Here is a 121896-nt window from a genome sequence, read left to right as displayed (position 1 = left end):
TGGACGGATGTCCACAGGCGAAAGCCTCCAAACTTGATGCGACATAAGTATGGTCTCTGCGCTGCCAAAACCGCCCCCGCCACAATTTATTACGCATATTGATGTAAATTTAACGCTCGTGGCATCATTTGTGCTACAAAATAACCTTCCAGGGCTCGCCATGTTTTCTTGGCCACTCGAGATCCCCCGGCATTCGCTTTCGAAAAGATTTTGCTGCTCAGCCCCCCCAGCGCCCCCCCGCAGCTGCCACACGATCCCTTCTGAAGCCCCTACAATGGCAGCTTCCACTCCAGACACAGCACCAAGTTCAAGGAAACCATGAATTGAATATAAACAAAACCCACTCTCTTTTGTTGCTGAGAGTCGCCAAGACCAATCGCGCAGCAATCTTTTTTTCGCAACTCAGAAATCTTTCTTCTAGGTTTGCTGGGGGTAGTTTTCCATTAGGGACCCCCCCCACGTTGCCATCACCACAACTCCAGTTTGCTGCATCTGGTCAGTGGTAAGGCATCACGTTGCTGTTTCCACACACCGCAAGCATTTGCTCCCGGGAAACGCCTGCCTGTCATGTCAGTGCTACGCCAGACAACGTATAATCCAAGAAACAACTAGCTTTCTGACGAAATATATGAATTAGAGAGGGAAGGGGTCTCCTTACCTTTCCCCCGCAGCTCTTAAGTAGTCCTTGGGCCTTCGCCACGTCGCAAAATGGGAGATGCAATGTTTGTGCAAAGTTTAATAAAAGGGAAAGTGGGGTGTTTTAAATGACGCTGCCTGAGACGTCTTAAGGCTTCAGGGGTCAGCAAACTTTTTCAGCAGGGGGCCGGTTTACTGTCCCTCAGACCTTGTGGGGGGGCTGGACTACATTCTGAAAGGAGAAAAAAAAAAGAACGAATTCCTATGCCCCACAAATAACCCAGAGATGCATTTTAAATAAAAGCACACATTCTACTCATGTAAAAACATGCTGATTCCTAGACCGCCCGCGGGCTGGATTGAGAAGGCGATTGGGCCGGATCCGGGCCTTAGTTTGCCTACACGTGTCTTAAGCCAATGGTGTGCAGAATCACTGTTGGCCCTTGGTATATCTGGCCACACGACCCTGATTTCTTTGCAAGCATGGATAGAGGTTTGGTGGTCAGACACATGGACGAAAATGGCAAACAAAGCATCAGGCATGTCAGCTGTGGTTTGGAAGCACCGGCTGGGAGAGCGAGGCTGAATTAACAGTGTGTTTGTGTGTGTGTGTGTGTCTGTGTGCAATATTCATTTCATGAGAAACTAACCATGCATTTTGAAGCCACTGAGTTTTGGATCTCAAATTAATTGTAATAATTAATCCACTCTGATATCTCAGTTAAAAGGGTTAGAGAATAAGTCCATTTTGCAGTAAAATTTGGTGCAAAGAGCCTCTATTTTTTCCAGGCTGTGAGCCTGAGTTGTGGCACATGACATGGTTCCCCCCAACCCCCCACAAACTAATAGAATCTGTATTTTTCCACTTAAAAAGACCCTGTGTGTTGGCCTTCGCTTGCTAGTGTTCTATGTAACACTAACCACACTCAGTACGATGTCTAGAATCCAGAGCGTGTATCCTTTGCAAATATTTTAATTGCCATTTACAGCAACCTGTAGATTTGGAACAAATATGTACATATATTTATTCAGAGATGTAAGGAAATAATAACTCATTCCAGGTTCCCATTAGAGAAAAGCAACAGTTTTTTCCATTTGGATTTTCTGTTGCAAAAATGCTTCATTCTCGGCAATATTGTCAATTGTTATTCCTTTGATCCTGAAGATGCATCTTCAGACAACTTTAATTATTGTACAGGATTTCCCCAATTTTTGTTTTGCGTGGAATGCTGAATTCATGTTGCATGTAAATAAGGACTGCGTGTGATAAATAACATTTAGATTTCAGTGTACTGTACGTCAAGAACACATATAAAGCAGTACAGATTCTGTAAAATCGTTATGACATGCAAAGTTCTAGGTGTGGTATCTAAACCTAATGCCCAATGTATATTGAGTTACTTTTGGATTACTTGTGGGAATTTTTTTATGTTAGCATGATAGTCATCTTAGCAACTTGAGCAGGCAGTAATTCATCCTGTTCAAGTTGCTAAGATTGGTTTTCAAACCAATGAATACCCATACAACAGACACAGAATTACGGATGTATAGTGGATGCTGTGCATATTATTAACATTACCTATTTGGCTAATGAGAATTAATTCTGAGTCTTCCAGAGCATACAACAGGAAAAAGCCCTGGCAATTTTTATTTTTGCAATGAAGCTGACCAACTGAGAAACGAAGCCCTCGGACAAACAAAATATCGCAATCCAATGACACACATCCCATGCTGTAGGTTTAATTCTTAAAATACATTGGCTTCAACTCCTTCTGAATGTTCACACACATTAGAAAGGGGGAGGGAATTATTTCTCTAACTTAATTACAGCAAATTCTCTTAGTTTTGTATATTTTTACACTGTCTGAGAGCAAAATAAAAATATTTCATTTAACAAGGAATTTCTGGGTGCATTTTCTTGGAAAGTTAATAAAAGTTAGATGCCTTACATTATGTTTCAGTTACTTAATATACATGTAACTAAATGGATTTGAAAGTTAAATATTAGAAACCCAGTGTTGTAAAATTTGGGCTTCATGTATGCAGACCAGAATTTAGATTTCAAAGGTCAATTGAAGATTTTTCTTTTTCCATTTTATACAATACTTTGAATTATTTAATATGATCATCTTAATTTTTGGTTTTGGGAATTATTCTTAAAATTCTGGATTTGGTGAAAGAAACTGAATAATATTTTGCATATTTTCATATTAATTCTTCATATAAAGTGATTGAAAATATATTTCCAGTAGTTTAAACTTTGTTAGGTTTTAACATTTTGTATCTAATCTATGCTAATTCCTTTACATATAACATCAATTGAAAATTAATCAATGAGTATTAAATATAAAGTTCTCAATTTTATACCTATGTTCATTTATCCACAGCAATCCGCTTTTAATTACTGCAGTTTGATATGCTTTTTCTTTTTTCACTGTATGCAAAAACTTTACTTGGATTTACATATAACTATAATATCTGGAGTGACATATGTAATCTTATAAATTTCATTTTCTTTACAGATCAATTCTTAGAAGTTAACACCATTGGGTTTTTCAATTTTTTGCTTTGCATATAATATTGTTTACCTTGAATAGATTTTACATGAAATGTTTTTGCATATTGAACATAAAATCCTTTATTTAAAATAAAATATTCCTAAATGTACCCACTAATTTTGTTTTCCAATGAGTAATATTCACCTTGTGCTGATTGTATGAATGTCATTTGATATTGTTCTGCTTGCAAATGAAATAATTAAATATTTTGTTGTGTGCCTATATATGTTGTGTGCACAGACACCCCGACTCTTACACGGGAAGACACCCGAAGACACCAAAACCTGCATTCCTATACCCGTGAAAATCTACGAAAGCATATATATATATATATATATATAATCATAATAATCTATATATTGTACTATAATAAAATGCACAGATTATTCAGTTTTGCCACATGATTATTTACATTTAAATTCTAAGTAGCATGCAGGAACTTGTATAATCTAAGTAAATGTAATTTCAGCTGTGGGTCAACAATTACATAAAGCATTTAATATTAGCTGCATTTTTCATTGATTTCAAGGTAATACTATGGATCATAAATATGCATTTTAAAAGACTGTTTTGCATATTTAAATAAAATCTTATTTAGAGTGTATGACTATCTTGCTATTCAAAAGCATTCATAAAAACATAACTTTCTCTTTTTACTACTACTTCTTAATATGCACTTCATGGAAACCTCTTAATTATTTTAGCATATATGACTTTTAACTTCAAAAATGTCAGATTTAAATTAATTAACAGGTTAGTTATGTAAGGCTTTGTACATGGTACTTCCACTATAGACTATTATTCCATAAAATGCTTTTAACTCCAACATCTACTTCAAACAGTTTTTAAAACCGAATTTTACATTTAATCCTTAACATCTGTTCTATATATTGTTTTTATTGTTTTTACTCTACCTTCTTTTATAATAACTTCTTATATGTATCTTTTGCGCTTGCTAGTCAGGATACAATAATTTGAAATCCTGAGTATAACATTCTACAAGAACACCTAATCCCCTTCAGCAATGTTCCTGTCCAGATTATATTACCTTTGATTCCCCAGAATACTAATTACATATTTCAAATCTCCAAAGTGGGCAGCATGTTTTCCCTGCGTGACAAAATGTTAAATTCTGAATTAGGATTATCTATACAAGTCCTTCAGTTTCTATAAAAGGTTACGTTCTTTATCACCAGCTCTTTTTCATGGCCCCTTTGTGAAAGACTACACAGAATTATTTCCTCTCCATTTCTGTCTAGAAGGCAGATCTATGCAGACGGGAGCAACGTAGAAAGAAAACTTTTGCATAGTTGCATAGAGCATTAAAACTCTTCCTAATTTTGTATTTAGTGATTGTGTGAAGGTGAAAAATAAGGAGGGCGGAAGGAAGGTGTTTACAGACCACACACACACACACACACGCTGCATACAATACACCCCAGGATCCTAAGCATGCTCAAATAGAACCTCCCCATTAGCCTCTCCTACTCTCCGAAGTCCTGCCGTTTTTCCACTCCTATTTTCCTTCCCATTTTAAGCCCGGGGGGGGGGGGCTCATCCTGCTCCAGGACTCAAGAGAGCTTTCCCCTCTCACCCAACCCCTAAGGCTTTTTCACCCTAACCCTATCCTAAATCTTATAATTCCGCCCCCCACCCGTCTTAAAGTTCAGAAGCACCTTTCTCATGCCCCCGACTTTGATGCCCTCCTTCCCTACACCTCATTTCCAGATCGTAAATAACCCTCACCTTTCTATATTGCCCCTTCCTTCATTTCTCCCCCGCCCCCCACCCTCCCTCCCCGTCCCTGCCCCAGCTGAAAACACTCTGGGCATTTTTCTTTCTCCCTCTGCCAAAGACCCGCTCCCCCCCCCACTCAGTCCCTCAGTTTAACAAATTTGGAAACAGCCCCCCCCACTCTAAAATTCGGAAGCTCCTCTTATTTCTTCCCTCCCATCTGCTCCCCCCTCCAATCAGGGCTCCCTTTCACGCGCGCCCCATCTCCATCCCCATCTGCTGTTGCTGCCCTGAGCATCTTTCATCCTGGTGCTGATGCTGCTGCATCTTTCTCGTTGCCCGGGCAACCGTAGCCGGGGAATGGGGAGGGGAGGGGGGAAATGATGGAGAGAATCCGGCGCGCGCCCTGGCTCGCGCTCTGACTGCTGCTGCTGCCGCCGCCGCCGCCGCCGCTTCTGCTATTGCTGCTGCTTCCCCCTCAGCCCCTGTGTATCTGGGCTGCACCCATGCGCGCATGGAGGAGTCAGCTTGCGCCCACCGATGGAAGCAGAGGTAGGTGCAGTCTCTATGCAATCCCCCCCACCCCGCCTCCTCCTCCCTGTCTCCTTCCCTCTCTCTCCCATTTAAAAATCTTTAAAACTTTGCATATTAATATCTGCGCTTTGCATAAATCTCACCCGCTCTTTATTGATTGCAAAATGCTTAATGCAGCAGCTGGTCTATTGCACCCACACACACACGCACACACACACAAGGCAGTCTATTCCTTTCTCTCTCTTCGTCTCTCAACACAGCAGCTGCAATTGTTCCTTCCAAGAGCTTTCTTTTTTTCCTCTCCCTGGCATATTATTTTTGCTGGTGTCTGTGGCTCAGCCTTTAAGGAAACGGACAAAAAAAATTGCAAAGAGGGAAAAATAATAACGGAGAGATGCATATATAAAAATGCATTTTATTTTTATTTTTTTACAAAAACAAATAAAATGCAAAAATGATACAGGCGTGTTTTTAAAGGGCATTTTTATTCATTGCAAAGGGGAGGCGTTTTTTGCAATGGCAAAAAATGATATTTGCTGGCCGTTCTTTCCTTTTGCAAATGGCTTTGTGCACTGAGCGAATGTTTAAAAAATATATATCTATATAGGTTTTTTTTTGCATGGATGAAAATAAAATCAGAATACAGAGAAAACGCTGTAGAGGATTTTCTGTAAATGTCTCTTTGCTTTTCGGTGGCGGTGGCTCGGCTTTTGATGCTCTGGCGATGGAAGAAAGAAGGGAGGGGAAAAAAGGAGGAATAGACAGAAGGAACCTGAGGAGATGGGGGGTTGTGGCTCCGGCGTTTACGGTTTTGCAAAGCGGGCATATATTGTTAGGAAATATGTTGCAATATTTGGATTCCTAACCCCCCCGCCGCCGCCCGCCCCCGAAAAGGGGGGGGGTTGTGCTGTGCATTAGCAGCGATTGCTTTCATACACTAAGGGGGGGTGTCCTGTGTTTATTGGGGTATAAGTGAGTATATTAGACCCCTCTCTATTATAAACTCAAGTTGCATAATGGGGGGTGTGTGTGTGTGCGAACCGAAGATGGAATGGTTTGGATTGTCCAAAGAACCGGTGGTGAGGGGGGGGGGGAAGTGAAGGTTGTTGGAGGGGGGGGGGGAGAAGGTGCAATGGCCGAAGCGAGGAGGGGGAGGCAGATACATACAACGAGAACTGGACTCTTCTTTTGTCCATGGACGGGGTGGGGGTGGAGAAGAGGGAGGAAAGGAAGAATGTTATTAATAATTATTAGCAGCCCATGGCAGCTATTGTGTGGAGGGAGAGATATTGCCAGGATCTGGAGGAGGTGGGAGCGTGGAGGGGGGGGGGGCGCAGGGGAGACCTGGGGTAGTGGCTGGATGGGTGAAGAGGTCAGATTCTGACGGGGCTGTGTTTTTTTCGGGGTGGGGGAGTGTATGAGAAGGGGACCTATATGAGGGGAAGGTGAGAGGAGGTGGATATGGGGGGGGGTAGGGTGTGTGGCTGAGACAGGAAGGAGAGTTGGGTAAGAAAGAAAGGAGATCGCTGGATAGAAGAGAGGGGATCTCCTGGTAAAGGAAGAGGGGGTTCAGTGGTCTGGATCCAGTGGGGCAGAGAGAGAGAGAGAGACAGAAAGATAGAGCCAAAAGAACGATGGACAAAAATTTCGAAATTGAGTGTGTGAGATGTGAGGAAGGGAGATGGAGAGGAGGGAACACACCTCCTAAGAATAGGGTTAAGATTAATGGATCTAGGGGTGTGGCTGTTACCTTCAGCCGTCCTGAACCCCCAAATCCAGAACCACCTACTCCCCAAATTCAGGTTTGGTGCGATAGCTGTTTCCCAGGCCAAGTTGGAACACCACCCCAGTTTTCCAAAACAGATGCTATTTCTGTTTCTTGAGTTTTTAGAGAGTGAGCGAATTGAGGGATGCCTTCTGGTCTGCTGTCCCAAAGCCTGGCATATCCTTGGCGAGTCTCTCTCTCTCTCTCTCTCTCTCTCTTCATTGGCATTCCCTAACTTGTCCATAGTTACTTGGAGTTCAGAAATGACTAACTGGGCTTTTCTTGTGGGGTGAGATGGGCTGGGCACTTACAGGACATTGCCATGGGGAAATTGGGAGCAGTGGTTATATGCTGTAAAGACCCCCTTAGTCCTGACAGGTGGGCACTGGTGCAAGTGAAGCTGGCAACATACTAGGCTGCTTGCCACTGACCTCCCCCCTGTGCTTTGTCAGTGAGTTCATTTAAGACACCAAATTTTTACCTCTTGGCTGCTTAAAGCACCAACAGCACTGTTGCATTTTTCTTTAAGCAGTTGCAAGTCTACCCGTAAGCAGCGCTGGTAGATAATTCACGGGTCTTACTTTTGTGACAGGGAGAAGTGGAAATTACTCTGGAGTAGGTTCTGCAAAAACCTAATAAATGCAGAAGCCGCAAAGAGTTTTGTAACAGTCCTTTCCCCTGCCAGTTGCATTGTTGGGTGACACAACAGCTTTTATTTCTTCTTAAATATCCCCATTCAGGCCTCTGCAATTTGAGATGTGTGTGTGTGTGTGTGTCTTATGTCCCTGCAAGTGTACAAATTGCCCCCGTGGGTGTGCATAATCCATCTATTTGTCATCTATGGGAGTTTACATTTTCCTATATAGATTGCATCCCTTTCTGTTCCTTGTGTGTCTGAATTGGCATGTCAGTTGTGGGGCTGGTAAGTTTCCTTGAACGCATAAAAAAGACCACACAGTTTGGGTTCAGATTATTTATGGGGAAACACCTGTATTTTCCTAGATTAATCCTCACAAAACAGACTGGAACTGCCACCACACGTATAAAGATTAAGTCAAACTCTGGAAAGAACTCTAACCTTCTATCATTCTTTCATTACCCTAATCTTGTGCACTCAAGTTCAAACGCTTGTGCTCCATATTAATTAATCGGGGGAAACTAACACCTCCTTGTTCGCTAATGTGGATTAGAATCTTTTACTTCATCCATAAACATGGATTGAAAGGGTGAACACCCCCCTCCCAGCCTTTTATCACTCGGGTTGTGAGTACAGTGTGATTAAAGCTCACTATGGGGTAATTAATCTGCATTAAGTGATAATGGGTGTGTGCCGTGTGTGTGTGTGTGTGTGTGTGTGTGTGTGTGTGTGTGTGTAGGAAAGGGTTGTTGAAGTGTGTCAAGCGGTAGCGGCGATACATTGTCGTGCCCTCTTGTTTTGTGCGTGGCCTTGTGGTGTGTGCGTCTGTTGATATAATGGAGCAAGTCCTTCTTGGAACAAGTCCTTTAGTCACCAGACTTCCGAAATCTCTTTGCTATTACTGCCTTTTCCTTGGATTCTGCAAAGGGTTATTCCCTTTTGGGTTTGGGGTGCAAATCACGGGAAGAGCTCCTTTTGCCTAAACTGCAGAGAATGTCTCATTCTCCCCTTCAGGTCTGGTCCTGTCAAAAGGTTGGGCTCGCCCCCTGACATTTTGCTGCACAGCAAATGTCCCTCACCCTCCCTTCTCAAGCCAAGGTGCATAGTTAATTGGCTCCTAACTGGAATATTTCACAAGAGCCCCCACTTCCTATAAAACAGAATAATAAAAAAATCAAATGATTCACAATTTGCTGCCTTTTCCTGGCATCCGAAACCTGCCTCAGGTGGCTGCTTCACTCTACCTCATGATAGGGCCGGTCATGGTCTCCCCCCACATATGTTTACTAGGCCTCGTTTTCATAGACCTATCACTGAAACACTGTATTTCAAAATTACATCCCAATAATCTGGGTTGATTTTTTAAAAATCTGGAAGAGTTGCAGCTCCTTGCGGGTGGTAACCCCGACTGGGTTTGAGGAGGGAGCTATGAGCTAGAATTTGCGTTTCTGCGTCGGATTTCTCTCACGAGGAGCCATAGCGACTGAGGGTATTGGAGTGCCCCTGACTTTGTGAGAGCTGGGCCGAGTGGCGAGGGCAGAATGGTTAAAGCTTGAAGCCATGTACACAAGATCACTCCTTTACTCTGCATGATTGTTGATCCGCAATGATTGCGGAATCTCCCCTGGAGTTTTTGCAATCACTAATCTGGATTAGAACCCACGAGTATAAATTGAAAGAGGACACCATCCCCGTGTGTGCAATACAATGTGCTGGCGAGTATCGGCAGGCAGCAACGCTGAATATATATATTTGGAGACGTCCCCTATAGACGTGTGGTGTTGAACCAGTGTCCTTTTATTTTATTTTATGGCACCCAAATCTGCTGTGTGTTGTCTGTGTGTCTGACTCCCGTGATGTAATTGTATTGCTTTATGTATTTAGTACAGCCTTGTCTTTCTCCTGCCCACCCCCAGTGTCCGCTAGATGCTACGCATAGGGTCAGAGGAGAAGCGCCGCACTGTTCTGTTGTTGTGTGTTGCTCTGTGGGTCGGTGCGGTTGCTTGTGTGTGTGTCTGCCTTTTTCTGTTGGGTGTGCATCTGCTGTTGTCAAGTGAGACCTCATTTCTCTGCAGTGACCTTTTTTTTATTGCTGCCTGGCATGTGTATGTGCATTTGTATGTGCGGGTGCCTCGGTAACCCTTTCAGCGCTGCAGTGCCTCTGCCCCTTGCCTTCCTCTACAGCTCACCCTACTGGTTAGGTCCAGTGCGGAAGCCCTTCCAGGGACTGGCCTGCGATTTCCTCAAGCGACCTGCTTACCGGTCCCTTGGCAACAGGGTGTCCTTCGCTGCCCCATTTCCCTACATTTCCAGTCCCAATACACGCTGCTCTCTGAGCTTCTCGGTGCCTGCCCTTGTCTGTCTGGAACTGTGTGGCAGCCTGACAAGATGTTGGCACCCTTTTAATGTCCTCGTTCTCCCCTGTCCTGAGCACCAGGACTTTTAAGTATATATGTATATATTTTGCCACATCCATCCATCCATCCTTATATATGATCCGTATATTCTTTGAAACCTCTGCACGATTTTGCCAGTTCCGTGTTTTGTGCGCCATACCTTTTATTCTTGCTCTTTTGCTGTTTTTTTCCTCACCTTCCCTTTTAATTTCCTCTACTTTCCCCTCTAATTGTCATTGCATTATTCCCCCCCCATATCCACTCCCCTTTCTATCACCCATTTCTCTCCTTTTATGTTTCCTTTGGCTATACCTCCTTCCCAACCTCTCTGACAAAACCCCTCCAAATTCCGTTCCTATTATACCATCAGACTTGGTCCCCTTTGTCCAAACTATATTTCGCCCTTAGGCCGCGCTGGAAGTCGTATTTCTGCTGGGAACGGAAGGTGCCTCTTTTCGACCTGGCTTTCCTAAAATCCAGAATGTGAGATGCAGTGGCACAGAGAGAGCCTTTAAAAATAAATAAGTAGTTTTCTTTTATTTAATCCGAACCCAGACTCTTAATTTAGGTTTAGTGGGGTGCTTTACTCCCAATTGTGAGAGATGACGCGTTAGTGGAAAAAGCGATCCCTAGTTCTCTACTGCTACATAAGAGCAGCCATTTCCTGGTCAAGAAACTGACCGCCAGCTCCATCTCACCCGACAAAGAGTCCAGGTCATTTATTCCATGAATGTCACCTGGGGAGGAGGGGAAGGGAGAGAGAGAAAAAGCAGTCATACCCTTCAGCCATCAAACACTCCATCCCCCCACCCTCGCACCACTTTGGTGTCAGTTTCAGTGGGAATTAGATGCTTCCCACCCCCCCCAAACACACCTTTACCATATTTTTCTCTGGGGTGGTGGTGGCCAGAAGGCCAGGGATGTGGTTGGTGTGAGGGCGTATCGGGGAGGCAGAAAGGGAAAATGTATCTGAAATCAGGGGTCTGTTTGCTTTATCACAAGCAAAGCAGCCTCACATTCTAGCCCTGGAAGAATAGAGGGATCCGGGAAAAGAAGAAATCATAGAAAGAGGTGCATAAAAGGATTCGTTCTGTTGTTCACCTTGGCTCTCCTGAACAGCTGGAATTTTTAAAAGAAAGAGTAAAAATTACAGACAGATAGAAGAGGAGAGTGATAGAAAGGCAGCCGCACATCTTAAAACGAAGAGCAGGCCCCAATAACAATTAGTAAAAACCCATCGTCGTTCTTGTTCCTGGTGTACAATTTATCTGTTGTGCAGTCTGTGTAATTGTGTGACCAAGAGATTCATTTACAAATCGATGCATGTTAACTGGGAGGCAGTCAATTTAATTACCACTCTTTCTAAAACTTGATTTCCCCATTAGATAATTTATTTTTAAATCTGCATCTTCCAGATGTAAATATAATGATCTTTTTGCAAATCAATAAGGGTAGTTATAAATGACAGTTGTTGAAAAGTTTTTAAAATGTAGCTAGAAAAAGATGGATTTGCTTGTAAATATATAGATCCAGTTAATCCATAAACAGCAGATTGATTTGTAAATGAATGTATCAAGATACATCCAGCCTTTTGGAATTGTAGGTATAGCAGTTATTCATATATATATATATATATATATATATATATATATATATATAAAACAATTGAAGATTTCTATGTAAAGTCCCTCAGTTTGCCTTTCCCTATCAGTACAGTACAGTATTATGCAAATATATACACCTGTCCTAAATAGCAGATGCCTTGCTCAAGATCAACACATCTGTAAAAAACAAGATCAGTGCTCCAATAATGAAAACAAAACGAGTTAACTCTACATATAATTCCACATTTGAAAGTGTCTTTTGTTTTGAGCGTCTGTAATGGATCTATCAATAACAGGATCAGTCAGTAAATACATTCATCCGTATCAATAATATCCGGTATCTATCTCCAGAATACAGTTCAATAAATATAAAGGGATCGATTTACAAACCTATAAATAATATACATCACTACATTGCGTCCTTCATTTTCCATTACACCAAGAGCACTTCAAAGCACTTATGCAGTGTAAAAGGACTATTGTGAAACAGCCGATCGGGCCCGCTGCCTGCAGTTTTTAAAAAGAGCCTTAACAGGAATGAAGTGGTAGGCCATAAATAATAACTCTGTTTCTAAATATGTTTGCATAGATTTGCATCAACATTTTCAGATGCAAACAAATTGCATAATTAAGAAACATTTGCCGTCCCCTGCCAAATTGTGGTGCAATATTAATAACTGTGTCTCTCTTTTCTTTTACTTTCTCTTATTTTGGCTTTCTTGTCTGTGTCTGTCTATCTTCTTATCTATTGTCATCTGTCACAGCCAAATTAAGTCCAACCCATAATCAGTTATCCCAGTTCCAAATCATACTTTAAGGTATCATAGATACAGAATAATGGGGCCGGGGGGGGGAAGATCTATTCTATTGGATCGGCTAAATTATATATATATAATCAACTTGTATGTGTTTTTAAATATATAGCTACAATAGATCCATTTTTTTTAAAAAAAGGCGTAAATATATAGAAAAGCCGTATGTCATACAGTTTGTTAAAGAGAACCCTTTAGGTGCCTTGACATGTAATGATTATTCCTTTCTACAGAGTTCACTGCAATTAAAGATTTATATGTGCCTCTTTTATTTTCTATCTTTTATTGGCATGATTCTGATTTATTTGGGAATCTGGGCACCTGCTAAATACCAGATGTGTAAGGAAATCGAGGGCAAACATCGTATAGATATTCAGAAAATTACATTGTAGAATTATACACTGAAAAATGGCTTCATCAGTTAACAAAATTATTATTTTAATCTTCTCTAAAAAAAAACCACAGTTCTTCTAATCTGAACATTCTGCGTCAGGATTAATATGTAAATTATTGCCCAGATATGAATTGTTAGTGCGAGAGGGAATGTTCTTCTGAAGATTTTGGAGGTGGGTCCAGTGTTATTGGTACGTGGCTGAGAAAAGGGGGTACAGGATTGGTGCGAATGGAAAACAGGATGGGAGGTGGAGAGGACGAGAGGAATGAGTGCAGAAACTCAGCAGCCTGGTTTAGAGGAAGGGCGACCGTGGTGAAATTTAGATTCGTGGAGGTCTTGTTAGACTTTTGACATGTTTTAAGTAAATTCAGAGGGTCCATACCTTTTGGACATTGCATTTGTCTTTGTTTGGATGTGTGAAGAGGCAGATATCACCCCCGCTGTCCCAATAATCCCCCCGGTCTACCCCTCAGCCTGCTACTTTAGAGAGAACGGAGTCATTCGGCTTCCTCATGCTAGGCTGGCAACCAGTATGTTAAATTTCCCCACAGCTGTGAAGACAGCCCCTGCCACCTCACCGCGCAGGAAGGAAAAGCCTCCATGTTCTGAACAATGATGAACATTAATGGAACCCAGCGCAGGAAGCAGACGGGATTGTTGTACGCTATGTTGAGAAAAATAATTGTGCCGCCACGGCGTGAGTTCTATTCGACAGTGGCCCTACGCTGAAAACTACGGTGAATTCGGGTCTGTAAAACACTTTCCCTCTCGCCCTTTTTGTCGACAATTTAGGCTTCGGGAAGCATATTGGACCAGAAGTGAGACAGTTTTTTACAACCCTGAAGCCTAACAGCTATACAATTGACAGCTTGCTTTCAACGAAGGCAAATTCTTACCCCCTTCCTAGACTGCAGTTTGCACGTAACCTATGGTGGTTGTGCGAAGCCTCCTCTGTGGGCCTGGCCACATCCGGGCAGAACGTTGTGCAAAACACTTTCGGAAGGTTTGCGATGACATGCCCCATTCATATTCCAACCACAGCCCTGGCTAAACATAAAAATGGGTCATGCATTTTGATCCAGTGACTTGGCTGTGTTCCTGACGACCTTGTTGACAAGTTGGAATAAAAGTACCTTAGAAGACCCATTTTAAACTTAGCCACATAAAGCAAGCTCGCTAAATCGGGGGCATCGCCAGTTTAGTTGCATTGTAGTTAATAGGACCAGCTCGCTTTAAATCTAAGTACTTCAAATTAATTGGTTTTGTGGATCAGTCTAAGAAACATGTTTTGCTTCATTCGGTGGCCTTTGAGTGTATATCTAGCTAGATCAGTAGTCTTTGTAAAGAGTTGGGATTAAATGTTACCTTCCAGATTTGATCATGTAGATCATTGGGTGAGTAGCAGTGAATTATAGCCCAGTGTAAAATCTAATCTCCATGCTACCCCCCCCCCAACTCCCTATTTTAAATATGGAGTAAAGGCCCTCGCTCCAGATTGACGCCAGTACATCTGTAGGTTTTGAAACTGAAACAATTTCCTTCTGCCTCTGAAATAGTAAGGTAAATGCTGATAGGTATTTTATTCTGCATAGTGTAGGAAAAAAATGCCTCGGATGCCGTCTTGGGATATTGCAACATGTTTTAATTTGTTATGAAGTGAAATAATCCCACCTTTTACCCTTGTTGAATTTTGTGTGTTGCAAAATATTTTATGTTTGTTTCCACCACCCCCACAAAATAATTGCAAATCATAAATTTCATGTTTGTGTACCTTTTTTTTTTTTAAAAAAAAGTAACTGGCTGTTTTGTTTCGGCATTTGCCTCTCCCCCACTTTCTGCCTCTAAATTTCTTTTTTCTTCTTATCTTTTCAAAAGAACAAACAGCAAAAAATAAGCTAGAACTGATTGCAATCTTGCACCTGATATTTCTAACATTTAAAGCAGAAATAATTCCTTTTGAACGGAGGCTTGTATTCTGAATGATTTGTGAGAAGATGCAGTTTTGTGTTGCTTTTTGGTTTCCTCTGATTCTTACAGGGGTGTGTCTGTGTGGTTGAAAACAGTATCCTTGCATGCTTGTACAAACCATTGTATTCTGTGGTAATTAACCCAGCCATCGCAGTTTTGCTGTGTGCTTGAAGTCACTGCGGTGGATTGGAATTCTACTTTGCCCATAACTATACAGTGTGAGAGGATAAAAAAATAATCTTATTTCCCCACTTTTTAATCACCCTTGATTGTTTGTTTTTTTAATTTTTACTGGGATTTGAGTGGGTTTGAGGGTGCATTAATTTCAGAGGAGACCTTTCTAATTAAAGTTCATAATAATAACGTTGATCATTTGATGCTTTCCTAAAGTGCTTCAAAGGGTGTGCGAGTAACTTCCATTTGTTCTCTTCTCCTCAGACAAAACTGTAAACGGGTGGTGTCCGTGTTGGCCGTGTGTGTGTGTACCATGGGCAAATACACAGCATTATCTGCTGGTACACTTTAGTCTCATTTGGTGCTTGGAGTCAAGTCCCCGAAATTGTAATTCCCACCTTTCCCTGTGCCTCTTTAGGAGTGCGTATTGGGGATGGTAAACCTGTGCTAGAGACTTTGAATGTGGAACCAGGGGTGGTAGTTATTCCAAGTTAGCTAATTTGCAGTAAAGGGGTGTGCTCTTTTGTACAGGCACAACAGGGCCACCACAATCTGGGGTTGCTCCCCTGTTTGCCCCTTATTTGAAGGGGCACTACTTACGTTAAATGATTGTTCCTTATTCTGGAACATTACTGCTTCTTTGGTCATAATGGGTGTCCTTTATTTCTGAAAACTACCGCTCTGGAAGAGCAAAGGCAAAGCAGAGAAGAACGTGAACGAGGCAGTGTTCAAGGAAAAAGTAAAAAAAAACCCCAACCCTAAATGGATTTGCAGATTAAGATCCCAGCAATTGGAATGTGACTGGGGCAGGAAGGAAATTGGTTATTGGCAGAGGAATATAGACAATAGTAAGGAGTACAATAGGGAAAAGGGTTCGCAGCGGCAACAGCGTTTACAAGAAGGCCAGAGCCTCTGGTAGATGGGGATATTTAAGTCTATGGAAAAGTATCAGTGATTCTGTACATTGTAGACAAGGGTCTTCTGCTCGTATTTTCACTATAGCCTTTCTGTTGTGGGTATATATTTTGATTTGGGGTGGTGGTCAGAAAGTAGATTGAGATCTGTCAGTAGATCTCTGGGTCGTTTGCAGTAGATTGGAAACAGTTTCGGACTTCTAATTGCTCAACACACACACACACACACACACACACACACACACACACACGTTAGGCTGTTAGTATATCCGTGACCTGTAATAACTGATGCAGTGTATGGCTTGTGGGGTGCAGTAGTAGGCAATTGTCTGTCTTCCTGACCACCATTTTGCATCTGGCATCATCCCCCTTAGCCACCATTTTGCCCCACTGGGTTCCAGTTGGTGGACCACATGGGGTGCTAGTAAAAAAAACCAAAACCAATAGACCTCACAAGTCCAAAGTCTTTTCACGCCTGCGCTTCTTTTGAAAGATCAGAAACATGAGGGCTGTTCCTTTATTGCAAGTCAATGGCTATACTTAAGGTACCATAGCCACTTTTTTTTACCCTTAATAGAGGCTATTTTTTAATGGCTTCTATACAGAAGTTCTATAGGGACAGGCCCTCTCTGCTTTTTTAGGTCAGAAAAAAAAGCACGTCTCTTGGAATTGCTGTCTGTTGTATAGCTGTTAGGTAAGGTAGCCAAGTCTGTAGTTGTGAGGGATTTGAAAATATACTAGAAGCCTGCAAAGAGCTAAAAGTAGGGAGGCTGTGGAATTAAACGGACCCTAATTAAGGTATCGCACCACAAGAGTAAACTTAGTGTACCTGGATTGCTGCAGGCAGAGGAAGGAGTGTGGTAACCACCTGAAAAGTGTGCAATAAGGTGCCTTTTTTGGGGTAGAGAAGGAAGAAACAGCACTTTCATAGTTTTCGTAAGTGCCTGTTGGGTCATGCTTGGCTGAAAAACTGGCAGCTCTTTTAAGTCCTTTTTCTCTCTCTCCATGCGCAGGGTGCTTACAGTCAGACAACCTTTTACACCGCCACAATCACTTGAACATACGGCTCATATATGAAAATAGGCACACCTTCTAGGAAAATTGGGACGTCCTGATTGCCACAACCAGTGACCACGAGCACACCATCACCACACTATCATTTCACATTGGGAAAAGGCTCACACTACTTCTTAGTGCTTGCAATAGAAACACTGTAGTTTTTTTGGTATTTTGTCGCTCCTTAATTGTACTGTATTCCAGTTTCAACTATATTGTATATTTGGTGCTTGCATTGTGTTTTTTATATATTATTGCACACTGCCTGGAGAGGTATGCGTAACAAGCAGTATTTAAATAAATAAAGAGGAGAGTCCCTGTGCCTTACCCAGGCGATTAGTTGATGTATGTGTTGCCAGAGCTGCAGAGCAAAGGATGCAACACTACGTAATTTCACTCACTGTGTTTAAAGTGGAGTCCCACCCCTCGCCAAGACTGTATTGGGTTTGCGCTTCAGGTGCGAAGATGTATGTGGCTGGCCCTGAATGTATAATCGCCTTCTTGAAGGTCTATAGAAAGGGAGTGGCTCCGATAGGCAGGTCTCAAATATGGTTTGTTGGCCGGTGAGTTATGTTTTAAGCATGTCAGCTAAGTCAGCTGAAGCCCACCCACTCTTTGTGAAGGGGCTGGCGAAACAAAACACAGCGTTTAAACACCTTGCCACATGCAGAGATTGATTAATGCATGTAATTGACACCTCTTGGCTATCGTATTTATAAAAAAAAACCACGCTGTACATTCACCTGCCGCGTTGCGTCCCAAGGGACTTGCCCAAGGTCACTCAAGAAGCTTGTAGCAGAGAAAAGGAACTAACCTAGACATTTGCCTCTCAGACCAGGGCTCATTGCTCCTGTATTATCTGTCTGTCACCGTCAGGGATAGGGAAGAAATTCAGTTCCCATTCTAATGGGAACCTGTCTAATTCGCCCTTCCCGAAACAATACGGGAATAGCTACGTCCTCAAAATTTGTATTCTCTGAATTTAGCAATGCAGTTCTCTAAAACAAAACAATGTGTGAAAAAACGTACGTGTTATGGAAAAGTGTGCAAAAGTGCATTATATCGTGCAAAATTGATTACAAAAAAATGTATTTTGGGATGAATGCACACATTCATATTCAAATGTATATTGGGATGATGGTTTTATTTTACTTTTTTACTTTTTAAAAATGCAGATTGTTATGGAAATGTGGCAAACTTAAAATGGAAAAATGAGAAACTGAGAAGCCTAATACCTGATACAGCAAAGTTTTCATTTATGGTCTTCACCGAATGCTAAAGCTGTTATAGATGTACAAAATGAATTTAAAGTGTAAATGTAGGGTTGCCATATTTCAGGCAGTGAGAGTCAGGGCAGAAAAGTTGTTGAGCTTTTCTTTGGCAAGATAAAAACAAACAAACACCGAAAACGTTTTTGAGCCATACGTCTGGATTTCCCCTTTTTGTTGTTGTCCAAAATAAGATTTGTATTGGTACTGGAATTTATTTATTTATTAGAAATTCATAGTGTCCTCCATCCAGAGAGTGCAGAATGCACAACAACCCTAAGAGGTTAGTCTGAGAGACATTGACTAGCTCGGGGCCATCCACTGAGTTTTGTGGCTGAGTGAAGATCTAAACCCAGGTCTTAACAGTGCTGTTTTGCAAGGGTGCTGTATAGGATATACAGTGGTACCTCGGGTTACATACACTTCAGGTTACATACTCTGCAGGTTACAGACTCCGCTAACCCAGAAATAGTACCTTGGGTTAAGAACTTTGCTTCAGGATGAGAACAGAAATCGTGCTCCGGCAGTGCGGCGGCAGCGGGAGGCCCCATTACCTAAAGTGGTGCTTCAGGTTAAGAACAGTTTCAGGTTAAGAACGGACCTCCGGAACGAATTAAGTTCTTAACCCGAGGTACCACTGTAATCTCATAACATAGAACAATGGTCTAGAGTCCTTCGGGATCCCTTTGTACATCAACTCATCTGCGGAGGAATCACTACAGAGGTTCCACAAAACACCGCAGGATTCTGGGTCATGTTCTGCAGTGTGCTCACACAGGCCGGGACTCTTTGGCAGTGGCGTAGCGTGGGTTGTCAGCACCCGGGGCAAGGCAAGTAATTTGCGCCCCCTCTGCCCTAGGGGCAGAGAGCTGCGAGTGCGAGCGCGCCCCCCCAGATGTTGCGCCCGGTGCGGCCGGCCCCCCCGCACCCCCCACGCTACGCCACTGCTCTTTGGACCTCACTACTGTGCCACCTGAACTGAGGGAATGACAAAGAACGGGGGTCTCTAATATGGTGTCCGTGGGCAGAGGTGGAGCTAGCTGCTCCGGCACCTGGGGGTAGGGCTAGCTGCCCGCAGGGGCAGGGCTAGCTGCTGTAGGGGTGGGGCTGCAAGTGTCCCAGGGGGCGGGACAGCGATGTCACCCCCCCTCAGGGATGACACCTGGGGCGGACTGCACCCATCACACCTCCTTCCTACACCAGTGTCCATGGGCACCATAGCACCTTCAGAAAATCCACTTGGCACCCAGCAAGGCCCACAGCCCCCCTTTTTAAATTGAGGGGTTTTTTTGCGCTTTGGTACTAGTTTCGCTTGTTTTCATTAGTTCCCCCCCTCTGTGAAATAGGTCCTTTGTGGTGATCCCTGGCTAAGGCTTGCATCTGTGCTGTACATTTAAAGTGGAAAAAGCAGCTTGCCAACTCTACCAGTGCTTCCCCTGCTACTACATTTAAAGCAGTATTATGCCACTTTCGACAGTAATGGCTTCCCTTAAAGAATCCTGGGAACTGTAGTTTCTTATGGGTGTTGAGAGAGTTATTGGGAAACACCTGTTCCCCTTACAGAGGTACAGTTCCCAGAGTTCCTTGAGAAGAAGGATTGATTGTTAAACCACTCTGAGAATTGCAGCTCTTCGAGGGAGTAGGGGGTCTCCTAAAAAACTAGCACCCTTTGCAGTTCCCAGAATTCTTTCAGGAAAGCCGTGACTGTTTAAAGTGGCATAATACTGCTTTAAATGTAGTATCAGGGGAAGCACTGGTAGAGTTGGCAAGGTGCTTTTTCCAGAAACTATTTTCTGCCACTACCAATCTCTTCACCAACGAACCCATCAGAAGCTTCTGAGGAACTCAGTGCTGCCCAGAACACATTTTGAAAATAAAGTTGGCTGTGTAGCCAGGAGATCATTAAGTATCTAAGGGTGTGTTCACATTTCTCTCCTCCAAAACCGGTTGCTTAGTTAGTGGCTAATCTCAACTGCGGTGGCTGCTCTGTATTCCCTGGAAATTGAGTAAGGGACTTGGAAAAACAGCCTTTGCATCAGATTCTGCCTAGGAGGAGAAAGGACTTTAATAAGACACACCATAATGCACTTTAAATTATGCTTTTGTACACACTGCCAAGCTTGTTAAAACATGGATCTTTCCTTCACCTTCTCAGCGGATGCTTATGCACTGAGTGACAATTGTGAACTATGCTGGATATCGTGAAGATCGAATCAGAGGGGGTTGATGGCCAGTCTGGAATAATTATTTCAGAATTAAGGAGTGCCATGAGCAATAAAATGCTAAGAGGCAATGTAGAAATGATAAATAGTAATATTGATCTTTCGGTATACCCCCTTTGATAGCGTTATCAGGTCTCCGCTATGAAAAGCAAAGAACCTCTGTCCACATAGGATGGGACTCTTAACTCTCTCGTGAACTGTCCTGGGATTTTCAGATGAAGGGCAGTATACAAATTTAATACATAATAATAAAAAGGGAGTCCCTTTCTCCTTCTCTCTTTGGAAATGACATGGGGACATGCCACCAAGGGGACAAAACTATTGTTCCTTGCACCACCGAGGGCTAGTCAAAGCCCTGCCAGGGAAGGAAATTGCTGTTGAAATTCTCCATCTTCAGAGATAACCCAGGAGAATTTTGGCCATGGACTCGCTACCTGCTGAGGAAGATCCTAGTAAATGTTTTTGGCAATGAAACCTCACCAATCTCAGTCTGCCCTCAGCCACCCCCCCCACTTTTCTTCCTTCCTACTTTATGAGTCCAGAGGATGCCTGCCAGCTTCTTCCACAGTAATCTCCATGTTGCCATTGCAGAACTCAGCCGGCAAATGGATGGAGACACAGTTAGAATGAGTTTCCTCCCACCCCTGATGGCTGGCTCCGACCACCAGTGGTTCTAGGATGAACATATATTCCACGACTGGGTCTTACCATTGCCCCATGTCAACTGAGAGCACATCAGCACTCCCTTGCAACGGTGGATTGTAGGGGAAGTTCTGGTGGGGCAGGCTAGCCACTTTCAGTGCACTGTTGCCCACAAGTTCTGATCTTTTCATTGAGGAGCCCCCTGCTAAGCTTCCAGGAAAATCCAGGGTTTTTAAAATCATTGCATTATCACTGCTCTAATGCGGACAGTAGCAAAGTTTGCTGGAGGGCTAATTTGAGAACAGAAGACCACCGGTTGGAAGCCAGTCTTCCTTCCCCACCCCTCTTTTGCCTTTGGTTAGCAACTGGGGGCCCAGACTTGCCCCTTCCCCATTTTATTTCTCTGATGCTGGGGAAGGTTGAGGCCATATTGAGCCAGCAGCTGCCAAGGGCCCTGGGACGTTTTTGATTTTTAGCAAGCAAATAAAGAGGAAGAAAACAGAAGCAGCAGATTGGGAAAGTAGTTGCCTAACGCCATCAATGGTAAAAGTCCATTCCTTAAGTTTGTCGCGAGTAATTCCACTTTCACCAGGGGCGAAAGCACATTGTCACATACATTTTCCTGATATAATTGCTTGTTTCCCTGTCCGCGACAATTGATGTGTAGGGCTTTCATAACTTCAGCATGGCATGTCCTCTGCAGAATTAGGTTCCCCTGGACAAAAACACACAGTGGAGATGGATTCACAATCTATGCACATCACTCTCAGGGTGTATTTCCTCTGTTTGGCACACTAGTGGAGCCCCTACCAGGCTGGAATGCGAAGGGAACCCTTGCAAATGAAGGCAGAATGCAATGGACAGCTAGCCACTTGGCTGTCTTTTGTTATGGAAGTCCACCTGAGTGCCTGCGAACCTGCTTGCAGAATGCCCAGCTCTAGTATGTATTCAGAGGCTCTGCATGCCTCAGAGGTGTAAGGGTTGCCAGCTTTTTAACCGGCCCTGCTCCTGTGCTTTAAGCAGTTGAAATTTTCTCCTGGCATGTTGATATAGTGAGGGGGAAAGCTTCACCTACCAGTGGCACAGTTAGATAATGTTAGCCTCTAATACCCTCCCCTTTTTTATTTGGTAATGTGCAAGAACATAAAGAAGAGACCTGCTGGATCAGGACAAAGCTCTGTCTAAGTCAGGCATTGGCAAACTCGGCCCTCCAGATGTTCTGGGACTACAAATCCCATCATCCCTATCTAACAGGACCAGTGGTCAGGGATGATGGGAGTTGTGGTCCCAAAACATCTGGAGGGCCGAGTTTGCCTATGCTTGGTCTAAGTCCAACATCCTGCTTCACATGGTGGCCAACAAGATGCCCATGGAAAAACTGCAAGTGGGATGTGAGCACAATAATCTCCACACTGGATCCTTAGCAATTGGTATACAGAGATACACTGCCTTTAATACTGGTGGTAATATAGCCATCATGAGTGGTAGCTGCTGTTAGCTTTCCTGTCCATGAATTTGTCCACCACCACCCCTTTAAAAAATTGTGCAGGTTGGCAGTCATTTCTGCATCTTGCGGATTGTGTAGTTTTCAGTATAGTGCTGTGTGAAGAAGAACAAAAATGACTTCCTTTTGTCTGGCCGGAAACTTCTACCCTTCATTCAAAAATGTGGTACGTCAGCTGCCTTGCTGTGTTTGGGTGAGCCTCTTGCTCATTCTGTGGCTGGAATCCCTCAACTTCCACCCCAAAATCCTTTCCCGATGGCGCCACTGAACACGAGAGCAGCTCTTCCAGATAAGTTCCATGCAGTCCAGCATTCTGTTCCCCATCGGATGCATCTGGGAAGCTCAGAAGCAAGGCAGGAAGGCAGCAGCGCCCTGTCACCTATTTGTCCTCAGCACCTGGCAATTCAGAAGTATTCTGCCTGAAAACATCAAGCTTGCACTTAGCAATCGAAACTAATGGCCACCGATAGACCTGCCCTCCATGAATTTGTCTAATCCCCTTTTAAAAGCCGGTTGAATTAGTGGCGATCACCATATCTTGTGGTAGTCAATTCCGTAAGTTAATTACGCCCTGTGAAAAGAACTACTATCTTTTCTCTGTCATGAATCTGTCTTGCTTTATTTCTCTGTGTGAGGCTGCTGTTTTAATGGCAAGAAGAAAAGCCAGTGGGAAAGTTGGCAACCTGACAAAGACATGGAGTTCAAGACGTGGGGGAATCTCAAATTCTCCCCAGCCTTTTGGTTTTCAGCATGGCAAAATTGCTGGGAAATCCTGGCCATTGTGGGGTGTGCGTGAGAATCGAAAGGCACACTGGTGAAATGAACAAGTGCACACACCCCTTTCACGTGTATTGCAGTAATGCCCAGTATTATTGCTCCTGCATTTTATTTCCATGGGTATACTACACTGTTGAGCAGTGCTGCCAAATATTTAATAATGGGATGCTCTTGCGCCCTGGTGGTGTCTGAAATGAAGGACATCTTTTACATGCTGCGGAAAAAGGAGGGATGCTTATTCCCCCTGGGACTGTGATGCTCTGGGTTAGTGAAGAAGGCAAAGCATGGTTCACTGATGACGTACTGGCCAGTTTTTGCTGGACTGCCTGAAATGCTGTTGGTTTCAAGCTGCCGGGGCCGATGGGAGTTGGAATCCAATATCTTCTGTAGGGCACCATGTTGGCTACCGATGGTCTGTAGGAATAGGCAACCTTTCCTCCTCTTGCCTTGAACAGAAATAAACCTAGTGATTTAAAATAATAGCAACTTGCTTCATTCCCCAGCCAATTTGTGGCCCCTGAAAGCAGCACCTTGGCCAAAATCAGCCAATCTCTTGATTTGAGCTCCCAGGAGAAAAGGGTGGGATATAAATGCAGTAACTAAATAGCAATAATAAAGAAGGAAAACTGATGTGGAGTGGTGGTGGCAAGCCCACCTTTGGTATAAGAGAGTTCCCCTTAGGGGGAGGCTTTTGAAAGAGGGGAGCTTTTCAAAGATAGCAGAACCCATGCGAGTTTGTGGGACAGGAAAAGCATGGCATAAAATTAACTGTGTGCTTGCACTCAAATATTGTGTTTTCTTTGAAGCTGCTGGTAAGCAGTGCCAACCCAAAAAACATCATACCCCAGAAGGAATTATTTCCCAGGTTTTGTCTCTGTGTCAGCCGTCTTGAGCCTCTGAAAAACAGCATATAAATGTTTAAAATAAGTAAAGATAAGGCCATGAAAAAGGCAGTTGGAATAGGTGCAGCAGCTTTGTGTAAAGATCAACCCTGAGCCCCATCGGGTGAGAATAAGACCGAAGTGTTTGCCGCGTGGGCTGATAAACCAGATGCTAACCGCAGATTTATTTTAGGGGTGTGTGTGTCTCCCCCAAACAATGGAGATGTAGTGGGAGGAATAAGAGCTTACAAGATCAGGTCCTCATCCGTGACAGTGAATCGGAGGCTAGGTAAGAGCTTGGGCTATCTCGGCGACAATAACCATCCTTCCTGATCAATAATACATAATGAACACCGCATCATTAAATAATTCATCGGCAGCAAATAATTTCTGTGCCCCGAGGAGGGGAAGAAAAGCCATCTCTTTAGTGCCCCGCTGGGCCAGCCTTGTGGTTTGCAGTGATTAATTAGTTTTATTTCATAATTAGCCCCCATCCTGCTGCCCCTGATAGAAGATTCCCATGCAGGAAAAAAAATAGCTTTGAAAGCCTCAGGGGTTTGGTAAGAAAGGAAATAGAGCAATGCTTGCAAGATTGGACCTGGTGCAAACGCGTTTCTTTCTTCCCATTTTCTCTCCCATTCTTCTTCCTTCTGTCTTTTCTTTCCTGTTGTGTTCACTGTTGTACATCTTTCTTGCTCATTTGCGTACATCCTTGCGTTTTTCTTTGGCCAGCTTTCTACTTCTTCTTTTTAAAAAAATCTTTTTCAAGTTTCTTCTTTGATCCAGACAGCTTTTGTTTAAAACGAGCCAGCAAAATAACCAGCCACCCACTCACAACACCCCCTTAAGAAAGAGAGAGACTCTTTCCCCAGGTCTCCCCCAAATGAGACAAACCAGTGGACCACGTCTCTTCCGATGTAGAGGATCACAACCCCTGTCGCTGATGGAAGGCAAAGACAGCCATGCAAAGTCCTCGATTGCCATAAGAGAGTGAACAGTTCTGTGGCCGAATGTCTAATTTCCGTGCCTAAATTATCCCAGCGTATTATTGGTTGCCAAAGGGGCAAAATCTAGGCATCCCAAAAATTTAGCCATGTTGACCCAGAAGAAGAGTCTGTACTTGAGCAAATTGTGTGTGAGGTTTAGAGTTTTCTAGAACTCTTCATCATGCTAAATGATAAACAAATCCAGGGTGTTGGTGGAAAAACTTAATTGTCAGCCAAGTTACTGCCCCCTGCCCTCTTTTCTTTGTTTACCGTATAGCTTGATTAGAACTTTTGGAAAACCTGGGGAAAAAACTTGTATTGTGTTTTATGACATTTTGGTTGGCTTAATAAATACATACCCAAACACAGATTTTTCGAATCCCAAGGACTGTGAGAATGAAAAGGTATGTAAAAAACTTGACAGATAGAAAACCATTTGGGGGGGGGGGGAAATTTTCCAGGACTATTTCCGCTGAGCTGGCTTGCCAAAATACCCCCAATATTTGGCTTACCAAAATACCCCCAACTTTTGATCATACAAGAGTTCAGAAACGCCAGACTTATATCTGTGCTTTGACTACTCCTTTCTCCCCACCCTTCCCAGAACATGGAAACCTCTTGCCTCAGCTCCCCCCTCCCCCAGACCAGCCCTTCCAGTCTCCTGATGCAGTTGGAATGTAACTGGATTCCACTAACCGGATTTCTGAAGCAGATTTTCACAGGTTCAGCAATTCCCGACTGGGGATGGTGGGCTGCGCCGTTCTTCGGTTGCCCTGTCCCTGTTTATTCAGGTCCAGCAGTTTGGCAGCAAGCGAAGAGAGAGAAGGGAGTAGGAGGAAAGTATATGGATGAACCTCCTTTCTTCCCTTAAGGATGCTTGGGGATGATGGGGTCCAAGGATGGGGCAGTTTCTTCTCCTCTCGTCTTGCTTCCTGATGGACTTAGCACGAGCTGTGTTCTCTCTTCCATGGCCAGACCGTCGGAGAGCGCTCCTAAGCAAGATACCTCTGAATATGTAAATGCAGATTTGTAGACAATTGACAGAACTTGTCACAGTTCCCAGGAAACCTACGTATACTTCAACCATTCTTACGGACATGTTTGGACAAAGTCTGCACACAGCCACATGATTGTGTGCATGTGTGACACTAAGAGTGCCATTTAGCCTGCCACAGAACAACTTGGGAGTGCATGTGAATGTTTCTTTGGATGTGTGGAGATCCAGTTTTAAAAGGTGGGCCCTGCTGGATGGGGGATTTACATCTATGATGAAGCTCAGTGCTATGCTTTTCCCACACCAAGAATTCCTGCAGTGCCTAATGAATGAAGGGAAAAGGTTTTGTGGCACCTAGTAAGGCTTTCCAAGTACTCTGCACCTGGCTCTACCATAAGAAAGCACCACAGAGCTCTGCTGCATCAGAGCACACCCCATCCAGCTCTGCGTCTTGCTTCCAACAATGGCCAAACACTGGAATCTGGATGGAATCTGGAATCTAATGGACCTTTGTCTGATCTAGTAAGGCAGTTTCCACAGCCTTATCCAGCAAGCATCGTTTAAATCTCAAGCACTCTTAAATGTAAATCATGCAACTCAGTCCTGAAGTGCATGAAGTTTTGCTCTGCTTTATTCTTCCCCTTGCTTGGTTCACTAAATCTGGAGACTGACAATTGTCTCTCGTGTGATTTCCTAGATAGCTGGAGCTATCAAAAGAGCTATTGCTGGTGGTCATGTGAATTTTCACCAGTGCTGAACAGGTTTGGCAGGTTTTCGTATTGTTTCAAAAACCTACCAAACCTGTTTGATCAGCGAGGCAAAAGACGGGAACTGATGCCTCTCCCAAATCATTTTCAGTTATCAAAAATTAGCAGCTATTTGCCACATCCATCTTAAGAAAAATAAAAAAAGCCAGCAGGGCAGAAACATTATTCCCTATTTGGGAGCGGTTAGAACGCAGCCCCCACCCTCTTTGGCCAGTGGTTTTATACCTTCCCATTGTATGCTTTGCAACATGGATGAATTCCTCTGCTTTTGTATCAGTTCCAGCGTGTCTGCATGTCTCAGGAGAAGTACCGTATTTTTCGCTCTATAAGACGCACCAGACCACAAGACGCACCTCGTTTTTGAAGGAGGAAAACAAGAAAAAAAAATATTCTGAATCTCAGAAGCCAGAACAACAAGAGGGATCTCTGCGCAGTGAAAGCAGTGATCCCTCTTGCTGTTCTGGCTTCTGGGATAGCTGCGCAGCCTGCATTCGCCCCATAACACACACACACATTTCCCCTTACTTTTTAGGAGGGAAAAAGTGAGTCTTATAGAGCAAAAAATACAGTACATCTTTCCTTTTACGTGCTGTGATGCTGTTTCTGTCTGGGCATCCTTGGTTGTTTGCCACTGTTTTGGTTCCAGTTTCCTCCTCTCTCTTCTTCGGCCCTGGCATATTTTGCGGCCGGTGGAAACACCAGAGCCCCATCACCAGTCACGTCCTCGAGCCATTATTCGTTCGTTGCCCTTGTGACCTTCACCAGGATGGTTTCGAATTCATATTTATGGGGTCACAAGGTGGGGGTGAGGGGAGGAGGGGCGTGCAGGGCAACACAATGGGATCTAGGGTAAACATGACCCCTCTTCTACATTGCAAGCCATATGGGTATCCAAACCAGTCCAAAGCAGAACATGCACTGCTTCAGCACAAGCCAACAGCACACTGTTAAACTTTTTTAAAAATAAAATATGCTAATATCTTCAAACTGGAGTGTGACTATGCTGTCCTGCACCATGAACGATACACACAATGTACACAATTAATTAAAACAGGCTCCGGGGTGTCTGCAGATGACAATATCCTAAAAGCCAGTACCCATCTCCGTTCTCCAGCTTGCTGTGCAACACCCACTCAACTCTCCCCATCCAGAGCCCTGTAATCTGTAGACAGTAGTTGTGCACTGAACATAGAATTGTGCAATTGAAAGGGACCATGGCAATCATTTAGTCCAACCCCCTACAGTTCAGGAATCTTTTGCCTAACATGGGGCTCAAACCCACAGCCCTGAGATTAAGTGTCTCATGCCCTACCAACTGAGCAAGGGACTTGAATGTGGTCAAGCTGTCTTTTGGGACCAGTATTTGGGCACATCTGAAAGTGAGCCTTCGGGAGGTTCCTTCCAACTCTACAGTTCTGCGATTCTATTACTCTAAGTGGCGAAGGCACATCAGGTTGACGCGGGTTTTCGGTTACTTGGGATGCTTGACTTATTGCATATTTGCACCAAATCATCATGTGGCGTTTACTCTTCCGAAGGAATACACCACGGAGGCCAGCACGGCTGCACAGAATGGGATGCAGAGTACATGCTAATTGCCTCTCAGAAGTCAGATTATCTGAATTTTAGGATGAGATAAAGCAGGCTTACAAGTAGGCACTTGCAAGGTTACCTGTGGCGAGTTAAAGCTTTGTCTGCAGGTGACCAAGCAATAAAGATTTTGTAAAATGGATGGCAGTGGGTACTTTTTTGTCAACGGGCTACAAACAGCAAGCATAGATAGGTGTGAGAAGATGGACTGGCAAACACTCGGGTGGGAATTATTTACAGATTTTCTCCAAAGGCAGAATTGGTTAATGCTGTATTGTTTTTAACACTTGATTGAAAGCCGCCCAGAGTGGCTGGGGAAACTCAGCCAGATGGGCGGGGTATAAATAATAAATTATTATTATTATTATTAAGATAAAATCCAGGTGTTGTGGTATCCAGTTGTGCATGGCAATATGTCTGACTATCTATCTATCTATCTATCTATCTATCTATCTATCTATCTATCCATCTATCTATCTATCTATCTATCTATCTATCTATCTATCATCTATCTATCTTTGATAAAGGATAAAGATGCAAGTAGTTTAAAAACAGGCCATAATCTGAAACCTTTACCTACCACCCCGCCCCAGTTGTATTTCTGAATCTCTTTCTCTTTACTTCCTCATCTGTTTCATTCATGCTCCCTTTGACATGCAAATTCACATGCAGTCAAGCTCCTCCGGCCCATTTTGTCTGCAAAAAGAGATTTTTCTGGCCTTGATACAGATATATAACCAGAATGGGCAACACCAGATTGTCCCCTCAGTGACTTACTGTGGGGCACATTGATGCATACTTAAAGCTCCAGAATCCTAAGTTTCGTTCAGAAACAAACAAACAAGTTTCTAGACCTCGGGAGGGTAGAGATAAGATTTAGATTTAAAATTGGACAGACATGGTAAAGGATTGGAAATTAGGAAGCACACTTCACATATTATGATAGAAGTATTCCTGTGAAGTGCTATTTTATGAGTTGTGCTAAGTTTTAGAGTAACAGGTCCAGAAGAAAATGTGGTGAAAGTACACGATGGCTGTGATGAAGCAGTGCCAGAGTTGTGGAAGTTTTGTATGGAAGCATTATTAACAACGTGTGCCATTGAAATAAGCACATTATAGCTGTGGCCCTCTCTCATTTGTGGGGGTCTTCATTACTAAGCAAGTATATGGCAACAGGGCGAAGAGTTGGGAAAGTGGCCTCTTTTTTTCACACGTTCACTTCCCCTGCCCCCTCTTTCCCTGCACAGGGGTCTTTTCCTGTACCTTCTTACCCCACAGCCCATGTATTTCCCCTTGCCCCGTTCCTGTCGATAGGTTAATTGCCCAGGGTCAGGGTTATTGACAGCCTGATTAGTGCCCCTGTCAGCTCTGTACCAGGCTAATCTAGGCGGCCACAGCCCGGAAACACCAGCGCATTGATTTTTTGGGGGATTCCCAGCGACCCCCGCGCTGACACATTGATCCGGCTCCCGGGAGCGAACTCTCTGTCAGCGCTTTGCTGCAGGCCTGCCTTCCTGTCCCAGCCGCACGCACTCTGCGCCAAACTCAGGCTGGGAAGCTATATATATATCTAAAAGGTGCCAGGTTTTGTCGTCGCTATACTTGCTGGGATTAAAAATGCCCAATTTGTGATCCCTTGCTTGAACTGCTAGGCCACAGATGTCTCCCACAAGTGGCAACAGTAGAGGGACCCGACTCCCCACTTCACAGTTTGAGGCAAAGTATTGAAATGCCCACCCCCTCCTCCTTCTGCACTGTGTCTCAGAGTGCCTAACATAGAATCAGAGAATTGTAGAGTTGGAAGGGACCCTGAGGGTCAACTAGTCCAACCCCTGGCACGGTAGGAATCTTGCCCATGTGGGGCTCAAACCCATGACCTTGAGATCTCATGCTCTACTGACTGAGCTATCCCAGGACTAGGACATCCCAGAGTTTCCTTCACCTCTTCCCTAAGCAAAGGCCCAAGAGGTTTTGGTGCCTGAGGCCAAACTCTAAACAGTGCCCCCACAGAAGTAAATAATACGGCCAACAACTGCGTCGTTGACAGTGGAGGCTCCCTGTCCCTGAAAATTCATTTTACTTATTTATCAGATTTATACCCCGCTTTTCCTCCAAGGAGCTCACAGTGGCATACATGGTACTCTTCCACCCCATTTTATCCAGACAGCATTCCTGGGAGGTAGGCCAGGCTGAGAGACTGTGAATGGCTCCAGGTCACCCCCAGTGAGTTTCATGGCCGAGCAGGGATTTGAACCAAGGTCTCCCAGGTCCCAGTCCAACACTCTTTGCCCTGGTGGGGTTTCTGCTCTTTCATTCTCCCACCTGCGCTGCATATGCCCTGCTTGCTACAGCTTACACCCTTTCCAACATCTGCCAAGGCCCTCCTTGCCTCCTTCCTTCCATCTTGGGCGATGCAAATGCAAAAGAGGATAGGAGTCTTGCACCTTGAACAGTGGTGTGGAAGATGGGAATCAACACCCTAAGCCCTGCTGTTCCTAGGCCCGTGCATCGAGCGGCCACAGGGGAAGGGGGTTGAAAAAGTGCCATTGTGGCTGACCCTCCGGATCAGCTGTTGGCAAGGCCAGTTCATCTCCTCCACCTAACTACGGCGTCTGCAGCTCCTTCTAGGGCTGCAGGAAAAGAGTCGAGCCGCCGTGATGCTGGATGTTCCCAGTCCACACACCAGGAGGTAGGCGTAGAACCCCCAAACCCCAAATCTGCAACCCCAGAAAGGCACGGAGAGGAAGCTCATGCTAAGAACTCAGCGAGCAGGAATAAGAAACGCAACAAGCGGAGCTCCTTCCCAAAGGGAAACAGCGAGCAGAAGATGCCGGGATCCCCCCCCCCCGCCTTTTCTGCACACGCTTCCTCTAGCTTTCAAGTGCTTTCGTGCCAGACTGGGGTTCCCCCCCCTTTCCCCTCCCCAACTGCCCCCTGCCATCACTTACACAAATATTGACGCTAATGGTGTGTAGCGGGATGTAGAACATCCCAGCCTTCTAATTGTTGTGACTGGGGATCGGCAGGCCGATTAAACGCCATTGATTTTCTCATACTAACCGCATTGATTTTTAAATTTCCTATTGATTCCTGCCCTAAATCTCTTTAAGCAAAGACTTCACTCCGCAGATGACATCGGCTGATTAGCAGGAACAACTGTGGGTACGCTGCGTAGCCAGGGGTGGGGGGTGCGAGGGGCCGGGGGGAGTTTTATGTCAATTCTGGAGGGTACGGAGAACCAGGACACCTGGATTCCGGCACTGGGAATGGGGAATGGGCTTCAGTGGGCCATAGCAGGAATGCCACAAGCTACGAGCCAGGACTCTGGAAGAGGTGTGGGGGGTCCTAAGAGGACAGTTGTGGTCGGACACTTTGGGTGTGGCCTTATGAGATGGGCTGGGTGTTTGCAAGTGAGCTCTTGCAAATGCAAGGCCGTTTTTTGGTGGTCCCTGCTTTGACAACAGCGCTTATTCCTCTGCAAAGGAATTCTTCGCTATGAGCCCTGTTTTAAAAAATGCTCGGAGGAAAATGTTTCATCTGAATTGACCATCCGTGTGTATTTTCGAAGAAAGATCCATAGCGTTGCATTTCTGCTTATTCTTCTCAAGTACCGATTCCGAAAAATTAATGTGGATCTTTAGCTTCCCCCTGTTTCTCCACAAGGGAGGATAAACACAACTTTGGAAGAGGCCCGTTTGTGGATTGCAGAATTTGTGTGCCTCTCCGCTGCAGTAGCTCACTATGAGTGCGCCTGCCTTTCTATGTTCTGTGTAATGAAGGGCATTGGGGAATCTTAGGATCCAGCAAAGTTCCTGCTTTCTGACGTCTGCAGGTCCGTTATTTTAGGTACGGAGAGTCTGGGTTTTTCTATCCTGGTGCGCATATAGTTTGGCAAAGGGTACTGTTGGCACAGGTGCTACATGGTGCTGGGACCAGAGGTTTGTGATACTCGCAGATAAAAAAAATGGGAAGACCCAGCTGTGGTTGGCATAGAGCTAGCCGGGGCCTTTTCTCTGCCTTGCCGTTTTGCAACACTATGATCCTACACCCTTTGCGTTTCCATAGGATGGAAGCAACTCCACTCTGAGGCGTTTGGGGAAAGGTGCATACTATCTCTCGATATGTGGCCCCCTTGCCAGAAAGGTTGGCCACCTCTGTCTGAGGTATACCTACAAAGTTAAGTTGCTTTAGTAACAGGCCCTGTCATGGCCGACCCCACCATTAAGCACCATTGTGCAGGATTGGTTCTGTGGGAGACGAGTGTGAGGCATCCAGGAATGAAACTGTCAGAGAAGGAGGCCACAAATGCACACCACCTTGGTACCAACTTAAACAGCCATGACTTCCCCTCCCCTCACAAATCCTGGGAACTGTAGCTTGTCACAGGTGCCGAGGGTTGTTAGGAAACACCCTATTCCCCTCACGGAGCTACAATTCCCAGAGCTGTTTAACAATTAATCCTTCTTTAGGAGGAAATCTGGGAATTGTAGTTCTGTGAGGGGAACGGCTCTCAGCACAAATGACAACTCCCAGAATTCTTTGGGGGAAGCCATTGCTGTTTACAGTAGTGTCTTAGTGGGGTGAAAGTGCGGCCTGAGTTTTATTGAGGCTCATCTCCATGTGAACAGTGCCTGTGTTTAAATCTAGGCCTGATTTAGTCACCCTTGAAATGGGGGAGCGGGGGCTGGTTTTCTGAGGCATGAGGTCGGGGGGGGGGGGCGGCAGCGGCGGTGTTTCAAAGCTGTTGAGAAACCTTCTACCTCAGGAATGCATCTTCCCTTCTCACAGTCTCTTTTTCCTGAAGTCACTTCTCCCCACTTCTGGGCAACAACCGTGGAAGTAAGCTCAGGAGAGAGAAAAGTGTCTGTGGCGAGATGCTATGAGGAGATATGTGGCAGATTGGGGGCGGGTAAGGATTCAGCTCCCCTCGTCCACATATCGCTTTGCTCTAGAAAATGGCTGCTTTATACATGATTGGGACAGACCACTGTTCAAACCATTTTTGTCTTGAATCATTGTGGAGAGTTGTCTGAGTTAAAAAAGAAAAGAAAAAAGCACCAAGGAAAATCCCCAAACCATAACACAGAGCTAAGGTGAGGCGGACTAGGAAGAGACCACACAGTCTCGTAAGACGCAGGCTCTGTTCTGCGGGGGAAAGAAGGTGGCACCTTTCATGTTTTGCCTAGCTTAAAAACAGATTATATATTTGTTCCCAGATGGTTAAAGGTTGCTGGAGAGAACCACTGTTTTCTCTGGTTATGGAGATTCGCTTTTCCTGTGCTATTAAATTAGCATATCCGATCAAACAGGTTGTGCAGGTTTTTGGAAAACCTTTCAAAGTCTGTTTGACTGGAGATGACAGTGAGGCAAAATAAATGTGAGTGTGTGTGTCCGACTGAGGTAAAGATACTTTTTAATAACGCTTTTAAAAACGTCTGCTTCCAGTTGGCCCTACTGAGCATTCAATGAAATCTCATTTCTTTGTGTGCAAGTTGTGCAGTATTTGTGCATACATTGCTGTTCCTTTGACATGTGCCCGTGAGAGTGGTGTTGTCATCCCAGGCCTTTTCTGACACTCTGTTCTCTCCTCAGGTTCTGGACTGGACTGGAGTGAATGTACTACAGCTGCCACTTCTGCCTGAAAGGTCAGTAGTTCTGCAAAGTTTGTTTCTGGGGCGTGTGAACGGGGGGGGGGGGAGGCTATTGACTCCCCACCCGTAAAGAAAAATCAACGAGAAAAAGTCACTAAAAACCACGTTTGGAACTCTCTCATTGTATTAGTGACAGATGCAGCGGCAGAAGTACGTGTTACATGCACAGGCCTTTATCAAAAGATGGCTGCTTTTCTTGGGCAAAAGCAGCACTGGGGAGGGGGTGGTTTCGAGCAGAGAAGCAGCTGAGTGTGCCTTGTGTGCCGAATCCTTTCTCGGCTGCTACTTCTCCACTCCAAATTGCTCCGCTCCAAGCCAGCCCTGTGCACCTCCGGTGCCAAAAACGTGCATGCTCTCTGCAGGGGCTGAGGGTGTGTGTGTGATTTGGAGCCACAGGCAGGGAAGGGATTAAGCACACCCCTGCCACTTCTCTGCTCAAAAATTGCCATCCAAAAGTTGGCTTTTCCCTAGGCGAAACAGTTAGTTGTCAGACTCTTGTTACCCACGTATGCATGCAGTGTGAAGCTACGCTGTAAATATCACTAATGCAGGGTAGAATACGGAAGGAAAAGCACGTATGGCCAACGTAGGCTTTTCTTCAAGGTATGCACCAATTTAAGCGTAAGCTGGTTCCAGGGTCTTTCTTTCTCCCTTGGGAACTGTACTGTGAGGGGAACTAGGAAATTCCAAGGAAGAACTGCCAACCCCGTCACCATATCACAATTCCCAGGATTCTGTGGGAGTAGCCATAACAAAGGGACTTTTTCGAAACCAAAATTTGTAGTGTAGATACACCGGACATTTTATGTATGGAAATATCACTGGAGTGTGAATGAAGGAGGCCATCCTACTGAAATAAATACAGAGGCACGTGCTCCAACTTTCTGAGGCTAACCCTGACCCCAAAAGCCTAACTGGATGATCAGCGATTGGATTTCCTGACATAATTTTCTTCTTCTAAGAGCAGCCACTTGGGGGTCTTGATTCAGTGTAGAACTACAGGAGTATGGCCCTTTAACCCTTTCTCCTTGCACTTCTACCCAGATTCAAATTGCATTCCTGCCCCTGCCCCTACCCCTATCCCAAGAGTAGCTATTAGCCATGTAGGAGGTATAATATAGGTACTTTCCTTCACCGCCCCCCTGCAGCTAATAGCAGTAGGTGTATGCATGAGGTTTTCATTGGTGAAATCAGCACCTGGCATGCAGAGGGTTAATTCCCTCTCCGCTGTTCTGCAGCCCCAACTGACTTTTCCCACAGCTGCTACTTACCTGGAAAGGAAAAAGGTGCTGAGATATGCATTAATGCCACTCCAATATCATGTCTAGTTGGGGTCTAAACTATTAGCAAGATAAGCAGACAGAGGTATTTTGCTTTTAGGATAGGGATAGCTTCAGCACCCAGATTTCTAAATTTTCTGAGGGAAATTAATGCTTTGATTTTAGGGCACACAGCTAGGAAACCAAAATAACCAAAATATGTATGGGTGGGCAAGCCTTGACTAAGTGCCTTGTGGGTAGACTCTGTCCTTGCTGCTCACCGACTGTTCGTGTGACCCTTAGAGGAATCCCACTGTCTCTTTTTTGATTCCATCTCACTTTCTGGGCAAGCTGATGGGCAGGGATGGTTCATGGGCATCACTGTGAGTTCTGGCTGAAGATGGGGACATGCTTAGTGACATCTGGCAGTCTTGCCTGCATTCTTCCAAGGGATCTTAACCTGTGTCCTGTGTCAGGAGCAGAGCATATTGTAGGTGGCAGGACCGTTATATTATTTTAAGCACATACAGTGAAGTCTGGAGAAGTCTTGGCTATTTGATTGGCCAGGCATGTGAAATTTTGATGCTGTCGGTATCTATCCGTGGGTGCCTTGGCTGGCACTGGAGAAGTTGCTATGTCTGTAAAATGGGAATTATAATACTTAACCTTGCAGGGTTATGAACTCGGGAAGATGAAAGAGCTAAAGGGGTAGGGTCCAAATATATGCATGCAGGAGATGGACCCCACACACAGGTAGTGTTTTACTTGCTGTTTTTGCTGACAATGGGAGAAGCCTCTTTTAAAAAAGTGAACGGTGGCTTGATATTTCACTGCTGAGAGCTGCTGCAGTGCTGGCATTTCCCCTCTTCCTGAACATACCTGCCCCTTCTTCGCTTGCTGGCCAGAAACTGTAAGGAACATAAGTGCCAAATACATCATCATACAAAAAAAATACTGCTATGTTTGATTCTGTGACATGGGATTTTATTCATACATTTTCACTATTGCCTGCTGCTAATAGTTCAAGTTAGAGGAGCAGGGAGCAAGAACAGATCTTTGTACAATCAGGCCAAATGTCTACATTTTCTACAAAGTGGCAAGGAAAATGGATTTGGCCTCTGTTTTCTTCTAATCCAGGGCTGGAGGGACTAGGTGAAACATACCTATGAATGTGATTCTGGTGTGCATGTTGTCTTTTCTTCTTAACAAGGCCCACTGAATCCACAATACTGTACTTTGAAATAAGGGACAGTCTCCGATTACTTATTTTTCAGGGTGGGTTGAAATTGGCTTTATTGTTTCGTTGAACATTTTTTTTAATGTGTAAAGCATCAAACTGTACAATTTCTGATCATGTTAAAAGGCACAGACTACTGCAGTGGAATTTCGGTGGAAAAATTCAGGATGACACCTTTCCCCAAAAGTCATAAAGGATCACTCTAAAAAAACCAAGCTGATCTCATTGCCCATGTGTGGGATAAAGCAAAGTTGAACATGGAGGCCCGGTCCCCTATTGATGAAAGCTTACCCCAAATATTTTCTCTTTCATGTCTTACATGAGAAAACTCCTCTGTATATTTACTAGTTTCCCACTACAGCAATCTTTTTGCAAATATCACATCCACTTTCCTACCTTCCCTTTTTTAGGAACTGGGGAATGAGGGTAAAACGCTTTGCAGGTATCTCCCTATCCCCTAAAAGAAGATAGAGTGGAAGACAGCCAAAGAATGATGCCCCCCCCCAATTCATTGACAATATCCCAGCGAGAGTTCCGCGGCAACAAAGAAATCCCATCTTCCATTCTTTTTGTGCCTTTTATTTCCTCTTTTAATTGTATGTTACTTTCTGTAGGAGGAGAACTATTTCTGATTAAATCTCAATCTCTCTTTCTCTCCTTAAATTATCACCTCCTCCAAACCTCTTTCTAGATTTCCCCACTATTGCCTCCAAATTAGCAAATTGCATTTTAAAAAGATAAAATGAACCAACCAAATCTTAATAAGATTTGGAATGAAAAACTGGAAAAGAGTGTTCATTCCAGATTTCTTGGTAATTTTTCAGAGGGTCCATTAATTGCTCTATTAGATCACTTATTGAATTTTTCTTCCAAATCTTTATTTCTTTTGTATTGAGCTTGTAAGCCACGGCATCATAGTCCTTTAGATCCTTCCATGTCTTTGAAGGTAGGCCCAGGTTGTAGTGAGGATGCTAGGTTGTACAGGAGGAAAGGCTGAAATTGCACATCTTTTTACAATAAACATTTAAATGGTAAACAAATATGATACGGTAGGGGTAGAAAGAGATTTCTTTTTCCCCAGTTTTTAATTCTAAATGAAGACAGGAAGTATCTTAATACATGCAAAAGACATACTGTATCTAACTCTAGAACTGCAAAGTAACATCTTGTACATTGCAGGATAGCAATAATGTTTTCTAAATAATATTTAATAGAGAATGGCTTCTCTCTCTCTCTCTCTCTCTCTCTTATTTCAATTAACCTTTTGTACACGTAATCTGCATGTTTGAAGTGACCAAAGAGTCTGTATGCATGTTTAGTGATGATTCTTATCCATCTAAGTTGTTGGTGCTACTTGCTCTGGATTAATCAGTTCACAGAAAAAGGATATACAAGTTTAACCAATCCAGCAAGAAGTATCCATACATGATGCAGGTTCATCTTATGGATCAGGATCTGTTTACGCTACAAAATTGCTACATGAGCAGATCTTTTGTTTGGATGCCAGCACCCAGCTATACATACAGTTCCAGATATTGGATTGGGAATCATGCATGCAGTGCCCAGCGCTTCATTGCTGATTGGATCCGCATTAGCACTGTGTGGTGTGGATAGGATATTCCTTCCCATCCATCTTGTGTGATGCAGATGGAAACGCAGAATGCCCACCCCTTACTTGGAGTCTGCACGTAGCTATTACCTGCATGCTAATTAATTGTGTGCCATTATATTTGAAGTTTGAATGCACAAATAACAATGTAAAAGCTGGATTATTTAAGAAAAAGCAAACAGGTGTATGCACACATCTATATGATCTGTCTACAGAGAGAAATTAAGGCCAACATCCATAGAACGGCACAACTGGATCCTCTTACCCAAGGAAGTTTGGCATGCTAGAAAGAAGTCATTTTTGAAACTAATAGTTTGTAATATGACACGGAGGAGAAAATTTTGCTGTTTCAAGAAATAAATACTGTAGTCCAGAATCCAAGCAGGATGCTGGATTATAGGGATAAAACCTTCCTCTGTTTACTCATTATTCCATACACTTTTCTGTTCCACGTCTCCTTGTTTAAACCTCTTACTCCATGCACCAGTTCTGTTGTAGAAAGGTGGAAACAATGGAAAGAATAAATAAACAAAACAATAAATACTTTTGCCAGCAATTAAATTTGAGATTAGCGATGTATTTAGGATGAATATTTTTTATTTCCACCCCACCCAACTCCCATTGGTTTAGAGTAGTTACAATATAAAAATAAATCACATTGAAACAATCCTTCTAATGCCCAGTAGAGTAGATACTGGTGCAGAAAGGGTGGAGACTGGAAATGGCATATGCATGCTGCACATTTTAAAAGAGCAGTGTGTTTCCTTTAGTTTGTTTGGGATGAAATAGAAGAGGGGGCAATACCTCATTGGACCAGCACTTATAAGGGCATTTTCGCAGGTGCTGCTAAGAACTCCCTTTCATCTACAAAGCAATACTTTTAAGCGTTGTTAAATGCAGATTAGAACATGGAAAGGAGTAATTTTCAAGGTAGCCTGTTCAGGATTTACATTTGGTGGGCAATTCCAATGCAGGCTGAAGCAGCTCTCCTGGAAACGAACCAAGTCCTCCTGTTAGGTGACTGCCTTGTTTCTTTGGATGGGTGGATTTCTGATTAACTCAGCTCCTCTTTCCTACGGTGGTTTATTATTAGCATCTACAGACCTTCCTTTTCCCTTTGAAGGCTGAAATGGGGTGCACATGTACCCTCTTCCCAGCTTCACTCCAGAAAGAGAATTTCTTCAGGTGAGATCAAACACTATCCAAAAACAGCCATCATCCCCAGTTTGGCTTTTGTTATTATTTTGGAAAATGTCTACTATAATAGTCTTGGTTGGTTGGTTCGTTTGTGTGTGTATGTGTGTATGTGTACATTCCATCTTCTGTGACCTAGAGACAGGGAGAAAAGGAGAGAGAGAGAGAGAAAACATATTAACACCCCCACTTTAAGGCTAGCGGCAGTTAATTTCTGACCTCAGCACTGTGGTACTGAATCAAATAATTGCACTCTTTCTATCCCACCAACTCTTATTTTTTCCTCTTTCTCTCTCTCTCCCCTCTCTCTCCTTCCCTCTCTGCCCCATGCATATTCATCTATTTGCCCCTCCATCAATCTGATATCTATCTATATTACACCATATATACCCCTCTCCTCTCTCCTTCTGCCTCTCACTAATATATTTCCATCCCATTCTCTGTCCATCCCTTTCTCCGTCTCTCTCTCCCCCTCCCTTTTATATATTGTCTGTCTGTCTATCTTCCACTCCGCGCTCTCTCCCCACACATTTCTATCTTTGCATCCATCCTCTACTTTCTCTCCATGTTTCCAGGGCTGTTGGAATAATAAAAAAGGGGGGGGGGAATCAAATGATACATGAAAAGAGAGTTCAATGGGACACAGATAATGGTATCTGCTGTTGATCTCCTTTTGGACCACTTGTTTGAAATGCAGTTGAACAGGACTTGCAAGATCATAATAGAGTAATAAGGGATGTGTGCATGGATGTGGCGAGAAGAATTCAACTGCACCCAGAGAGTAAATGGGGAAAAAAGAAATATCCTGCGATATTGGGGCAGGACTCAAGTTTTCAGGTTTGGCTGGCTCTAGCTGTGACTCACAGCTCATCCACACAACAGTTTCTCCAAGGACTGATTTGATGCAGAAACACCAAACTGGAAGTATGGCGGATGGGGTTCAGTGAGGGTTAGTAGTAGCAGGAGAAAGAGGTACCAACTAGCCTGTAGCATCCCTCCACTCCAGAGGGTTGAAGTCACTTCGGAAAAGCGGTCCTCTAGTTAGACAGGTCTGGCAGGGCTTTCCCCCCAGCCTTGTTGCAAAATCCTACCAAACCCCTTTGGAGCGTGGCAGCAGGGTGGGTGCAGGAGAAATTTGTGTGTCGATGACAGGCGACGAAGCCTTTAGCGATCCATGTTGGTGAACTCCCTTTTGAAACTATTGTCTGTCTCAAATCTTGCCACCCTGCCAGTTCCGAGGAAGCAGCGCTGGCTGGGGTTGAGACCCCAACTGCAGCTTACACAGACCTGACACTGTTGGGGGAAGGCAGTTGGGGGAAAATAAGGAAACCAACATCATCTAGAGAAGCAACATCTGAATGCATGTGCATTTTTTTAAAAAATGTGCCAATTCCTTCAATGGGTGATAAGGCCTGGGTGGGGAGAGAAGCATGGTGTGATCCTGAGCCAGGAACCAAAGTGATCACAGAAGAGGTCGCTTTCTCACACACGTCCCTCCCCAAAGCCTTAGAGAGAGAGACTAGGGGATGAACAGACAGGTGCCTCTGCTTTCCCCCTTGAAGGAAAGTAAAAGAAAGTGAGTCTCCTGGAGAGAAGTCAAAGAGTTATTACAGAAACTCTCTTGGCCTCATTATATATCCCATGGGCTATTTTTGGGGGGTGGGGAAGGTCACCCCTTTATTATTACAGTGCCTAGTAGTAATTATCTGTGTAAATCTCTCTTCTTCTAATAATAAACCTGGAAGGGGCTGTGAGCGCTGAGTGCCTGGTTTGGGGCCACACACACACACACACACACACACACACATTAATTTAAGTAAGGGGATGGAGGAGCCTTATGAAGCTGATTAAGGGGTTTATTTTTAGCCCTGGAAAAAGAGGGATAGTGGAAGTGTCAGGTGTAGGGTGTGTGTTAATTTTTTTTTTTTAGAAAGAAGGCAAGCGAAGGAAGATTATTTGCTTGAGGGGGGGGTGTCAATAATTCATCCATACTCTCTTTTCCCTCCCCCCCTTTCAACACCCACACTAAGCTTGTACCTAAGGAATAATTGCTTTTGTCTGGGTGGACTGTATTTGTGCAAAGAGTGAAGAAGGAAGGGGGGGGGAGAGATGTTGGTAGCGGAGCCCCCCGCGGGGGGGATTGCGAGGGACGGCAAGTCGCTGGCTCGGATGTCATTTGTCAAAGCGGGGTGGTTGGAAGGAGAGAGGGGAGGTAGAAGCAAGGGGGGGGAGATAACGGGGAAGACAATAAAGTGGGAATCGTAGGCTGTGTGTGTGTGTGTGTGATGGAAAAGGGGGGCGAGGTGAAGTGGGGGGGAGAGAAAGATTCGGACGGAGCTCAGGGACCCCGTTGATCTAGTGAAAAGGGGCAACACACACACACACAGGCACTGTCGGGGGGGCACGCAGTGTTACACACACACACACACACACACACTTGCACGCACTCGCACCCCCTTTTCCTTTTCTGCAAAAGCCTTAAAACGATGCACACTGTCCGGCTGTAGTGCCCAAACCTCACACGTCCTTGCAGCACGGACAAACACACACGCACTTGCCCGTGCACACACCCATGCACGCACGTGTGTAAGTGCAGAAAGCGGAGCAGTGTGTGTCGAGGGGGGGGGGAGAGAGAGAAGAGAGAGATTTCCATTCCCCCCCCACCCTGGGTTGATTGTCATCCTCGGTCGATCGTCACCTGTCCAGCGTGTGTGTGTATGTGTCCCCCCCCCCCAACTTCGCCCGCCCGCCACCCCTTTCTCTCCACTCACCCACCCACCCTTTTATATATATATTTATATTTTTTTCCCTCCGTGGGGTTATGCGGAGTGTCACTCACAGGTCCCCGACATGTTCATCCCACTGCCGGTCCCCTTGGTCTTCCAAAGATCCGCCGGCCCGGAGAACGGATGGCGCCTCAAGTCGCCGCTCGCCCTGCGCTCTGCAAACGGTAAGAAGAAGGGGGTGTAGGGGGCGGAAAGAGAAAGAAAGCAGCCGGCAAGTCAGCAAGGAACATAATGGGGAAAAAGAAGGGAAAGGGGGAAAGAAAAAGACGAGAGAGAGAGAGAGAATGAGAGAGATGCCACCAACTCTTGCAGGCGAGAAGAGAGAGAGAGAAAGAGGGGGAAAGGAGGGGAGAAAAAGGGGAAAGAGGGAGAGGAAGAAAGCGGAGATGGGCGAGCGGGGTTTTTATTCATGCGGTATTGATCCGGAGTGTCACTGCTCCGTATCGAACCTCCGGCGCCGGCATCCTGCGGTCGATAGACGGAGGGGGTGGGGGTCGGTGGGGGTGGGTGGTAAGCAGGGAAAAGAAGCCAAAGGCAGCCGCCGAAACCAACAGCACGCAGACGCCGGTGGAAGAAGACTGGGCAAAAAAGAGAAAAAAGAAAGGTGGAGGAAAAAAAGAAAAGAGAGATCCCCGACACTTTCACTTTTGCTGGGTGGGGGGAACCGGTGAAGCCTTTGCTCCCACCCCAATCATCAAGTTATTTTTATAATATTGCTATTATTTCCTTATGAAGTTCTTCCTCTGTTCGGTATATGGGAAACACCAAGTAAGGTTTAGGGCTAGGCAGGTGGTGGGCTGGTGGGGGAGGATTTTTCTAGCCCAGAGAGAATTAAGGGGTGGGGGTGGGCAGAAAGCACCTGTGAGATCCAGTCTGGGAAGGTGCCCCCAAATAACCCCACCTGCCTCTTCTCCAATGCCAGCCAGTTCTGTCAAATTGTTCACAGCCTCCCATAAGTACCCCTTTTCATCAAATGTCCCCCAATAATATCCTGTTCGAGTTTCAGGTGCAACCCTGGTAAATGGTTACTCTAGTGCAATCATGCCAAACACCCCACCAATATTTTCTGGTTTTATGCTTCAGATCCTCCCTCCAAATCCTCCCCACATCTAGTCAAATGCTTCTAACAATAAGCTCCTGTTGAAGTTTGACTAGTTCCCCCCACCCCATGTCTGCTTATGCCCACCCTCCTCCACCCACCAATTCTGCAAGTTAAATTCTGGAATTGTGAATAGTTCAGATTCTCTGTCTTCCTTGAGATGGGGTGCTTCAGATGGGAAATGAAACAGGACCGTTGCCTTGTGTTTAAGGGGGATTTATGTCCCCCCTTAACACCCCACAGCATTTGGGGTCTGCTTTGTGGCTCACTGCTCCCCTCTTCCGATTTTAGACATTTCCTCTGTATTCTAGTTACTGTTTGTTGTCAGCGTAAGATGTATAGTTCCTCTGGCCCCCCTGTGTCAAGCTATTTCATTCTGCTATGCTCCCCCCCCCATCTACACACCTCACTATTATGTCTGGGCGCATCTTAAAAATAGACTTTTGGATTGCACCTCTCGACCATTAGACTATGGACGGTGAACTCAAATGATAAGTGGGGATGTGTTCCTTTGAAGTGGTGGGCCTTCAGAACAGGGGAGAGGGGGTGCATAGGGGTCTAGTAGTTAGAGAAGGGAGGTAGGGGAGGGCTGTCTCCAGAGCTGGGGCTCCCGAGGTCTATGAAGGGCTTTTCTAGGTGACCTTGGGGAAAAATTCTCCTCTGCCTCCTAAAATTATGAGGCAGTGGATTATATGGAATGTGCTGGGTAAGAATCTGGGTAAGAACTGGGACGGCAGTGATCTTTTTGGGGTGGGATGTGGATGCTTATTAATGAACAAATTAGCAATAACCGCTGACTGGTAGATCTTCTTCCCCTTCCCCTCCCGCTCCCCACCTCATGGGAGAGAACCCAGGCATCCTGATGACTGATTTCCCCTACTCTAACCAACTATACTCTGGGAGAGCTTCCTTTCCTTGGTAGACCTGACAGCTGGAGATTTAGGAGTATCAGGGATAGGGAAGGGTCAGGGCATGAAGAGAAATGTGGGCATTGGTGCATCAGTGGGTAGGGAGTGAAGCAACCCCTGAGAAAGGGTAAAGGCAAGAACGGGGCGACCCAAAGGGAGGGGGGGAACGACAGGAGGCAGTTTTATAATCTGTTTCTGACACGTTCTATGGCTGGCGGGTGGGTGGTGGGGGTTCAGAGAAGTGGCTTTGCAGAGCTGGCCCTGCATGCACACCCCTCCCCCCCTGCTCTGCTGCAGCCAGCGCGGTGTGGAAATTGTATTGGTGTCAAGCCCAGTCCGTGCTAATGAACCCGGAGATCTGGGAAGCGAAGCTTGTTCAGAGGCAGAAATCGATTTTCCAGCCTGTAGTAACTGCCCCCACCTCCACCCTCTCATGCTCCTTCCTTCCCTCTCTTTCTCTCTCTCTCTCTCTGGTCAGAGAAGTCAGTGTGTTTGGTGTGTGTCCATCCTTCCATCCTTGGCGCCTTCCACATCTAGGTCTGGATGTGGGGTGTCGTGGGATGGCACAAAGCCAGCCAAAGTTCTTTTCGTGGTGGGTGTGGAACCTGGATGGCTGAGCACGAGGGGGAAATGCGCATTGTGGACCTTGTCTTGGCATGTTACATTTGTGTTGTGCACTGGCAAAATAACCATAAAGTAAAACTCCATGGGGCAGCCATCAAGGTTTTAGGTACTAAGATCAATTCAGGGGAACTTAACGTTATTGGGAATCAGTTTTCCTTTTCTTTTCTGGGCGTGATAATATGTACTTGGTCAGCTGAGTGGGAGGCAGAGGCCCAGATGGTTGGACAAGCATCCCGTGGCTGTAGGATAGTTACACCATGCCCTCCTGCATGCAATGTGTGAATGTGTTTTTTTGCAGGAGTGTTTGCCACTGGTATCTCTACACAAGGTTGTGCCTCCTTAGTGTCTTGTGGTCTGTTTACAGTGACACGTATATCCAGTTCATGTTTTTGCCTGTGATTTAGGCTGCGATCTAGGCTGCTTTTGCATTTTTAGCATTACCTAGCTCCATAAGTCAAATAAAAGAACCCATGGTAGATAGAACATGCATTTCAAATTGTGATGTCTCTATTCAAAAAAATAATACATTTTGAAAAAGATTTTTTTTAAGGTTTAGGAACATGCCTTTTTAGTGTGTTGCTTCTAGTTTTTAATGTTGTCTTTGGAAACTTTAAAGATCCATGTAGGTAATACCTTCATTTCACCAGTTTTGGTGATGGCATAAGGTTGCAAGCTTTTGAGCTGGTCAGAGCTGTTCTTCAGACAGTAGCCACCCGTCTTTGTAATATTAAGTGCCAGAAAGATGAGAAAGAATTTGGCAGTGATGAAGGTTGCTATGATTTTATTTAAACTCCCCAGATGTTTTGGGTGATATCCAGTGTTTGTCATACACAGAGTAGACCCGGTGAAATCAGTGGACTTAAGTATATTAGAAGAGTCTTTCTGGATCAGACCGAAGACCCAAATAAACCATTATCCTTTTCACACGGTAGCCAGCCAGATGACTATGGGAAGCCCGCAAGCCCAACAGCACTTTTTCCAAATATTCTCCCCAGCAACTGGTATTCAGAGGCATACCACTTCGGATTCTGGTTGCAGTACACAGCCACCATGACTAGTAGCCATTGATAGCCTTATTCTCCATGAATGCATCTAAACTTTTTTAAAAGCCATGCAAGTTGGCTGTTACAGTAGGAAACTCCATCTTTGAACCATGTGAATAAATGTGGATAAATATTTCCTTTTGTCTGTCCTGAATGCCAAGTCCAATCATTTCAATCATTTCTACTTTGACTATGACTTGGATATCACCCAGCGCAGGATGGCAGAATTCGGAAAGGCACTGTAACTCAATAGGCAAGCCACCCCCAAGCTGACCCTGAGCCTCCACAGTGTATTTCGGATTCCGTTTCAGACTTGAGCATCCATTCCTATTGATGGCTTTTGGGATTTGATTCAAACCCATGGAGAACTTCAGCTTTGAATCTTTCATTTGGCTAAACTTTGATTTGGGCTACATCGCTTTGGTAGCTGGGAGCTCGTTTAGTTTGCTTTGTGGGCTGATTAAAATCAAAGCAGGCACCTGTCAAAAAATCTGAGCACAAGTTATATACTGAATTCCCATATACCCAGTTGACACTGGCAAGTAATACATTTGCTAATAGCAAACTAGGCCCTCAATGAGTGTGGATTTCAAGGACAAAGTTTCTGAAAGGAAGGAAAAATTCCATGAATGTGCATTATTTGGGACTGAAATTTATTATTTTATAATATAGCACATCATAAAGTGTTATGCAATCTCTACTTTACTGCCTAAGTACTTTAGAGGTTGCTCTTATTTCCATTTCATATATTGAGAACCTAAACACCAAAGCGGATGGACAATAGCTTGTTTAGGATGTGCCGGTAGCAGTCGATGCATGTAGCCATTTTCATTGTAAGGAGTGCATTGTGAAACCACCAAACATTTGACTTTTTTTGACATGGTGAGAGGCCTTTTATGAATGCTCTGATATGTATCCGTTCAAACCAGATATATAGCTATTTGTTTGACCAGAAGCTGGTCAGCTGAGTAGACCAGGCATAGGCAAACTCCGGCCCTCCAGATGTTTGGGACTACAGTTTCCATCATCCCTGACCACTGGTCCTGTTAGCTAGGGATGATGGGAATTGTAGTCCCAAACATCTGGAGGGCCGGAGTTTGCCTATGCCTGGAGTAGACCATTCACATCACAGGAATTTTATGGCATCTTCCTCATGGTGATTTTTACATGCCATTTTCCCCAAGAAGTCTGTGGTTGAGGTGAGTGCAAAACTCAGGTCTGCCATACCCACAGTTTGGTTCTCGTGGACATTGTATGTTTGCAAGTGCTTTATTTTTAACCATGCACAACTGATGGTAATAGCTCATGGTACATGCCGTTATGATGTGTGTATGAATGACTGCCGCCAAATAACTGGGTTAAAAGAGAAAGGATAGGCAAACAGATGGAGGAGACACTAACGTTCGTACTCAGGGGGTGCAACTGCTTAAACTTGTCAAAAAAAGGCATGGCTGTATACGATACCTAAATCTCCTACTTCCTCCGCGTGGGCAGATCTTTCCCTCTAGGCTCGGTAGCTGTGCTTAGAAGCCCTTGCAAATGGTCCTCTCTTAGAAGTGGGATATTTGGTGAGATGGGACAGTCAAACTGATGTGGTATGGTGGGGATTCTGCGTGGGGTTATGTATGCAGGCAAGTGATGGCTATGGCACTGGGCTTGATAGTGTCTTCGCTCTCCTATGGTATCCGGGGCTGAATCGCCATGTCATTTCCAACACCTCTCGATCCAGTTGTGCTCAGATCCTGGGCGGAGCGGTGTCTTCTTATGGCACGGACAGACAGGGATGTGCCCCTTGCTGGGTTGTGCCCTAGCTGATCCCAGACAATATGGACTCATAAGGAGCCTGGGCAAGGGGGATGGGAGATGATTAGTGCATGTGGGGGTATTTCTATACAGTGGCTGCAGGAGGGCCGGCTTGTCTTTGCAAAGCTCCGGTCCTCTTCCCCCCTCCCCCCGCCTCCCTTTGCTGCCTCCTCCCCTCCTTTCTCCTCTCCTCGCCTCTGCTTTTTCCCTTAAATAATAATCATAAAAAGGTCAGCGGCAGGAGAGCTGCACACCCTGATTGGCCGAGCTCTGGGCCCTTTGTTCCAGCCGAGCCTCCGGGCACAGCCACGCGCCAGGGTCAGCAGGATTGGGGGGGGGAGGAGGACAGGCCTCCCAAGGGACTGGCCATTGGTGATGGGAGGGGGGGTCAGTGCTGAGGCTCATGTGTGTGTGTCTCTGTGTATGAAGGGGGGGGAGATGAGGGCAGGGTGAAAAACCTTCTCTTGCAGAGACAGCTTTTCCACCCTCCCCGACCCCTTAGCCTCTGCCTGCTTCTTTTCCTCTCTTCCTCTTGCTGTCTCTGTCCACCTTCCTCCATCCATATCTCTTTTTGTCTTTTCCTCCTGGAGAAGATCTCTGCGTGAGGTGGGTGCACCTTGAAGTCGCCCACACATATATGTGTCGACCTGGTGTCACTAAAAATTGTGTTGGCTTTGGGATGTAAGCCAGTGTTGCAGAGGGTGCACCTGTTTTCCCCACTTCTACAATCCCCATGCACACCTTACACAGTTTTCACTACCTATTGGTAATATCCTGCCCTCCTGGCCTGTGTAAAGTGCCCTACTCATCTCTAACACCTCCACACTATGTTTCCCATTTCATCTGCCTTCCTTTTTGTACAAGCCTTTCTACTCTCCTTGTCCCCAGATCTTTCCCTTGTTCTTTTTTGCCCGAACGTGCAACCCTGCCAGCTGCATCAGTTTCTCATCTCTTGAGTTCTTTCCTCTTCATTCCAAATATTTTGGCTTTCATGCTTTTCTCTCCCCTTACCCTGGAATTGTTTCAGCTTGTTTCCCCTCACTCCCGTGCTGCTACAAATAAAGGTTTCTGGGGTGACACCTATTTCAGAACAGATGCAGCACCACAGAAAACACCCACACCTAGCCCCAAAGTGTGCCAGGTTGTTGACATTTTGCGTGGAAGCTGCCAAGTTGACCGAGCAAGCGAGAGACGACAATGCAGTGGCTGCAAGTTGCTTCAGGGTGATGGCTCACCCAGGAAATCACCAGGAGCAGATATTTGCCTGCACCAATACTTTCTCCTACTTTAAATCTTCCCTATTACCTTGTGCCTTGCTGACAGCACACCTTTCCCAGAGTCAGGAACCCTCTCTGATCTCCGCATCTGCTTGCATTTCCCATCCTGCTACTTCTTCCAATTTTCTGCAGTCCTCCTTTCTGTTCAGCCTGGTGGGTCTCCTTCACCAGTTCTTGCAATGTTCACGTTCCAAAACTCTCCTTGTAGCCCCCTTTTCTGTTATTTTTTCTCTCTCTTCATCCCTGTCACAGGCTGGACACAGGGGATGTTAATTCTGATAGCTAAGGTAAAATGGCTGCTGTACTGATGTGAACAACAGTGGGCATGAGAGCTGTCACTAGGCTGGTGTGTGTACTAGTAGCAGTGAGAGCAGCATATGGATAAGCACATTGAGCAGCTACTGGGTTAGCCAGCTTGAGACTGATACCCATACCCTGGTTTTAGACAAACTCGTGGTTGGTTGGTTTTTCAACCAGCGTATTCTGCAACATGTCGTTGATGCAATAACAGTGCATTAGTGGTGGATTTACAAAGGACCATCCACATATTGTTCCTCTTTATTGAGTGTTCTGTGATACTTCCTCAATGCTGCTGCATTGCTACTACCTGGAGGGGCTATAGTGCACAAAAGTGGGACAACCCCCACCCCAAACCTTAGAAAATTTGTGCTATTAAAAAGTTACAGGATTTCAGTGGTATATTACAGCAGGACATGCACTGATTGGAAACGAAGCAGTAAGGCCATCACAAAACTCTTGCAGGTGCAAACAGTATTGAAATCATGTGTAACTGCCCTGATACCATCATGTGCCCGAATGGTGTCCTAAGGGGCCTTTTGTCTCTTAGATTCACTCCCCTCCCTGAAATGTATTATAGGGGATAAAAATAGTGGCCCGTCTTATAAGTGTGTTTTGAGGAAAAGTTGCAAAACTGTACCCAAATGCAGTGCTTTCCTTTTCCCCATAGCAGTGAATGGCTGTTTGTATAGTCTATCCTATAGAACTTGATGCACATGTGTCTTAATGGTGGGCTTCATGTAGATGCATATTGTTTGAATCATTTACAAATTGCTCACATGTGAGATGAGTTTTGTGAACTTCCATGAAGCTCATAGCATGCTGTGGGGGTGACTTGAGGACAGTGAGTCCTCTGTGCATACATCCAATAGATTTTTTAAAACAAGAAAGGATCTAACTATGCTCCAGACTAGAGCAAAGGTGGGCAGAAATTAGTTCAGGATCTTCTGGTAGATCTTTTGGTGATTTGCAGTATATTAGCAAGAGTTTCTGACTCCCAGTTGTTTTAAGAATAGCAATAACTAAAAAGCTTCCCACCTCCTTACCCTAATTACGTTGCTGAAACAAAAACTGAGAGGTGGGTGGGTGTGACCAGCAGTGGGTTTTCATGTGAGTGGACTTAACAGATTGGTTCAGGTACTGACTGCAAATTCCTGGACTGAGCATATGCTCAGAGACACCCTGCTCCTCAGTTCTTACTGTATGTCTGCCTACCTGAGCTTCAGTTTTACGCCAGGCTCTAGTTGGTGAACTTCAGGTAAAAAGCAAGCAAGCAAGTCTGAGGTCTGCCTACTCCAGCTCTGGGGGAAATGGAAGGAATATGTGACTGCATGACCACAGATTGCATGGGATTCTGTGAGTACAAAAACACATACAATCCTTTGTATAGATTCTTGCAGAACACGTGTAGCATGTGTGGGATATCTCCTTGAGCATTGTGGAAGGGTGGCTGTGCACTGTAGGCTGAGTCTCTTGGGTTGAGTATGTGCACGAATGGCTATTGGACAGCCGGTTGCCGATGCCACTTGCTGCTGGAAAACCATATTGAATGTACAAGGTGCTCTGGTGGAACAGTTGCAGAACAACTGTTGGATTATTGCATGGCTACATGTGCTGGTCTTTATGGTAGAGTTGGTCATGTGTGTGTGAATCGTTGTGGGGTGACTGTGCATTCAAGTTTTTGGAAATACACGGTTTTTATTTAATGTGCCTCCAGATTACCTTATTGATGTGGCTAGCGAGTGTTTGCATTCTCACAGTGTTGGAACCTTTTTTTTGTTCCAAACCATCCTCCACAAATTTATCCAATCCTGTTATGTCAGAGGGAAGTCCTTTGTGTATGAACAGCAGAACATTTTAGCAGCCTTGAGATGATGAAGTTCAAGATATGCTGTGCCTGTGAGTGCCAGCATATGCAGAAACATGTAGGCTTTAATTGAAGTGGGCAACTGAAGGAATAGTTGTTGCACAGATGGAACCAGCCAGAACAGAAGAAGGCAGATGGATTTTCTCGGAAATCGGTGGTTTGCAACTCAAAGGGATAAATTTGCAACACAATTCCTGCTGTGGGTTTGCACATCACCACCGAGAGTAGGAACAAGTATGGACTGCTTAGTAGAATAGAATTCCTGCAGCAAATAGTTAAAGGGTTTTCTGTTTTGATTTCAAGTCAGGGACAGTATGGTCCAGTAGATAACATTGTGATTGTTTATTTACTAGGAAGTCATTATGACAGGTGGTATGTGTGTTTGTGTGGAGAGAGGACTTGCATATTGCAAGGACTCATGGGGGGATAGTAGTGCTTCTCTTTGTAATGTGTACACACCATGGGTTCCCTGTTGTTGAAGGACAGGCCACTCAGAAGCAAGGGGATAGGGCTTTTTTGCCCTCAACACAGAACTGTCCCCAGGTACAGTACTTTATTATCCCCTATGGGAGTGAATGGCAACTGTTCATGTGTGCTGGAGAAAGCAAGGAGTTGAATCAAGGCATAATAACTGGGATAGGGGCTAATTCTGCTCCCTGCTCTTGGGAGGGAGCCAAGCTTGCCTCCATAGGCATACCTCCACCCTGGGTTAGTTAGATCACTTTTGTTTTTGGCTCCTTCCACCATTGGCTCTGGCTCCACCCACCACCAGCATGTGGGCCCCGACAGATTACCCCTGAAGGAATGTGGCCCTTGAGAGGAAAGAAGGTTGATTTCCCCTTCTTTTGATCATCAACTGGCTTTTATATCTGCATGCTTCTCTTCCTCCAGGGGACACATGGTGGAGGAAAGGTGTGCATGGCCCCTCTTTGCACATCTTTTGTCTCCACTCTCACATCATGCGCAAATGCCTTTTTTGCTTGAGCATCTGTGCACTGTGAGCCATAGCAGCTTGTCTCATGAGTGGCGCTGTGAACGTGGAATAGATGAAGATTGGCTTTGCTCGTTAAAAGTCACGCATAAACGATGAGTGAATATAATTTCTATAATATCAAGTTGTCCTATATCGCAGCGTTGTGACCAAATGGGAATGGAGCACTTTGGGGAATTCAGGTAGTAAGGCATGTAGTAGTAGTGTAAATGGTGCACTTAGTCTAATGGGTCGCTCTGCAGGTGGGCAAAAAGGAACAGCTTTTATGTTCCAGAACCCCTGTTCTTCTTCATATACACTTTCCGCCCAATCCTATGCAGAGCCAAATCCCACTTAGCAGAGTGGAACTGTACTCTCAAATAAGCACGCGTAGGGTTGCTGCCTTTGGGTGGATCTCCATGTTACGAAGCAGACACAGCATTCTCATGTTTGCCTGGCAAGGCAAAGGGGGAAAGGATGTTTGCAGGAGAAAATCCACGCATGGGGGCTGCTCAGCACTTCTTGCGCCTGTTGATTCTCTTCTGCAGAGATCTCCTGCTGCTTCCATCCTTTTCCATCCCTTCATCCCTTCCCAGTTGGCCTCTGGGAGCCTGGAGGGAAAATGGACTCATTTGCAGAGAGGGAAATCAACAGGTAGAGGAAAAACAACAAAGTAAAGTAGACGGACCCCCTTTTTTACCCACTGATTTTCCTTATAAGTGTGTTCCCTGCATTTGTATTACTTTAGCAAATTTAGTTTTGGTACTGTGTGTTTTGCCTTCAGGTGAAACCACACCTGTGCTGGTACTATTCTTCTGACACATCCCAACCCTGTTGTAACCACTTACAGGGACATGTAAAGGAGGGAAGTTAGGGAAGAAAGCTGCAGTGGAGGATGTTAGGACTTTGTACCTTGCCCATTAGATGGAAACAGCAAGGATTTATTGCATCAGTTGTTTAAAACATTTATATCTTGGCCCTTTCCATTACTATCAGAACCTCAATGCAGCTTCCCAAAATCAAAACACTCTGCCAATATAATCTGATAAAAGCCACAACTAAAATAGAGAGCATCGTCATTTGTCAAAAAGTCCAGGCAAAGAAAATTGTTTTTAATTCCTGTTAAAGGGCAGAGAAAGGATGGTAAATAAATGTTTCTGAGGGAGGCATTCCACAGTCTGGAAGCCATCACAGAGAAGGCTCCGCTCCAGATCACCTCTTGCCTAATCCCGGTGTGCCTGGAGCAGGGCTTTCAAAGACCATTTTATGGGCAGAAGACAGGGATGTGTGTGTAGAAAGTGGGAAACTGGGAGGCAAATGCTCAAAATGTGGCTAGAGATTTGCTTGAAGGCTAGAAGGTTCTGCAGACGGTTTGTGAGGTTGACAGGTTTTATGGCCAAATCATTGAAGCAAAGGGTCTCATTCACAGACGCAACTTCTTTGCCCCCTATGGCAACGGTTCTGTTTTTCCTGAAGTGTGGTTACCATTGATGCCTAATGACTAGCTGTGTAGGTGTGAAACAAGATTGCTGCAGTGATGAGCAAGATCCAGGGTGGGGGATGGGAGGGAGGGAGGAAGGGGGAAGTTCCACAGCAAAAGTGGTGCATATAAATATCTACAGGACCCTTGCAAGCCTGGTTTCCCCACCTGCCAATGCTTTGGACTACAACTCCTGATCCATACTATCTAGAGGTTGTTGAAGGCTGTTCTGTAGTATCAAATATTAGAATACCTTTGTTTGAAATTTGTTCGCTTTGTGAATCTGGTTTAATTTCAGCAACGTCCAAGTAAAACGTACCTAGTATTGCAGGCTCATGCTAGGTTGGGGAACCTGTGGTCTAGCTCTATCAGCATGGTTGATGGCCAGGGACTATGAAAGCCCAACTGGTAATATGAGGGACTCAAGTTCCCAACTCCATGGTGCAACAAATCAGGTGGTTCTTCTGAAGGTAGTTAATTTTTTACTCAGGGAGGGCGAATTAGTACAGGCGTGGCTGTAACTCACTCTACAGGTCAAGGAAAGGGGAGTGCAGAAATAGTGAGAGTGGTGTGATGGATATACAATTGGCTTTGTTAGTTCCAGGTCTAAAGCCTTCTCAGCCCTGAACCACACTGGGTGACCTTGGGCTCGTCATCGGCTCTGTTGGCACGTCACAATAAGCAAAACAATGACTTACCATGAAAAACCAAGCATGCTCATGCACAGGAAGAAAACAGTGTCCTCTTCACTACTCGCCTGTTTCTGCTGCTGCCACACTGCTAGGTGCTAAGCCATGGTTTGGCACAGCATTACACCAGAGCCTGGGCTCATGGTTTGCTTCCTCTAAACAAACTCTGAGCAGTAAGCCAAAAACAAACTTTGGTTGCAGCTCATGGTTTCTTTTGCAAACCACCCTGTGCTCCTTGGAGGATGGACAGGAAACCAATGTAATATATAGAAAGGATAGAACATGGGTAGGCAAACTAAGGCCCGGGGGGCGGATCCGGCCCAATCGCCTTCCCAATCCGGTCCATGGACGGTCTGGGAATCGGCGTGTTTTTACATGAGTAGAATGTGTCCTTTTATTTAAAATGCATCTCTGGGTTATTTGTGGGGCATAGGAATTTGTCCACCCCCCCCAAAAAAAAATATAGTCCGACCCCCCACAAGTTCTGAGGGACAGTGGACCAGCCTCCTGCTGAAAACGTTTGCTGATCCCTGGGATAGAACATTGGCAGAGTATCACTGGAAAGTTCAGGCTGAAAAGGTCTTAGTGAAGAAAGGGTAAACTTAAGCCACAGCTCCTTGGATGTAAGGCCCGGAAGTTTGAAATGCTGGATTTGAACATTTTTGTGTCTAAAAAAACATGTTCAGTGGTTTATTTTTGTTTATTTTTTGAATAGGGGGATATATTTTGAATTAAGGCGTGGAAGCTGAAGGTCAACCACACTGGCTCTATCTTGTAGCATTCTTGAGTCATGCAAGAGTGTATGTGGGCATCAGCCACGGAAGGTGTGTGTAGGGCTATGCCCTCCAGCTCTACTCTCACCAGAGTCTTCATGCATTTTTCTGAATATGCTTAGAATCGTTCTTGTGAGGATTGTGATTTGGGAACCCTGCATGCAGAGGATTCCTGATTGCCAGAAGGTTTCTTCGTCTATTCAGCCAAACATGCAACTAATCCCATGGTGGGTGGCTGGGTATGTAGTAAGTGGGGATGGGGATAGAGACAGGGAAGACTGGTCCAGTTGCTTTTACAGTTGCCTGCTGCAAATGAACCTGGTGCTGGTCTGCCAAAGCCACACCACCCTTGCAGTACTGAGGGCAGGGCTAGTGCCCAGGACCTCCATAGTTTATTCCCACAGTGTCCTTTGAACAGGTTGAAGAGGGCTACTGACTCACTCTTTTGTGTTGGCAAAGGGGGCCAGATGGAAAGCTTCAGGGGGTCAGATTAAGTTCCTGGCCCACTGGTTGTCTACTCCTAGTTTAGAACTTTGGAATCTGACACTTTGGGAAGTTTTGTGGTTAAGAATCTTGGAGCTGGAACGTTTTCATGCTGGTATGTTGGGAGTGGTGGGTGGGAGGGCCACTGTGAAGAACTGTGGAGTTTTGAAATGCTCCCTTACAAACATTAATGGTAAATCATTGGCTTATCTGATGTAATTTGGGAACGGTTTATGACTCAGAAACAATGAAGAAATACTTAAAAAAACAAAACCCAACAGGCTGTTAAAATCTCTGTTTTTAGTAGCTCAGATGTAGGTTTTTGCTTCTGTAGGCAGGAGATGTAAGGGGTGATGTGGATCATTAAGAGGCTCTGACGCTGAGCTGCCACCACACAGGTGGCTTTGCTTGGTCGACACTAGGGGCGGGGGTCTAGGCAGCCCCCCCAACCCCAAAATCAATCCTGCCCATGCCTGTTCTAGACTACAGCATGTTATTTAAACACACACCCCATACTCAGTTATTGTGTGAAGCTTTAATCCTCTTTACATTACACAATGAGGTTAGATCATGTGGGTTCCTGGCTGCTGTATTAAGAGGGGGACAAAATAAAGGACCCAGGTATGAAATGGAAAGAAAGAAAGAAAGAAAGAAAGAAAGAAAGAAAGAAAGAGCAGATAAGCGATTGATCAAGCTGAGGTTTAGAGAGTGATCACATTTACGCACACTCTTTCCTGCTCTCTCTCTCTCTCTCTCCCCTCATCATCATTTAATGAGGTCGGAAGTGGAGCTGCTTAATGAAGTTTAACAGGGTTTTAATTACTGGCAACTCAGAGCCTGCTCTACTAGGACAGGGCCTGGCCGCCAGCAGGAGTGATGGGGGGTGCTGCTTCCTTGCCAGCCTCAGAAAAAAGGCTGGATCTTGGGCAGCCGGCAGCGGGGGGGGGGGGGGAGGGAGGTGGAAGCACTGGGGGAGCCCCAACTTTGCTTCTTGCTTCCCCCTCCCATTAAGCAGCAGTGACTCTATGGCTGGGAGGCTATTGCTCTGCTTTCCCTGAAAGCTCTGCTTTCGTATCCCCTTTTTCTCCCCACATATTGTCAGTTGGGGGTCAGTTTCTGTCAGCACCGAGCACCTGGTGTTCAGTGCTTGCCTTGGAAAATCCAGAGAATGGGAATTAGCAGGTTTAGGCAGCTGGGCTTTGCTCGCAGCCCAAAGTCAAAGGGAAACTGCTGGTTCATTGGGATGGGAAGTGGATCTGAGCAGGGTTGCCACCTTTTCTTCTGGTTGCTACTCCTGTGCATTTCATGGCAACCTGATAGATTGAAATATCTCAGGTGAAGCTCCATCTGGTATAGAGATGAGTGTTAGGTAGAGCTGCGGGTGTGTCAGCCTGCTTTTAGTGGCAGGAGAGCAGACCCAGGACAAGGGGTGAGGAGGAGATGGCAACCATAAGCCCAGAGAGTTGTGTGCCTTCCCCCCTAGTCAAGGACAGAAAGTTTGTTTCCTGCTGCATCTGTTCCTCACACATATATAAGGTCTGAGTTGTATCCAGGTTCTGTCTGACACGAGTTAGAGTTCACTTTATATGGTTTTCTGTGTGGAGGGTTGTTCTCCTAGTGGTTAGAGCAGGTGTGGTGTTTCCTCCCTTCCACCCCAAGACAGAGACATTGGAAATCTCCCTGTTCTGGCACGGGGGGTGGGGGGAGAGATAGGACTACCCCCTTTGTTTTAGGAGGGGGCTTTGCCTTGACCCCCCCGACCCTACTCTCGACCCCCTGAGGGTGCAGCGTCCCCACCTCGCAGCATGGCTCCTAGCGGCCGACGCGGGCCTGACGGACAGGTCTGGCAATCGGGCAAATTGTGTGGAGGAGGTGGAGCATGAGGCCCAGTCGCCGAAAGCCAGCAAGGGCCAGCGCCTTGCAGGTCCTTGTCTTGGCACAGAGAAACCTCACTATCACATGTACACAGGGAATTTGGTGCACATGCTCCACTGGCAGAAGCACTTATGCGTTGGCTGGCATGGCCACCCACCCTCCAGGTCTCTATGTCCTTTGCAAAACAGGGCACAGATGCATTTCAATGCAAGGGTGTGTCTCCTCTTGAGTGCATTGTGTGATGAGTGCCTACAGATGAGACTGGTCATGGGGAGAATTTGGGGAACGGGCACAGGCTTCAGGGGAGGACAACCCTATTAAGTGGCTGTCTTGGGTGGTAGATGTGGGAAGTCACCAAAGGTGGCAGAGTGACAGGGAAATCTTCTGGCAAGCTATCTCACCTAGGTCCAACTGAAATAAAATGTGAGTAGTCCTCTTACACAGCTCCTGTTCCTTTAAATGAGGCTGTGCTGGAGAACGCCCCAATGGGTTGCGGGCCCCATGCTAATCCATGGGTGTCCCATGGGTGTCATTGGCCCACTGACTTCAGTATTGTCTACATTGACTGGCAGTAGCTCTCCAGGGTTTCAAGCAGGGGGCAATCTCAGCCCTATCTGGAGACACCAGAGATTGAGGCTGGGACCTTCTGTAGGCCAAGTAGATGCCACTGAGCTACAGCTTGGATTTTTAGACTTTGGACTTTGTGGTCTTCTTCTATAATGGCGGGGGGATTTCTTAAGCTGGTAATGCTTCACTTACTTTGATATGTGGCAAGCAGACCCTGCTGCATCTGTAGGTACTCTTGTGCACTTCTGCCTCTGATGGCACTACTGGACCCGCCTCGGTTTCCCATGGTTCCTGTGTCTCCATCTTTCCTTTTCTGCTGTGTTTTGTCCCGGGCTGAAAAGAAGGAAGTGACTGGTGGCTGTGATACGATTTGTAAAGTACTTTGCAGCCTTTGTGATCTGCACATCAACAACCCTGCAAGATGGGTTGCCGCTCTTCCCATTTTACAGCTGGGAAACGAAATTGAGAGATGAGGTGCTTGCTTGAGATCATGTTGTTGTGAGCCTGTTTTAGGGGTAACACCTGAACCCACAATAGGCAACAGAGAGGAAGCCACCTTTTCCCCCAAACGACACATTCTGTCTGCTGGCTCCAGTGTTGTGAACAGCCTGCCATTGCGATTGCAAAATTCTTTCGGGGAGAGGTTTGAGGCCCAGGGTGGGTGGGCAAAAGCAGAAGGTGGGCAGCTGACATTAATATTAATTCTGCTGCAGTATGTCCTGGGTGTTGGACAACAGGGAAGGGCAGGCCTTAGACTTACAGTATGGGATCTACTTTGCGTTTTACTAGCAGCCGCAAACCCACCTTTTGCAACCAGGTGCAGAAGATGTAGAATTAAAGAACATGGTGCCTCTGAACAACGGCCGAGCTAATGGATTTGTTTTGAGTTTTAGAACTGAGCTGAACTCACAGTCCCTCCACACAAAAATCTGTTCCTAGTGACCCCAAGCTTTGTTCATTTCAGCAGTTCAACTGTGGGAAGGGGGGCTCATTTTATTGTTGCTCTTGTTAAATAACTGGGAGCCAGAAACACTTGCTGATCTACTGCGAAAAGCCTGTCAGTAGATCCCAATTTATCTTCTGCTCACTCTTGCTGCACAGTACAGAGCTTTCAACCTACTGTAGAGTAAACCAATGTAGTGTAGTGGATTTGGATGTGGGAAACCCAAGTTCAAATGCCTACTCGGCCACAAAACTCATTGGAAGGGGGCAAGGTTCTATGGGCTTGTCCATACTACACAAGAGTGGAATGTGCATTTGCACCTACCTGTCTCCTTATTAATGTTGGCGGGTGTCCAACATTATGTCCTCCCCACCCTAATGCTGTGCAGGACCTTCCCCCACCCCTTTAAATTCAGGTTTACTTTTTTTGTTGTTCTTGGGTATTTTAGACTTTCTAAGGATTGCAAAAGAACACCCAGCAATTTAAAAGGGAAAGGTGTGAGAAACACTGGCATGGGGATAATGTCATGTGACTGCGCCCTTGCATTAATGGGGAGACAGTCACAAGTTCACATATTGTTGCGGTGTGGACAAGCCCTCTCTCTGAGCTTAAGCTGCCTCACAAGGTTGTTGGTGAGGATGGGAATACTGTGTGCACCAATACAATCTGTGCACACCCTCCTATTTACTCTTCATCCAGTGACACACACCCCTCCCGCTGGTTTGGGAAGTGGTATATGCGCAATGTTAGACACAATCCATATTTATTCTGCCGATTCTTATGAAAGACTGCATTTTGATGCGTTTCCTCCCAATCCGGCTTTGATCCGAATTGAGACAAAGAGCAGCCTTTCAAGCATGTAATGTGTACACACAGCCACAATTGTTGGGAAGGGCAGGAGGTGAGTTTGAGGGCTGGCTGATGTCTTGTGAGGACGGGGTATAGGGAAGACTCAAGTGGAAAGACATGGACTTAGGGAAATGCTTTGAAGACAAAGGGAGGCAGAAGGTGGAATGTGGAGGGAAGAAAGAAAGAAAGAAAGAAAGAAAGAAAGAAAGAAAGAAAGAGAGAGAGAGTGGGTTTATATAGAGAGAGGAGGTGTGTAGTTGAAGGCAGAGGAATACATGTAGCACTAGGCATTAGGGGAATGGGAGATGGAGAAGGAGATAAAGGTGCCCAAGATCAGATACGTAGGAAGATGGAAAAGGGGGTTTAGGGGAGAGGAGACAGCATCAGACTCCTGGGCAAATACAACTGGTGGAGAACACTGTGGTAAGCCGGGTGGGTTTGCTAAGGAAGCAGAACTTGGCCTAGTCCCTGTCTAAGACAGGGATTCAGCTCTTGACCTTTGGGGGCTGTTCCCACCTCTAGGAGAGCGAATGGGGTCTTCAGTGGACTAGCTAAACCCATGGGTTTGTGGCACAGTGTGGGGCTAGAGAGAGGGGTGGGAATTAGGACTTGTGCCGCTGCTTCCAGCTCAGCCATTGTATTTGTGTGACCTTGGCAGGGAGTCTTCCTCCCACCTGCACCGTTGAGGATGGCGGTGGAGGTACCTGCCTCTTTGTAAGTGGCTTCTGGAGGCCAGAGAAAAGGGATTTTGGTCACTTCTTGGTCCAGGTTTTAGTTTAATGGTATAGGGTGGGGGGGGGAGAAGGAAATAAGTCCAGCTGTTCCCCCAGGTTTTGCTGCTGTTATTGCTTTTTTTTGTTGAAAAAAATTATTATTACTATTATAGCTTTGCCAAGGCATGCTGAGAACTGCGAAATCGTGACACAGAGAGAGGGAGAGGAGAAAGAGAGAGAGACTAGACAGGGTGGGGATGTCACCTGCCCCCCCTACCATTCCACCACCCCCCAGTCTGCTGCAACGCAGAAACCAGGGAATGGAATAGGAAAGAAAATGAAATGCGTCTGAAGCGAGGAGAAGGGAGAAATCGTCGGGTGGAAAAGGTGGGGGGGAGGGCGAGAGAGCCAGCGAGTGAACGAGAGGCCTGGCCCTGCCGTAGCTCCAGCCCCCCTCTCTCCCCCTGCACAGTATCGATCGGCAGCCGTGGCTCGAAACCATTTTCATTGTCAGGCGCTTGGGCTGACGGATGCCCCCCCCCAACAAAGCGCAGCCGCTGGGGGATGGGAAGGGATGCTGCAGCTTGGGGGCTGGTTCCCCACACCCCATCATATTAATCCTATTTATCATCCCTGCTTCAGTTTTATCCCTCCAAAATAATATCTCACTGCAAATTCCAGTGTCCCCTATTCCTCTCCCTTTCTGCCCCCTGTCCCCCACCCTTTCTTTTCTTTGTAGTTTGTTGAAGGGGACCATTGTTCATCGGAAGCTCCCCCCCTGTACACACCCGTTTCTCAAATTTCCCTTATCATAGGCGGCATACTTCAGATCCCTTAACATGGATTAGTTACCCCTTAACACAGATTAGATATCCCTCCTTACTTGCAGCCAGGACCGTTAAAGAGAGGCAAAGAGGACAGGATTTCTTTTTCACCCTTTCGATGTACGCTTATGGGTTAAATGTGATTCTCAGTGATATTGGGGGTGGCGTGAGCATGGGTTTGGAGTCTGGGAATAATTCCCAATGTACTAAACCCATATCAAAATTGAGGAAAAGTCCCAGTATATGTACCACCTCCCCCCACCATGTATTGCCAGGCGTTGTTCTGTCCTGATCGCAGTCCGAGTGAGAATTATATATAGTTTAACTGATGGTTTATCATGCTGGACCATGTATTGGGATTCAGGTGCTAGATCATGACTTGTGTCCCAGACTGGGGGTGACAGAAGGGAACAGAAGCTTTGTGGGCACTTAGAACAGTTTCTGAAACATTTCATAAGGAGAAATCTGGAGATATGAGTGGAAGGTGAAGGGAAATACTCAAGTGTGCAGTTGTACACCATGCACATACAGAGGAGGTGTTCTGTGGTAGCTACTCTCTCACAATCCCGGATACATAGCGTGGGCTGATGCAACCATTTTTGGCTAATTTGTGATTAGAAGCCCATCTGACTTCTCAGCAGAACGAGAGGATTGTGTGATTAATGCAACCCCATCTCCAGATCACCTCTCCTTCATCTTCAGAAAAGTTCCAAGTGATCCAGAGACTGAGTTGTTGAAATGGGTGTTGAAATAATCTCATAAGCACGCTCCGTCATGTAGCAAAGGGAGCTCGCTTTGGCTTCCCACATCGCAAATGAGCAATAAAGCAGTTGCGTGAATCAGTTCTGATGCGTGCTTCTACTTTCACATGCAGGTATATTTATTAAGCCACACTCCCTATTCATTATCTTATATTCTTTCATGTTTAACTCCACCATCATGTGCACCTACTCGTTTGTGTACACGTCATCCTGAACATGAATCAATGCTTCATCTCACATGCTTGTGCCTTATAATTTTATTTCTGGGCTTTTTCACCCTAGTTTTTCTCCTCATAAATCTGCTCAAAGCACACTTTTACACTTGAATACTAACTGGCAAACATTCTCTCTGTGTGTGTATCTCTCTATTTCACAGACGCTTCAGTTCAGCTTGATGATACTTTTTAATTGCAGGAGAAAGTATAAATAATCAAAATGAACTTCACAAGCTGAAAAGGTTTGTGTCCCCCCCCCTTTCCTACACACGCTCGCACAAACATTCAGTTTAAATTGTCTTTCATGGCTCATTTCTGCCTGCATCTAAATAAAGTTTCATCATCTTTGTAGCACATCTTCATAAGGGAGTTTCCTGCATTTTCAAATCTGCTAGCAGAGCTAATCAAAAGTAAGCACCCCAAGCTGCCATTACAAATGTATCAGCACAAATGTTTGCCTGAATGAGTAAGGAGGATCCTTTCCCCCTTTTGAAAAAAGTGATTTAGATACTGAGCATTTAAAATGGTAGAGTTGGAAGGGACCCTGAGGATCATCTAATCCAACCCCCTGCAATGCAGAAATATGCAGCTATCCCATATGGGGATCAAATCTGCAACCTTGGCATTATCGGCACCATGCTCTAACCAACTAAGCCATGAAGGACTTGTTTAGACGAGGGCACAGCATTGGCACATAACTGAAAGCATGTGAAGCAATGAAAGGAAGAAAGCAGGATTACGGGGCAGGAGGGTTTGCACAGGATTCTGCTGCATGGACTTTGCTTCCTGCCCTGAGTCCATGATTTCTCCCTGACCCACTGTGGACTACCTGGGCCTCTGGCATGTTGTTACCATGGGCATGGGATTTGCTTGGTGTGTCTGATTTCTTGAATCCCTGCCCTCTAAATTCAGATATTTAGAGGGAGCTTCGGGCTTTTTTAGTGGTGCTAGAACAGGCACTTTGCACACGATCAGAATCAAGCTACATTACTGAGCCTAGGCATTGAAACAAGAGTGCTGAGCTTTGGCTCTGATTAGACCAGGGGATTATCCACACCGAAGGAAAATGTGGATCCTGTCTTGTTGTCCTGGACCTTTCCTCCTTTAAGTGCAGGGTCTTTCAGTTCTGGGCTTTTGGGAATTTTGAAGAATGGGGGGGACCCAACAATTTAAAAGGGAAATGCCCAGGACAGCACTGGGATGGGAAGGATGTCAAGTGGATGCCCCAACATTAATGGGGAGAGAGGCAGGTGCAAATCCACATTTTGGTCCTGTGTGGACAAGCCCCTTTTAAAATTACCCCTCCACACGCATCCCACAACTACAGCTGCAAATATGCTCACAGAGTTCGTTTCCTTGCAATCAGTGATGGTTATTTATAGTGCATAAAATAAATGAAGTGCCACACAGAAATTAAAAATGGTCTAAATGCTTCTGGTGCAATTGTTGGCAAGGCACAGATGGGAGGGAGACAATAATATTCTTTTTAAAAAGGCATTCATACAAATGTGGTGATTTGATGCCCCCTTTGCTTTCTCCCTTATTTATTTTTTAAGATTTATAAAAACAAAAGAGATATCAAAGGACGAAAAAAGCAAGAGGAGGAGTATTTTAAAAGGAAAACAACAACCAAATAAGACCACATAGGAAAGAGCTATCCCAGGCTGTGTACACATTACCAGTTAAAAATTCCGCTAAGTGGTTCTTTTTCTCTATTCAGATTGAAGCTGCTTTGGGGGGAAAACACATCAAAACGCAGTATTTCATAAGAAACGACAGGAGAGATATGGATTTTGGCTAATGTTGTGTGTACAACCATTTCCCAAACCAGCAGTGGGAGCGCACTCGGAGTAGAGCAAACGGGGAAAAAAGATGATAGCAAAATCAAAACATTCCCTTCTGTCCCAGCTACACACATTTTTAAAGACCATCCCCACGGCTGCTGATTTCTCTGCACACATGGTTCTGCATGTGTAGGGAGGCTGGAGCTGGTGAAGATCTGAGTGCTTTGGGAAACTGGAAACTAGCACTAGTGTGTTGAGGAAGGTTTATTTGACATAAGGCATGTATGGCACATGTGTGTTTAAGGCAGAATTTAAGGAGCACAAACAGTGTTTGCTGTTGCAAAAGGAGAGGCAAGTGTGAAAGTGCAAATAGTAAAAATGTGCTGACAACAAGGACTCTGTGTGTATGTGAAGAAGCAGATGAGTATGAAAAAAGATGAGGACAGAAATGTGGACAGCCAGAAGAGGAGTGTAAATGCAGAGAGCTATAAACGCACAAGCAAGATGGAATAGAGTTATCCTTCCAGTTTCGCTCACATATAGTGCATTGCAGGGGGGTTGGACTAGATGACCCTTGGGGTCCCTTTCAACTTTACAGTTCTGTTATTCTGTAACCAAGTCTTTTTCATGTATGCCTCACAACCTGAAAGCATTCCCTTCTATGCTATCTATAGAGCTTCGGAGCTTCTGAGATTTCATCAAGTACTTTCAATTCTGTCTTTGCAGCAAAACGGTCCAGAAAGTTGCATTTTTAAAAACAGATGAATGTTAAGATTATCTGAATGCCAAAATCTGTGCCCACAATTTCTGCAGATGTCCTATGTGGCTGCAGAACAGGGGGGCACATACGTTCCTGCCTACAGTGCTTCAAGGTTTATAGCTAGTTCACACAGCCATTTCTGGTTTGGTTTTACACAGTGAAACCCTAACATGAACCACACAATGTTGCTCAAAGTTGGCAAGGCTAGGATATGTTGGATTGTAATTCAGACACCTGTTGAAATTTGGTGACCATGGTCCAAAACTGAGATCTGGGTTGATTTCACATTGAAAAATAATCCAGAAAGGGTCACATTAAACAGTGTGATTTAGGTATGTTATAATCCAGAATGGCCGTCCTAACCTATACTGCTCATTGAAGTATCACACAGCCATATTGCTGTATTTGGGAAATGCCGAGGGTGAAACCCACACCTCATCAAGAACATAACATTGGCTAGAATCCGTTTTTTGTATCTGCCAATGCATTCACACGGTCATGCAGGTGTGTGATGAATGACAACCACCTAGTTTGTGAAGGCGTCATGTGAAAAGGTCTGAAGAAATTGGTGAAGAAAGAAAGGTTACCTCAGGATTAAAAGCGGTACCTGCCTTATATCAAGTGCTTGTATGAATGCATTGAGGGAGGGACTGTGACTCAAAGGGTCCCAGATTGAATCCCTAGCAACTCTCATCAACCCTGTCCATTGGCCATGCTGATGGGAGTTTTAGTTCAGCAACATCTGCACCCTTGCCTTAAATGGCTCCTTCTCAAGCCCAGAGGCCAAACTGTTTCCTCCAAGACTGGGAAGATCCATCAGGGAATGCCAGAACTCAAGCTTCTCATTTTTGAACTAGGGTGACTCCTTGCATGACCTGCAAAAAATCCCTGTTCTCCACAAATATTAAAGTACACATTGACTTCCTTTGCCTTTTCTATTGCACACATGCCTTGGAAAGTTCCAGTACTAAGGGGCCTGAATGCATTGAAGGATTGGTCTTCTCTATCTTTAACCAAGGAGCCGGTTGTCATGCAGCGGGTGGGGAAAAGTTCATTTGCCAAAAGAAGTCATAGTCAGGTTATTTACATGCCACATTTTCCACAACTACCTCAATGCTGAAAGTGCTTCGTGTAAAAACATTCAAAAACAGTTAACATAAAAGCAAAGTCTAAATAAGTAATACAATAACATAATGAAAAGTATAATTTAGCTACAATGCTAAAAACAACAACAACCCAGTAATTTCTACATCAACATTTAAGGGAGCATACAGCTCAAGGAAAGAATACCAGTGACTTCACATCCAAATTTAACATCGACACACTTTGCAATGCCAACACCCCTTTTTATACCTCAGCCCAAAAAGCCAGTAAATCCTCTCAGAGTTGCTCCAGTAGCCTCTGCAAAGGGGCCGTAGTAGAGCATTACCTGCCCTTGTGAATTCTGTTTCAGTTTTACTTTAACTGGGCTGTGGCCTTTCCAAAGTGATGGAGACCATGTACCTGTGTGGCACAGTGGGGCAGGACTCAAGTCACACCCTGGTCCTTCTGCACGATGTGTTCTTCCAGTTTTTGTGGTCCTTTTACAGTAACTTTGAGCTTGACATTTCCACTGCCTCCTTCACCCGGACACCCCCAGGTTGCAGGTTTTGGCCTATAGCAAGCAATGGGCCAGTGTGGTGTAGTGGTTAAGAGCGGTAGTCTCGTAATCTGGGGAACCGGGTTCGCGTCTCCACTCCTCCACCTGCAGCTGCTGGGTGACCTTGGGCCAGTCACGCTTCTCTGAAGTCTCTCAGCCCCACTCACCTCACAGAGTGTTTGTTGTGGGGGAGGAAGGGAAGGGAGAATGTTAGCCGCTTTGAGACTCCTTACGGTAGTGATAAAGTGGGATATCAAATCCAAACTCTTCTTCTTCTTCTTCTTCTTCTTCTTCTTCTTCTTCTTCTTCTTCTTCTTCTTCTTGTGTACATCGCTTGTGACAATGACTCTTCAAATTTGTCCATGGAGTGTTTTAGTGCTGAAGCTCTCTGAGGGTAAGTTCTAAATATTTCCCCTCCCTTCTGATCAACTCTTTCAAGGTGCAGTACTCCCACCAGCTCTCCTTTTCAAAGAGTGCCAGATGTGAACCACACTCACAAAGGGATAATTGGGAGGATGCAGTAAGGCTCCTGATTATTCCTTTGCCAGTGTGTGCCAGTTAAATTTGGTGCCTGATGCAAGCCACGCTACTTCAGCTGGGGTTGGGTGATTTGCCCATGCACCATGGATCAGCCCCACCCATCTGTCAAATGTGGCTAATGGTTTCAGGCAGAATTTGACCCGGAAGTGGTTCCCTAGCCCTGTCTCAAAGGTACATGAGCTCTCTTTCCTACTTCGCATCTGGTTACCTTAGCCTTAATCCAAGAATGCAGATTCTGTGGCACTCTTGATGTTGTTGTATTCCAGCAACTTCCATCATTCCTGACTGGGCCGTGTTGGCTGGGGCCGATGGGAGTCCAACAATATCGTTTACCCCTTCTTTGCCTTTATCTTCAACGTGAAGCCATGGTTTGTGTGTACTTGGCCTTGTAAGACACACACTCTGCACATGCTCACAGGCAATTTCTTTGCCCCTGCCTTGTGGTCTGTCAAAAAACAAACCTGCCAATTGAGCAAAGATGTTAATGTGGATACTGTGAACAGACTGGGGACAAGCAGGGCCGCTCGCTTGCGTTAATGTCCTCTTGTCAACACCCTCTGGTCTAAGAAACATGAAGCTGTGTCCCAAGAGAAGGCGCTTAAGGAGGGGAAAGACCTCTCTGTAGGAGAGAGCAGCCAAGAAGGCCTCAGGCCTAGACCTAGGGCTAGGGTTGCCACTGAAATTTCACCTGAAGCAAAATTCGAGGCAAACATGCGTTGTGTTCCTCCAGAGGCGAAACACCCAAGGGAACTCAGAAGGGCACTGATGAGACGAACAACGTTTCACGGTGATCTTTTGCCACCACATTTCGCTCAAAGTGAAATTTGGAGCTTGGAAATTCCGGGGTTTCTCCTCAGGCGAAACGCCTGGGGGGAAATCTCAGGAAGGCTAGAAGTTTCGACACAACCAGCAAAATAATATAGATAACAATCTACAGGAGAGGTTTGAATACCCCTGTGCCATGGACCCAGGCTTCTTTAGAGGAGTGCACCTGCAAATATTGGTGTGGAAATTGCCAGCCGCCTATACAGGCAAGGGGAGAGATAGTGAACCACAGACCCCCTCCTTCTCTCCCTGCACTCCACCCCATAACTTGTTGTGCCTTCTGCCACCTCACCCCCCCAAAAACCTGCCCCATTCCCTGTACTTTCCCCCCGCCTGCTGCTCCCCTCCCCCGCCCTGCTCCCCCGGGAGCGCACTCTAATAATGTATTTGATCGACTGGCGGCCGCGGACAAGCGATTATTGTCTTGTAGGGAGTCAAAAGTATTGATCGGGGGAGAAATATGAGCAGCGCGATGGAGCCGGCGCGTCACATACAATAACCACAGCCCCGGGGGAGCGCCCGCGACACCGGCCGTCTCCTCTCATTACCGCCCGCCTCAGCCAGCCGCGGGGACAGGGAGACAGGGACCGGGCAGGGCGACTCTGCTCTTGCCCCTCAATGCTGACCCGCAGGCCTATTGCTATTCCAGCCACAGGTTCCTCATAGACGGCATGGGTTGTGAGCTGGGGGGGGGGTAGGGAGCATGGCTGGCTCCTTAATGAATCTCTTTGCCCCCCTGAACAGCTCGGCTGGTGTGTCGCAGTCGCAACCTGTAGCTCTCCACTCCAGCAGAAAGAGGTCCTAATACTCAAGGTGGCCTGGGAGCGGGCATCTCTTCTGACCTGAAAGTCTGAGGATCTAATCCCAGAGATGTGGTGAGGTTGCTCTGTACATGTTCAGAGGCCCTCTGAGCTACACCTTAGGTCAAAGGAAAGCCTGCCTGCGATCACATTCCCAAACTGGTTCACATCTCACAACTTTGATACCCTAGTTTGAGGGCAAACATCAGCCTTCTTCTTGTACCCTGCATCAATGCATCAGCATCCCACTGTCTAGCAACTGCTGCTGACCTAACTCACAGTGAAGGATGCAGTGAGAATGGAGCATGAGGACTTTTTGCTGCCAGTCTAATTCGGGAACTCCTACTCCAAGAATTAAACACCGGTCCATTGTTCTTTTGTCCCAGTAGAGTCAAACAGCCTTGGTTGCTTAGACTGCAGTCCCAAGCCTCCTAACCAAGCAATAACTCCATTGAATTCAATCGGACATAATTCCAAGTAAGCATGTTTAGGATTGGGCTGCTGAAGTTTAGTTTAGTTTTAGTGATAGATCCCCTCTCTCAAAATCACAATTGCAGTGTTCCTATTTTGCAGGGCAAGAGCTGTGCAGTACTTTCAAAGTTGCAAAACTGTTTTCGCAGTTTTCCGTTGTTGTTTGCAATGACTCTGTGAGGCAGGGCACTGTTCCCATTTTGCATACATACTGCTGTATGTATTTTACACACATACTGTTCCCATTTTACAGGGACTGACATTGGATCACTGGCTTAAGGCCTCTTAACGAATAACTTGTTTTAATCCATGCTTTCCTGTTTTTGTTCACAAGCTGCTGGGCCCTTTTAAGTGAACGTGTATATAGAGCTGTCTTTATATAAAGAGTTCTTCTAGTCCAGTTATTGCCTACTTTGACTGATGGTGTCTCGCCAAGGACTCAAACAGAGTTCTTTCGCTTCTTTGCAATGTTGAGACTTTTAAAGTGAAGACACCAGGCTGGAGTCTAAAACATCTGGAGGGCACTAGTTCTGGTACTATGTGTGGTGTGTGTGAAGTTTCTGTTACTCTGGGGCTCATAACCCTCTTATTCCAGCCCCTGGGCTCTCTAAACTTACATAAGCAGCTGTGGATATGTGCTTTTAACTCCCATACACCCAACTAGTCTAAGCCTAAATTAGTAGAGGCATGTGTGTGATTTTCTGGACTTGAAATGGGTTAGAGCAAAGGTGTACAAGATGGGATGTAAGCAATTTTCTGTCTTGGGAAATTGTTATTCATGGGTTTGTTAGGGGCACAGATTGTAGGTGTGTCTGGGTGGCCATGTGTCACAGTGTTCCTGGATATGTGTGCGCACAATTGCTTTCTCATGTGTTTTAGGGGCTTTGCCCCTGGGCACAGTCTGGCCTCTCAGTTGCCAATCCTGAAGGCAAAAGTGGGATGTGGATAAGCAGAACATGTGGCAATGAGACTTGGCAGCTGGTGAGCATGAATTGGGGCCTTTGCGCTTCAACCCTCACTCCAGAGTGGCTCTCTGGCAGAACAGTTGCTGATCTGAGCTGTGAATACAAATGGCTTGCTCCCACGTAGACATCGCATATAAGGGGTTCATGGAGAATAAAACTATCAATGGCTACTAGCCATGATGGCTGCGCTCTTTCTCCATTGTCAGTGGCAGTAATGCTTCTGAATACCAGTTGCTGGAAGCGAGAGTGCTCTCTTGTGCTCAGGTCCTGCTTGCAATCGTCCCAGAAGCATCTGATCGCATCTGGTTGACCACTGTGAGAACAGGATACTGGACTAGATGGGTCATTGGCCTGATCCAGCAGGCACTTCTTACGTTCTTATCTTGCATATAGTAAATAAATGATCTCAGGTCAGACTACTTGCATTACGAAAACCTCTAACCAATGATAAATCCATAATTATCACTGTCTGTATTTCTCTGTTTTTTCTTTCCTTCCTTCTCACTTTTAACAACTCCCCCCCTCACTCCATCCCAAGCCATGTATATCTTTACCTGCAGCTCCAGATAATTATTTCATACATCTGATGAAGTGGGCTGTGGGCTCGGTCATAATAAATGTACTAGTCTTTAAGGAGCCGCAAGACTCTTCATTGCTTTTGCTGCAAGAGACTCGCACAGCTACCCCTCTGAAAAAAGCAAAACTCAGGGTACTCCTGGCTGTCCAAATGTGTGAGACTGTGAGTAGTAGTGTTTGGTGGATGCACTGATGCTTTTGTGTGTGTGTGTTCGTGCATGTGTCACATTGCCGAGAGCGAATGTGATGGTCATCATGTGCAAGGGAGAGCCGTTGGGTGGGACCGTGCTGTCTCTCAGACTGGAACAGGCCACATCGCCACAGGTGAGTGTGAGAACTGGTGGCATGCTGCTTCCCCCCAGTGGTGAGTTGGCAAAAATGCAGAACCAACTGCTAGCATCGAGCAGCAGCTATCTGTTGTCTTACTTACTTGGCTTTTATGGGGTTTAGAGCTTATCCACATTTACCTTTTGCCCCACTCATTCCAGGCATAGGTCCATGCTTTCAAGCACTGTGTCTGATTGAATGCTAAAGAGCGGGCTTTTGCAGGGAAAGCTCTGGGACAAAAAAAGGGGCGCTCGGACTCAGAGCTTTAAAGTGTGGACCGTGTCTGGAAAGAGCAGAGGAAAGGTAAGTGTGGATAAACCCTGAGCCCCAGAATCTGTTTCTAATGCCAGAGGTCAGCCCTAGAGCATATGATGCAATAAGAAAACTGCCTCTGAGTATAAACAGAGTGGTTTTCTCTCATCACCAGTTAACCACAGCCAGGCCCCACATTTCTGATGTTTGGGGCGGGTTTCCAGGGTTCATCAGTCTGGAGTCACCCCAATTGTGAAGACAGAAAGGTGGTTCTTGTCCCTTCAGGGTTGAGTAGATGCCTCACCATCTTAACATAATAAGCTCTACATTGAGTTGTCCACAATGAGCTGTCAGGATATTCAGTTAAGAAGACCATCATTATGAGATTTCCTGTAAGAGGTAGGATGGGATTAGGATTGCAAGGTCCAGACCCTCAGAGATTGCATTTACCGTTTCAGGGCTGTTTCTCTGTCTTATCATCCAGACAGTCTGAGTCCTGCTGTACCACCTGGGGACCCGAGGCACTTGCCTAGGGCTGTGTACACATTACTGGCTTAAAACACAGTTAGGCTGCTTGCCCCCCCCCCCCTAAAATCAGATCGAAGCTGGTTCTGGTTGGGGGTTGGGGGAATGCATAAGAATGTAGTTTTTCCTAAGAAATGACAAGGCAGATCAGATACAGAATATCTATGGATTGTGACCAACCTGGTGCGAACGCTGCTTCCCAAAGCAGTGGTGAGGGCACACAGGATGCAGTGCAAACAGGATTGTGTGTACACAGCCCTGGACAGCATTTCTCCAGCCACCACCAAAGGGGTTCAGTTTCCTTTTCCCCCAGTCCCACATTAGCACACATGCTTCCGCTGCTAAGGACATGCCAACCAATAGATAGGGATTGTGACAGCAGCTGCAGAAGGAGTACCTAGTAGGCCTGGGAGCCAGGTTTTAAGGATTGTCTGGATGAACAAGTCCTTGACCCAAGAGAACTAAAGCCCACTGAGAGGAGTCAGGGACAGGGGCAAGCTGGAGGTCGATGGGAAATGTGTCCTAAGGCTCTTGACAAGCTATTGGCTATAAGCAGTATTTGAGGTGGGATGTAGGACTGGAGTTGCAGGATCTAGTTTGTGTGTGTGTTTTGGGGAGAGGAACTGTGTTGCTGTTTTAATCTTTCAGCTAGCATGCCAAAAAGATTATAAATGGTCCCACCCACATTGGGGTTTGGGGCTGGGCATTATTCCAGATTCAAGAGAAAATGTGTCTGTGCTCATGCCCAGGTATGTAGTACAGCATGTGTGAGAGAATGTGGTGCCGTGGTGAGTGCATTTTGCATAACCCTTCACACCACATCTCTGTTGGGTGTCCAGGAGTGTATGCATCGGAGCCCTGGGTATGGCAAGCACAAAGGGGAGGGCAGCACCTGTGGGCAACAAGGGTAACTGGCAGGTAACACACATGCCCACGCACATGTGTTTGTTGTGTGCCAGTCCTTGCAGGGTTCTTTGCTCCCACCCCCCAACATACCGCTATGGCTTCTTCCTCCCAGCTGCTTCCTGCCACATTCACTGTTCTTGCTTCTGAAGCACCAGGGGACTCCCCCGGCTCTGCCCCAAGCTCAGAGGCCCTTCCTTGTCCCGCCATCCGCTCTTCCCCTCTCTGGAAGAGGTGCCGGCTGTCAGCGGCAGGCAGGGCTCTCCAATGCTCTCTCTCCTGCACCAGAAGCATCGTTGCCATGGTGAACTCAGGGCTGTGGGCGGCAGGTAAGTGCCAGAGGATATACTGGTGCCAAACTGAGTGCATGGGCCACAAACAGTGCTGCCCCTGTCACACCCCACTTTCAGCACTTTTTGAAAACTATTGTCTATCGCCAGCCCTGTCTTCTCTGCAGCTCAGTGCAAAGGTGAAGGGAGAGGATGGGGTTAGGGGAAAGAAACTCCAGTAGGCCTGAGGTCAGGGCTGGAGCATGGAGTTGGGGATAAGCGGCAAAAGCACACTGGGACTTACGGATGAAAAGTATTTGAAACAGAGGGGAGCATTCTAGCTTTTCTCTAGTGGGACTCCTGTGCCCAAGAGCTCCCTGCCAGGCAGAAAGCCAGCTGGAATGTTTTTGTCCCTGCATAGAGATGTGGGCTTGGGGGTGGGATGGTGGGAAGCACCACACCTAATTTCCGCTGTTAAAGTCACAGGAGCCCTGCTGGGGAAAAGGTGGCAACCTGACTAAGAGCACAGGCCAAGACTTCCAACTTTGCAAGCAACCACAGTAGCTGTGCCTTCAGCAACAACTTGATGTACAGCCATTAGCAAGTGATGCTTATCTCCTTGCTGCGAAAAGTTTCACTTGCTGATTTCTGCAGAGTGAGGTACTGTTAAAAGCACAGGCTCTGGTCACTATGCAAACCGAGCTGGCTGCGAGGGTAGTCCCAAACTTATTTCTATCCTGCAGCGCACTGATGAAGAACCTGTGGCCCTTGTGATGTTGCTGGGCCACAGTTCCCTTTAACCCTGTCCATTGAACGAGCTGGCTGGGGTTGACAAGAGCTTGAGTCCAACGACATCTCTAGAGTCACTGCTTCCCCACCATTGCTGCATAACTGTAGATTGAAGCAAACAAACCAGTTTACTCTCCCTGTTCCCCTCAGGCTTCCAAATTTCTGCAAGGCTTCCTGAAATCCAAGGAGACAGCAGGCTGTCCCATGCAAAAGAAGACACTGTCCCTGTATCTGTCATAGCTGCTTGCACGGTACTATTTTTGCAGGTGCAGGAGCGAAAACAGATTCCCATTCCTGCAAAATGATTAAAATGGCTCAGAGCTCTGCCTTCCTTTGTATCTGGCTACCTTAGCTGTTTCCATCCCAGTGTTTTCCTGCAGAGGGTGCTGTAGAGAGCTAAGGCAGGAGAATGAGGACCGGCTGCTAGGGGTAGGAGGAGCGCTGCCCGGAGGCTGGTTTCTGGGCTTCTGTTTTTAGCTGGGGTTTCAGTAAATTGGAGTCTGTTTTTAAAACATCTAAAAATGTGAAAGGGAAGCAGAAGTGAAAGCCAGCAAAGGGTGGCCGGCAGTTTGGAGGACTGCGGTGGAGGAGGGGAGAGGCTGGAGAAGCATCATCTCTCAGGTCCAGCTGTAGCTGCCGGGTTCCCCTGAGAGAGAACTTGTGCAAATTTAAGAGCCATAGTGAGGAGGAAACTCCTGAAATTATTTCATGAGTGACGTGACAATTGGTAAAATTGCCACTTAAAAAAAATAGGCCCTGCTCCTGTATCTCTATAGCAGTAATTCGAGATTAAGACATTCAGCTGGTGAAGCTTTTCTGGATGTGGAGATAAAACTTTCCCCAACAGATTTCTGAAGAAATTCTTGTATGTCTGGCTGCTGTTAAAGGCAGAGGGGCAGGACCCCCTGAAAACGTCTTACTTCCCTAAAGCAGCAGTCTTGGGCCTTTTCAGATTCAGGACGCGCTTTTTCACACTGCTGTACAACTTCAGACCCACTCTTCAATTTTCTGCCATTTGTACGTTTTTCTTCTCCCTTTGTTTTTCGCCATTTCTGGGCTCTTCCTTAGTGTCAACATCTTCAGATGGGATTCCATCGCATATTGACACATTCAGGCTGCACAATTTGGAGTTCTTGCTCAGCAAACCTGCTTCCCCAAAGAAGCAGACTTTCTGTGGTAAGCAAAGTGGAAACCGTATGATGACATCCTCTTGACAATAAGGATGACAAAATCTACCCATTCGGGTTTCTCGGAGTTTCTCATTTTTCCAGTCTTAAATGCAATTCTCCACATTTCCACATGAGCTTGCAACTTAAAGAAGAAGAAAAAGTTCTCACAAAAACTCACCAGCATTTTAGTGTGAATTTTCCCTAATATATGCACACATGTCTGTTTGTGTGCAATTTTACCTAACTCAGAGAACTGAATTTTGAAGAATGGCTGTGTTTTGGTTTGTGTATTGTTTTGGAAAGTACGTAAAGTATGTAAATTCATCTTTAAATAAGAACTGAATAGGATCCCCCCCCCCACCCAATCTCTCTTTGAATCAGTGTCTCCTGCAAACAAATCAGAATAAATTCTCAATAAAAAGCCAGCATAGTCTAACCTCCTTGCAAACAGATCAAGATGATTGCTCAAGAAATAGATTGTTTGGAAGCAACATCTCTCTGCCTCTCTCCCCTTATCTTCTCCAATTGTCTGTTTCTCTGTGCGTTTCTTTTCCTTTTTAAAAAAGACAGTAAGCAAAAGAGTTTTGGTGCCTGTGGTCTGACCAACTTTAGGTGAGGGTGCAGTAACTCACTTTGTGGGTACCAACCCCACCGGTTGACGACCAGCGCTGAAGCATCTTTGAATGTGGGATGGCTCAGTTGGTAGAGCATGAGACTCTTAATTTCAGGGTCACAGGTTGGAGCCCCCACATTGGGCAAAAGGATTCCTGCATTGCAGGGGGTTGGATTACATGACCCTTGTGGCCCCTTCCAACGTTACAGTTCTAGGATTCTATGGATGCTACAGGTATTGGGGACACTAGCTGCCTTCAGACAAGTCTGAGAAGACTGTAAAGAACAGAATTGCCAGATTGTGACCTAGAGAATTTACTTCTGCTTTAAACCATACTCACATAGCAGAAGACGTTGCTTCTTCTGGGCCTCCTACCCTAACCTTTCCCACATCTTGCTGCTGAAAGAATGAGAAAGGAGGATGGAGGGCAAACAGAGGACTGACTGGGGCAGGAGATGCAGCTGGACACGCTTTCACTGCTTTTGTGTGGTTAAAAAGTAAAAGGTAGAATCTCTGGGTTGTAACCTGATAGCCATAGTGTAAAAATATATCTCAGATACAAGCAATCCTGTTCATAAACAATATGTTTCCACACACACCTGTTACTCACTTCGTGCACATAGATGCACACAGCCATGCATAACACCCCAAGCACCTCGCACGTGCACACATTACCACTTTTAGTGCTGCTGTTTCAGTTTGGTTGAGTGTCAGCGGTGTGCTAGGCCCTGTTCAGAATTTGAAAGAAAAGTAAAAATTCGGTAAGAGAAGCCTTTGCAGTAGGACAGAGTTTTAGTTGTTGTTGTTTGCAGATCGCAACACATTTTTCCTTCGATCCGTATACTATTTTTATATTTCTTGTTTATTGAATATATTACTCGCTTTTTAACCAAGGCAAGCCAAAGCAACCTACAGTATATAAACAAACACATCCATGAAAACCGGCATAAAAAGACAAAGAAAAATCTGAAAGGCAGATCTATTTTTTTTTAAAGCTAGATTAAAACATCCCACCCACCAGGGGTGCCAACTTGAATAAAATATTGTGGGGGCAAAGGTAAGCCCCACCCCACAAAATTGATAACATGATGCAGTGCGCGCACACCATTTGAATGGGAATGCCCATCAACTTTGTGGGGACCCGGCCCCCTAAAATATTTTATTGTGAGGGCCAGTGCCCCCACAACCCCCAGGAGTTGGCTCCTATGCCACCCACTCAAAGCTACAAAAAATTAAAAGCCAAAGGCCTGGGGGAAAAAGTACAGTAATGTAATGTAATGTATTGATGGTGCCAGGCGAGCCTCACCAGGGAGAGCATTCGACAAACAGGGAGCCACCACTGACAGGGCCCGTTCTCCTGTTGCTGCCCTCTGGTCCTCCCATGAATGGCCTCAGAGGACAATTTCATGGGTTGGTTCATATGGGGAGAGGCAGTCCTTGAGGTATTGTGGTCCTGAGCCACATAAGACTTTATCTGTCAAACAAACACTTTGAATTGGGCCAGGAAACTAATTGGCAGCCAGTGCAGTTGGGCCAGGATTGGTATTATGCGCTCAGACTGTACTTCCCCAGTGAGAAAGACCTCTGCAGAACTACCTCCTTGTACATGCCACACAAGTGTCATTTCTCCTGTCTTTTCGGCACCTAATTTTTCAGCGCCTTCCTTTTTTCATAAGCCTTTTAAGCAAAGATTTTTAGATGGTAGATATACCTGATTTGAATTTCTATTAATTGTTTATGTTTTTATTCTTAATTATTTTGAAATGTTTTCATAAGCTGAATACGTAATTGTAAATAAATAACAGAGAAACTGACATAATTCTTACAAACTGTCAAAATATTTTAGGGCTGCCACATTTTCATCTTGCTGGGCTCCTGCGTCTTTAGCATTTGTTAGTCCTTTGTAATATTTGATCCCGGAACTCCCTGACAGGCAGAAATTCAATACTGAAGGGTTCTCCTATCCACATCAGAAAACGTGTTGCCATTTAAATTTTCTGTTTGTCACAAAAGTCTTGCCAGGAGTTTGGTGTGTGTGTGTGTGCACATACCAATTCCTGATAGGGTTTGATCAACAAAATCTAACCCTTTGGGGTTTAAGAATGGTACTTTAATTCCTTGCATTTGTAAATTGAATGAACGAGCCCATTGATGGGAAGGTGCATTTAATCTGAAAATATGGCTCTTCCATTTTTAGTACTGAATTAACAACATTCAAAGAAGGTGAGTTTGGATGTCATGTTTGTGTATCTTGTGGGTGGGCGGAGGGACTTAACCCTTTAGCTTTTTATTTTTTCTCAAAACCAGCTTGCTTGCCTCTTACTCATACATACCTACTGCCTCCCCATTATCTTTGATCAGAGGTTATAGAAACTGCTGATTTTTATCATTCTCACTATCGGTCGCCTTACTGTAGGTTGCTTGCAGCAATGAGTTCCACTTATACTGATCGTTCTGTGTACAGTGCTGCCACCTGTTTCTCCTGCAGTTACTCTCCTGCCTCTAACAGCAGTTTGACACTCAGAAATGGAGTAGGTGAACTTTTGCCCATCATTTCATCAACACAGCAGGAAAAAAAGCTTCAGCTGTTTTATTTCTGCTTGTCATTGTCATTTTAAAAGGAGGCAAGCTAATTGTGAATATTCCTTAGTATCGTTTTGAACCTTCTTTAACTTCTGATGTTGCTTCACATCTACATCACCCCCTTCTAGATATTGATTGCCATGAATCCCATGGAGATATCATGGAGGGGAATGGTTGGATTCTGAGGATGAATGGGTGGAGCTCGGGGAGTTGGAAATGGATGACCTTGGGGAGCGTGCTAGTGAAAAGGGGAATGTGACATTGGGACCCTGAGATGTGCCTGAGCCTGAAGAGTAGACCAGAAGTCTAGGGAGTGGAGAGCTGGATCCAGGGCAGGGTTGGCAGAGGGCTGTTTCACTGCATGACATCAGACACTCCTAGTCAGATCAAGCCAGTGTGAACCAGCCAATTTGCTTGCAGTGAGGACCAGGACAGTTTGATCGAACCCCTACAAGCCCAGACCTCACATCAAGACTGGTGACCAATAATTGCATGGCAACAACTAGGACAACTTCATTGTAACCATGGTCAAGTCCTTCCAGCACCCTTACAAGAAGAAGACACCCACACGTTGGCTTTAAAAATCAGAGGCATGGGAGAGAATCAGTGGGTGATTACACCAGTGCATTTAGACTGTAGGCCCAGGACTGGAATTGAAATGAAAAGGTTTATATGCTGCAGTACCAGTTGAGGCTAAATGATGAGATCCTTGATGAATTGGGGCAAACAGCTCTGCCTGGCATCTGATCAGCCCTCATTCAGCTGTGCCTGAAAATAGGCGGTAGACCTGAAGGTTGCCTGGAGTTCCAGTACCACGCTCCAGCACACATTTCCCATTGTAGTGTGTGAACATCGTCAGTTTCAGGGGAGGAACCTATTGCAGATCGGATTAGCATGTCCCCGGTTGATGGAGGATAAGAAGACAGGAAGGTGAAAGAAGTGTGTGTGCCTCTGTTGTGGGAAGGTGAGGCACTGTGCCATGGTATGTTCAGCCAAGGTGGTTGTCAAGACTCTGGTACTAGAAAACTCAAAATCCTAACTTTGGTAGAGGTCTGGGAGCTGGGACCAAAGAAGGAGTGTGGATCTTCCCAGAAGGCCCCTGAAGCTCCACCACCACTCAAATCAGCCATCACCTTGCCTACTGTCTTGCACACCCCTTTGGGGAAAGGGGTGCCTACTTGACTTGAGTCATGATAGACTCAGGACCCTCTAGCAATTTCCTGGATTGGGACATTGCCAATCAGCCGGGCATTGGTTCATGGGAGCTCAGTGAGTCACTCTTCATGGATGCCATTGACAGTAGAGCAACGGTGCCTGGCACAATCATGCGGGTGACTGCACCTGCTACTCCTGAAGTTGCTGGACTCCCAAGAACCTGGCAACCCCACCATGCTTTCCCATTATGCTGGGGGCTGCCCTGGTGCACTCAGCACAACTTGTGCATCTCGTGGGGGCAGCGGTCCCTGGCATTTTCACTTCTATCAGCAATACTACAAGAAAACAGAGGATGTGTTTGCTGCAGCCACTGCACTTTCTTCCCCTGAAAACACCTTGCCCCCTTTCACAGCAAACAATGACAAACTCCCAGCCAAGTATGACATCTTTCAGGATGTGTCCTGCAAGAAAGAGGCTGGCAAGCTACCATCACACTGTCCCTACACTGTGTCTATGGTACCGCAGCATCCCCATCGCCACTGAGATGGACCCAGGCATAGTGTGGTTTGAGCAAGCAGCCACATGGGGTTCACAAATTACTCCTGGAAGTTCATTGTCTCCTTCTCTTGCCTCACTGTGCCATTGACCAACTGCCTCAAAGGTGGGAAATCCTTTCAGTGGACCGAGAAGGCTCAAGAGGGTTTTCATGGTTGAAAACAATGCCTCTGATGTGCCTATTGGGGTAGTGTTATTGTAGGCCAACCAAGAAGAAGGAGTTGGTTCTGTGCGCATATGATTCTCAGAAACTGACCCCTCCCAAGCAGACCTGCTCCAAATGGAAGAAATGAGGAAAATGCACTGGAATATGTGGGATAACGCTCACTTGACGAAATGTCATCTGATCTCCCCACAACCAAATCATGATGAGTACTTATTAAATAGCCAACATGGCCAATCTTTCTGCAAACAAAGCAGCCTAGATGCTCATTTAAAAGGTTGCCTGGAAGCGACCAATAACATTCTTATCATACCTACTAATAGTGAACTCATGAGTGCCATTCCCTAGGAAGCCAAAACAGCAATAAGGGAGGTATTAGCCAGCTTGGAGGCATCTTGTGCATTGCAAAAGTAGTTTTTTTGGGGGAGAGACCCCAGAACAGCACACTCGGTAGTTACAGAATTTTGAATGTCCACTGGAGTGGGGATGAAATCAAGTATCTGGGGAAATGGCATGACTGGCTGGAACCCTGAACCAAGAGCATTTTGCTCTGCAACATTTTATTGCATGTCCCACTTATTACCCAGAATGTTTTGTTTATTTCTCTCAGCATGGGGCTAATTGAAGGGTGCTGGAAGGCAGAGCAGGAAGGAGAGTTTGGGGAATCTTGGTGTGTATTTGACCCCATCCGCACTGTACATTTAAAGGAGTATCATACCACTTTAAACAATCATGGCTTCCCCCAAAGAATCCCCTGGGAATCATAGTGCTAAGAATTGTTAGACCTCTATTGTATTCACAGAGCTACAGTCTCCAGATTTCCCTGGGAACAGGGATTGATTGTTGAACCACTCTGGGAATGGTATCTCTGTGAGAGGAATAGGAGTCTGTCTGTTATTCCCCTCGCAGTGCTACAATTTCCAGAGTGGTTTAACAGTCTACCCCCTCCTCACAGGGAATTCTGGGAACTGTCATTCCATGAGGGAAATGAGGGTTTCCTAACAACTCTCAGTACAGTGGTGCCTCGCAAGACGAAATTAATTCGTTCTGCGAGTTTTGTCATCTTGCAATTTTTTTCGTCTTGTGAAGCACGGTGTCAGGAAAGTTTTGGAAAAGCTTCAAAAATCACCAAAGTCTTTAAAAACCTCAAAAAAGGCTACCACACCGCGTTCTATGAGTTGCTCCTCGAAGTCAAGTCGCAACTATATTAACGGTGTTAAGAAAAAGGAAACAAACTTGCAAGACGTTTCCATCTTGCGAAGCAAGCCCATAGGGGAAATCGTCTTGCAAAGCAGCTCAAAAAACAAAAAACCCTTTGGTCTAGCGAGTTTTTTGTCTTGCAAGGCATTCGTCTTGCGAGGTACCACTGTACCCTTAACAAACTACTTTTGCCAGAATTCTTAGGGGGAAGCCGTGACCGCTTAAAGTGCTTAAACCGTATGGTGTGAATGTGACAGATGCCTGTGGCTAGTGCGACTCAGCAGCCAACATCTGGAGGGCCACAGAGCCCCCAGCCCTACACACATGAGTGCTCAGGCCAGCCCACTCATGAGGCAGAGTGAAGCAACAGCCTCGGGTGGCAGAATAGTGCGGGGTGGCCCTCCCACAAGGTTGCATGGCAGCTTCCAGTGGCAGCTTCCAGTGAGATTTCATGTTTCCCAACGCATGCATGGCAAAAATTCTCCTTTCTGGTGGAGTTAGGTGATCAAACTAACTCAGGTGAGAGTTCACCTCAGAGTAGTTTGCCCGTTGGCAGGAACTCTCTGTGCCACACTGCCTGGCTGCAAGTGGAATCCTTGCCCTCCTCTACCATCCCCACAGCTGCTCCCCCCCAGATTTCTGATCAGGTACAGAATACGGTGCTGCACGTTGCCTAGAGGATGTGTTTTATGAGGTGACTAATATAACTAATAAATAAGCGTGGTAAAATTCTCCTCAGCCTTTGACAGGATGATGCAGGGCACCGATACAGATGACCAAACTGCACCCTGGGAAACGAATAACTGTTTGTATATCGTCTTGTCAGGAGAATTTTTGCCACACGGAAGGTAGCAAAATGGTTGCCTGTGATGGACTTAATGTGCAGCTACCACTGTTACACATGCACTTCAGCTACAATTCGTTGGATGTTATTCATTTAATGAGAGGACCCAACTCAGGGGGTGGCCCCACTTTTTCTTGGACTCTCCACCCGTCAACTGCCCCCCACATCGCATGCTGAGGTCTAGCCTAGCTCAACAGGGCTTCCTTATTAGAGTGTGACTCATTAAGCATATGCAAATCAGACAGGAACAGCCGGTGATAAGGCTCCAGTCTTGGGGGTGGGAAACAGAAAAGACATCTTAAGAGGAAGGCAACTCTCTAACCCCCCCATCCCTGTCCTGCACTGCAGGGCTGGTCCAGGTAGGAGCTGGAGGGCCAGGAGAGGGCAAAAGAGACCCTGGAAGCAAGGAGGGCGTTCCTTTTTAAAAATTGCTTTGGGTGAGGCAGCTTTTAGGCCAGACTGGAGCGAGAAAAGCAGTGTAAAACCTGCTCACTAAAGCTTTCCATTGTGAATGGTGGGGGTGGGGGGAGAGTTGACTTCGATCACTTTCAGTTATCATAGTATGTAGGCCCAGCCATGCCCGAAATGGTTACAGTTGTGTTCCTCAGCTGGGGCTGGTTGTTATTAAGAAAGAAATTTCCCCCACTTCAAGCTAAGATACGTGCAGTTCTAGCATGCGACCAAAAGTGCCCAGAGCGGGGAAGTCCACCCACTGACTTTCCCCAGTTGCATCCAAATCACGCCTTCCCCTCCCAGGTACCTCGCAGTGTTGCGCGTGCCTTGTTTGGCTGCATCTACTGGCAGCACGTTCACTAAGGGCAGGATTAGGTAATTTGATTTGTGGGGATCTTGGGGGCCAGGAACTGATATGGATGACTTTGTGGTTTTAGCAATCTGTGGAAGTTTTGTTTTGTTTTGTTATTTCTATTCCCCGTTTCTCAACTTCGTGAAGTTGGGCAAGTGGTTGCCTAGGCCCTCCTCTTGCAAGGTTTCACTTTCTGATCTGAGCTGCTGGGGTCTCCCCAAACATATTGGGCCTTTCCAAAGAGTGTTCTATAGAATAGATTTTCGTAGTGCTAAAGTCACACAAACTAGGGTCTAGCATCTGTAGTGCAATATCTTACTCCTTTGCAGTGTAGCTTGGGAGGTGGTGGGAAGGAGAGGATGTAGCGTATGTTGGAAAGCAAAAGTATGCCTCTTTTTATTTATTTTGTGCACATGATCCATGTTAGAAAAAAAGCAACCTTTAGCTCTCATCTTTGCACCTTCTGCCATGCCATGCTATTTGGACCCAGTTATGTATAAATAGGGGTATGGGAAAGCGGGGAAGGAGTCAAGTTTGTTGGTGATGCCAAATTATTTAGGAGAATCAAAAAATTCAACAGAACTAAATGAAAAACATGATGGCAGTAAGATTGCAAAATGAGATGATGATGATGATGATGATGATGATGCAAAATGAGATGATGATGATGATGATGATGATGATGATAATAATAATACCCTGCCCATCTGGCTAGGTTTCCCCAACCACTCTGAGCAGCTTCCAGCAAAAGATAAAAACATAATAAAATGTCAAGCACTAAAAACTTCCCAATACCGGGCTGCCTTCAGATGTCTTCTAGAAGTTGGGTAGTTCTTTATCTCCTTGACATCTGATGGGAGGGCGTTCCACAGGGCGGGTGCCACTGCTGAGAAGGCCCTCTGCCTGGTTCCCTGTAGCTTCACTTCTTGTGGGAGGGAACTGTCAGAAGACCCTCGGAGCTGGATCTCAGTGTCCGGGCTGAATGATGGGGGGACCACCTCCTGCAGTGAGCACTGGAAGGGAGTATAAGTGGCCTTTAGAGGCCTGGTCCTCTAATGGATATTCCTCCTCTGAATTTTCCGCTTCCATTAAAAATAGAAAGAAAATATTGTTTTTACTTGCAGGAGGTAACTCGGAAAAACATGCAAGCTATTGCTCACCAAAAAGTAAACTGCTTTTCAGTGTTGGCCACTGAAATGTCTTTCCATTATATTGGTCAAGATATAGTAAGACAGAGATGGGAATCTGCCAGAAGTTATTAGACTCCATTTTCCATCAGCCTTAGCCAGCAGGGCTAATGGTCAGCAGGGCCGGAGGCTCCAGAGGGTGGCACTACTGCCACTGTGCATCCACTGCATGCCACCTCCAGTTGCCCACAGGGCACAAACTGCTGCTGGGTGACCTCTTCCTCCTCCTGTTCCTCTGCCACTGTGACTGTGTCCTCCCCACTGTTGCGTCTCCTCTTACACCGCCTGGAGGCAGCCTGGCAAAGCTGTGGTTTGCTTGGCTGGCAGGTGGTCTGCTGTGTAAGCTGTGGAGAGGTGGGGATAGATGGGGGGCTGCGGCGGAGGAGCAGGAGCAGGTGCCGAGCACTGGGCAGTAGATGCCCAGCGCTGATGAAGATCAGGAGTGGGCAGAGGAGGGGGGATAGCTCCAGGGCTTTTGTCTCAAGCAGCAAAACGACCTGGGCTGGCCTTTAATGGTCAGGGGTGATGGGAGATGGCGTCCAATAACGCAGGAGAGCCACAGATTGCCCATCCCTGATCCAACTAGGCATATATTTTCAAATTCTATGTACTGTAAACGTTACTGTATTGATATTTAAATACTTTAGATTAGTATTTAGGTTCTGGGTGTTCTGTTCTGATTCCCCCCACTGCCGCTTGGTGTACCGTCACAATCTGATGTAGCGCTCACCCCCATTTTCTTTCCACCCCCTTTTCTTTCTCTCATAGAAGTAAGAATGTCTAAGCCCCTGGAGCTGGAGAAGGCGCGGCTGGAGCTGCAAGAGGAGCACACAGGTAGCAGTGCCTGGAGGGAAGGGATGGGGATTTGGTCGTTCATTATAATTTTTATGAACTAGCAAAATATCTGTCATTATGAGTTTTGAAAAGTGGGTGGGGGATGGGAGACTGCTGTGATGTGCACAGTGATCTCTAGAGTGATCTCACCTCAGTACAGACTTCTGCGCTCCCCCGTCACCCAACAACGGTGCCCAAAAGCCATTTTCCTTTGTCCCATAACCCCACAGTTGCAGGGAGACCATGCCTCAGCTTTCATTTGCATTGCTCTGTCCTGAGTTCCATTCTTTGGTCCTACTGGAATGTGACAAACTGACTAGCTTAGGAACTAGCCTTCATATAATATACGAAACACATGTTTTGTGATATGTACACTTCTTGTTTATTTTGTAAACTGCCCTGGGGTGATCATCTCCTCCTCCTCCTCCTCCTTACTGTTATTGTAAAATAAATCCTCCCAATGTTCTGCATTTTAAAAAGTTTTTCAGACCCAATAAATTAGACTAAGCAATAAAAATGCAACTAAGATAACATACGATTTGCACTAGCAAGTTTTTGAATGAGTCTTAGTGAAGCAAATTTGGGGGAGAGGGGCAAAGTTACGCATGATGAAAAATGGTCATGTGGGGTGTCTGGGGGCTGAGAAGAGAAGCAGTGAGAAGTCCTGAAAGTGATTGTTTTAGGGGAGCAGAAGGAATGAAGCAGAGAATAAATGTTAGAAGGAAGGCTGGGTGGAAAGAAGCAGCCAATGTTTGGTACATGGCCGTGCCACTTACCATAACTGTTTAGTGGGCCAGATTACCCCTTGGTAGAAAGAAGGGAAAGCACCAAATATCAGACAAAAAGCAGGGAGACCTCAGAGGTTTGCCTACCTCTATAAACATGCTACATGTACAATGCATTAAACATTCAGAAAAAAGCTTGTGTCTTTAGAATTTACTGTAATGTAGAAATGAATGCAAATATTACATACATAACCACCTAGCCTTTATATTATAACAACTCATTTCAAAAATGTAATTAAGTCCCTTTCTTTAAAACCATACCAGCATTGTCCAAAATGCCAGAATTATAGTATGGTTTGCATATATATCTTGATTTTAGAGTGATCCTACACTTGGGCATGTGTGTTCGTGCACGTACAGTACCATAAGAAACCTCATAGCCATGATTGAAATCCTGCAAGTGACAGAGAAAGGCACAGGACCTGTGGGGAGAGGAGGAGAAGAAACAGGCATGGCAGGCTTGATGTGGCCTTTGGGACTCTTATTTGAGAATGTAGGCCTTGGGAGGAGGGTTCAAGGGATGGGGATTATTGAAGTGATGGCTTTGTATGGAAGCTTTATGACAATTATCTCCTTGGTTTCAGATACAGAAAGAAATGGACCTGACACAAACCACCAGGTGAGAAAGGTTGGCCAGAAGTTGGAGGTTTATAGTAGTGGCACAAATGTTGTTGTGGCAGACAAGGGGCATGCTCTTAGTCTGTTGATGCTGACTTCCTTTTTCTCTCTTTGTCCCTTGCAGACCCAGCAGAGCAAACCTTCCCCGTTCTCCCCATCCCCAACCAGCACCGGCACCAAGGTAAGTGGCAACCTCTAGCTTCCACTAGCACCACTGCAGAGGACATTGTTTCTCTGCCAGTTCTCACCATACTCAAAAGAGAAGACAGTTTCCCATACATGCTTGTAATAACAGTGGTCTCCGCCACTAGGGACAATCTTCCAACAGTTTGCAGGGCTGCTTTTTCGTGCTTCTTTGTGCTCCCCTATATGGGGAACAAGGTTAAGTTCAAATCCCCGTGGTGGGGTGAGCTCCTGTTGCTCAGTCCCAGCTCCTGCCAACCTAGCAGTTCGAAAGCACGTCAAAGTGCAAGTAGATAAATAGGTACCACTCTGGCGGGAAGGTAAACGGCATTTCCGTGCGCTGCTCTGGTTCGCCAGAAGCGGCTTAGTCATGCTGGCCACATGACCCGGAAGCTGTACGCTGGCTCCCTCGGCTAATAAAGTGAGATGAGCGCCGCAACCCCAGAGTTGTCCGCGACTGGACCTAATGGTCAGGGGTCCCTTTACCTTTACCTTTTAGGTACCATCTATGGGGAATAAAAATGTCACCTCTTATCTGCAACTACCATAGCCAAGTCTAGGAGAATGGAGGTCAGAGAGGGAAGAAATCAGGTTGCAGGTTATAATATTAATGAGGAAATAGGAATCCAATTTTGCAGTGCCTCTGACTGGGGAACCTCTGAACTTTGGCACCCAAGCCACACTACCCCTCCACAAGGAGGAGAGATTTGCTTGTTTTGTGAATGGATGTGTGTGTGTGTATGAATAAATGTGTGTGTATATGTTAATAGGTAAAAATAAAGGTAAAATATGTTAATAGTTAATAGGTGTGTTAATAGTTGTACGCGTGTATGTTCTGGAATGTGGATTCCAGCAGCTTCTAATGGAGGTAAAGTGGACCTTGGCTCTGTGTCCTGCAATAATGCTTTATCATAAGTAAAGGTAAAGGGACCCCTGACCGTTAGGTCCAGTCGTGACCGACTCTGGGGTTGCGGCGCTCATCTCGCTTTGCTGACCGAGGGAGCCAGCGTACAGCTTCCGGGTCATGTAGCCAGCATGACTAAGCCGCTTCTGGCGAACCAGAGCAGCGCACGAAAATGACATTTACCTTCCCGCCAGAGCGGTACCTATTTATCTACTTGCACTTTGACGTGCTTTCGAACTGCTAGGTGGGCAGGAGCTGGGACCGAGCAACGGGAGCTCATCCTGTCGCGGGGATTCGAACTGCCGACCTTCTGATCGGCAAGTCCTAGGCTCTGTGGTTTAACCCAATGCTTTATCATATCACATGTTAAATAATAATAATAACATGGGTCAGTGGGAGCATTTGGGTGAAAAAGGAGGTTGAGGTATCTAGCTATGTTCACTAGCAGCTGCCACCAGAGGGAGCAGTGTATCAATTTGCAGTGCCCTTCGTGAAGAGGGTAGCCGAATTCTAATCTTCACAGTGGTTTGGGAGGTGCAAATCAAGCCAGCTTGTATCAGAATTCAGAAAGAACAAATTCCTGAAGTATCCCTGTTTATTATGATAGAGGGGTATAAAATTATGCATGGTATGAAGAGAGTGTATAAGAGACTCCCCCCACCCCCAATATAATACTAGGACCTAGGGCCATCCAATAAAGCTACATGTTGGAAGTTTCAGAACAGACAAAAGAAAGTACTTTTTTCACCCAGCACGTATTTAAACCATGCAATTCACTACCAAAGATGTTGTGAAGGCTTCAAACTTAGCTGGCTTGAAAATGGGATTAGACAGATTCATAGAGGATAAGGCTATCAGCAGTGGTGGAGCTAGCTGCTCCGGCACCTGGAGCAGGGCATATGCTGGGCGAGGCTAGCCGCCAGGAGTGCCGACGAGTCTTGGGGGGGGGGTGCTCTGGCGGCGAGAGCCTTTCATGTTGAATACACTGATAAGTTTAGGCATTAGGTTTATTAGAGTGAAAAGAATTTGGAAAGGACAGGAAGCCAAGTTTACATTCCATTCTCCTTCTCAATGCTCCTCCTTGATTCTCTGAAGACAAGTGGTCCAGAGGGCTGTTTAAATGCCTTTTTACAAAAAGGATTTTCGAATGGCCTATGCTGTGCTTTGAAATCCCAATAAGTGGGGCTGCAAAGGGTAACATGACCTGCCACCCATCTGTCAAATTTTGCCCAGCAGGGTTGGAGAGACAAGGATCCGACCCACTTGCCAGAAAATGTTCTCCACCTGTTTATCAGTGTGTTTATCTGTCTTAGTTGACCACTGTTTCCTCCAGATCTCCTGTGGTTCTCTAAATGCTGAACTGCAACTCCCATCATTCCATGCTAATGGGAGTTGGAGTCCAAAGACATCTGTGGGCCACAGGTTCCCTATCCCTACCCCAGAACCAGCTATGGTGGCTGTAGGTGAGTGAATTCTAAGGAAAAGTAGCATTTCTGCAGTGCCATGGAGTATTATTTACTACATTTCTATTCCTGTCTTCATTTGGAAAGCAACTTACAGATCCCTCAGGATAGTCCTCCCATCAGGTCACTAGCCTACCGGTACCTACTTAGCTTTAAAACTCTGGTTTTTTTACAGCCCCTCTATATTTTCTGGTTAAACATACGTTACTGTGTTTTGAAGCACAACAGAAACCTGCAAAACCCATTTTGTCCCAGGACTGGAATCATGAAGTAATTCAATACCCCCCCCCAGTTGATTGATTTCTGAGTAACTGAAGAAACTTATTTTTTATTTTTCTGGTATAATATATAGCTGAGTGGAAGGTTGGGTGGGTCAGAACCGTGGGCAGCTTTGTACTTTTGTAATCAGTGTGGTAGAGACTCATGAATCAAGTTTGGTTTTGCGGGGGAATTCCCTGTGCCTCAGGCCCAGCAGCAAAACAGGAAGCCAACCTAGCAATGAGTCAGAGAGATAGCATCAACTTCCAGTTGTTGGGATTTTGGTGCTTGTGTTGCTCTTTGTCCCTTTAGCAAGTCGCTTGCAGCAGCAGAGTGAACTAAACACGTGCAGAGCTGCTTACTTAGCATAATGTATTCAAGTTGCAGAATTTTTTTGTTTTCCTTGGTGTTGCTTAGCCATCCTCTCCCTGCAGTGACACAGATAGGACTCCGTATTTTCAATGGTAGCCTTAAAACCCGATCCTTTTGCGCTGCCCTGTGAGAGCTACCCATTGCCATAGCTCTGCTTAAGCGCTTCTTCCAGGCTGGTAGCTCGGATGTTAGGGAAGGGGAGATTAGGGGCACAGGAGAGGGGGTCAGGAAGCATGGAAGGAGAAGGAGGACAGCATCAAATTTGTGTCTCAAACAAGCAATGTTGAGCTGCAACAGGAGCGGAAGGATGTCACAGCTGGAGAGAGAGTCCTAGTGATTCTCTTTCATCTTGTTTTCTCCCTCCAGATCAAAGCTGAAGACCCAACAGAAATTCCTCCAGCTCCAGCCCCAGTCCCGGCTCCCCCAGCTCAGCAGCCACACCTGCCCCAGGCCCAGCTTATGTTAGCTGGCAGTCAGCTGGCTGGGGTAAGTGGAAGGTCCTGTGGCCAGACATAGATTACGGAGTTTGGCTTAAGTGGCCCGGGGGGTGGCAGGGAGGTGGATACAAACAAAGGGCTGTTTCCATGACCAGTTTTCTAACAATTGAAAGTCCTGGACTCAAGAAGCATTGAGCCAAGTGTTCATTATGTAAAAAGCATGGTTATTATTTGATGGGAAGCTTCTCTCTTTCCATAAAGTTGTTTCATAGATTATGTAGTAACAAATCCAGGTTTGTAAGTATACAGATTAGAGAGAGAGTGTGTGTGTCTTCTGACAAGCACACTGTATGTGTTTATTATTTAGGTGTGCACTTGGAAAAAAATAGTTAAAGAAATCATGTACTAAAAGGCCTGTGGGATCAGTTAATGATTCAGAATAGTTTAAGGGAAATAGAGGGTTGATAGGAAGATGGTAGCTGGGGAGGCATGGCTCACTGGCACTCTGGGGTGGACACTGAAGGATGATGAAAAGGAAATGATGATTTTGAAATCTCACCCCTCTCCTCTCCTCTGAATGTGGTAGGTAGAGGCCTGGGGAAGTGGACATTTCTCCTGTGCAGGTGTGGCTTGTGGAGGGGCTTAGATTGAAACTAAATTCTCATTCTGCATTGCCCTAGCAAAATGCTGCTTATACCTTCCTCATATAAGCAGTAAGGGACCCAGGATGGTGTTGTGTGTTCGTCAGCATTTCTCAGTAATGTGAGAAGCTTAGGTTTGCCCACTCCATTCCTCCTCCTGTGCCTTTCCCAGGAGAAATTCAACACACACAGGATTTCCTGTCCCTGAACATAACGTGGAAGAACAACAGCCCTCATCTGCTTAGTGAAATTGTCCTATTGCGTTGAATTATAAGCACAGGCACTGCTGCCAGGAAAGGAGTTGGCAACCAAGAGGAATATATTGCTTGGCTCTCTGCTTGCTGGGGCTCTTGCTGATGCGCTGGGTGGGAGAAGGACCCAACTAACCAGCTTCTTCCTTCTCTCTGCCTGGTTGATTTCTCCTCCTCCCCCCCTTTTTCGCCTCTACTCCCCCTTTGCCTGATCACCCCCTCCTGGCCTGCCATTTGCTCTGCTGCCCTTGGCCCACCTCTTCTCTGCCTTCCACCAACCCAGCTTACGGCCCTGATGCCTGCCCAACAGCAGCTGCTTCTGCAGCAGGCCCAAGCGCAGCTCCTGGCAGCCGCCGTGCAGCAGTCCAATGCCGCAGCTGCCGCAGCCTCCTCTCAGCAGCCTGGGGCTGAGCTGACGGCGCCACAGAACCAGCCCCAGACGCCACAGCTTGCCCTGTCGCAGCCAATCCAGCTCACTGCACAGGTAAGGGCTTGTGCACGGGAGGCTCAGCTTGCCGGGGGCCTGGCCAGAATGGGTTGCCCAGCATTACACACCACCACACAGAGAACAGGGCAGAAGTCAAAGCCTATGACAGGCTGCTCACGCAGACGTGGCCTGATCCATGGTTGGCATCCATCTGTCTCAGTGGAGGGGTGCGCCTTTCTGGGCGAGGTCAAACTGTTGGAAAGTTGCAGTGCCTGCTGTGGCTCTAGAGACCGATGCGGGAGAGACATGTTTTGTTGCAGCTGGGACAGGTTAAGGCACTGCGGCATTTCTTCTCTTATGTAGGGATGTGTATAGAAACTAGGAGAGGATGTGTTTGTTAGATATTATCCTTCAGTTCAGCAGGGTACGTCCCTTTGTCGGGCAAAAATAAGGAACCTGTTGATAGGTTAGCTTTAACCTTTAGTTTTAGTAATCCAGGATGCTTTATTGCAGACTGGATTTCCTGTTATTTCCCCCTTTTCTCCCTTAAAAACAATAGACACGCCAAACAGTCTTCTTATAAGTAAAGATAGATTCACTCGCTCAGTTTCACAGTAGCATTCTTGAGGCAGGCTGAAAATGTAGTTGCAGACATATACAGTAGTTTAGATCAAAATGGAGTTTGAGCTGTGACTCAGATTCAGCACTTGTCCTTCATCCCTAGTCACTGATGAGGCATCGGAGAGAAGAGGAGAGAGAGATCGGAGATCAGGAATCAGAGAGAGACCAGGCTGGGAACGTGACCGGCTTATATAGGCTGTGCCCCTTTACCTGGCTGTACACAGTGGAAGTGGCTCTCACAGGGAGGATTTTCTGTAGACCCTGTGAGATCCAACTTCCTCTGTGTGTGCCTTTCTAGCAAACACACATTGCCACTCGCCACAACAGACCCTGGTCAACTGTAGCAGAATCCTCAACACCTTCACCGGACTGCAGTCCCCAGCATTAAACTGGCATAAATTTGCATGGTAGATATAACCACACTCTTCCTCCCCCTCGCTTCTCTGTTCTAGGACATCCAGCAGCTGCTCCAGCTCCAGCAGTTAGTCCTCGTCCCAGGGCACCACCTCCAGCCGCCTGCACAGTTCCTGCTGCCACAGGCCCAGCAGGGACAGCAAGGTAAGAATGGCTTGTGTGTGAAAAAGAGACTGCATAGGCCACACTCCGCTTCTCCTGGCAAAAGGGTATTTGCAGGCAAGCAGTTCCTAGTGCAACGAGCCGTTGTTTTCCCGCTGTAAGCTGCAAATGAAATTGCCATTGACTTTATGCCCTGATGGGGGGAAAGCTCAGTGAAGTGCTCTTTCCCAACAACTTTTGAGATGTATAAGAAAAACGTTCTAAAATGTTGTGAAAAGTCTGAAAAATAAAACATTGGCACAGGATGAAAAAACAGCAGCATTTGAAAATCAGCACTATAATACTCTTCCATAGAAGTGCCATGGCATGAATACTGTAATATTTAAAAATGGTTCTAAAAGCATTTTCAGTGTTAATTAAAACATTTTTTAAAACAACAACAACAGTGTCATGAAATGACGCTGACTGGAAAATAATAATAGTGAAGGTGAAATGGCAATAGGTTCGGCTGCTTTAGGCATCCCTGCCAAAACCAGATGGAAAAGAAAATGGAAGAGTAACAATACTACGGTGATTTACACCTGTAAAGATTCCACTAGTGTTTATTATTATTATTATTAATAATAATATTAATAACAACAACTTGGGATTTTTTGTGGTCTGTCGAAAACCAGAAGAAGCAGCACAGAGAAGACACAGGGGGGAGACAATGAGTTGATGATGTCATGTACCGGTAGATGCTGGTAGATGCCCTATAAAAAGTGAGTGAACCAAGTGTGAGGATAGTAAGCACCTAGTGTGGAAGCACTGTAAGGCAGGGATGGGGAATCTGTGCCCTCCCCCTCCATATGCTCATCGATCTACCAAACTACAGCCAATGTGGCCAATGGTCAGGAATGGTGGAGTTGTAGTCCAGCAACATCTGAAGGACCACACATTCCTCATCCCTGCTGTAAGCCTTGGACAAAAAAAACCAAAACACATCGAGTTCACTGTCAGCCTACATCTTCTTACCCCACCCTCACCAAGCCCAGGTCTACCAGGAATTATGTTCAGTCCTGAAAGGTGATAAAATCATGTGTCTGAATATTTTCAAAGTACTGTTCCCTCACCACAGAATTCCCCATTTGTTCCCCCCCATTCTGGGATGAAGAGGCAGATTAGGGAACTGGAGAAATCTGCCTCAGCATAAAGCATTTTATTCTCTCAAGTTAGAATCATGTGCTAGATGGTAGGGGTGAGTCGACTTGCCAATTTTGCTTCCTCTCTGTTTTTCAGTTTTTCCAATATTAAGTTTTCACACCAGTTTGCAATTTTTTTTAAAAAGTCTTCATGAAAATTCCATCAATGTTTTTGTATGAATTTATCCTAATAAATATATTTTTGCAGAGCAACTTTCTTAATATAACACTACATTTCCATGTTATTTTCACAAATATATGGTTTTATATGCAGCCTTTGCTCTCATATATGAATCTTAGTGCAAAATAACCTAGCTGGAGAACTGCGTTGCAGAATTTGGAGAAGTATGAATTTCAACAAATGGCTGTGTTTCAGTTTACACTTTGTTTCAGAATGTGTGAATTAAATAGGCTCGCCTTCAAATTCCTCCCCAGTCTGCAAGAAAAGACAAACAACTGTGAAGAATAGAAAAACCACATTTTCTAAATGCTGCAGTGTCCAGCTAAGCTTTTTTCTTGTCTGCACATTTTCAACAGTAGCTACCATTGTGAATTTTTATTTTCTCTTCAGCCAATGAAGGATTTTACTTCTCCTAAATAACAACAGTGGAGGTTTTTAGGGGTCTGAAGAATGGCACCAAATTGGCAGATTTTTATTCCGGGTTTGATCAGTAACTTTTCACACAGTGGAATAAGGTGGTGCTTGATTTTGCGAAGCTGAGCTGTTCACTACATCTTTTCCCTCACAGGGCTGCTCTCGACACCAAATCTCTTTCAGCTACCTCAGCAAAACCCAGGGAGCCTCCTGCCGAACCAGCCTCGTGCAGGACTCCCAGCACAGGTGAGTGCGTAAAATACTCAGTGGGAACGCAGAGATATTACCAGCCTTGGTCTGGCAGTCTCATTCTTCATCTTTTAATGCTGTACTCTTGTCTACTCCAGTATATATTGCTTTGAAGAAAAGACTGTTTCACCACAGTTAACACAATGCAATGATCATTTTGTCAGACCCTTGAAGGCAGTGGCGATCAGGAATTTGTTTATTTGTTTAGTACATTTACACCCCTTCCATTATGGAACTTCACGTGGTGTGGATGGAGGGGGGATCCTTTCCCAGTCAGTCTTCCAACCAGGCACTGATCAGACCTCTAGACCTGCTTAGCTTCAGCATGGTGGCTCTGTATCCTGTGCCCTGGGACTAGGAGGATTGTGATCACTCATCTCACCTTTGCCTCTGCTTAAACAGTTTCCCAGGTATTGTTTCAAAGACTTGCAGAAATGTCTGACCAGAGCCAACAATGGGATATAAGTAATATGGTAATATTGACACCACCTGGGAAGCAGTGTCCTTTTGTCCCACTGCTTGGCCCGGGAGGCAGGGAGGGGGAAATCACTCTTTAGAGTTCAACTGAAGCGCACAACAAGTTGGGTTTTCTCCAGATTTGCTCCAGTTTGGAGCTAGAGTGCAGGGTTTCCCTGGGAAAGGAGTGGGTCAGGCAGAAGACCGCTTGGCCCCGTGCTTTCTAGGCACGGGAGTGGTGGAAGTGTGGACGAGCCCTAAGCTGTTTCACTGAGGTCTTGTTCATACATTATTCTTTGCCTTCTGTTCAGTGCTTTCGTGCATCTTGGTTCAGTGTTTCTGTGTCTTCTTTCTGCTCCGCAGCAAGTGACTCGGCCTGGCCTCCCCGAGTCCCACCTCACTCACTCACAGCCGCCCAAATGCCTGGAGACCCCTTCACACCCTGAGGAGCCCAGCGACTTGGAGGAGCTGGAGCAGTTTGCCCGCACCTTCAAGCAGCGGCGTATCAAGCTGGGCTTCACACAGGTACAGGCCAAGGTGTCTGGCTTAGGCTAGTCCACGATGGAAGAGTGGGATGTCGTTGGTTTCTTTTAGGGGGCTGTGCCAGATGTGGCCCTGTGAACATTTTCACTGTGAAATTATTATTATTATTTTCTCCTCCCCCCGCCAAGATCTTTATTGAAACTTAACATATATACATAATAACCAAAATTCCCAATGATTCCCTCATATAAAATATAATATCTAAATTACAACAGCTACTTAATTATATACATAATTATAAAACCCACTACCCACCCTCTACTTCCCTCCACAGCAATTTGACTTCTTTATATTTCTTTCTACCTTTTTTCCTTGCATTCTATAATAAATTATTTTTGTTACATTCTGATTTTTCCTTCTTTGTTGGTTTTGTTATTGTTTACATTTTTCATTCTAAGCTTATTAGCATGTCATTTTTAGAACAATATTTTGACATAGAATCTTCGAAATACTTCCACTCCATTCTTAACTTTTGATTTGATTGGTATCTTATAATTGAAGTTAATTTTGCCAATTCTGTATATTCACACTGAAAGCCAGTGTGGTGTAGTGGTTAAGAGTGGTGGACTCGTAATCTGGGGAACCGGGTTCATGTCTCCGCTCCTCCACATGCAGCTGCTGGGTGACCTTGGGCCAGCCACACTTCTTTGAAGTCTCTCAGCCTCACTCACCTCACAGAGTGTTTGTTGTGGGGGAGGAAGGGAAAGGAGAATGTTAGCCGCTTTGAGACTCCTTAGGGGAGTGATAAAGCGGGATATCAAATCCAAACACTTCTTCTTCTTCTTCTTCTTCACTTAATTTACAAACATTTTCGCTGTGAAATTACTGTTCCGTTTATTAAATTTCTATATCGTCCTCCATCCAAGGACTACAGGACAGTTTACAACATAAAAACACAAGAACACATAACATAGTAACAAACAAAAACAAGAATGACTCTCCCCTCAGTTTAAAAGGCCTTCAATTGTTTAATTAGCCAAAGGCCTGGGAGAAGAGGAATGCTTTTGCCTGGCATCTAAAGATATGTAATGAAGGTGCCAAGCAAGCCTCTCTGGAGACAGCATTCCACAAGCGGGGAGCCAATGCAGATAAGGCCTGTTCTCCTGTTGTCACCCTCTGGAGCTATTGTGGAGGAGGCACACAAAGAATCATAGAATTGTAGAGTTAGAAGGGATCCCAAGGGTCATCTAGTCCAACCGCCTGCAATGCAGGAAAGAAGAGCCTCGGATGGTGATCGCAGGGTCCAGGTTGGTTCATATGAAAGAAGCATCGGGTTGAGGCGGCAATGTTCCCTGGGGGGGGGGAGACTAAGGTCACTTCCAGATGACCTGTTTATTGAACATTCATTCCAATTTGTTTGCCCAAAGTTTGTGGGGTGGTTAGACATTGTTGGACATTAGAGGCTTTAGACTAGAGGATCCTTGTGAGTCCCTTCCAACTCTACAGTTCTATGATTCAGTGATTTAGCATTCATTCTTAATTGTTCACAGGGAGCCTAGATCATGTTGATCTTTTGATGAGGTGGTCATGTATCTCCAAATCACATTTAATTGTGCAACCTAAACTTGCCTGAATGTGATGGAATCGAAAATAGTGACATCCTGGAAGTGCCCCAAACATACATAGAACTAGGAGCAGCTCTAGAAAGTACATTCCCCATGTTGGTTGCATAAGCACAACCTTCCCTGAGGAGTGAGGCAGAGATCACGCCAGTTTGAATGCACAGCCTTAAGTATTTTTTTGTGGTTTTTTGTGTTTTGTTGTTGTTGTTGCTTTTGTTTTATACACAGGCTTTTTTACTACTTTTAGCCAAAAGTAGTAAACTAAGCAGTTTATACGCATCCACAGTACAAAACCAGTAATATTTTCAAGAATTTTTAACAGTAGAAATACATTATAAAACAGTGGGTTGTATTCAGCACTTAGACCCACTGAAATCAGTGGACTTGAGTTAGTCTTGTACAGTGGTGCCTCGCAAGACGAAAAGAATCCGTTCTGTGATTCTCTTCGTCTAGCAGTTTTTTCGTCTTGCGAAGCAAGCCCATTGACGGATTAGCGCTATTAGCGGCTTTTAGCGGCTTTTAGCGGCTTTTAGCGGCTTATCTGCTGATCGGATCAGCTGATAAGTGGCTTAGTGGCTTAGAAAAGGGGGGGGGGGAGGAAAAAGAACCAGCAGGAACTCGCAAGACATTGTCGTCTTGCGAAGCAAGCCCATAGGAAATTCGTTTTGCGAAGCACCTCCAAAAAGGAAAACTCTTTCGTCTAGCAAGTTTTCCGTCTTGCGAGGCATTCGTCTTGCGGGGCACCACTGTATTTCAGTGGGTCTATTCAGAGTATGATGCAACCCATTGTCAGTAATGCAATAAAATTGAAGAGGAATAAAATCAGCCAACCAACTAAAAATTCCATAATATAAACACCTGGGCAAATGAAAAAGGTTTTAAGCATGTACCGAAGAGAAGAAAATGTTGGTGTCACCTGTACCTCCCTGAGGGGAGTATTCTACAATTGAGGCACCCTCTGGTGTTTATACATGGTGTATTTCTGCTATAGATGGGCCTCCTCTGGTGATCTTAATGCCCCGGCAGGTTGTATGCTCTCGGTAACAGCTTCTCTCCCCACCTCTGTCTCTCTCCTCCACAGGGTGATGTGGGGCTGGCCATGGGGAAGCTTTATGGGAATGACTTCAGCCAGACAACCATCTCGCGCTTTGAGGCACTCAATCTCAGCTTTAAGAACATGTGCAAACTCAAACCTCTACTGGAGAAATGGCTCAATGACGCTGGTAAGTGGAGAGGAGGAAGCGAGCAGGAAGAAGCTGAGGTCTGCTGGAGGAGGGTTAAGGCCTCTTAGAGGCAAAAATAAAAGAGCTTTTGGGGGTGGGTGGGAACAAGCGATTAGAAGGAAGGTGGATCTCAAGATCTGAGATATTTTCTGCTGAGGAAGCTAAGCCCTGATTGAGTTGGTGGAGAGGAAAGATGTGGAAATGAGCAGGTGTGAGGGAAATCATTGTCAGGGCTGGGGAGAACATAACGGAATAGAAAAGAATGACTTCATTATCTAAGAATGCTCCCCACATGTCTGGCCTAATGCAGGTGTCAGATAGGCCTGAACAGGCCTTTGGGGAGCCGGTGGGTGGACAGGGGGCCTGGCCCAAGCCTCCAAGGACAGAGGGAGAGAATGCTAACTTCAGGCCTTTAGGAAAATTTATGGGCTCAAAGTTCTGCAGATTACTTCCCAGTAAGGCAGAACATGGGAAAATATTTCCTCAGCATATACATTCAACTTTAAAATTGCCCCTTGACTGCTACTAAGATAGATCTTCAAAGGTTTCGTTTTTTGAGCTGAGAAGCTACTGTTACACAGGCTGCTTAAAAGCCAATCCAGTGTGAACTCTCTAAAGCAGGACTCCGACATAGCTCCCTCCAGATGTTGCTAAATTCCCATCAGCCCCAGCCAGCATGAACAGTGGCCACAGATTGTGGGAGTTGTAGTCTCAACAACATCTGGAGGGCACCATCTCTAAAGTCACAAGGAGATGGCAGAGAGGCAAGGGACTGGTGTCACTTCTCAAGGCAAGCAAGTGGAAACTAGGCCCAGTAGAGGGAAAGATGAAGATAGTGAAACTGGATCAAGCCATAGGAAAGAGGTAACACACCAGGTGGGGTGCTGTGCACTGGGTGATGATGTTTGCAAGGTGACTAAATGGCTCCCCCACACCTCATGTTTCAGAGACAATGTCTGTGGACTCCACACTTCCCAGCCCCAACCAGCTGAGCAGTCCCAACATGGGCTTTGATGGGCTGCCAGGCCGGCGCCGCAAGAAACGGACCAGCATTGAGACCAATGTCCGCTTCGCATTGGAAAAAAGCTTTCTCGCGGTGAGGCATTTCCCATTGTCCAGCCCCCCACGTACCTAAAGTATGATATGGAAAAACCAGGTTTCAAATTCCTGTTCTCCTGCGAAACTCTGACCTCGGCTAGTAGGGTTCCTCACCGAACCCACATCTCAAGGCTGCTGTAAGGACAGAATCAGATAAGGCCATGCATGGGCCGCCCCGGTTTTATTCTCAGGAAGTGTGTGACATATAAGGAAATGAATAAAAACAAAATTAAGCAATTTTACAATACAATTTTAGATTGTATATCACTTTCCAAGGCTTTCAGCAACTTTTCCTTATCTCTAGTTCTTCATGGGGAAAAGCTGTTGGGGGAAAAGGCCAATTTTACTGCCCTTGGCAGCAATTGCAAGAAAACCAGGGGTTATGCCAGGGAATGGGAATCTGAGGAGCCAAGGCAAGGGTGGGGAACCTTTTTCAAAGTAAGGGCCACATTCCTTTCTGGGCAACCTTCCAAGGGCCATGTTAGTGGTGGGTGGGGCCAGAGGCAAAAGTGAGTGAGGCAATCAATGTACATAGTAAACAGTAGGCAAGTTTCTATGCACACCTCTCTAACCTCAACCCAGACAAGCAAGAGGCATTATCTGTATTCAGTGACTCATTCCTGCTGGGCAAAAAACACTTGTGAGAATCGAGGCCAGCTATGCATGGGGCCTGGAGAAAGGAGGCATAGCCAGAGAGAGTGGCATGGAGACTCACATTCGGCGCTTGATCCTGAAGTTTCTCATCCCTGGACCAGGCATTGAGTCAGAATCAAAGAAAACACAAGAGCCAGGAAATCCACTTTGCTCTGGCAAACTCCTGACCCAAACAGGAAGCCCTCTATAGCTCTTCCTATTTAGGAAGGCCCAATGGCCATCCTAGGAAGAGCTTGAGAAGACTTCATTGCCCTACCTAGAAGGTGCTCCAAACTGCTGCTCTGGTGGCTCACACAGAGCCAAGGGCTTCTGATTTTAGTCCAGGTAATTAATGACACTCCTATTTTACAACAAATGGGAAAACAAGGCTGAGAGAGTATGACTTCCCCAAAGCCTATGCTAGTCTTTGGCTGAGCTACCACTCGAACCCAGGTCTCCCAAAGGAATGGCTGACTCTCTTCTCATTTGATTCCAGCTGATAGAAGTGTGTACACACCATACATTTTAAGCACATTACTTCCCCCAGAGAATCCTGGCAGCCACAGTTCACCCTTCACAGCACTACAGTTCCGAGGATTCTTGAAAAACCATGTGCTTTAAATGTGTATTTAAATGCAAGGTGTGTGCACAGCCTAGGTGTGTGTTCTGGGTTGTTTTTTAAGTTCATTTACCGTAACTCTCTTGCATTTAACTGATAGGTCAGCTTAAGCCTCACGTTATTGGTTGTCAGAAGCAAAGGCAGGGAAATTCTCAGCAGGATGACGTTTTGTTATGTGCTGTGTACCAGGGACGCGGACTTATAAAAAATATTGGGGGGGCCGGGAAAGCTCGTGAAATGTAAATAAGCTCATGAATATGCAAATAAGCTCATGAATATGCAAATGAAGTGGCGCCGCCCCCTCGTGAGCGAATAGGGGAGAGCGTGCTGCTGCCTATTAATCAGCTCCGGAACAGCTGATATGCGGGAAACCTGGGGCTAGCGGCAGAAGCCCCCGCCCCCGGGGATTCCCCTGTTCTCGCGGGGGACGGCCGGGGCTCTCCAGCTAGGGCGCGCGGCTGGCTGGCTGGCTGGGGAGGGAGCAGGTGGGGAGGAGGCGGGGGACGGCAGCAAGGGCGCCCGAGATTATTGGGGGGGCTGAGCCCCCCCAAAAATTTTTTTGAGGGGGCTCAAGCCCCCTCAAGCCCCATGGAGTCGGCGCCTATGCTGTGTACCAGAAAGAGCAGAGAAAGTGACACAGAGCAGCAGCAGTTCTGTGCCTCATCCTTTCTAGTTTCATCCGCTGCCTGTATTTCAGGTTCACGTGATAGTTTGGCAGCAGATCTAACGTTCTTTAGAATGAGTAGAACAGCCCCCTACATATTTCTATTATTTGTTTTGTTTTGTGCTCCTGTTGGGACTCTATGCCATGACTTGCCCCAATGTCACACCATCCTGTTTCCCCCCTACTTCCAACACCTTCCCCCAAACTGCAGAACCAGAAGCCTACCTCAGAGGAGATCCTACTTATTGCCGAGCAACTGAACATGGAGAAGGAGGTGATTCGCGTCTGGTTCTGCAACCGCCGCCAGAAAGAGAAGCGGATTAACCCTTGCAGCTCTGCTCCCATGTTGCCTGCCCAGGGCAAGCCTCCTGGCTACAGCCCTCACATGGTACGTTCCTACACACGTTCACTCCCCCCCCCGCCCCCCCAGCACAAAACTCCATGGAATATACCTGTATGGAACATGCCTTCTGTGCTGTGCAGGTGAGGGCCTCTTGTAGATACCATCTTATCAGGGTGTCCATTCTGCACAATAGCTGAATTTGGCCTTTAGAGCTTATTTATTTCAGAAAAATTATATGCTAGGGTTTTTTTGTACCCCTCAAAGCACTTTACAAAAAAGCAATAAAGTTTATCGCTTTTAAAAAAATATAAAAGCAACTGTTTAAAACTTTCAAAAAATTTAAACCTGTGCTAAAATAATAGTAACAGGTGTTGTGGTGCCTACCTGTTAAATATTGGACAGGTGCTAGCTCTGTTTGTCTTTTTGGCACCTGCTGAAGACTTTCCTCTTCCAGCAAGTCTTTTAATTTGTGGCCTTTATCCAAGTCTGCATATGTGTCAGGATTATTTCTAAGATGCCTTAATAGTGCTACTTTTTCTGAATTTGCTGCCCTGGGCTCCTTTCAGAGAATAGACATTTAATAAATAAAAATGAATAAAATTTAATACATACATGTATTATTTTCCTCTGCACTGTATCTTTAATCATACACTTAGCTTCACAGTTTGGAGTGTGAACCCCACTCCCACTACTTCCCCCAATGGACAATGCCTACATTACTTGCCCCCCATATGATACAAAGCTTCCTTCCTTGATATATCCTTTTACATAATGCATATATTGTGCTCATACAAAACTCTGCCTACCTACCTGATCTTTCACTGCAACTTCACTGAGCTTGCATTTACCAATCCACTTACCACCCCATTTGATACATGGTACAAACTTTCCAGGTCCCTAGGCTTCTTACCTTAACTTCCTCAAATAATGTACATTCCTATTGCTCACATTACAGAATTTATGTCTAACATACTTAAATCGTTCATGAGTGTCGCCCCAGCCTAGTCTGCTGCTTGCATCTTAGATATGATCCCCAGTCAGGGGAGAAAGGTCTTTATGTGGATTTTATCCATTGTGTCTCTGACAGTCCGTTTCTCTGCTGCATCTCCTCCAGGTGACCAGCCCAGGCACCGGCACAAGTCTGCCCCTCTCCCAGGCTTCCAGTAGTCTGAGCACAACAGGTAGTTGTCTTTCGGTGACACATTCCCTTCTCCCTGGGACCCCCTTTCCCCTTTCCTTTGCCTCCTTCTAGCACAGCTGTCCAGTGGTGGGCTGCTGAGAGCTCAAGGTGTTGAGGTTGCGGAAATGACACAAGAGCAGTCTGTTGGGTTATGAGTGAGAATGCATCCTGATGTTAAGACTTCCAAAGGCCCAAGCGCTTTTGAGGACCCACTCTCGGCACTTGCAAAATGCTTACAGTCATTCAAAGCACCTGCTGCCTCCATTGCCACCTCCTTCCCCAGCCCTGACCTGTATATCTTACCTTGGCACAGCAAGAGGTGGCAATGGCAGAGAAGGCAGCAGGTGCTCCAGAGGCCCCAGGAGAGCATGTTTCCATGCCAGGAAAGGACTGGGACTACCAGGTAAGAAAATGCTGCTATGCACATATTATTCACTTGAGATGATGGGGCTAGTTGTCCCAGTCCCATACCTGGTGTGGAAACAGTGCAACACTCTTGTGCTCTCCATTTAGCTCTGCAAAACTTACCGGTAACTTCTTGCTACATGCTTAAGGGGACTTGGAAGCAAGACTTGGGGTGCTAGTGAGGCCAAAAAGAGCACAACAAAGTTGTGCTTTGCTCCCTCTGCTGCTACCACATACCCCACACACTGGGAAATTGCCTCTGAATTGTGATGACCTGGCATTTGTAATGCCGCTGGCAATGCTATGGCAGATGCAGACATAGGAATTGTTTTGAACTTGGTGAGATCTGCAGGCTGGAATCTGGGGTGATGCTCAGCCAATGTTTCAGCAGCAGGTGATGGCAGTTGTATTGTCTGGTTACACCACAGCATAAAACCAATGCGAAGCCATCCAACCTGACCTAGTGCTGATATATTCAATGACATGTTAGCGCAGGAATATATTTAACAACATCCAACAATAACATTTTTTTTTCTCTTTTAATGAAAAAAATTCTTAGGAGGCTGCAATTTTGGGCAGACAAATGACATGTGACAAGAAGGATCTTAACTATTTGTGTGATGGGGTTTTTTTTAATGTTCAAAAGCATATGCACTTAGCTGGCTTAGCTCTCCATAGCGCTCCCAATGTGTTTACCCCTGCAAATTCTCATCTGGCATTCTGTAGAGGGAAAAGCTGTTTTGGAGAAACTGTCCAACTATTTGAATGAAACACAGAGGGCTTATTCACACTTCCCTTTTGCCCCGCTCTTTGCAGACACAGGTTTATGCTTAAAAAGTCAGTGCCTCTGGATCTTTCCCTGCGAAAACCTGCTCTTTAGCACTTTTCTAAAGCAAACACCAATTTGGGTTTTCTGCAGATTTACATTTACTCCAATTGAGCGTTAAAGAGCAGGTTTTTGCAGAAAAAGCTTTGCAGCAAAAAGAAGGTTGTGTGCGCTTGCTTGGACACAGAGTTTTAAAGTGCGGAGTGTGGATAAGCCCTAAGCCACAAACCATGGTTATACAAATTACACACAGCTTGAACACTCCTGCTTTGCTCTTCTCTTCCTCCAGTGGGAAACAATCTATGGAGTTGTTGGCTTAGGGCAGGACCTGAGTGCAACATCGCTACTCCCCACTTGTGATTCAGAGGTATACTGGCTTCAGTACTGGAGTTAGTACGTGATCATCATTAGGCCTGGGTGAAATATCAATACATCACCCAGGACTGGTATGAGAGGCAGACCACAATGGTGGCTTCGCCTGGTGGTATATCGCAGGTGAAACTGATGCCACTCCTGAATTCCTCTGCTACCAGCGCCACTTTCAACATTAGGCCGCTGGTAGCAGAGGGACTCAGGATCAGTGGCGGTTTCACCTGCAATATACTGTCAGGTGAAGCTGCTATCACTCCGCCTTTCATACCACAGAGGGAGGAGTGAGCTGTATTGCCAGGCCAATGCAGCTTGTTCCTCCTTTGGCTTCCCCACCCCCCAGCTGAGCCTCGCACAAAAGCCTCACAAAAAAGTTGTCATGGCTTGCGAGGCACTGGGGTGAAAGCGTCTCTGCTCTCATGGTGAGAGCTGCGGCAGTTTCACCCCACACCTCACTGTATCCAGTAGTAAGGTAAAGGGTAAAGGGACCCCTGACCATTAGGTCCACTCGTGACCAACTCTGGGGTTGTGGCACTCATCATGCTTTATTGGCCAAGGGAGCCGGCGTACAACTTCCGGGTCATGTGGCCAGCATGACTAAACCACTTCTGGCAAACCAGAGCAGCTCACGGAAACACCGTCTACCTTCCCGCCGGAGCAGTACCTATTTATCTACTTGCACTCTGGCGTGCTTTTGAACTGCTAAGTTGGCAGGAGGTATCCAGTAGTAGCAAGATCTAAATTTTAATTACGTGCTCTGCAAAGATGTACTTAGTTTTGTCTTGACTCTGAACATTCAGGGGATGAGATGTCACACTGAGCTTCAGAGGAACTTGGAAACATGTAGAGATCTTTCACTTCTGTGTGCCTCTGAAGCTCAGCATGCTGTTGGGAGGATGCCCTCTCTGGGGGGAGAGGCAGAGTTGGTGCAGCTCCCAATAATGGCTGGCTACCATGCCTGTGGGCTCCTGCTTCTGACCACCAGCCTTGGCAACTCTCCTTCACTTTCTTTGCTCTTCTTTTGGACAGTTACTACCTTGTCCCCCACAGTCTGCTCCCTGACCCCCAGTCGGACAGCGGTGGGAGCAGGGGGCACCACCCTCAACTCGGTCACGCCACCCCCAAGCAACAGCACAAACCCCAGCCCCCAGAGCAGCAGTCACCCAGCTATCAGCTTGCAAGGCCTGAATCCCAGTACGGGGTAAGTGGTGTGGGAGAGAAAGGTATTTTTTTTTGGGGGGGGGGGTTCAGCTTCCTCAATGGTTGGACTGTGGGAAAAGAGGTTTGATCCTGGCTAGGCTCACACCATTAGAGGGAGGGGGGCTTGGGGGACAGAACCCAAACAGTACGGGACTTAGAACTCACCTGAAATAACAGACTCTCCATAAAACAATGTCTCACACGTCATTTTAAGCTACCTTCTGGACCCATTTCGAACAGGTGATTGTGGGGGTGGGTGGGTGGCACTCTAGTGTTAGCACTGTAGATCCCCAACTTTAACCTGCTGCCTCTGGTTTGATTTCAGAAGCACAGTGCTAGGGGTGAATGCAGGGTTAAACCCAGCGCTAATGGCCACCAACCCGCTGGCCACCATACAAGGTTTGTGAAAAAGAAGATCAGACATGATGTCATCACTGCCATTTGCTCCACTGGCCTGTCTGTACAAGACTGTGTGGGTGTGGGTGAGAGAGAGAGAGAAGAAAAAGTGGGTGTATGTGAACAAATACACACAGAAGGAATACATAAACCCGACACACAGCCATTCTTCAAAACTGATTACGTATTAGGAGAAATTCACACTAAAACATTGGTGAATTTTCATGAGGATTTTTTAAAAAATAAATAAATCACAAACTAATGTGGAAAGCTGAATTTAAGATTGAGAAAATGAGAGACAGAGAAATTGGCATATTCACTCATTCCTATTCTCAACAGATGGCAGCATTGAGCCAACCATGAATTTCTCTGCCCACTTCTTTCAGTTTTCCCGTGTTGTCTGCTCACTGAGGTCATCATATGGCACAGGGTCTGTGATGTAAAACTCTGTGTCCAAGGCTGAAGACCAACATCCTGTTCCCCACAGCGACCAGCCAGAAATCACACTTGTAGAAGTGCCTAAAACCAGCCTGTAAAACTGGTTACCCACCATGCCCAATGCAGTCATGCACGATGGCTTATCAGAGACTCATTGAAACCAGTTTTTAGTACCTGCTTAGAACTACAAAAATGGGATTGTCAAGCCCATGGCGCATCACTGGTGTGCCTGTGTCTTGCCTTGATGGGTTACAGATTGAGCAGATAAAGCTGTCTTGCCCTGAATCAAACCCCTGGTCTGTCTAGCCCAGGGTTGTCTATTCAACAGCAGCTCCTTTGGGATTCAAACAGGGTTCTTTCAGCCCTGAGATCCTTTTAGATGGAGATGCAGGGCATTGAAACTGTGTCCTTCTGTAGGCAAGGCATGAGTTCTACCACTGAGTTGGGGACCATCCCCATGTGCAGGCCTGTCTTTAAAAACACCTCCCCCTCTATGATTTCAAGCATGAAACATTTGAGTCTAGGTGAAAGTGTATGTGAGATGCTGCTGTGCAAATGTCGTGCGGATGCATGAGTGCAACAGGTCAGTGGAGTCCCTCAGAACCTCCTCTCATTCCTGTTGAGGTCTCTTCTCCATCCCATCCCTTAGCTTACCTATGGTAGAAAGCATCCTACTCCATAACATCCGTCTGTAACATTGCACCTGCTAATCATCTGCGCTCACCCTTCTCGCCACACACCATGTGTCCTTTTCTATGTGAAACGTGCTGGGGGAGGGAGACAGTGATGTGGAGCTGTGGTTTGGAGCAGGTGTCATTTGAACTGCGGCTGTGCTGAAATGTGCTGCTGCCATTTTGTCATGGTAGGGGGCCTCGGAGGCTCCTGAGAAAAGATGACCCCCGCATCAACACATCAAGAGGAGAGCCACAGTGCTAATGCAGTTCCTCTGGGCCCATTGCATGCTGGAGGCTGGGATAGCTCAGTCGGAAGAACAGGAGACCCTTAGTCTCAGGGTCGTGGGTTCGAGCCCCATGTTGGGCAAAAGAGTCTTGCATTGCAGGGGTGTTATGTACTGAGTTGAATAGAATCCAAAAGGCAGCAGTCTGACTGGTCCTAGAACAATAGGATTCAGAATGCAGCAGTCTGATTGGTCCTAGAACAATAGGATTCAGAATGAAGCAGTGTGATTGGTCCTAGAACAATAGGATTCAGAATGCAGCAGTCTGATTGGTCCTAGAACAATAGGATTCAGAATGCAGCAGTCTGATTGGTCCTAGAACAATAGGATTCAGAATGCAGCAGTCTGACTGGTCCTAGAACAATAGGATTCAGAATGCAGCAGTCTGACTGGTCCTAGAACAATAGGATTCAGAATGCAGCAGTCTGATTGGTCCTAGAACAATAGGATTCAGAATGCAGCAGTCTGATTGGTCCTAGAACAATAGGATTCAGAATGCAGCAGTCTGATTGGTCCTAGAACAATAGGATTCAGAATGCAGCAGTCTGATTGGTCCACAGGAGGCACCCAATACAGCTCCAGGTGGAAGTGAATCTGCAAACTCCGAGTATATTTCAAGGGGGTTGGACTAGATGACCCCCGTGGTCCCTTCCAACTCTACGCTTCTACATTTCGACGATTCTGTGACCAGAAGCTACTGACATCATGCTGGCGCACATGCGCCCTAACTGCTGTTCTTTCCCCCCTCCTCCTTTGCAGCATTGGCCAGTGGTGGAAGCCTGCCAATTACCAGCCTTGATGCCAGTGGTAACTTGGTCTTCAGTACCAGCGGAGGCACGACTGGAAGCCAGAGCATCGTGACTTCGTCGCTCTTCCTCAACCATGCAGGCCTGCCCTTGCTGAGTGCTGCCCCGGGAGGCGTGGGGCTGGTGTCGGCGGCTGCTGCTGCTGTGGCTGCCTCCATGCCCAGCAAGTCGCCCACCCTGACCTCCTCCTCTTCTTCCTCCTCTTCCTCCTCCTCCTGTTCCTCATGCAGCTCCTCCAGCGAAGTGGCGCAGACTCTGGGGCAGGCTGGTCCCGGATCCACCGAGCCGGATGCCAAGACGGAATGAGGGCTGAGGGGGGAGCATCCTCCCCGCCTTCTCGACACGTGGGGGTAGTAAGGAGCGGACGTACAAACCGACGAGTGAAACCAAAAAAAAAAAAAAACCAAACAAAGAATTGTCAGCAACAGCCAAACGAAAAACCAACCAAAAAATAACCCAAAGCAACCAAACAAGCAAAGCAAAAAGGGACAAAGGAAGAAACCAAAAAGAATTCCCCAAACTTTTAGCATTTATTTTTTTCCTTTTTTCTTTTTCCCCTCCGATGTTCAGGACAAAATGCCTTGCAAAAGGTGACTTTGTCAATTGTTTGCTTGAATTATTTTCATTGATTTATCTTTATTTCTTATTCGCTAGTTTCCTGGACAGTTTCAGAAAGGAAACAAATAAATGGGGATCGGTTGTTCTTTTTTTTTTTTAAGAAAAAGAAAAAAAGAAAAAACACATTTAAAATCCTTAAGGGGAAAATGAATCTCACACCAAAAATCACCAGTCCTAGCTTCACCCAAAGCTTTTTACAGACTTTTCTAACTTCTGTGTCTGGTCGAATGTCTTTCAAAACTCTTATTTATTCTTATTTATTCTTTTACTTTTCTTTGGGATCCAGAAAGGGTTGGACAGGGTGGGGGTATATTGGTTTAATTTCAGGATCTTGCTATAAATATTTTCCTTTTCTTTTTTAAAATGCTAAAATAATATCCTTTTCTGCTGTATTTTTCGGAATAAACTTTATAGTTTAGAGGGATTCTCATGAGATACGAAGGCTAGGACTTTCAAAAGGCAATAATGAGAATTAGGTACCAACTTCCCATGATGGTTTCCTAACTGATGTCCTGCAATGATTATTATTATTTTGCATCTCTGCTTCTACCTGACTCAGCCTTGCAATGAACTAAAAAAAACACCCAAGAACCTCTAGACCACAGCATCCTTGGACCAGCTTGCTTGCCAATGCATTCCTATATATATAGCCATTTCTGGCTTGAAAGGAGAGCTGGTGGTGGTGGGGAAACTGCTCCCTGTCTAGTTCCTTACCTCTGATTCTGATTCATCATAAGGCCAGAGTATCTAGTGCCTGGGTGAGAACTCTGTGCCCCTTCAGAGGTTGCTGTACTACATCTCCCATCATCCCTGAGCATTGGCCATGCTTGCTGGAGCTGATGGGAGCTGGAGTCCAGGAACATTTGGAAGGCCACAGTTTCCCCATCCTGATCTAGTGTATCGAATGCAGATGGAGGAGCCTAGACATTGCCCTCTCCCTGTTACCCCACTGAGGACGGAATTAATTGCATCCATTCAGGAGTAAGCTTATTAGTAACATCTGGGTTACTCACAGGGTACAAAATGTAAATACTCATGTCTTTGCAAGACAGGAAGCCTTATTGAAAGTCTCAGCCTTCAACTGTTTCAGGATGGGCAGCACTAAACGTGTACGTTTTGTTTTATCGGCTTTTTCTTTCTTTCGCCAGTGTTCAATTTTTCTGTAGCTTTTCTTTTCTAAATTGATTTTTGCCTGGGGTTAGTATCAGGGGTTATTTTTCTGAAAACAGGGGATGTGTAATTTTTATTCTTATTCTTTTTATTTTTATATCTGTGTTCTGAAAAAAATAATAATACTCATATTCCAGTGCCTGACAAAAACCAAAACAAAACAAAAAAACGGGAATTTCAGCATTCTTTACATTTTCCAGAAAAAAACCAAAAATTGATAGACATCACTACAGAAAACAACAAGATGAAGACCACTGGGGAATAAAAATGAAACCACAGAAGAGGGATAAAAATCCCCCCCTTTTATGTGGCTCACAGAGACTCGGAGGCGAGAGACAAAACTTTTAACCAAAAAGAACCAACCAAGTGAACAAAGGAAGCGTACAACAAAAAAACAAAACCCCACCACACAAAAAACTTTTAATTGAAGAAGAAAGGATGAAAAAAAATACGTGGGAATAAATGGGAAATCTTTACTTTCTCTGGTTAGACAAATGGCTCAACCGTCTTTCTCTGTCCTGAAAAAAAAAATACCTCATGGAAAGGTGCGTTGAGAAGCCAAGATTTTATAAGTGGCAAAGAGACAAAATAAACAAAAGTAAAACGAACCAAATCAATGGAAGTTGGGAGGGTGAGATCAGAGGATCCTGAAACTTCCTCCCAGAAGTCTAGAAAGCTTTAAAAATGGCTTCTCAAAACGCTCTTTTTATTTTTTTGTTTTTAAACTTTTATTTTGTACATTTTTTGTTGGCTTCCTTTATTTTATTTTTTAAAAAACTGGTTGGTATGGGATTTTATTTCTAAATGTGTTTGAGGGGTGTGTTTTTTTTAGTCAATGTTTTGGGGGCTCTTTGAATGTTCGTCTTTTACTTTCAACTCCTGCGAACCAAAGTCTTGCTGTTGCAGAGAAGGAAGTTAGCCATGGCATACTGCGATCTGGTAGAAAATAAAAAACCAAACAAAAGGACAGAGTGGAAAAAAGATAAACAAGCAAACAAACAAAAAAAAGAACTTTGAAACCTTTCTTAAAGGGAAAAAAACCCTCGACCTCATTTTATCTCCTGCTTTTGCTGTGTTATAGCGTTCAGGTGGGTTTGAGATAACAAAAGAAAAAAAATACTGTGAAACTTTCCAAAAATGAAACAAACAAACAAAAAACAGGAAACACCTAGTTTTAAAAGACTTGAAAAAAAGGTTTTTCATCCCATTATGTGCGTGAGTGAGAGAGAACCGGCGAGTATTTATCTGTCTCTTTTAAGATTCCAATCATGCTATTATGGTGGACATCTGGGGAAAAAAGAAGGAAAAACATTTGGGGAGTCCAATTTCTCTCTCTCTCTCATGTGCTACTGAACGTGTTACTAGGTGGAATGTAACTGTTTTAGTGATATTTGTTACTCTTTTTCTTTCTTTTTTTCTTTTTTGGGGAAAAAATTCTTTTGGGGGGTATCTTCTATTTTTTTTTTATAGAGAAAATTCTATGTTCCGCTTTATCGCTTCTTACTGTATTAAAAAAAAGACAAAAAAACAAACAAACGCTAAAGGTTTGCAACAAAAAAAGATAAAAAAGGGAAAAAAACTGAACAAAAAATCAACAAAAAAAGAAACAAAAACCAAAACGTGTTTTTTTAAAAAAATTGATTCTAGACCAAAAATGACCCTATCTCCATGTGCGGAGCTGAGCGGTGGGTGAATGGCATGGAGGGGAAACAGCCAAGATATATAGGGCAAGCAAAGGGTGATGGAAAGTTGGAAAGGTTGCTTAGAACCTGGAGAGAGGCGTTTCCTTTTTCAGAGAGCTGAAAGGGGAATGACGAGTGGTGATGTGGGCATTCTTCCCTCTCTCTGTCTTCAAAAACCAGCCGGCTGTTTGACCAGAGGCAATAGTGGGGCAAGAGAAACAGAGTGAGTGATGTTGCCTGTCTCAAATCACTTTCAACTCTTTTTTAAAAAACAACAACGACCGGCTCTCTCCAGTTTTAGGAGTTGGATATATGGGAGGTTGTGAATTTTGCAACTGCGGACTCAAGCCAGAGGGGTACCCCCACTTCTTCCCTCTCTCCCTCACCCCCAAATTGGAGACTGTAAACGAGGCAGAGTTATCGGTAGCTTGGGGAGGAAAATTTTGTTTTGGTTGGTCTAGAGCAGAACTACCTGGGACTCATTTCAGATTTGGCCACTGGTCTTGTGGGGCAGGATGCGTCGCTGTCTCCGTAGCCATCCTTGCCTCTCTAGTCCACATACTCCCCCCCCCCCATGGCTGGTAAGAGAAAACAGGCGTGAGATGCCAGGCTGCCCTCTATGAAAAGCCGCCACATCTCCCTGTTCCGCCAACCTCCCGCGCTCCTAGGAGTTTCAGAACGAGGAAGGAAACAAGCTTTAAAGTACAGCTGTAAAACCAAATATTTGCTCACACGCCTCCGTGCCGGTGCCCGACCCAGGGTTGGGGGGGCACAAGGGAGGGGGGCAGGCTAGACCCCCTCCCTCCCCTCATAGTGCCAAGACACCCACCATAAGGCTCTTTGGAGATAGCCCGCCATATACCTCATATACTTTAATGATAAACCAAATAGAAAAGCTTTATTAAGGGTGTGTGCCGGACGGGTCTGTTTGGGGCGGTGGGGATCAGGTGCAGCATCCTCTCCCACCCCCAGGAGAGAAATCAGGAGGACGGCCAGGCCCCCCCAAAAGGCGATCCATTCCCTTAAAACCTTGGTGTCCTTTTACGGAGACTCTTTTCCCACTGTGTTGGAAGAGGAGGCTCGGCCGCTTGGGTAGAAGAGGTGTCGGAATCGTGGTAGGGGCTAGATGAATCTCAGTGGGTCTTGTTTACATAAAGCGGGTTCTGCCCTAATATAACGGGGTTAATTGCAGGACAGCTCTGGTGCCAGAACCTCCACTCGGGCGCCGTCCGACATCCAACGCAAATTCTGGACCGTAGATCCCACTGAAGGCTCCATGGAGCATCTCTCTCCCATCCTGTCCTCCTGACTTCTTCTCCTGGGTGCTTGCTAGGTCCTCGGTGGCCCGTATCTGGGTCACGAGAGAAGGGAACCTCATGAGGCGCTTCTACACCAGGGAGGGTGTCTGTCACATTTTGATAGCCCTGGAAGAGTGGGTCAAATGGGCTGACCTTTGCATGAGGGATGCTGCTCCAGCCCCCGACTCCCTTACCACCACCACCACCCCAACAAGACTGGCCTGTTGCTGTAGCCAACCCGGGAGCAGTGGAAAAATCGTGTGATAACTTTGCCAAAGGTAGTTAGTTCCTAGTATTCAATTTTTATTTTTATTTTAATTTTTAAATCTTCCGGGGTCTGATCCTGTCTCGTTAATTTATTTGTAACTGTGGGGCTTAGAAGTGACTTGAAAAAAAAAAATAATAATGATGATGATGATGATGATGATAATGTAACAAATATTCTGAGTGATTTTTTTTAATTTGTTATTTTATTTGGTTCTGTCGTGGTTTGTGTTTTTTTTCTCCTGTCTTTTTTTTAAATTAAAAAAACAAAAACAAAATAAAAATCTTGCAACCAAAGATGAGTTGAAAAGGAATTGGAAGTCTGTCATGGTGGATGAATGGCGTTGACAGTCCTGTGGGGAATGTGATGAATCGGAAACGCTCTTGCTTCTGTGGGATCAAATTTTGGGGGGTGGGGGCAAAATCTCCATCTGACTAACGAGGAACGGTAAGGAATCTCCAAGCACTTCCAATCAGATCCTCATGGAGGGTCATTAATTCTGGCTTTACCCTTACAAAGTGCTGGTTACCTTATCAAAGGGGATGTTCTTGTCTGTATCGACCACTGGCTCCAACAGCCGCTTTCATATACACGCCCGTCAGAAAGCATCCTTTACTTTGCCTCTTGTTTCCAAACAAGGATTGATCTCCCACTACTAGGCCAGGTCTTTCCAGACAGGAAATGACTCCGCAAGCTGCTTTCCTTCCTTGTCCGCAGTTGAGAAGGAACAGAAGCTGCTTTGGTCCTGGGGAACAAGAGAGAAAAACAGCATGGAGCCCTGAGTATGCACTACCTGGTGGGGGAGGGGTTCCAAATTGTCTGCTGACATTCAACATGCTACTTGCTTTGCAGTGTAAAAGGGATGTGCAGATTAAAATGTAGCACCCTGCTTGTGGTTAACGCTTAGCTGGAATGAAATATTCAACGCAGCAATAGAGAAATTAAAATAATTATTTATTTGTCAGACAAATAAATGAGAGGCACAGTGGTATATGGTTACCAAGCTCTGGCCTGGCCTCCTGCCATTATGGCCAGCACTTATATTCCCTTAATCCAGCCCCCTTTGCTCCTCCTGTGGCTACCTCTGTCCAATCAGCCTGGTTGAATTTCCTATTGGCTGATTGCTAGAACCAATCCTAGAAGATACACCCATATCCTCCTGTCCTTATATGGAACACAAAGAGCTATATATTGTTACATCTATAAATGACAAATAAGTAGTAATATATCTTACATGTGTCTCAACAAGGCATCTTAATTACCAGCTCACCTCTTGCCCTCCTTGCCCTATTGCCTTCTAAAACAAATGGTTAATCTTAAATTTTTATCTTAAACATATGTCAAGGATCTTGAGTTTCACATCAACATTGAAAGATCTCCCTCATTTGAAGGTTTCTAAACAAATGTTTGACAACTAATAAATCAGGACTGCTCGGATGGCGTCTTCTTGTCTGGCAGGGCTAGGCTGGTGGCTGACTTAATTTAACTCTTACAACTATATGAAATCTAGCATTTCTCAAATCCTTTGCATAATTACATTTAAGACAATATATTTAATACATAACATAGGTAGCCTTTTAAAAGGAATAAGGCCTTTTGTAAAGTAGAAAAGGAACTCAGTAAAAAGGAACACAGTAAAAAACCGCTTTAAAAGAAGCCTCTTCCCCTGTTTACAATTCCCCCCCCTTCTCCAGCCAGCTGCTTTTTCCATTAGCTCTTCCCAACATTTATTGCCCTTTAACTCTCTTCAGTTTAAGAAAGAAACAGTTTTAAAAAAAGACTTGCCAGCTAGATGCTTCTCCATTTGGTCTTTAACCTTGGAAAGAAGATCTGGCTCATTTTACTGGGAGGCACATTGGCATTATTTTACTATTTACTCATTCCTAATTATTTATTTCTGCCTTTTTTATCTTCTGTAACATATAGGGTCAGTGTCCTCACTCAGTCTGTAATTCCAGCTTTTACGACTTTGAGAATTGTTTTCTGCTATCAATCAAAGGGGCCCTTGTCTAGAAGAATAAACATTACCAAGGTTGTAAACTGCTGGTCTTCTGGCTTGAAACTTTTGAAAATTTAAGCTCTCTCTTTAATATACAAGTCCTGATCAAACATTAATAAAATGCAGGCTTATGCCTGATGCCTCATTCCCCCCTTTCAAGCTCAAGGACCTTCATCCCAAGTGTCCTTGATAGCTTGACCTTCATCATGTTCCTGAGGTAAAGCTCTGTATAGGGCCATGATATGAGGTAGAGTTTCATTTGAAACCATCTTGCTAATTGTACTTCTAAAACATGAAATGATACATGGCATCATACATAAAACCATTACCACTACTGTCAAGAAAAACAAGCAAGACAATAGTATCCCTTTGAGTCCTGTGACATTAGGTAACCAATTGGTGAGCCATCCCATATCCCATCCTTCCCATGTTTGTACTGGGACATGTGCTATATTCTCCATCTTTGTGGCCAACACACGGATTGCCTCACCATTATCTGAAATGTTAAAGCAACAGGCATTCCCTGTCAAGTTCAAGACTCCACATAGGCCTCCCTGCTTGGCAAGTACATAATCCATTCCCATTTTCAGCTGCAAAATGGCGGCTCTACTTTCATCCAACTGTTGTGCAATAAGTCTCAAACTCTGGGCCGTTGCATTGGTTACAAGTTCCACTACTGCTTGCAATCGAATTATTCTGTTTAGATTATAAATAGGATCCCGTGCCCCTTGTATGAGCTCACCAGGATTCCAGGAGGCAGGATCATAATAGGCTATAATGCGCTCTGGTGGCCAATCATCAGTACCGCTCCAACTTTGGGTACTTCCTCCTGCTATATGAGAAATATCAGCGTTTCTTCGTGTACGCTTGGCCAAATTAGTGGGCATAATCCACATTGGTGGTAATACCCATCCCAGGAAACAAGTCCCACTCCATTTGGAGGGGAGTTTCTTGTATGCCCATTCTCCACATATCCACCACAACCATCGGGTCTGAGGTTTTTGGTACGTGGAGTACAGAAGGCGAAATAGCAAAAGAGGTAGAGAGTTCACAGTGCAGTATGTTAGATTGCCTTTTTCTGTCACAGTTATGTTCCATACCACTTTCCATGCATGAATAAAAGGAGGTGCACAGGGCAAGGCATTCCGAGTTCGATAGGTAGTACCGTGTGCCCAGGTATTCTTAATATTATCCCAAGTATAGCGACAATGAGAAGAGCCTATCATGATAGAATCAGCTGCATCTGATGATTTATGTACACAGAATTCCCCTTGTACAGGTATAACTCGTATTGGTTTAGTTGAGTTCCATCCGGGGAAATTCTGTATTTCTGTTTGGTGTGGTATTTCGCTTACCATACCAATGGCATCTAATGGTATCGGTAATAAGGGCATACCTCCCTCTGAATCATCTGGCCCAAGAGAGCAAACAAGGCAATTGGTCCTATTTGCAACATTGGCTACCATCTCAGCTAAACCTACCCACATATTGTGGTCATGGCGGAATCCATATTTAGTCAATTTGGTCAGATTCAAGGACCCTTCCCCTTTCCAAGGGATCAGGATTAATAATAAAATCATGTTGATGTCTAGCATATGCATTCCTTCCACAAAAGATTACCTTATTGTGATAGCAGATAAATATTAGTCCCAATATAATTCCCCCAGTGACAGAAATGGGGAACCACCAAGACCAAAACATATATCCCGAGGATCCCCAATGAGTAATATCTCTGATAATTGTTCCACAAGGGGGGGGGGCAGTCAATTAATTGTATAAGAGAATCTTTCCTTTCACAATCGCTGGTTCAGATGCTCCTCAAGCTTCAGGCGTGCGCAGGTCAGCCAGCTTCCAGGTTGTGGCTGCAGCAGGCCGGTCGTCTAATGTTGCCCGTGACCTAGCCCGTTCCCGGTAGGGCTAGATACAGGGGTTTTTGGAGAGAGTCAGTTTAAGAGGATTAGAGGGGTCACCTTTGCACGTCCAACTGCCTTCGGACTTCTTCAAACGGGAGTGATGAATCCAGGGGGTCACCTCAGCTACCTTCACCGCTGTTGGAGTAGAGAGCAAGACGGTATAAGGTCCACGCCACTTAGGTGCAAGTGGATCACGTTTCCACTCTTTCACCCATACGCTATCGCCAGCCTGGAACTGATGAATCGGCTCGGCAATGCTGCACGGCGTGCGCTCGAGGGCCCACCTGTTAAGAGAAACAAAAACACGGGAGAGAGATTGCACTTGTCCCTGTGTCACATGGTCTCCTATTTGTTTAAGGTCAACTGAAATATCCTGAACAAAGGAGGGCGGTCTCCCATACAGGAGCTCAAAAGGTGACAACTTAAGTCTTTTTGTGGGTGCACACCGAACACGAAACAGTGTTATGGGTAACACATCTACCCATCCCAATCCCGTTTCCTGGGTTAATTTTGCCAATTGGGTTTTCAGAGTCCGATTCATTCTTTCAGTTTTCCCTGAACTCTGAGGCCTATAGGCTGCATGCAGTCTCCATTTCACTTGTAGGACTCGACATACTTCTTGTACTACTTGATCAATGAACGCTGGCCCATTGTCACTTCCAATGCATCTAGGTAACCCAAATCTCGGGATCAATTCAGTGAGGAGTCTCTTAGTTACCTCTCGTGCCTTTTCAGTTCGGGTGGGAAAAGCTTCAACCCATCCGGTAAGAGTATCCACAAACACAAGGAGATACTTGAATCCCTTAGAAGGGACCAGCTCTGTGAAGTCCACAATTAGGCTTTCCATGGGGACATATCCCACATGTTGGATTCCAGGAGGTTGTACCGGTCCCTGCCTGGGATTGTTTTTAGCACAAAGAACACATTTCTGTGAAATGCAAGTTGCTAATTGTGATAGATTAATAATATACAACTTCCGACTGAGACTCTCTCTGGTTGCAGTACCGCCAAGGTGAGTAGATTCATGATAATTTCTTACAATTGTGCCTGCTAGATGATGAGGTACATAAATCCTATTGTCCGGCAGGATCATCCAACCGTCCTTCACAACCGCTCCTTCCTGTTCAGCCCACTTCCTCTCTTCTGGGGTATAGTGAGGTTTAACTTCTTCTGGAACTACCTCTGGTATGAGGGCTGCTATAAATCCTCCCACAGGCTTTTGGGCTGCCTCTCGGGCTGCTTTGTCAGCAGCATGATTTCCTCTGGTTATTGGATCCCTTCCTCGTCCATGACCTTTGCAGTGCATTACAGCAATCTGTTCTGGAGCCCATACTGCTTCTAACAGGATTTCTACTTCAGGTCCATATTTCAAGGCCTTCCCGTGGGCTCCTATTAGACCTCTTTCTTTCCATAGAGCACCATGTGCATGCAGGGTTAAGAAGGCATATTTAGAATCAGTATAGATGTTTGCCTTACATCCGGCTGCCAATTGCAGAGCTCTAGTTAAACCTATAAGTTCAGCTTTTTGTGCTGAGGTGCCAGCAGGCAAAGCTTCAGCTTCCACAACTTCCTCATTGGTGACCACAGCATATCCTGCTCGTCTGGCACCTTCATGCAGGTAACTGCTACCATCAGTATAATATACAACATCTGGATTTTTCAATGGTTCATCTTTCAGATCAGGTCTACTGGAATAAACTTCATCCATTATTTGGAGACAATCATGTGATTCTTCATCATCTACCTCTGGTAGGGGCAGCAAAGTCGCTGGATTGAGCATATTCACTACTCGTAGATGAATCCTGGGATTTTCACACAATAGGCCTTGGTACCTAGCCATCCTCGGGTTCGTTAGCCAATAACTACCCTTATATTCCATGAGTGTCAGAACAGCATGAGGTACATTCACGTACATCGTCTGGCCGAAGGTAAATTTATCAGCTTCTTTGACAAGGCTTGCAGTGGCCGCTACTGCCCTTAGGCATGGAGGCCATCCTTTTGCTACTGAGTCCAATTGTTTTGACAAATAAGCTACTGGACGGTTCCAACTTCCTAATCTCTGGGTCAGGACTGCCGCTGCAATCCCATTCTGTTCATGTACATACAGCTGAAAGGGTTTTTCTGAATTAGGCAGTCCAAGGGCTGGGGCCTCCATAAGTCGTTGTTTGATAACTAAAAAGGCTTGTTGCTGCTCAGGTCCCCATACGAATGGGTCCTTTTCTGCACCTCGAGTGCTTTCATGTAAGGGCTTGGCCAGACTGCTGAAATCAGGTATCCATAGTCTACAAAACCCTGCTGTTCCCAAGAATCCTCTGAGTTGTTTCCTTGTGGTAGGTTCCTTGATAAGGCAAATAGCTTCTTTCCTCTCTGGTCTCAATGCTCGTTGTTGGTGTGAGATGTCAAAGCCCAAATATTTGACCTTTTCTAAACATAACTGTGCCTTTTTCTGGGAAACTCGATAGCCAGCTTGCCAGAGCAAGTGGAGCAGTTCCTCTGTACCTTCTTTACAGGTATCAAAATCCTTTGCTGCTAGTATAAGGTCATCTACATATTGCAGAACCACCTTTTCTCCAGGTATTGAGGGGTAACTTGTTAGATCCTTCGCCAAGGCAGTGCCAAATAAAGTTGGGGAATTTTTGAATCCCTGGGGCAATCTTGTCCAGGTTAGCTGGCCTTTTGTTCCTGTCAAAGGGTCTTCCCACTGGAAGGCAAATATAGGTTGGCTCTGTGGTGCCAGCCGGCAACAGAAGAATGCATCTTTCAAGTCCAATACAGTAAAAAATGTTGCTTCTGGTGGGATCAAACTCAGCAAGGTATATGGGTTTGGTACATTTGGGTGCAAGGTCTCGATAGCCTGGTTTACGAGCCTCAAGTCCTGCACTGGCCTGTATTCATCTGTCCCAGGTTTTCGAACAGGCAAAAGGGGTGTGTTCCATTCTGATTGGCAGGGCTTAAGCAGACCATATTTTAATAGGCGGTCCAAATGTTTCTGGATGCCCTCTGCTGCTCGCCGGGGTAAAGGATATTGCTTTACAGATACAGGGGTAGCCATAGGTTTTAAGGTTACTACAATTGGAGCTATATTCTTGGCCATTCCTGGTGGGCTATTTTCGGCCCATACTCCTGGTGGCACCTGTAGGGTTCGGAGGAGCTTGTTTAACTCTGTATCCAATGTGGGTTGGACTTGCAGGGCTGACATTAGGCGCCATGATTGTTCCTTAGGTACTGAGAGGGAAATTATTCCTGCTGCCTTTGATGGCAGTTTCATTTCTGGACCTCGAGGAGTGAAGGTGATTTGGGCCTGCAATTTGGACAGCATATCTCTACCTAAGAGAGGTATTGGACACTCAGGTATATACAAAAACTGATGGGTTAAACAATGTCCCCCAATCTGGCATTCCAAAGGTTGGAGGAAAGACCTCTTAGCTGACTGACCAGTGGCACTTTTAATGACTACACTTTTGGATGCCTTTTTCTGCAATAGTTCTGGGAGTACTGAGTATTCAGCCCCAGTATCAATCATAAAGTCTATTAAATGGCTTCCTAATTGAATCGTGACCGTGGGCTCCTGGAAGCCTAACTTTATGGAGTCCGGTCTTTCCTAGTCTTGGGTAAAATCCTCCTCTGCCAGTCCAATGAAATTGTCTCTACTCTGTCCTTGTCCAGGTCTCTGATATCTTCCATTTCGGATCATTCCCCGTCCCCGTCCCTGGTTTCTTGGGCCGGAGCCTGGGCCTGGGCCTGGGCCTGGGCGTACTTCTTCCAACCTCAGAGGTTCAGGACATTCCCGCTTCCAATGACCCTCCTTCTTGCAATTCGCACATTGATTCCTTCCCAGTGGTGGATTCCTTCCCCGCCCTCTTCCTCCATTTAAGGGGCGGTAGTCTTGCTTCACTGCTGTGGCCAGCATTACCATCTTTTCCTTCTGCCACTTCTTCTTCTCTTGCTTCTCAGCCTCATCCCTATTCCGATAAACTCGGCGTGCAATGGCCATAATTTGGCTCATCAGCATCCCTTCCCATCCTTCTGATTTCTGAATTTTCTTACGAATGTCGGAAGCGCACTGGGCCACAAATGTAGCAGTAATCATTCTACTGTTTTCAGGGGCTTCAGGGTCAAAAGGAGTCCATATACGATAGGCTTCTTGCAGCCTCTCTAAAAAGTCTCCTGGACTCTCATTTGATTTCTGTTCTACTTCTGAGACTTTAGACATATTAGTGGGCTTCTGGCATGCCCTGCGGATACCTTGCACAAGCGTCTGGCGATAGGTGGTAAGTCTGGCCAGGTGAATTACATTGTTTGGATCCCAATTAGGATCTTCCAAGGGAAAGTGGTCTTGGAGATGACGGTCAATATTATAAATATTTCCCACTCTGGCCTGCTCACGCAAATATATCTGTGCCTTTTCAATTATGTCTCTCCTTTCCTCAGTGGTGAACAGAGTATTCAGGAGCTGGCGGCAATCTGTCCAAGTAGGACTATGAGTGTTTATTATTGAAGTCACCAAGTCCATCATAGCCTGAGGTTTTTCTGCAAAAGATGGGGTGTGTGTTTTCCAGTTCATCAGATCCGTAGTTGTGAATGGAATG

At 45.6% G+C, this 121896-nt stretch overlaps 1 protein-coding gene across 10 annotated transcripts; it reads left to right on the top strand.

The window, feature by feature from the left end:
- The first annotated feature begins 5134 nt into the window (after nucleotides 1-5134).
- POU2F2 (POU class 2 homeobox 2) lies at nucleotides 5135-110763 on the top strand. 10 transcript variants are annotated; one of them, XM_082232657.1, is made up of 18 exons: nucleotides 32696-32976; nucleotides 34406-34458; nucleotides 42605-42713; nucleotides 85077-85142; nucleotides 86512-86546; nucleotides 86670-86726; nucleotides 90092-90211; nucleotides 91338-91538; nucleotides 92555-92660; nucleotides 94549-94640; nucleotides 95463-95624; nucleotides 98286-98427; nucleotides 99375-99523; nucleotides 101653-101829; nucleotides 102899-102965; nucleotides 105594-105765; nucleotides 106090-106163; nucleotides 108316-110763. In XM_082232657.1, exons 3-18 carry the CDS (start codon nucleotides 42614-42616, stop codon nucleotides 108666-108668), a joined length of 2073 nt encoding a protein of 690 aa, XP_082088783.1. In that variant the 5' UTR covers nucleotides 32696-32976; nucleotides 34406-34458; nucleotides 42605-42613; the 3' UTR covers nucleotides 108669-110763. The 10 variants fall into 10 exon arrangements, with proteins under 10 accessions (XP_082088784.1, XP_082088787.1, XP_082088783.1 ...); XM_082232655.1 differs by lacking the exon at nucleotides 32696-32976 and adding an exon at nucleotides 33072-33133; XM_082232658.1 differs by lacking the exons at nucleotides 32696-32976; nucleotides 42605-42713 and adding an exon at nucleotides 5135-5480.
- The last annotated feature ends 11133 nt before the right edge of the window (nucleotides 110764-121896 follow it).

The sequence above is a fragment of the Podarcis vaucheri genome, assembly GCF_965113315.1.
Source record: "Podarcis vaucheri genome assembly, chromosome: 7".
NCBI classification, from domain to species: domain Eukaryota; kingdom Metazoa; phylum Chordata; class Lepidosauria; order Squamata; family Lacertidae; genus Podarcis; species Podarcis vaucheri.
This window is presented reverse-complemented; position numbering and strand designations above follow the sequence as displayed.

What these genes read in the sequence shown, in the direction of transcription:
- POU2F2 (XM_082232657.1), top strand. Translation starts at nt 42,614, where the DNA reads ATGTTCATCCCACTGCCGGTCCCCTTGGTCTTCCAAAGATCCGCCGGC. An exon ending in GCTGCAAGAGGAGCACACAG is followed by an intron (nt 85,143 to 86,511) that starts GTAGCAGTGCCT and finishes CCTTGGTTTCAG; the next exon opens with ATACAGAAAGAAATGGACCT. An exon ending in CAATCCAGCTCACTGCACAG is followed by an intron (nt 91,539 to 92,554) that starts GTAAGGGCTTGT and finishes TCTCTGTTCTAG; the next exon opens with GACATCCAGCAGCTGCTCCA.